Source organism: Blennius ocellaris (assembly GCF_963422515.1).
Source record: "Blennius ocellaris genome assembly, chromosome: 15".
NCBI lineage: Eukaryota > Metazoa > Chordata > Actinopteri > Blenniiformes > Blenniidae > Blennius > Blennius ocellaris.
In genome coordinates, this window is record NC_137664.1 from 4545180 (window position 1) to 4670623 (window position 125444).

At 41.2% G+C, this 125444-nt stretch overlaps 3 protein-coding genes across 5 annotated transcripts; 1 reads left to right on the top strand and 2 right to left on the bottom strand.

The window, feature by feature from the left end:
- Positions 1-6139: 6139 nt before the first annotated feature.
- fnbp1b (formin binding protein 1b) lies at positions 6140-70376 on the bottom strand. Of its 3 annotated transcripts, XM_080510508.1 has the most exons (18): positions 70120-70376; positions 49206-49321; positions 45432-45488; positions 44437-44584; positions 37235-37297; positions 35122-35226; positions 29886-30014; positions 28957-29103; positions 25459-25650; positions 23636-23824; positions 16719-16754; positions 14060-14169; positions 13841-13973; positions 12828-12950; positions 12532-12703; positions 11343-11501; positions 10396-10447; positions 6140-9245 (listed from the first exon to the last, which is right to left on the bottom strand). In XM_080510508.1, exons 1-17 carry the CDS (start codon positions 70141-70143, stop codon positions 10437-10439), a joined length of 1914 nt encoding a protein of 637 aa, XP_080366634.1. In that variant the 5' UTR covers positions 70144-70376; the 3' UTR covers positions 6140-9245; positions 10396-10436. The 3 variants fall into 3 exon arrangements, with proteins under 3 accessions (XP_080366634.1, XP_080366636.1, XP_080366635.1); XM_080510510.1 differs by lacking the exons at positions 6140-9245; positions 10396-10447 and having other exon boundaries at positions 10747-11501; positions 12532-12692; positions 12829-12950; positions 23636-23731; XM_080510509.1 differs by lacking the exons at positions 6140-9245; positions 10396-10447 and having other exon boundaries at positions 10747-11501; positions 12532-12692; positions 12829-12950.
- A 6960-nt stretch (positions 70377-77336) lies between these two features.
- On the top strand, positions 77337-90514 carry agpat2 (1-acylglycerol-3-phosphate O-acyltransferase 2 (lysophosphatidic acid acyltransferase, beta)). Its single transcript, XM_080510579.1, has 6 exons — positions 77337-77603; positions 84269-84402; positions 87942-88117; positions 88224-88319; positions 89725-89797; positions 90066-90514. Exons 1-6 carry the CDS (start codon positions 77392-77394, stop codon positions 90221-90223), a joined length of 849 nt encoding a protein of 282 aa, XP_080366705.1. The 5' UTR covers positions 77337-77391; the 3' UTR covers positions 90224-90514.
- Positions 90515-96001: 5487 nt separating this feature from the next.
- Positions 96002-108310, bottom strand: egfl7 (EGF-like-domain, multiple 7). The gene is made up of 9 exons (XM_080510473.1): positions 108078-108310; positions 104017-104283; positions 102725-102847; positions 101654-101766; positions 100826-100921; positions 100496-100723; positions 98832-98908; positions 98327-98489; positions 96002-96515 (listed from the first exon to the last, which is right to left on the bottom strand). Exons 2-9 carry the CDS (start codon positions 104094-104096, stop codon positions 96496-96498), a joined length of 900 nt encoding a protein of 299 aa, XP_080366599.1. The 5' UTR covers positions 104097-104283; positions 108078-108310; the 3' UTR covers positions 96002-96495.
- Positions 108311-125444: the final 17134 nt, after the last annotated feature.

Below are 125444 nucleotides of genomic sequence, written 5' to 3' on the forward strand. Positions count from 1 at the left end.
AAAAAAAAAGGTCTTGGCGGAAGCACAAGATAGTAAATTGTAGATTAAACACAGCTGCATCGCAAAAAAGTTGGTTGGACACTGTGATATACACAGAGAGCATGAGGTGACGGTCCTAATGTGTTTCACAGACAGCTGTCGGCCCCCTAATGACGGGGCTGATCTCCAGAGGTGTGCTTTCCCCATCAGGCGGTTCGGCTCTCCCTCCAGGCCAGACGGGAACATACTAGTCACGGAACAGGCTGTAACCAGCAGGTGAAACACACCACCACACTGACCGGCCAAAACTTCACTACAACCCAAAAAACAGGGCGCCGAGTTCATCCTCCAAGTTTACTGCTTCACTGGAAAAGGAGAGGATTTGGTGTGTGATGTTTATCCAAGGCTCGTCTGTCTTTAACAATTAGAGTGCAAACTGTGTAGAATTCGCCTATCCATATGTGAACTGGAGATTTTGGGTACAAAGGTGGGATACACCCTTGACATATCACACGTCCATCACAAGGCAAACATTAAGAAATTGAGCTTGTCGGCCACCAGTTCACTACAAAAAAAAAAAAAAATGCTTTTGGCTTGTGGGAGGAGCCATCGGATGACAAAATTTATACAGAACATGCAAACTTTACACAGTAAGGTTTAGAAAGGGGTGCAACCGGAGGTTTTATTTCTGTAATTTCAATATGTAACATCAAGGAAAGTATCCTAATCACTAAAATATAATCATGGTTAAACAGTTGCATGAAAAAGCTGAAGCCCTGTTTATACTTTTTGAACAATGTCCCTTTCCAAGGAAACAGCAGAAACTGAATGAAAGTGTTATACAAAAGAAGAAACACTTTTATTTTTTTCTTTGTGTAAAGAAAAAATCCTTGTGTCGGATGGCGGGTGAGCAACATGATGATCATGACCAAGCAGTTTGGATTGATCACATGCTGTCCTGAAATAATGACTGACATACAAAGCAACTCATTGGAGATTTTTCATTTAAAAGTGTTTGCAACAACTTCATCAATCGAGCTGTCTTGAAACTCAGTCTAATCATGGGACTGTGTGATATCGCCTGTAAATGGTAAAGAAGTGTGGAGAAGGTTTAATTTGATCTGCTGGTTTCCATGGTAACTGTTGACCAGCTCATGGCAGTGTCCATGGTTGTTGCTCTTTACAAGTATTATAAAGTGGTTAATAGTTGACGTTAGGTTTTGTGAAGTTCTACAACGACTCAACACGCTTTGATCATCTCAAAACTTTTAATTTGACATAAATCTCTCAACATTTGACATTTTTTGTCCTTTGTACTTTTTCATGCTTTTACTTTGTTGCAACTCAACCAATTGTTATTGGGGTAATATACCAAAAGTTAACTTCCTTGTGAGAGGAGATAAAACAGTAGTTCTTTGTACGTTGAACTTTTTTTTTTAACAGTACCAAATCAACTAGTCACATTTGGTCCAAGTCAATTCGCCGCGGCGTCTCCTGACCTTTCTCCAGGGAACCTCATGCTTTGCACATGGTTTATATGTCTCGTTGGATGCAGGCGTTCGCCTGCACACTGCCGCTCTGCAGAGGCCCGATGAGAAGTCACTCATTCGAATCAGGAGTACTGGAGCAGAGAAACATTTGAAACATGTGGGGCAGTAGGTTCCCCAGGTCCAGGGGCGGGGAAAACACTGCTGTATTGTGCAGGTTACTTCATGCAGCTAATCCATCGGAGGAAACCTGAATCCCTCCATTTCTCCATCGATAGCGTGTTTTATTCATTCGAGTGAGTGACGGCTGCCCACGCGGCAGAACTCCCACTGGATTGTTGTACTCCTTCCTTCAGCTATCTGCAGACTGTCCACACGTGACCGTACAAAAGACCTTTTAACCTTCATATGATCTGAAGTGTGTGGCAGCTGCAGTACTGCCCTCCCTTGACCTGTGAAGCATAACTGGGCTGACAGCAGAGCAGCGACTGATGTGAAGAAATGCCTCCAATGCATTAATATATCAGGAATTGGATGCTATTGTGTTTATGTTCAGGTCTCCAGATTGGATTTGGAACAATATGAGCATAAGCCTTCTTTAATAGTCAATGTGCATTACAGAAATACATTAAAAAACATTAAATTTTATTAAGAAAATCTGGTTTTCTTTCATGGAATCTTCCAAAACGAAACATTATTGCCTTCTTCCTTAATATTCAGAGCATCTGTAGCAATACCAAATAAAAATAACAATATCAATCACCATATATTCTTATGATCTCAAATACAGTTGGAATATTTTCACAACTTTTCTTTACTTGACATTGAAATTTACAATCAATCCAACTTCTTTTTAAAAGCATTTTTCCAACATGATTAGTTATTAGCTGCTGTTCTTGATACTTTGTCTCTTCAGCACAAAGAAAATGATGTCCTTCTCATGTATATTAATGTTCCATTTTGCTCTGTTCACCTGAGTGTCTGTTTTCTCTACTTGTCTTTAATGTCTCCAGCGACTAACATTCCACTTGTGTTGTTTCCTGTTATTTCACTACCTCGGTGGTTTCTTTCTAAACTTTTTTGATTCTTCCACTCGTTGGAGTGTGTATTCAGTCCCTGGTCTCTCTCTCTCATGTCAATTATCCCCGCCGTTTGATTGGACCCGCTGTGTCTTGTTTTCCTTTTTCACTCTACATGTGTGTCGCGTCGTCCTTCATCAGTGTCAGTTTGTGATGCTTGTCTGTCCCGAACCTGAAGGAAGAGGATAAGTATGTCTGAGCCTCTTTGGTGGGTGAACCTATGAGGAAAAGAAGGTTGAAGAAGGAATCAATGGAAATAAATATTTAAAAAGAAAGAAGTCTCTCTCTGCTGGGTTTGTCTCAATAATGTTTGCTTCATTATATAACTGTGGTGTTTCTTGTTAACTGAGCTGGATCAAACCAATGACTGATTGACTGTTCAAGCTCAGTTTTTGGAAATATATGGATTTATACATAACTGACAGCTAAGCTAACGATATCAATTTAAGCAATTATCAATGCAATGACAGTTGAATTATTTTCCTAAAGTTGTACATGTTTTGTATTGTTTTCAGGAGCACTGTTATTTCAAGATCAGTGACGTGTCCCTCTACTAATATTGTGAGTTGCTCTTTACTTGAGACAATGACATCAAATCATGCTAAAAAAAAAAAAAAACCCCAACCCAAAACAAATCCAACACAGTGAAAGACAGAAACTCTGCAGCTCCTTGATCATTTTCATAAATGTCAATGAGTTAACATGAAACTTTAGGCGCTGCAGTTCTAGTTTTATTAACACATTTCAGTTTTTAGTGTATTATAAAACTTGTGGTGTAGTTATGTGGACGACTGGGGCCGAGTTGGCTTGTGGGTTGACTTTCATTGCTGAGGTTGGTGGTGCGATTCCCGACCTCACCCCTGTGTTAAAGTTTAGTTGACGCCAATGCAGGTCAGGAACGTGACTCGGTGTGAAGTGCCTGGAGACCGGAAGCAGAGAATATTATTAAACTTAACATCCCGCCCAGGTTTCTGTTATACCTGCAAATATTTCCTCAAATCTTATTGTGTCAAAGACTAATGCTCCTATTAAGTATTCTCTAGACCAAAAAGCATTCAAAAGGCCTCCTCCGATAAGATCCATCACTGACTGACTAGCGCTAGATAGATATCGTTCTCTGACTCATTTGGGCCCAAGACAGACGGAAGATTCGCCTGAGGCGGTTTTAATAAATCCACAAAGTAAAGTTGAAAGCCGCGGCCTCTTTAGGAGAAGGAGCTATGGGACGTAGTGAAGATGAAATGACGATCGAACCGCTGAAGAAACAGAGGTGCTGCGCGGTGCTTATTTTGAGCTTGAATAGCATTGATTGAGTCATTATTTGATTAAATATTTGGATGGCGGTCAGAGTACTGTCCTGTTTTGATTCCAGCTTGCATTTTTTTTTAATATTGCAACCTATATATTTACTTTAATCTTGTTGGCGAAGGACTCCATATGAAAATAAGCCATTCTTGGCCAGCTCCTCCCAATCATCTAAACTGATGAGCAGGCTTTCTCCGCCAAATAAACCAATTAGAAAAAAGCGGAGTGAAAGTCACTCTGAATCTTGTTGGAAATGGAAACCCCCCCCCCAACAGGATTCACAAAGGCAATTAATTTTCTATAGCTATTTCAAACCACAGTGTCCGGATCCTGGGGAGCAAAAGGCCAACGAGGCTTTTCTGGAGGATTGCTGGAAGAGGTGAGAGCCGCATCTGCTACACAGCATGCGCCTGCATATTTCTGTGGGGCAACTGGGACTGATCACAGCTGCAGCTTAGCCAGGACAGAAATCAATCGGCAATGTGTACGTGGGCCCAGATCAATATGTGTGACTGCCACCAGTGTGTGATGGTCAAACACAGTCCAGCCATGAAGGTTATGTTCAGTGAGAAGGTACAATAACGACTATAAGTGAGACTTAATTAAAGGATGCAATGGCTTTAAGTTAGGGGGGAGAAAGCCTTTTGGAGGTGCAGATTACACAAGTCTGCACTTAACCCTTTACTGGGAAAGGATATTGAAATGTGTTCACCTCTGTATCTTACATAGTAAAATATAGGTAAAAGGTTGCGCTAAATACATTGTCTTTAATACATGAAAAAAATACTTCTTGAACCGCCACAGAAAACTACAGCATCTGTTTTTAAACATACAACAGCATTGAGTCCAATTAATTCACTTTATGAATTGTAAATAACACATTATTGACCCTATGTCAAATATATTTAATTAAAAAATTAAAGTGGTTTTGTTTTTGTGCTACACAGTTCCACCGCGAAATTAAAACAAAAAAAACCCACAGAAAACATAAAACATAGATGGATTAAAAAACAAAACATTTTGGAAACTTGGAAACAAGTGACGGGACCAAAGCTCGTCTCCTCAGATAGAGCATGACTTCCCCCTGCTGGCCTTGAGTAGGAACTACTTCCACTATTTATTCTGTGCCTCCATTTTTAATTCTGCAGAGCTGGCACTATTTTCCCTGGAGGAGAAGTTTAAATACTTGCGGAAAATTGGTGAAAGTAGAAATATATTTAATTTTAATTAAAGTTAAAAATCAATGTAAAATACTAAAAAGGCGCAAGAAAGTGAAATGATTAAATATATTATGTGCAAACTCACATTAGCACAAGTATTGGGTTTAAATTGAACATCCATTGAGTTAAAGAGACACGTATTTGTTGTGAAAATGCTTAATTACGTGCAATTACTGGAAAGTGGTGAGAAATCCCTCAAAGGACACTGTAACCCACACAATTACATATTTCAGCACTGAACACTATTCAGGACAATATAATTAATGTAACCTATACAGCGATAAAACCTGCTAGTACTCTTTGTGTTGCTCTTGTCAATAGACGATAAACTACATCACTACAACCACCAACTACACCTCACTACGTTCAGTAGGTTAAATGATTCATCTTGGAGGTTTGCTCCCCCTTCAGCTTGTCCATTCATTGAAGAACAGTACAACGTGTTGTTGACAATTGTACGTAATAACAATACTTTAACTTACACAGTCCTCCAAATAATTGTATTTTTACCTTATGTAAAATCGAGTCATTGCCCACTTGGTGGCAGTATTGAGTCATAATAGTTAGCTGACTCTTCTTTTTCGTTATTTTAGTTGCAGTGATCCGAATTGGGTCAGTTGAATAAATGCTCATCACATAAACTACACTTATGTGTATAGTATCTATTACGGCCTTCATTCTTTAAGCGACTCAATGCACCGCCTTGTGGTACAAATGAATATTGCAATACTAAACAGGCCGTAATGAGTTGGATCACATGTTGACACAAAGAATATGTCGCAAAAATGTCTTTGAGAAGAATTAGAACTTTGATCTCTTTGGGCTTATTTTAGAATATATTTTGATATTCACATGAAACAAAATGACAAAATGTATATTTAAGATGCAAGTTTAGTTCAATTCATCAACTGATTCAAAATGGAATTATATAAAACAAATGGACAGATTAATCCACAAGCATAACAAAGTTTGTGTCGTAATTATGGGTGAAGTTACAGTTCGAGGCCTCTGGCCACATCTGAACTCCTCAGAAAAAGAACAACAAAAACCACCAATCATTTATTTTCCAGGCATATTTAATTGGCACAGTAAACACAATACAAAGTATTCAGTGCTCCGAAACACAAGCATGGGCTACCAAATGGAACACAAACGAAAAAGTGCAAAACACACCATTTGGTAGACCTGACAAAGAAAAAAAAAAAAGAAAGAAAGAAAAAAAAAAAAAAGAACAAGTCTTACTTTGCAAAGCAGATAAAGTAATGGTAAGACTCTCAATAGTTAAAATAGATGTTTTTTTTCCTTTTTAAACTTTCTTTATATATTCTTATATATTCTCTCTAATCCCGACTCGCCGTTTCCACTGTACAGGCAGGTTATTCTGGAACATCGACTCGAAAGTTCTGTGGTGGAGTCATTTTAGAGCGTGGGCAGCCTAAAGCTACTGCTGCTGCTGCGCATTGTGCCACATTAGATTTGTCATTTACCACTCAGAAAAAAAACTTTTTTTTTTAACTTTTTTTTTAAAGAAACTAAAGCGGCTTTTTTTTTGTCTTTTTGTGTCTTTTTTTTTTTTTTAATCTTCACATGTGAAGCGATGGGAAGCGGGAAAGCATACATGACACTTTTAACCTCGATTCAGCGGGCACCATGATCATCTCTTCTTTCCATCAAAAGAGTCGACACATTCGTGTTAATGTCCGTCGTTCCTCCGTGTTTTTGGGAAGTGTTCATGAAGGTCGGCTTTAGATGGATAATCAATGGCTTCATCCAAAACACAAAATGATGGAATTGTTTACTCATGTTTGCAGTTATCGGGAGAAAGCAAACCAATTTCCTGCTTTGAAAAAAAAAAAAAATACCACCTATGATCTTCAAATAGAAAATGATGTTATGTTAATCACGTTATGTGCCTTCGAGCAGTGTGTGTGTGTGTGGGGGGGGGGGGGGGGGGGGGAATCAGTGGTCACAATTCCTCTAAGCCTGACACTTTCATGATTTAAAAAAAAAAAAGAGAGAGAGAAAATCACATTAATCCTTTCACATCAGCATTATTCTTCCTCTCAGTGAGATCAGGAAACCCAGTTAAAGCCCAGAACGGGTGATGTCACATTTCAGTCACAGAAACAAATGTTGATCACAGTATATTTTCATATACAGTAGACAGTAGGTGGTTGGTTTAAATACATCAGGGTTTGTTGTTTTTTGTTTTGTTTGTTTTTTCTGGTGGAGGGTAACTGTTGCTGGGACCAAGTGGAGGCATTTCCACACAGTGATTAACTGTAAACTAACAACAACTTGCATTGGACACTCATCAAAAACATACTGAACTATCTTTTTTTTTTTATTATTATTTTTACATACATACTGTACTGTACTCTCATTAAAAACAAATGCACACAACATCCATGGCCTATCTATGCATAGGTTCAGTCAAAAAACACAATTCCAGGTCCCTATCGTCCTCCGTAGGGGTGTAACGGATCCCAAAACGCAGTCTGGATTAAACATGTCTAAAAAAATAATATAAACTAGTTAAAACCAGCTCTATTTTCAAAATGAGGGATTTGATTAAGAAACATGAAATTGCAGTATTTGGCCTTTTTGATTTCTTGCTCAGTCATAGATTTCGACACAATTCTCACTTTAACCCTGCTCTGTCATTACATTCACTGCAACTCTGAATCATGATTCAGGAAGTCAGAATTAAATAATAATTACTTTTTTTTTCAAAGTAGCCGCAGCATCAAAACTCTTATTTAACACTGTTATGGTTGATTAGTCTGCGAGTCTCATGCATGTCAGCTGCAATCCGTTACACCGCCACCTATTGGTGATTGAACTGGGAAGAAGACTGGGAGGAGTTTACTCAATGCTGTTAAAAAATCCCCAAAAAAACAATCATGCTTTCTGAACCATCAACAGAAAAGACAGATTTAAAAAAAAAAAAGAAGTAAAAAAATGATAATAAAAAAAACAAAACCACAGGCACTGAACCCAAACAGCAGCATTCGGGTTATTTGGATCAGTATGACCAGGCGATGAGGGTTAAACTGAACAAGAAAGGCTTGGTGGCAGGGGGCGGGGTGAAGGGTGGGGTTGGGGGTGTTGGGGGTGGGGGGGGGGTGTAAGCTTGACTTACCACCCACACCGCCGCCTCTGAGCCGCCATCAGAGGGGCGAGGAGGAAGACAGGGCAAGCATGCAGCACACCACAACGTTGAGAGACAGAGAGAGCGAGGACCCCAAATCTACCTGAAGAGAGGAGGGGCCGCGGAGGGAGGGAAGGAGGGAGGGAGGGAGGGGGCGTGGTCAGAGAGAGGAGCAGACACCGGTGACACGAAGACAAGATGATGAAAGTGATGGTGACCCATCATTCATCTTTTGTTTTTGTTTTTTTTTCTCTTTTTCCTGTCCGGCTGTTTCCTAGATATGTGGGATGGATGATGGTGACGAAGACAAAGACTCAACAATCACTCACATCAAACCAACGAGCTCAAACCACAGAGAAACGATGATTAGCACCTTTGCTTTTTTTCCAGTCGGGTGAAACCTGCAAATATGGATTTGTTTCAGTGGAGTGGGGGTTGGGGCGGGCGGGTCGCTCTTCAGGCTGCTGCTGCTGGCGTCCATCCTGTCTCTGACCACACCCTCTGCCATGTAAGAGTGTGTGTGTGATGGGGTATAAAAAAGAAGTGGTGGAGCCAGGAGGGGGGGCGAGGAAGCCAAAAGCTCCATAGATGACCACGCGCAGTGCAAGCGAGTTAGTTATATTAAAGAGGCGAAGCTTTGCTGTAGCAAAACAACATGAAGCAACTCGGGTGACTGTGGCCGTGACGGCTGAACGGGTGTTAAGCATGGAAAGAAGAAGAAGAAGAAGAAGAAAAAAAGAAAAAGGTAATGAGCGCTAAAATTTTGATGGATTACTCGCACCGTCGCTTAGGCTCGCAGAGGGAGCGCAAACATCGCTGATACGTTTTTCGAAAGAGAAATTCAGATGCAATCTAATTGGCCGTGTCTAGTTTTTTTTTTTGTTTTGTTTTTTTTAGATTGAGGTCATCTCTCGAGTTCTTTCTCTGACTCGGCGAGCGCGTGAGGGACGTGGTGGTTTTCTCGGTGGCGGCTGCTTGCCTGCTTGCCCTGCCATTCCTCAGCCAGTCTCACACTTTTAGGAATCTGCAAAGAAGAAGAAAAAAAAAAAAAGAAAACAAAATACAAACAAACAAAAAAAATGACAAAAGGAAAAAGTTAGCTTTCAACGGAAGACAGCGACCCAAACATTCAGATATGGAAAGGAGGTGAATCTTTTAAAATGACAATAAGAATGTAATCTGCACATACAGTGGAGACCTTTATCATCCCCTAACCAAGAACGTTCAGTCACAGCAAGCTTAAAGAGGACCTATTTTGAATCAATCATAAGGGTAAATAAGGTTAAAAAGTAGGATAATGTTCATAAAAATGTAGGTCGGATGTAAAAGAATAGCATAAATGCACGAAAAAAGCCAAAAAAAACAAACAACTGAGCCTCAACGGTGCTACAAATGCTCAGTTTTTGTATGGTAGGATGTCGTTTCGGACAAAGATGTCCTTATATGGTCATCTGCTGCAGACACAGCAGGAAGTGGGAAGGATGCCGGTGTCAAATCACATGCACAAGCAGCGTACCACTTTAAGAACACAACAACATAAAATGGCTAATGCTGTTTCGGAAATAAGGATTTTTTTTTTTACTGTAGCTCATAAAAATATGTCAAATTATAAGCAAAAGAAAAAAGTTGGGTTTATTTTAAAGAGCTAAAGTGGCTAAATGCTATAAACACAAAATGCACTGGAGTCCATATAAGCTCAATGATGATTTTTCACTGAGATTCATTACATAAAAAAGGAACTTAAATTATCTGGAAATGTTGAAAAGCATCAGAGTAGGTCCTCTTTAAATCCAGCCATTCAAAAAAAAAAGAAAGAATAAAAAACACTCCCACAGATGCTGTAACATGCAACACATATAAAATCATTTTCAAATAAAGTACATCGAAAGTCTTGCCAGCGTTGACGTATAATGTCCTGCATGTAATAACTCCATGCTGTGACAGCAACAAGCCATCAAGGCCCGGTAAAAAAAAAAAAACCCAAAACAAAACACTGAAGAGACGTCGACGTAATGACGAATGAACGACGGGATTTCTGGTCTGGAGAACGGCGCATGTAATGTGTCGGTGTAGCAGTAAAGTGAAATGACACACCATGCTTTGACAGTAAACAGACCCATGCAGAAAACCACAAAGCTTTAAAGTCACGCCCAGCTCCAAATCTTCCGTCTCACCATAGAGCTTAGTACAGCTAATTCTCAGTCCTTTTATTCCTTTACCACTGGCCTGGAAGAAAAGGGCCAGAACAGCCCAACACTATCATTATCAAAAGGATTATTTAGAGGGGAAAAAAAGAAGAAAAATGACAAATCCAGGGACTGTTTTGAGAAATAACTTGATTAATTTAGTGAAAAATCATTGCAGAGGCGGATAAATACGATCACAACATCTTTTTTTCTCTCTGTTGTATTGACACTATAATCTACAGCATGCAACAGTTGAAGGGGAGGGTTTTTTTTTAATTGTCTTTTATTCCAGTTAACCTACAAAAATATGTCTTTGTATGTATTCACATTTTACAGCAGATTTAAATTACATTTGCATGATTGCACATCGAGCATGCTTTTCCTTTTTTAAGGTACAACAAGTGGCCGAAACATGACGATCTCACTTGATTCTGATTTTAAATATTCAACCAAGATCATAGAGCATGTCAATTTGAACGGAATAAGATAAGATGAACATTTTCAATCTCCCATAAAAAACAAACTAATAATAATAATAATAATAAAAAAAAAAAACACTTTGAAATGTACAGACGATCACTTTTAGCTTTAAGTTTGCTTGGTTTACTTCTACTGAACACTAGGGGGCAGCGCAGTGAATAAAAGATAAAGAACAGTGAGCTTCTCCTCACACACTTTGTGTCTGTAAGCATTCGATTGGCTCGCTTTACATTCATTAGATTTTTTTCCGAAATGTTTCATTCGAAGCTCGATAGCGGTACAAAGTGTCTCTCACATGTCACGAGGCACAAACGGACAGATCTGATTGGTCAGTGTAGAGACAGTGTATCTGAGCTACCAGTGACAATCTTTAATCTCTTGCCCAACGAATGAGATTTTAAAAAAAAGAGCTTTTCAGAGCGCCAGCTTGCTGAGTTAAATGTATGTCATAGCACCTTTGGCATTTGTTTCCAAAATGACCTCGACGTAGGACGTGGGGACATATCCCTCCTCGTCCTCGTTCCTCCGCACGCGCGTCCAGCCGTCGCCTTTGTCCTCCTCTATGACAAACAACAGCTCGCCCTCCGCCACCGAGATAGTGCCCTCGTTTTTACCTGCAGGGGGCAAAGGAAAGCAAATAGCTGAGAGGAGAAATGACACGACGAAAGCACAATGCTACAGTGAAAAGGAGGAACTACCCTTAACCCGGGAAATCAGATTACCACGAGAGAGGAAGAACCAGTAGAGAAAAAGTTTGGTCGTAAAACAATTAAAAACATTTTTTTTACTTCTGAAGAAACTCAAGAAGTCATTTCAGTTATAACCTGAACTATATCTGTTCAAATTTACCTTCATTCTATCGTTTTCTCTGTTTTACTCCACAGTGTCTAGAAATGACTGTATCGTGACTGTGTTTGGTGCTATATAAATAAAGTTGAATTGAATGAACTCTTTTTACTTAATTGGTTAAAAGTACATGTTCATGATCATGTTTGGAAATGTTGCAATTTTCTTTAAATTAGCAGATCAATTCACCTTTCTAAGGCTAAATACGCATTTAAGGAAAATGGCTTCATTAGGTTACGCAAAGACGATGATAGTACTATAAATCAGTAAATTAGTGGCTACTTGCATTGTTTAATCTTTTTAAATTTCAGCTCAGTTCCGAGAACCGAGAATCAATACATTTGAATGTAAGTACATTCGGATATTATTTCATGATCGACTGAACCAACTTGCTGAACTGAGTTTCTTTTCTGCCAGTGAATCATTTTATTTTCCAAGCTTCAGCAGGAGGCCAGACAAAACTATTTCAAAATAGGCTTTTTATTATCAACAACTGATCCCAGGACAATAAATTGCATTAAGTGACGGGTGCTAACTAGAGATGTTTACAATGAAAGTGAAAGTTGTAGCAAATCCGTGCAACAGGTGTATCCGTCAAAACTCCCCACACCTGGTTTTTATCACAAGCCTCGACCTGCAGAAACCTGCAAACACCGGAGGCCATGAATCAAACCCACACGGAGCCGTGACTCTCTAACGACGGTGCCTTTTCACTTGACGTAGCAGTGATTCTCTATTACAGAGAACTGTCGACAACAACAAAAAACACGCTGGAGCGGGAGCCGCGGTTGTTTTTACCGTCGAAGGGGTACAAGGCCTTGCAGCTGCCGATGGTGGGCAGCGTCTCCTCGTCGTCGAACTCGTCGTCGAACTCCGGCGTGGACGAGGTGGGGTTGGGGTTGAGGTTGGCTTTGACCTGAGTCTCTGAATTCTGCTCCTCTGTGTAGCTGCCATCCGGGCTGCTCAGAGGCCAACACACACACACAGTAAATATACTGTGAAAACATAAATAGTTTTCCCAAAAAAAAAACAAGCTGGTACTCTCTCCCTCTCCCTCTCTTTTAAACGACTGGTGTTTGTCAGAGTCTACCATACCTCTCTCTGTCCTGTGCACAGTTGTTGCTCACTGCTGTGCTGTTCTGGGTCTCGTAGACGCCGCTTCTCCGGTGAGAATCACTTTTCGATGGCATCCTCTCCTCCACCTCCGCTAACCAGCCCTGAAACACACACACATTGTGTTACAGATACATATAGAGCTTTCTTGTCTAAAATGGCCTGGATCAAGTCACTGTGGACCTCTTGGATAAGCTGCTGGAAACCCATTCATTGTCTCTTCTTCTATGGTCTGTGCTGTTTCTAATATCTATTTAATTTCTGTGGCTAATGGTGCAGGTCCAGCCGCTATCAGTTAACACTGTGCCGTCTATATTTTTCTTTTCCTTTACTAAGTTTAGTCTAGCTGTATTTTTCTTATAATCCCACAGTTTAAAATGAAACCTCACACTCACACAGCGAGATTAGAATAGTTTGGTGGACTTTACCCTGTTTCCAGGTCAACCAGAGTTAGAAGTGTTTTCTAACTCACGTTAAGCTATCTGTTTCTACTCTTTGTTGTTCTTTTCTGTCTTATTCTCGTGTTGCCGGTGGTTCCTTGCCGATGTTTGCCAATGAGGAATAAAGTTTGTGTTTTTCCATATTTTATTTAAACACTAAGACGAAATTGTAATTGCACCTATATAAACAAATTCCTTCCTCCTAAATACTTCAAGCCTGGATGAACTGTCTATTGAATGAGTCAGATGAAATTTTTCCCAAAAAGTCTTGATAGCAGAAATACCTCAGCCTCCAACTCTCTCCCCATTTATTTACAGGGTTTACTCACACTCTTAGTCTTAGTTCTGGGAATTCTCTTTCTATCTTTCCCCCCTCACACTTGCAGCAAGCCCTCCTCCGCCGAATTACTTCTTCTCCTAATATGGCCGAGCAGCAGGCCTCCTTTTGGATCTGACCTCAGTCTGAGCTCTTCATTATTTACCGCTTCACATAAACCAAACAAGATCGCTGCGCCAACACTAACAATCTCGACGGCGACCGGTACTCGACCAACCTCGAATTTCTGCACTTCAAACTGGAGCTTCTCGATGTTCTGGCCTATTTCTGACAGCCGGGGGTCCACGCTTGCCGGGTCTCCCATCTGGGGGTTCTTCACATAAACGTCTTTCATCTTCGTCAGTGCGTCCCTGCCAGAGCAAATCACCGGAAGTCAGCCGGAGTCTCCCGACGCTCGTGATAAATGGAAAGGGAACATTCAGCGTTCAAAAGATACCTCTGGTCCATCTCTTTCTGAATGTCTTTATTGAGTTCATCGATCTTGCCCTGCAGCTTCTTCCTCCTCTGCTCTGGCGGGAGGTGACTGAAGTCCTCTGGCCCAGAACCCTGCGAGTACAAACACGGAGAAAGAAAGGCAAGGAGTGGGGAAAAAACACAAAAAAACAAAACAGTGAGGAAACAAGAAACTTCTTTGCTTTATTATTTTTGTGCTGCTGTTTTAAGGGGAATATTTCTAGTTGAGGTGAAGTATCTCCGTTTACTCGTGAATTAATGGAGCTCAAATAGATGAAGCTCTTGTTATGTTCGGGCCACGTAGTTCATCTGGAGGAGATACTGCAGCTGCTCTTGAGAAGCACACCCACTAAGAATTAGGACGATGTTTTTTTTTTTTTTTTTCTGTCAAGACTTGAGGCCTTTTCACCTCTTCAGTCGCCCAGCGCCGTCTTGTGAATGCATCGGAAATGTAATAAACCATTAGCTGCATCCGTTCATTGCTCATATAGAGTTTCATGGCGAGCTAATGGGTCCGAAGCTCTCCTGACCGGACTGCGTGTTCTTACTACGGAGGGAGGTTGGCTGGCCCTCAGGTCGTATTTCCTGATGAGACTTTCCAGTCTCGGAATTACTCAGCGCTCCCTTTCTGTAAATGTCGGTGTTATGAGGATGATCACACTTCCACTGTGCTCGCTGATCTCTATGGAGCTCAACCGTAGCAAGGTTTTAATACTTTAATCTTGTCAGCTTTTCTTCTACAGATGTTCTGTTATTCAACATAACTGGTATCTGCGGTCAACAAAGTCGAGCTGAAGAACAAATGAACTATGAACTCAAGACAAATGTAAACGCTTATTTTGTGCAGGCATTTATTCATACACTATAGCAGAAGTGTCTTTTCAGCTGCTCCCTTTTACAAGGATTTCCACTTGCTTGTTACAATCAGGATTCAAACCCAGTTCCCTCACAGTCTATTTTTTATAAACTCGAATTTAACTAGAGTAGCTTTTCAACATTCAGAGTTCCAAAGAAAAATCTAAATGATCTTATAAAAACCCTTTAATTGAGCTCTGCTGCCATATACCCTCGAGTTTTTTGGGGGTAATTTGACATCAGCCTCTATCTTTGACACTATGATATTCATCTCACATAAGGTGTGATATTAAACCTTGCAAGTAATTTACTTCCTGATAGGGAAGCCAAGCGTTTTTTTTATTCGAGCTGTATGGATCGGAATAACTTCAACTGTGTGGACTGAAAAGGTCAAGGCCTCGAGTGGCGAGCTCTCGCTGGGATGGGTCACGGCTACGACACCGCGGGACGGGAGCGGCTGGGGCTACAGACCGGAGGTTTGGGACGCACGGGTCAAACACAGCCACCGAGACACCCTTACCCTTCCTCCCCGTGTCGGCATGCAACACTTATCGGGCGTGCAACACAAGAAGATCAGTAGTCATGCAGAGACATGCTCCTCCATGTTAGTGTTCACTCGCTACGGTACCACCGAAACACATACCATCTATTGTGCAAAATCATTTCTACAGGGTACAATTTACAACTAAACTAAAGCATATATTCAGTCATTTGTTGGTTTTTTTTGTGACCATTATGGATTGAGAGGGTAAAAATGTATCATTCCATATGGATTCATGCATTACTAAAAAAAAAAAGAACATATGAAGGAGAAACATTACATTAAAGGCACAGTGCAAAATTCTGGGAAATGTACTTGATAAATCTCAAAATATTTAGTAGATTCCTCTATCCATGAGTTTATGGTATTTTTTATGTTACACTATTTAAATTTCCAAGTTGGATTACACAGATTAATCAAATGGCACAGTCGCTTGTGTTTATATTGATTGAATCAAGAATGAATTATATGTGTATTTATCACTTTTTGTTAGGGTTACTAACTCTGTGGGTTCTCATCATGTTGCGAAAACAGGATGCCAGAACGTAATGTTGCACTTTAATTCTAATATTCCATCCAATTCAGTTCCACTTCACTAGCACACGTTAATTCAAAGTTTTGTACTAAATTAAATGAGTCTTATCTTGCAATTATATTATTATGTTTAGAGATTGTACTGGTCTCAGATTGTTTTAAACTGATTTCAGACTGGTTTGACTTGTTTTATGGCTGTTGTTAACTGGTTTCAGACTGATTTAAACAATTTTCAGATAGATTTAAACTGGTTTCAGACTGGTTGGAACTGTTTCAGATTGACTTAAACTGGTTTCAGATAGATTTAAACTGGTTTGCACTGGGGTATTTCTGCGTGATACAGAAAACAGCCTTCAAATCTTCACAAACCATGTACGGAAGCCTAAGTTTTTCTATTATTATTACTTTAAATGTCATTATTATTAATATAATACTGTATTTCCCAAAATGTTGAAATGTTCCTTTATTGCTCAAAGTGTGTCTTCTGAGAGAAAAATGGTTTCTTTTCTTTTTTTAGGTTTCATACTCGTGTTAGTAAAAAAATTAAAAAATTAAAAAAAATTCCTAGAATTTGCATGCGTCAGTGTCGGGACGTAAGATAACCACTTTCACCAGATCCGATTAGTATCTGTTACTGGACGTACGATTTGTCGAGACAACGGGGACTACGAAACGGACTAGAAGACAGACACCATAGAGTAAATCTGATCACCTCAATGAGATTCCGGACGTGGGAATTGAGTGTGATCTGCACCACAGAGACCACAGACACAGATTGGGAGAGACAAGACAACCACAACATGAAAAAAAAAAACAAAAAAAAAAAACACAAACAAATGAGACACCGACATAAGTCTGAGGTCCTTCACAGCAAAAAAAAAATTAATCAACTTAGATCCATAAAACAACACCAAATTAAAATAAAAAAAAAAAAGCACCACAGAAACAAAACGGCGTACAGAAACGTTGTTAACAATGTGTTACTTGGGAAGACGTGACATGCGTGCATGGTCATGCCGCTGCGGTCGTGCGGTTATACGGTCATGCTTACCAGCTTGAGAGAAAGCTTCATGGAGAGGAGAGGGGGAAGAGGAGAGGAAAAAAAATGGCAAAGGACGGGAGACAGAGAGAGAGAGGGAGAGAAACAACAGATAAAAGTCAGGCCATTTGTTTCATTTTCCTCAAAACAGCTAGTTTACCTGTATTTCTTACTGTAATAATGTCTTACTTTGTCAGACTTCACCATGTAAAGAAAAGAGGGTGAACCAAACCTTTTTGGCTTAAAGGCTGAAGGATTTGGATTTAAATGTCGCACAAAAGGTCGAGTTCAGCTTCAAAGCCCTCACTCTTTTCCATTGTGGTGAAGTTTAACACTTGTAATATGATGTATTAATGATCAAAATGGATAATACGTTGGGTAAAGGGCCAAACCTACACAAGCATGAGAGGTTGAGGGGGAAGGTGAGAAATCTTAATAGTCATAGGGAAGACAGATGAACATCAATGTAGGGGAGAAGTAGAGGGAGAACAAGGATGGAGGTACCCTTTACTTCTTGATAACCCTCGCTGCTGCCAACACAATGGCGCGTGAGAGGCAGCAGGGGGCGCCAAAAGCATGTTATCACAGCAGCAGAGTCCTCGCGTTGACATGGAGGCAGATACTGTACAGACAGGCTGAAGACACGCTTTAAAAACAACCACTGAAGGAAAAATCTACCGAAAGAAGAATCTACACCTGCTGATTATAGACATGAGATAAATCCAAAAATTGTTGATTGAAAAGACAATCAGACTGGAAAGGAAAAAAAAAAAAAAAAAAGTGTTGTAACAGCTTGTTTTTACAGATTTGCTGAGTTGAGTTTTCGAGATTATGAGGCTGTGTTTTGAAGAGTAAAAAGCAGGTGAACAACCAATAAGCTGGTTTAGAGCCGGAGCAGATGATTTGTAATCCTGTTAACCGGCTCACAGGCTGGTGCACTGAGGGAGCTCCACTAATCAAGTCATCCACCTGAAATGGCCTCGCCGCGGCGCCTCGGGTTCACTCTTACATCACCTCCAAACGTCTTAATTACTCTCGCATCTTCAAAGTGATTTCCTGATTCTACTAACAACAGCCTTGTTTCTCTTACATAATTGTAGACGATACTCCATTAATGTGAGATTTGGTACTGGAACTATCAAGCATCACCCTTTCTCTGTGAAGCTGCTTTAAAGCTTATTGACAGAATTGAACACTTTATTAAATTCCTATATTTGCATGTCTCACGTGTGAAAACAGCAGAAATCGATCTGACATTAGTTTTGGCAGCAATATGTTTTTTTCTATGCAGCAACAATATCAGTGCATTTCTGTATTTACAGCTGTAGTATGCGAGGATTTCTCCAATTTGCTTGCTGAGTACCTGCTTTTACTCCCATTATAGCAAAACTACTTTGATTGCAGCTTCGTGGTCACTGAGTTCAAATCTTAAATAACAAGAAAGACAAAATAGCATTGCTGTCCTAAAGTAATGGGCACTGTTTTTTCCTTCATTTTTATTTAAAAGAAATAAACCACATACAGATTATTATGAGGGTAAAGCAACATATGTTCACGTAAGGATAGAAGCTGTTTTAAAACCAATGGCCAGTATAATTATTTTTAAAATATCTTGATCATTAATTTATGAACTTTTGCCTCTGATCACTACAGAGTTGTTTCACACACCCAGACAGACATAGATATACATCTATAAATAGATATAATGGAGCTCACAAACAGGCAACACTGCTGCATTATGGCATATTAGCACAAAGAAAACCAAAAAAAAAGGCCTGGAGGGGTGAATTCCAGGTATTGTAGGCCAAGCCCAGATCCAAAGTGTGACCAACACCTCCCGGCTGATACTAAAGACCGCATGTGACGTTTTGACTGCGTTCAGACGTGGAAGCTTTTTGGAGCTTTGAATGCTGCCATGTAAACACTGGCGTTCAATCAATGAACACTGGAGCAGTTCAGTTGCAGCATAAAGACAATACAACAGAGGAGTTTTCTTGGAATTGTCTCATGCAAGTATCCAATATCCCATCGGATTAATCCGATGTTTGATCAAACGCCAGTCTAAACGGGCTGGAATGGGATACTTTAGTTTTAGGGCCTGAGGACTGAACACAGCATTGGTTCTCAACAGGAAGTCATTCCTGAGTGCGATGTTGAGATAAGTATCTTCATAGTTCCCCCCCCCCCTCCCGCTCCCACTTCCCGCAGGTGCTTGTGACACTTTGTGAATTGACCCCTTGTAGATGCTCGGCGGGGGAAGCCCTGAGGCAGCTGCAGGCCGCGGGCCAAACCTCAAGCTGATACATGTGATGCGGGATGAAGTCATCGCCTCCTCCGATCATTCGCCTCGATTATACACGTCAGCACCATGTGATCAATACCGAGCCAGCCACAGACACTAGCCTCCTTTGTGAGGATGTTTTTTGCCTCATTAAATGGGGACAAAAATAATTTAAAAAATGATCTTGAGTCAGACAGTTTCTGACGAGGCTACTGCCTGTGGGGCGTGTGGCTTTTACTAATCACACACACACACACACACACACACATTCATACACACACACCTCCAGTGTGGTACTCACTGATTCCCATGTCTCTCACACACACTTACAACATATTGCCTTGCTTCGAAAGCATATGTGGGTCGGCCCAGAGTCCTCTTCATAAGCTCTTTGTGATAAATGAGCGAGCGCGGCGATTGCTGCTGTGGTGGTCGTCGAGAGAGAATAAAGCTTTCGTCAGAGTACTCAGCAAAACAACAGCGACGTCTTAAAGCTCTTATACTCTACACACCGCTTAACGTGACTCCTAAAAGACACAGACGCCACTTTTTTTTTTTTTTCTTTCCCCTTTCCAGACAGCGCACATAAACACATATATACACAGAGAGTGACTGTGGATGGAAGTAGACGGCTAAGATGCAGCACACAAAAGGCTCTCCTGCAGGGATACACGTTCCTCCACAGTACAGAGACGCATTTCCCTCCCGCCTCCACTGGCACAGCTACTCCAATCCCAAATGTGATGCTCTCTCGCCGCTGCAAGAGGTGGCACGAGAATACAATTGTGCTTTATTGACTCGCCTGCAGTCGTTACGGTATAAAGTCTCTGGATGTAGTCCACAGCTTTACTTTGCTTCTCTCAATCTTTACACAGGCTCTCCGCTGGGGTCCTATAGGTTGAGTTTCAGCTTTTTTTTCAGTCCCAAAAAAGAAGAAAAAGGATCGACTAATATGACTATTGGACAGCACCCTTTATATACGGGTTCCAACTTCCATCTTACGCTTACTTAAGTTTTTACTTCCCATTCTCAGATTTGGACCCCGCAAAATTGAGGCTAGACCAAACTCTATGACTAATGCAACTTAATTTCCAGTTTTCAACACAATCGACAGTGGCAACACTCACTTTCAACCCACTGAGACCATCCTGTGTCCCTAATACCAGTTAATCCAAATGTTCCTTTTCCCCACAACAACCACAATTGTTAAAAAAAAAACAATAGTAGTATCATCTGACACATGTGTGAGTCATATCCACCACAGTAGTGAGGAAGTAAGAACATGGCACTCCTTGTTCTATGAGTGGTTTTTTTTTTCCTCGCAGTCTTCTAAATGTCCCAACAGCTTTAAATCACATACAAAAGCAAAAATCCAAAGCAACTTTACAATATTTGACTCTCTTTAATGAGTCGTCCTTCAAAATATCTAAAGTTGCAGCTCATTCAGGCCAGAAGCAGGCCTGGTCTGTTTGTAAAGGTAATATAAATCTCCCCTACACTGACATGAAGCAGCTGTTCAGAGGAATTAGCCCAAACCAGTGTCGGAGTCGGTGTCCCCGAAGGCCTTGTTTAGAGGATTACCCCGTGCCTCCTGTTGTCTTTTATTTACCTTCAACATCAAGCAGATTTACTCACAAAAAAACAACTTTAAAAGCATCTAAATGAGACAACAATCAAATAAATGACCAACAAACAAGAGAGATGATGTGATATGGAGAATTTTTTTAAATACAGATTTGGTTTTCTGAAGGGGATTTTCACACTGACTTTTCCAACCTCTGTAGCTTGATTTAACCTCACTTGTGTTCTGAAATGTTCCAGTAAGGTCAAAGTAGAGGCGTGTTTTTTTTTGTTTTTTTTTTAATTAACCTGTACATGGTGGAAAACAATGTATCTGATTCAACTCTGTGTGTGTCTTTTATCTCTCTTCTCAGGAGCTGTTGCAGCACTTCCGCTTTCAGAAACGTGGACTTCCTGTTAGATCTGTCCCACACTGCAAAAAAATACTCACTTCCTTCTATATTTTTTTTTTTTTTTTGGGGGGGGGGGGGGGGGGGCTCCTTTGAATCGCTTCCTCTACGATATGTGTGCCGCCGCACACACATTGTTCTCTCGCTTTTTCAGACGTCATGTTAGCACCGATTCAAAACCGATGTTTTCACTTTGAGTAAGAGTTGCCCTTTCATTATGAAGGTAAACAAAAACTGTATTTATGGGGTCCGGAAGGAACTCTATGTGTGTGTGTGTGTGTGTGTGTTGACGCCCAATCCTGAGGTCAGGGAGAACCGGGGAGGGCGAGGTGCACCGACGGGAAGGCATGATGTGACCTTCCCTCGTGACAGCGACTCAATTTCAATGCACAGTGGACTTTACAGTGGATCATGACACCCCCAGGATACTGGACCAACACTGATAACGCAAACCCTCCATGAAACGTCAACTCTCACGGTGCGAAACACTGAAATCTGATTCTTCATCATCTTCATTGTCTTATTTTATGGAAAGTTTTCGTGAAAAAAAAACCCAAAAAACTATGTGATACTACAGTGGCACAAATGTAAAAAAACTAAACTAAACAAGACCAGATGCTGATTTCCACTGGTGTTAAATCAAAAAATCTCTTTTTCTTTCATTCAAAAGATATACTTTTGATTTCAAACAAGGGTGTCAAGTGCATTTTAGTTCAAGAGGGCAAATACAGCCCAGTTTCACCTAATAGCCTTTAAATTTACGCCTGGAAATTCAGTCAAAAGCTCCATTCTGGTGCAAAATACAGTGAAATGTCCAAAACAAAAAAAAAATTACTTCTCCTATGACCATTGCATAATGCATGTTTATATAAATTCATCCTGACAGTTTGGCTTTGAGGCTAATGCCAGTTTGCTATTTTTCATGTCAGCACCTCCGATATCTCAGCTCAGGTCTCAATGTTGTGTTGTGTTTGCTACTTTTAAGAAATGCGTTCAAAAACCTATGTTTTCTTCCACATTTGTACAAATTGCTTGGTGGTTTGGCCAGATTGGAGCTTCTTGCGGGTCGGTTTTAGCCCATGGACTTTATGTTTGACACCCCTGATTAAAATCATCAGCGCATATTTATCTGTTTGTACGTCTTTTAGCAAGATTATTTCAAAACTACTGCTCGGGTTACGCCAGTGGTTCTCAATTATTTTCTGTCACGCCCCCCCTAGAGGACAGAATTTTTTTCAGACAGGCAGCCTGTTGATTAGTTTGAGCACTGCTGCCACCTAGTGGCTGGAGGCCCTTTTTTTATTGTTCAAGCATGAATAAAGACACTAATAGTGAAAGTCGCGCCCGCCTCGCGCCACCCCTGACACCCCACCACGCCCCCCCAGGGGGGCGCGCCCCACCATTTGAGAAGCACTGGGTTACGCCAACATTTTCACCGCAGAGAAATATTAGGCCACGAAAGATTCCATTTAAAAAAATGTGTGGTGATCTGGATTAATTTTATAGGCTTTACGTCAAAACTACATTAAAGATTTTTACCAAATTTCTGAGTCCAGGTCAACCTGGTGACAAAAATCTCTGATTGCTCTTGTTTATAATACAACTACTACTACTACTACTAATAATAATAATAATAATAATGATTGTACCCTGCCCTTGCCCACAGAAAGCTGGGATCGGCTCCAGCACCCCCGAGACCCTGAACTGGAAAAGCGGGAAAGAAGATGGATGGATAATAATCTGTTGTATAAAAACTACCCTCTTCAAGGATTGGAACACATGTTATCAAAACGGCATCAACTCCTTGACACTTCCAACACCCCTGCATCACTTGCGAAAACAATAAAAAAAAAAAAAAGAAGAAGAAATAGTCTGCCTCCAGCAGAGACTGCAGAAAAAAAAGAGCACAGGGAGCACTTGCAGTCTCCATGCCACTGCCAAGAGATGGCTCTGGGGGTTGGGGGGGGTGGGAGGATTCTAGTTTTCGTCTAAGGGGAGGAGGGAGAAGGCAGGTGAAAAGGATCTGTCCCTGTGAGCAAAGTTAATATGGAGAATGAGGGGACAAGATGAGTGAGTCAGACGGGTACAATGGAGTGATAGTAGTGCGCTACAGGAGCATGCTGGAGAAGCACAGAGGCTGGAGCGCTGTCCGAGTGAAGGCGTGACGCCTGTTTCAGGTGGACTTCCGTCATTCTAAGACGGGAGAGCCGAGCCGAATGGAATCACGACGGGCGATTCGATTTTGCACGACTTCACTCGGACAGTGCTGCAGGTACAGACGTCGGTACACAAAACGCACACGTGCAACAAAGCTTTGGCGCACTCGCACACACACTTACCCCTCGCCTCAGGCTCCGGAGGCAGTGCATTTTGGGTTTGGAGGTCATGAAGTCGTTGAGGCGGTGGGAGAGGGGCTCCTTGTGCTGCTTGGGAGACTGGGGGTCGTTGGGAACAGCAGAGGGTGAGGGCGGGGATGAGGCTGGGGGGGCAGGTGGGGGCTGGTGGGGGGACGTTAACAGGGACATAAGCTACCAGTAAAGAGAGGGAGCCATGACGGAGAAGAGGAGGAGGAGGAGGAGGAGGAGGAGGAGGAGGAAGGAGGAGAAGAAGAAGGAGGGAACGAGAATTCAACGGAAAAAAGACAAAGGAGGAAAAAGGAGGAGGGAACACAAACGAAATAAATAAGCCTCCTACAAATATTTAAAAAAAAATAAACACACAACAGAAAAACCCAAACAGAACGTAAGAGACAACCTAGTGTATGAGTCGTTATGTTGGAAGATTAAAAACTTTAAACACATTGACCGTAAAAAAAACTAAGGAAAATAAAAGTTGAAAAAAAACAAAAAAACAGAACAAGAGTGAGTAGGAAGCGTAAAAATGTGTTAAAGCAAAGCAGCGGCGGCAGCAGCAACAAAGCAAACAGCGGAGTGTTTTAATCCAAAGCGCATGCCGGTTTCCATTTTAGAAATCCCCCCTTTTTCCATGTTTCATTTCCTGTTTTCCTCTTCCCTTTCCCCGACCCTCATCAGCCACAACGAGAAATCTGCCGCATCCCAGAGGACGTCAGCCGCCGCGTTTAAGGCCCGCTCACAGTGTGAGTGCTTCTCGCTGTCCCGAAAACATTGGGGACTGCATAATTCATCCAGCAGTAGTTCAGGAGTGAGCGAGTGAAGCGACGATGAGTCCTTTGAATACCACACGATGCGCATGCATGGGCAAGTGTTTCAGAAACAGAATTACAAGAAACTTTTTTTGGGGTCCAGTCGCTATTAGTCTTTCATGCTTAGAAAGAGTAGAAATACCTCTTTAGTACGGCTCCCAAAGCAATCGCGACACAAAAGTGTGCTTAATTTTTGGGAGATTTACACTACTAGCGAGTATTAAAGATTAGTTTTGTCCATTCGGGCACCTTTTTGAGGTTCCACACCTGCAACCAGTCATTCTCTCCCACACACTCACTCGATTACTCACACATGCTCTGGTCTAGTTAAAGTACCCACAATGCCACCAGCCCATAAGACAGCCAGAGATCAGTTTTGTTTGGTTTTTTTTGTGCTGTTCAGAAGCAAGGAGACAAAGAAAGCCACTGAATGCCGATCACCGGCCAATTGGGGGGAAAAAAAACAGCAAAAGGCCAACTGTTACTTCAGATCAGTTAATATCTGCCAGTTGAGTCCGTCCGTGAGAGTGAAGATTGAAATACATTAGTGTGTGTTACAGAGGGGAGGCTCCCAAAAAAAACAATCAGTGAGGGTGATCGCCGGGGCAAAGGGGTCGTAGAGTCAGAGGGGGACAGGTGGCAAATAATAACAACAACAACAACAACAAAAAAGCCGGTACTGATAAAGAACTAGCAACTAAATTTCTCCAACTTAACATAAGAAATAAATCATAAGAATGGAGTCAGTACTAGCAGTGTGACAGACACTACAAATGTAAACATTCAACACGTAACACGTCTACAGCCACTACGAGACGCCAGAACAAATAGGACGTATCAGGTTTCTTTACCCCCCCCCCCCCCCCCTTCCCCCAACATTTAGAATCCACACTCAGGTGCAAGGTGACCTCCCGGCGTGAGGACAACACGCCCCGGCCCGCGAGGCTTCGCTGCACGCCTGAGTGTGCAAGTGACGTCGGCTGTTCAGTCGCGTGTTACCTTGTTTTTGTTCTTAATGAAAGGCCACAGTTTGCCCTTGGTCTTGCCGGTGGGCTTCTCCTTGCCCTCTCTGGAGTCCGACAGGCTGGTTTCCGACACCGTCCTCTTCATGGCCTGGCCGTAGTCGTGGAACTCCACGTCTCCCGGGGGCTCGAACCCGGACTTGTAAGACTCCACCACCTGCTTCGAGTCCTGGGGGTGGGAGATGGTGGGAGCAGCAGTTAGCACATGGGGATCACTTATAGAGATCGTTTTACCAATTTAGCAGCATAGAACCTACTAAATATATTGACAAAAAGCCTAAAAATAAGGATTAACCTCTTCACGACGAGGCGAGAGAGCGAATCACAACGCCACCATTCAGCCTCCCCAACCACAACATTAACATTAAATGGTTGTACTGCAGTCACTTGATCTCACAATCTGCTCCAGAGGAGAAACATAAGGACACAATAATAGGTTCTGATTTGCTGCGGAAAATCTATTAACTTACAAATAGTAGAATATTGTGAAAAATGTGGCAAAAATCAGGCCCGAGCCAAACAAACAGCAGTAGTTATGGCGTTATGCTACAAAGCTTAGCAGTAGCAGTGAGTTATTTAAATGTGGGATGGGGTAAGTTACTTTAGTGTTGGGCGTTATGTGTGGCAAAATATGAAAACAAGACATCGTGCCGAGAAAAAAATACGCTTAAAGTTGTAATTGTAGTCCATAAATGATGCATGAATTCAACAGGATGAACCTATTTAAAGCATCTGGATTTTATAGAGTAATAAAACATATTGGTGCAACAAACAACATGTATTTTCTCCTATAATATTAATGGAAAAGTTTACATTCAAGTCTTATAATGTCAAGTCAAGTCAAGTCACTTTTATTTGTATGGCACTTTAAAACAGCTGTGGCTGAAGCCAAAGTGCTTCACATAAAAGACAAAAATAAAATGTGGTTAATTTTGTTGATTTCTTAAACAAGTGAAGTTTAAATTAATTAAAATGAAAAAAAATGTGTGTCAAATGTGTCAAATAAGCTGAAATAATTCTAAAACTCGTTGGCTAAAGCACGTTTGAACTATTTTTGGGTCAAGTGCCTTTTTTTTTCTATTTGAATGCAAAACAAAAGCAACAGGCTCTGTGTCTCGGTGAGACTGTCCAGCTAATCAGCCGACCTGCAGATAAAACGTGACACACCAGTGAGCCGCCACGTCTGTTTTTCTCCACGTGATAACAGTTAGCGAGTGTGTCACGAACGGAAAGAACGCTTTTTTCTTTTCTTTTTTGTCAGTTTGTGGGCCACAGAAGGAACAGGAAAAGACCTAAATCTGTCAGGCAGGAGTTATGAGATTGAGATTGGGGACTCGAGACGCACAGGAAGAAGAGCATTAGTCAAACTGCAGTGTCCGTCAGGCCTATCTGAGGAGATACGGGGGTCCGATATTAGCTGTTGTGCTCCTCATAGAGGAGGGGAAGAGGGGCAGACAGAGTGAAGGGAGAATGTGAGGTTATCCACTGTCTCTGTTTACTGGAGCCAGACGGTAACAGGCCAGAGCCGTCTCCCTGGAGCTGGGCCAAGTTTGGGGGAGAGGGTGGGGGGGGGGGGGGTCTTCACTTGTTGTCATACAGCAAACGGCCAACATGTGTATATTCTGTATATATGGTGTGTCTGCTGAGATGAATGCAATGCTGAATGTGAGAATGGCTGCCTGTGTTTATTGTATGTCTACTGTGTGTTTTTAGCTACACCGCAATTTCGTTGTGCAATTTTATTGTACAATGACAATAAAAGCTTCTAATTCTAATTCTAATTCTAATTCTAATTCTAATGTGACACCTCAATACGTCTTCTTTTCAATTCAGCAGAACACCAATTAATGACTATTAAGCAACCAGAAAGAAGAGAAGGCCACGGTTGACAGAATGACGATGGGAAGAAAAGTGGCTTTAAGGTGATTTCCAAAGAAATGACCTTATCAGATTGGTGGCATGACAGCATTGACAGTCTCTCAATTTCTGCAAATAACGCATGAATGAAGCAGATGGTTTGCTCAATGCAGCATAATGATATTTTTCCCCCCCGTGCTGCGAGAATCAATACAGAAATGTTGGCACATTTGGCACAAAGGGTGGCCTTTAAAGAAAAATTGATATTTACACGCTACATACTAATTTGATGGAAAAGTGACAGGCTTTTTTTTTTGTTTTTCACATCAAAGAAGGATGTTATTACAGTATTTAAAGGATCTGCTTTCCCAGCTGAACTTCTCAGTCTATCATCGTGATGCCAAGTACGGATTGATAAATATGCCGTGCAGCTGCACTCATATCAGTAAGATACTGAGGCACAAACTGATGAAGGAAGACTCTAAACGCAGCCATTTCAGGAGATTGTTGTGTCTGGAAACAAGGCACAGCACTATTTGCTCAATATTATCGTCACAACATAAATGTAACTATTCTGTTTATCATGCGCCAGCCAATGAAATGAGGTACAGTCTTTTGATGGTGACGCAAGCCAATTCCTGGTGTTATCTAATCGATACTAATAAATTGAGGAAACTGGTGAGAAGGCCTAGCATAACCAACTAAAAATAAGAAATATGAAAAAAACAATGCATTCAACCTATATAATGCAAAATGTATAGCATTTACAAATCAAGTTCAACAGAAAAAAGACGCGACTGCAAGAATGTATAAACTATTTTTTACAAGCGCCAAACAAATTCCAACGCGAACTAACTTAGATATCCACTGATTTAATATGTAGAGACGTCATAAAAGTGTAGATCATTTTACATTTTGAAAATCAAGATGAGTTTAGAAGGTTTAACTCAAAAGTTAGGAGTGAATTCAGAATTTGTATAAGTTGATCAAAAACCTCAGATCAAACTGCTTGATTTTCTTGACTTAACAATCACATAATGTTAAATATTTGAACTCAGCGGGGTTTTTCTTATGAAGCTTCTCATAAAAGATGAAAGAAGTTCTGACTGTAAAGTTTTTCCATCGTAGCTATGATGTCAGTCGTGTTTCTGTTTTACTCTCAAGAAGCTTGAATGTGTGGAGCATCAAAGTAACTGAACTCAAAAAATGAGTGCACTGCTCCTTTAAGAGGAACCAAGTGTGTTGTTTTGAAACAGAAAGTCCACTGAAAGAACTCACAGGGGAAACACATCGAGTTTCATCTCGTTGATTTTTCTTACTATAGAGGGGATGCCCCCCCCCCCCCCCCCCCCCCCCACTCAAATTAGATTCATTTTCTTCACCTTCTCTCTTTGAATACATACCCCACCCACACAAAATTCTGCTTTTCACAGGTGATTTGCTTATATTTCCAAAAATCCCCCTCAAGAGTCCCATTCCACAGGCACATTTGTTGCTTAAGTGAAAGCTGGATGGTTTTGTGTGTGGGTTGTGAGTGACAGATCGTGGGAGCGAGTAATACGTCCCATATGGCGCCGCTCGTGCGCGTACGTATAATCACCACGCATATAATACTTACAGCTTTGGGCTCGATGGACTCGGCCGCTTTCGTCATGCCGTCTAAACACTTCCCCACGATAGGCAGCACTTGGCGGTCCACATCTGCAAACGTCTTCATGCAGACTCCTATCCTCTCGATTCTTTTCTCCTCCATGTCTTGAAGTTTCTAGAACAATGTGCAGACATAATCGCGCATGAATATACAAGCAGGCGAAGGGCTGTATTGGATCGTTTATATTATGTAAGGCGTCGCTTTTCTGATACCGAGTTTGATACAAGAAAACCAACAAACACAGTAAAACGTCTAATTCAGGGATGTCAAACTCATTTTACTTCCGAAGCCACAATGTGTATTAGTGCTTCGGGCTTTCTTTCCCTTTGTATTGTGATATAAAACGATGTTTGAGATTAATTTGGCTTTAATTTCTGAAACCGCCACGGCTTAATGTTGGCAACAGCCTTCCGTGCATGTTTTCACAAATTCAGCCCCACAGTATGACGTTAATGCTAATTTGCTTTCTCTGCTGCATGACTGACCTCTGCGCTCTGGTTTTGATTTGCGGGCCGTATATTTGACACCTGTGCTCTAATAACGTGCTTATTATAGACAGTGGGGCCTTTTTCTGATAGTTATTTGAATATGCTGTATAAAATCCCTCACAGCATAACAATTGCCCTCAGTAAGAAAAGCCTCTAACTCTCACTGTTTCCTGCATGTTAAAAATTTATTTTTAGTCCTCAACCCCCAGAGGGGGAATGCGGGGGCGGTGGGCCGCAAACAGCTTTGAATTCACAAGCTAATGATTGCACTGCGTATTTGGCGAACCTAACGTGTGTGGGCTACATTAATAAAGAAGTCTGTATAATAACAATGCTGCTTAACCTGCTGCAAGAAGCAAAGAAGAAAAAAAGAAGTTGTTTTTCGAGGGGGCTTGCAGTTGTATTTACCTGGAATATGTTAGGGATGACTGTGTAATAATGTTCATTCTGCTCCTGGTTGAACTTTTGCAGGTAGGAGGAGTAATCGCCCTTACTGTCAGCAGCCATCTGGTGCCTCATCTGAGCTTGCTGTCGTGCCTAAAGGAGGAGAAGGAGAAGAAGAAGAAAAAAAAGCACACGGACAAACACGTCATCGACAAGCTTCGCTCTCTTCACTGAATCTCAGTGTCGTCTGATTTAAATAGACATATGAGTTACAGGCATACATACATATATAGCCAGAGTATATTAAAAAAAAAACAATAAACGAGGTGACATATTTGTGCACGCGATCACTCATGCATACACGTAAGCACAGAGCTCGTGGAAGCACAGTCACAGGTGCAAATCCGAGTCAAGAAGCGGCAGCAACAGCAGCCTATGGCGCTGGATTATAAGTAGGCCAGGACAAACATATAAAAGGGAGAGAGACAACAGTCTGCACTGCCCGCAGAATGGGCGGGCAGGGAGGGGATTTGGGTTCTGACCGCCCATCCAGTCTGCTCGATAATGTTGATTATTCTAAGCTGGTTCAGTCTCGGGGTAAGAAAAACGGGCAGTCAGAAACGCAGCAGGAGCAGCCTATTACAGATCCACGGCAAACAGATGGAGATGAGATTATCTCAGCTGGACAGCATGTGACGCGTGCACGTCCGTACTGCGCACGTTAGTGCTCGTGCAGCTAAGTACTCGTATCTGTTTCCTCTTTCCATGAGATCTGAGACCTGGTCCACATAGAAGTACTGATTTGACTAGCTGATCTGCGACAAAGAGTCACCTTATGAACCTGTGGTCGTAATCAGCCTTCCTGCTGCTGAGTGCAGATGCACGATCAGAAAAAAAACAAAACCCTGCAGCCTCACAACTGTGTGGGGGCGGAGAGGGAACATAACCCTGATCTGTCATATTCCAGAGGGAGACGTTTAAAGGACCCCGTCCAGGTTTCACCTACACACCAATCTGGGGCAACAACTGAGTCTCTCACACACACACACACACGCACACACACACACACATATGGGCAAGTAATTGAGGACAAGTCAGGAGAAAAAAGAAGGAGGACACCTGTCAGATACGAAAGGTACGTTATGTCCAGCGCATGAGGGACGACAGATAAAACCTAAGTGGAACGGTGATATTCACTAACCTCCCCAGTGAAAGGAATGTGGATTCCAGAGGAAAGCGTATGTGAAAGTGCAGCCAATTCATAAAATCTGTGTGTGCCGGCCTGTGAGCATGCATTTAAGCTTGTGCGCAGTGGTGGTGGTGGTGGTGCTGCTGTGGGTGCATGCAAAGTGTGCCGGTAAATGGTGGGGCTTTAAACATAGCAGTTGATGAAAGATGCTGTAAAAAGCCACTGAGCCTGCAGACGCATCACATCCTGTCATCATTTCCTGGAAGAATCTTGGTCTGGTGTTACTCAGGACTGCGCCTTTTCACGCTCGGCCTCAGCTACCTATGTTCATGCTTGATATTCATGTCTAGATGGGGTGTACAGAAAGCCTTGCTGCGATAAATTTGCAATATTCCGCCAGATATTCTGTCTAACACATGGAAACATCAGGGAAAGTGTTGAGCAGAATAAGACAGAGCAATTAGCCACCGATCACAGTCAGACGGGACAAGACGTGGTAAAAGGCAGGCCACATGTCAACCTCTCCACTAGACCGTGTGTATATGTGTGTATATATGTCTGCTTGTGTGTGTGTGTTTCTGTGTAACACAAGTCGAGACAGTGTGTGTTCCCCCCCCCAAAAAATATGAAAGGTTCTCAGCCCGCTGGACCTACCTTAAGAGAACTTCGCTTCAAGGCATAGCATAAAATAAACACACACATACACACACACAAAGGGATTGTTAGCTGCTTCCAGCTAAACAAGAAGTTGCCATAGATGCACTTCCTGGACGGCCAGAAAGGGAACTTTGTGGAACCATAAACAAACACAATCACTTCTGAAATACTGGAATAGGAACCCTGTCGTGCTCGCCCATTGTTTTTTGTTGTGTGTTTTATTTTTCTAATGCGTTACGACTGCTGATGTGTCTCTATGTGTGTGTGTCTGTGTGCACGTGTACCAAGACGCTCCAAAATTAAAAAAAAAAAATTTTTTAAACCACAACAACAACAAAAAACTGCTGTGGCCAGTGTGGATATCTGTGCTGTGAATCTTAACCCCAAATTGAAGGGATTTGGTTGCCAGAGGTGGAGAGGGAACAGTTTGTGGTTCGCTCCAACGGAGCAGGAAACCACAACACCTCGAGCTCAACAAACTGCACCTCCCGTGCATTAAAGGAAGACACAGCTCATTGCAGGCAAAACCAACTCCGGGAAGTTCAGTTGTCAAAAAGAAAAATAATACATCTCTGGAAACTCCTGACAGCTCTTTTACTGGTGGTGAAAAGAAGATGGGAGATCTTCATTTATAACTCAGTATACACAGCAAAATATCTCATTAATGAGCAGCACAATGAAATGTTTCTGTTGAGAATAAAACATATAAAACTCTGGATACAACATCAAATGATACAAATTTTGATTGCCAAGCATCTGATTACCTTAAAAACATTGTTTATGTTTTCTGAGAATATATATGCACGATCCTAGACAGAAAAAGATTCATTATAGACATAAAGGACACCTTATTTTCCTAAATTTTTTATATGCACATACAGAGACAATAACAAGTATCTGTTAGAAAATGATATGTAAGGAATTGTATTTCTTTTAAAGAGATGGAAGAGAATACAATCATCTCACACAGATATTTACATTTTGAAAGTTCAGCCTCTTTTGTTCAAAGTTCTTGATTTCTGAACAATGGACATGTGATTGGGTGAACGGGAACAGAAAAGGATAAGAAAAAAGCATAACTGAGAGAAATGTCACGTGGCTGTTTAGAAGAGCGTTAAAGGGCAGAACCGGCTGTTCTACAAGTTTTAGTTGAAGTAAATCACATTACAAGTGAACGTACGCTGCAGCTGATCATCTAAGAATGAATCATTTGAGGTTCCTGGAGGCAAAGTGGCCAAAACCCAATCCATTTTTTTCAAATACAGGACTCAGGATGAAATACAGGAGTCTCTTGCTTTATTTCTTTTTTAAATTTTATTTTCAAAATCAGACCCAGATCACAATCAGTGAAAACAGTGTGATTGGTCAGCTCACATTTTGCCCAGTTTCTATGTCTGCTTTTATGTCTGTCCACCTTTATACTATTTGCTTCCTTTTTTCTTCTAGATCTATCATTTGACCATATTTCCATCAGCTCTGATCACATAAGCTTCAAATACTGATCCGTATCATTCATTTCACACGTCCTTGACCACAGCATACTATGTATAACGCCACATCTTTTTACGCATGTGTAAAATCATTTAAGGACTGCAGATGGATCTCAGCAAAAATAACGGAATTGGGGCTGCAAACCTCCAGTGTGACCAAACCCATAGATACAGCGTTTTATTAAATTAATAATCGCAATGCATTTACTTCACATTTAAGTTGGAGCAGAAACGATGCACGCTTCTTTTGCTTTCAACTAACAACTCAGTAGTTGGAGCGGGAATACCGTAATGTACATAAGCTTTCAGTTTGATTTATTTTATCGGGTGTGCTATGAATTGAATCAAACTGTCAGTGAGGCTCTTCTGAACAAGTGGGAGTAACATCATAACCGTGATCAAGCAGGAAATGGCTCCTCAGTGGGCTTCTATCTACTTCCAGACAAACTCTGGCACTTTGTGCTTGAAGTCTGAATGCGTCACACATCAAAAGATGGAATACGAGACGCGACAGGTGCCAGACCTGCCGTCTCTGTGCAGGGGATCTCAGTTGTCGGTTGCAAATAAACATTTTGTGAGCTCACATTGAGCTCACAGCTCACAGCAGTAATTCCAGTGTGTTTAGAACAGCACGGTGCATTAACATAGCCTTTATGAATGTGCTGTCGTGCGACATTTGTCCAAAAGCATATATTAGGCTGTCTGATTTTTTTCTTTATTTTTGCTCTAATATAAGAAAAATCAGCTTTAATGCAAACTCAACATAACTAATAACATGATTTTCTTGATTTTCAAAAAGAGCTGAAAAGAAAAATCACACATATTGGTGAGTAGCGGGGGACTTTAAGTATATGCAGCCATATGAAACCGCTATTACAACCTCTCATGGGTGAGTATGTCACTTAATAACATCTGGCAAATAAAAGATCTGTTTAGATGATCATTTAACCCGAGCAGTGGTACTGTAAATAAAATTAAAACCTAAAAAAATAGGAAAAAACAGCACTGCTATATATTGATTTTTGAATAACATTCTTAGTTTAATCAATTATATAACTGTAATCAGAGACAAAAAACAACTTGTTTCCAATCTCGTTTCTTGCGCTGCTGTGCCGGGTGTTTCCAGTCGGGTTCGGTGTTAGCCTAAGCCTATTGTGGCACTTTGGCTGTACGTCCAGAGTGCAGAAAGGCTCTTTATTCCAGCCTATATTTGCATAATAATCAGGTCTGAACTGTGTCAACCCGGAGCCCGAGCTCTCCTCCGGCAGCCGATGAGGCAGCGGGAGCACGCGCTGCTGACCCATGATGCCTTGCGGGCGTGGGAGCCATGTGGGTTAAAGGATGAGATTTTGTGGGATCTTTTGATTGGTCGTGACGGCAGGAAATGACATCATTTGCAGGCCCAGAGGGCGGCGGAGGGCAGGGGAGGGGGGGAGAAAATTTCCTCATGTGCTGGTTTACTGACCCAAACACCAAGCTGGATATTTAGTTCTTTTCCACAAACCCATATGTGTAATCCACATAGAAAACATTAACTCAGCTCCTCCCTCTCAGCACAGAGGAGCGTCCGGTGGCTGCTTGATGACCATAATGAGAACTCGCTGCTGCTTTCTGCTTTGTTGAGAAGCAGATCGCTGTACAGCTGTAACAATGACAGCTTTCACATACACACACACACAAACACACACCTACAGTAATTCACACATGGTCACTCCATCTTTGCTCTCAACCGTGTAAAAACAAAAAAAAAACAAAAAGGAAAAATAGGGGATAAACTGAAATATAACTGGTACGATGCCAGGTGGGAGGGTGAGAGAGGCCAGGCAGTTGTGTAAAAGCAGGAGGCGGAGAGCCAGGGCCGGGGGGGGGGGTTTACAAGCTCACGTGATTGGCGGCTGCTGCACGCGAGTGAGATGACACATACCTTTTCCACATCGGCCTTTGTCACGTTAATGTCAGCGTCCATCTTCTCGAAGTACTGCTGTGCTCTGTCTGCCTCCTTGCAGTCCCTCTCGAATCTTCTTTTACACTGAAATGCGACGGGACAAAAGCTTCAATATGACGGGAGGCATTTCAAGAGTACGGTAAAAATTGACATTTTGGATGAGCGAGGCGACGGACGTCATAACGCGCATAAGACGTCACGCACATTTTCAAGGGTCAGTTTATGTCACTGACACAGTCATGGTCAGGGGAGGTGGGGTTTGTTAAGTCTGAAGCCTGCAGATTAAACAAATGTTCATAGTGGTCGTTTGTGCACGGAAAAACAAGCATTCATCCGACCCCTCCGAGCGAACAATCGGTGTTTGTCGGGCCAGCGTGCACTCTGAACCGCGTCTATCAGCCTCACACACAAAGCTGTCATTGAAAGCACATAGGAGTTTGAGAAAGACAAGGCATTTATGCATCTCCCCTGCTCTCTCCCTCTCTCTCTCTCTCTCTCTCCCTCTCCTCACTCGCAACTCTTTCTCTCCCTCGTCAAAGGGGCCAGGCGGAGATAAGAAGTGGAGCTCTGTGCAAGCTCTCCTTTTCGGCCCTTCATGAAAACAAATGAAACGGACAGTCAAGACCCGCCGTGAAAACGTCACACTGAAAGCCTGCACCGATTCGTCACCGATCCGTCTGTGGATGGGCTTCACGCAGTGTTGTCTGTTTAAAAGGCTGTTTTCTTGGCATCTTCTATAAATCATACTGTGGTATTACAATGCAGTCAGGAGTTGAATCGGGATAGATAAAGTGAGCGCACAGATATTAAGCCTGGTGCAAACGTTTGGTTTCAGCTGATTGGCCAGCGAGAGGTCAACCACAGATTATGAATCAAATGAAAATTAGCGTACATTATTCATGCAACATAACCACTGAGATTTCACTTTGAAAGTGCACCTGAATGGGAATCACAAGTACTCGGCAGAACACGCAAAGAAACGCTAAAGTTTGGTAGCTGCACATCAGCAAAAGTAGTTATGTGAACTGTTTAACTGCTTTTTTAATAAGACGTATTTATTAACTGAACTGAGTAATTGCTCCCTTTCACAATAGTCCGACTTTTTCATGAGCCCATCTGGTGAAAATTGAAATATAGCAATTGTTTAGAGCTTAACTAATAATCTAATAGCATCAATTAAAAAAAAAAAAAAAAAATAGATATAACGGGATTTTAGCATTCAGACAGGGGAACCGTGTCATTCAGTTGTCACCCATAACTTTATAATCATTCAGCATCTGTCTGCACAGTCATCACATCCTCATTAGAGGCTACGTGTTGACCAAAGACCAAACAAGAGCTTCCTCACGGCTCTGAACGTTCGGTTTTCAAGAAGCTGACTTCTTATCGGTGTTCAATTCTAAATGATGACGTACTTTCCGGTCACACAGCTCCTCTGATGCAACATGTGCTTTGGTATCATGTGGGATGAAGTCGTTTGTGCCTCAAGCGATGGAAGTCACTAGACCTTCAATTCAGAATATGTCTGCAATGGTACACTTTGTTATATCTAATGTTTTTTTTTACTTAAGAGCTGTAGCAAATCCCAGGATTGACTTCTTTTTGACAGATTTGTTTCTTTTTGCATATACGAACTACTACTAATAATACTGTTATCTACCTCTGGCAGCACATGAATTAAAATCTAATCATTGTTGTTTAACTGAATTATATTATTTTGGGCAGATTTTTAACTAAAGGTTATGAGCAAAGTAAAGCAAAGTGACACATCAATCTGCAAGCAGAACTGCACTGTTTTGTTTTAAACTTATAGAAATAAGCAACTTCACCAGAGAAATAATTCAGCTCATCTCAAGCATTTTGTGTAAATTTCAAGTTGTTTCCAAGGCTGCAACTTAAATGCGTGACGTTGCTATTATTCAAGCTCTAAACTGAATACACACACAATATGAATATGGATATTTCAGGAATCCAAATCAGATTGCATACTAATACGAGGAGGAATTGTGACGAAGCAAATATCGTGCATATTTTCTCAAATCGGTTTCGACCATAAATCCAGAAGGAAACTGCACACGAATGGTTCACTTACAGTTTCCAGCTGTTTCCACGAGCTCTCAATGTGCTGCTGGGCTTTACGTCCATCATGGAAGTGCTGTTAACGAGAGAAAAGAGAGGAAAAAAAGATAGATAGAATATATTATTCATGAGCTTAGGGGATTTAAAAGTAGATGAACCTGACCTTGAGTTATTAGGGATTATAAATTATAGGCAGTTCGGCGTGACACTCTCAAACACAGCATTAAATACCATTAATATTACACACTGCAACAGGAAAGCATTCATATCAACTGGGAAAGTAGGGCAAATTCACATAGATACTATATTTTAGCCACATTAGAAATTATGACCGCATAACCTACAAGCTTAGTGCTCAGAGATTTGTCCAAGCCCGAGCAGATGGCTGGGAGTCGATTTGATTAAAGAGCCACCAGATCGCATCCCGCCAGGTGCAACAAGACTCGACAAAGCAGCAGCAAAAAAAAAAAAACACCAGAAAATGCATTGGAGGGTCTTTTTGTTTTTAAATTAAAGAAGCAAAATGCACAGCAAATAAATCAACAGTGGAAAGCAAGTGCCCACAAGTCTATCGAAGAGGTATTTAACTTGTGACATAGGGGCTCCAACCTGGTTTGGGGGGGGGGGGTAATCATTCATACTGTGAAAATTACCAAAAGATGCTGCAGAGAAAGCTAACTGTACCTTTTTGTAACAAAATTGCATTAAAATAAGGAAAACATGCATGCTTAATTCAGAAATAAGACTGATAACAATCACTATGGAAAAGAGGATTTTTGTTGTTGTTGTTTCACATTGTACTTTGTCCTCCAGTGTACCTTTTCTTCATCTGATTGTGCTTTTACTACTGTATATAATAATGGTTTACATTTATAATGGAGTATAATGCATTGTGTTCAATGGAATGACAATAAAAAGCTGCTGTAGTCCCTTTTACACTACTTTTTATAAATACTTTTGTTTGTACTTCCCAGTCTTGGGGAGCACAATATCTTCAATATTTAATACTTAATATTCGATCTTCTCTGTGTTTATTCATCATATTTATATATGAAAATAAATAAATAAATATATAAACTCCTGGCAACACCATTCAGAAAACAGTTTGTGTTCCAAGCATTGCGGTCAGCTTGTCAGACTATTTCAAGCGTTTAACCTTCAAGTATCCACTCAAAATCATAATATTCTCACTCTTTGCTTGAAAGAACCAACAAATACAACTCACTGTGAGCTTAGTTTTGATGTAAGATTTCAAGACGCAACGTTACCAAGTGAAAATAATGAAAAAAGTTTGATTGACTCACAAACTTTACATCAACAGAGCATGAACTAAACCATAGAAAAAAAAAAAGCAGGAAGATACTGTAATTCAAGAGGAGAAAGAAAGGTGGATGTCGATCTCAGTGCTTGCCAAGTGTGGCATATTGGACTCGTCTCGGTGACAGCTGCTGGTGTAAACGCACACAGCATATGAAATATCTAAATTTTTGGGGGGGGTTTTTGTGCGAGGCCTCACTTGGCCTGTCGAGGTACGCTCCGCCCGCAGGCAGAGCACATCTCTCAACAGCTCCCCACATGGGATCACAGCCAAATCTCCAGGAAATGCAAACACTGAGGGGCAACTCTGGTGTTGAAACAAAACAAAAAAAATCACATTGTGATCACTCTTACAACATACAAATTCTTCCCTGCCTGTGTTAATCGGACCCCCCCCAAAAAAAATCTTTCAAAAAGAAGTCAGATTTGAATGAAAATGACACGTGGGCTTGAATATCAATGAGGTATCCCCTGGTTACTGCGGAAGCTCGGTTCAGTGGCTGAGTTGAATATCGATGGTGCCATTCAGTAACGGATCCAGACCTTTTAAAAAGAGCAGAAGGCGACTGCAGTCTGGGAGTTTTCGTGGTCAGGCGGCACAAGGAAGTCACTATTTTGCAAGAAATGCGAAATGAACGCTTGATGAGGATGGCGAGAGGGGGGGGAGGAGAAAAGGAAAAGGTTTCCTCACCTGAATTACACTAAGAACAGTTAGTGAGAATGCACCACAGCGTACCTCAGGGAGTCACACTTCTCATTTCCCAATGAGCCAATGAGGGAAGCTGAGCAAAATAGGGAAGTGCTTCAGTGTTTCGGAGGAAGTACTTGAGTTGAAAAACGGGAGACTGTGGGGATGCTGAAGTCCGGAACATGAGTGTTTTGTTGTTGGCTCAAATGTCGATCACCATTAAGTGTAAAGCCATGTTAGTCTCTTTGCTACAGTATCCTCACACTAAATGCCCCAATAAAAAATGTATCATTCCCCTGACCACCTGTGGATCGTAAGAAATGAAAACAACCATCGGGCATTTACTCCGAACCTTCACACGTGAGGCTATAAAAAATATGCTCTTCTAAATGATAAGATCACATGATGACACCGCAAGGCTTTTTCTCAAGGCGCCACACCACAGACTGGCTGACATCTTTGTTCCACTGGAGCATTCACGCAGCCAAATATTTATCTCCATAACAACATTTCTGTTAAAAAAAAACAACCCAACGTCTCATCTGGATAAGCAAAACATACATCACAGTGAAAGTAAACAAACTACAACGACACGGATATATAAGATGCCCTAACCTAAACCACACAAAGACAAATGAACTAAAAAAAAAAAAAGGAGCATCAGCCATCTGGGCTGCAGGTAAACACCAAATGGAGCAGCCATCCAAGCAGATGCTCTGCCGTGTTGACTTCAACATGTTTTAATTCACAAGACTCTAAACATGCATTGATCTCTGCTAATCCGTCCAGTCCTCGGCGGTGGAGTCGACGTAGTGGGTCGCCTTTCTTCTGCTCTCTGCCATCACTAACAGGATGTGGCTGCTGGCACCGTCAGGGACATCTGCCCTACTTCAACACAACTGGTCAGTGACCTAAAGCTGCCGCTCTCACTTACACAAACGATCGGGAAAATGTGCGAGAGCCTGAGTACAAAAATACTGGACTTTTTTTTTTTTTTACTATTATATCTCTATATATAGTATTTTTAGACACCACTGCAATAAAAGCAGGACTGGAAAGTATGAGATCAGAGTCAGATTTAATATCTATTTAATAATGCAATGCAGGCCTGCTAACGCTGCCATGGCTGCCAATGCAACAAAGAAATCCCTCATGTGTACAACACAGGTCCTCAGGTTCCTCCAAGCATTATAAACCCGGGACATAATGAACTTCAAATGCTTTTGTTGCAGTGTTTGTAATTTAATTAGAGTGTTCAGGTATGTGTGGGTGTTCGGTCTTTCTGCCATATACTACCGCTATGATTTTATGTAAGTTATATTTTAAGTACAGATGTAACATGACCTTGACAATACAAATGACCCCTGTTTCATATTTGGATAAAGGCTTTGTATATCGACTCTTTTTTTTTTTTACTGGAGATATAAATGTTATTTTCTACATTAAAGGTAAAACTACAACTTTGTTAAACTACTGAAATGTTTACATCCAGCGTTATATGCAGTAATGAATCATCTCAGCCCATTCCTCATGCAGATCTCATGCAACTGTCATGCTCCGGTTCCACCTTCTGAAGCATTTCTGAGCTACAGCATTTTTTAAAAACTCTTTAATAAAACTATTAGTAACAGTGGTAAGCACCTGGAGGAAGCTGAACACCATGTCTCTGGTCATAACAGGAGCAAAATATTAGACACCGAATATAAGATTGACATTACCGCAACGTGACTTAGTGGTATAGAGTTGTTTGGGTACAATATTATCGACAGTTACTGAAAACTAGATTTCAGTAACTTCCAGTTTGGTCAAAACCTGTTTAATCACAGTACAAAATGAACGTAAATATCTTGTGCTAATAGTATCCGTGCTGTGGTTTTGGAATTTTGAGCAATAATAAACAACACAGTGATTATAAGCATGCGTGTAATCACATAGACATTTAGAATATGATTTCCAGATGATGGTGTAATAGTTGGGTTAAAAAATGAGAATTATTTAAAAGACCACTCTCTTATTTTACATTTCAGTGTACTCGTATTAATACTGCTCTCTTTTACTTTAATATGAATTTGACTTGTTTGATCCACTACTTCCAAAAACATAGCATCATATAATTTTTTTGAGGGGATCTCATCTAAATATCTAATCTTCAATCCAAATAGATGAAAGCTGTTTTCATTTCAAAAAGTGAAATGGTATTATTCTCGTGGTGGGCAAGGCTTTAGACAACCGTTATTTGTGGACTCTCTGTGGTTGTAAATGTCAAAAACGACTCGGTGTTTCTCTTATCTCTCTCGCTTTTTGTTTGTCCTCAACTGATATGAGCAAGACAAACACTCGCGAGCCGCACTCTCAACCTCTGGAGACACACACACACACACACACACGTGTTTAGAAACTGTCGTATCCTTTACAAGAAACACAAAGAAGAGCAGAGAGACCTCCTGAGCTCGCTGACAAACCAAGAAAGAAGAATCTTGATGCACATGTACACATGTGCACACTTGACCCTGAAATAATTTGTTCGTCATTCGCTGACATGACTTGCTGCATAGGAATGTACACCTGCTGTAATATACAGGTGTCGGCACACGTATAATCACAACACCGGAAAAGGGAAAAAAAAAAAAAAGAATAGAATTCGTGGAAGAGCTTGAGACTACAGGGACCATCGAAGCTCCACTGGTGTTTTAACAGTCGGGTGACAGTTTAAACAACCTTCTGGATTGACGCACACCTCTATATCTAATCATCGGTTATGCCTCCGTTTTTACCCTGTGGTCACACGTCTCACCTCTGCCTCCTAAAAATAAATGAAAGACAATAACCACTGCCACCTAAAGAGGTTTTACTCGGTGATATAATTCCTGCTGACTTTTCTCTAACTGCATTTTCAAGTTTTCTGATCTTGGCAACGTGAAAAAAGTATATTTTTTCTAGTTTTTCCAACCGAGTGAACACGTCGAACCACAATTTCTCTCAATAGTGAAAGTTCTCATTACAAGCTGAGCTGCAGCTATAAAAGAGGAACACAGAGTACCAAAGCCAATTGTACTTTTACGCGGACATGGAGGAAATATGCTCCAGCGGGTGACTCGAACAGATGAGGTCCTGCGGAGTGTTTAAGGGTCTTTATCGGTCCTCATTACAGAGGACACCTAAGCTGCGCGATCAGAGGCTTTGGCGAGGACGCCACTATGCTGACTGAACACCTTATTGTGACTCCTCAGCACAAACACCGTCCAGCGAGACTTAGGCTCTTCAATCCCATATTAACCCTGCCGCCACTTTAACAAAGCGTATTACTCCGTCAGGTGTTAAACAAGCAATGCGTAGCAAGTGAGACAGTACCTTTTAGAATCATGTTACAAAATCTGCCTCCACTTCTATCAAAACAAGCATATCTATGCTCTTAAAATCCCTTGAAATAACAAGTCTTGCCCAGAGCTTAGCTTAGCTAAGAGGTCCACCCAGGGGAAACAAGAAAGGCAAGGCGGGGTGAGTTATAAAACTACCCCACATGGAACTAATGAGGCATTATTTTGTTCCCTTCCTTCTGGGGTCGTGGTGTGAGTTTTACCTGCCCAGTGAGCTCCCTTATAAACCCAGAAGGGGCAGGACTTCTCCCTCCTCTAATCCCACTGTCTGGGTCTGGACGAACCGCTCAAAAAGAAACACAGGAAAAGTCTCCAAATGAGATTGAAAACCGAGCGACTGCTCACAAACTCCATTGAGAAAATCAGTCAAGTCGTTTTTCCAAAGCTTGAATAGGCCCTTTTATAAAATCCAGTATCTTTCTGTAACCAATGCCCATGAAGCGTTTATTTCAGTTTCTTTAAAACTCAATAGTCTTTTCGACATTTCAGCATGCCAAAGAGTGTCGTTCTCCACCATTCATGAAGTTGAATGAATGTGTCTTTTGAGAAAAGAAACTTTACAAAAGACAAACAAGATGAGATGTTAGTGGACAACATTTCCCCTACAAGGCCACTGTTCTGATTATGACTGAGAAACTATTTGCCCAATGCCTTTAAATGAAACGATCCTCTGTTCGGATAAGATAAATTATGGGACTCATGCTTACGAAGGGAAACCCCCAGCCGCGACAAACTGAAGGAACACTGTTGTCGGCTTTTTTAGTCAAGTCACATGACATATGATCAACAATATCCAGCGGGGGGGGAAACGTGGCGCTGCAGCGGAGGGGGGGAATGGGAGGAGAATCACGGAGAGCTAGAGAGATTATCATCGGGAGAGGAGAGGAAAACGGCAGATAAACGAGGAGGAAGAGTGGTGTCAAAGTGACATCCTGCAGCCTGAATGCAGCACGGGTCTGTTTGAGCTTCCTCTTTGACAAGAGACAAATGTGTGAGAGAGCTTCGCTATGGTGAGCCAAAGCAGGCTAAAAAGGGCAAAACGGGCCGGGAAGAGGTACAATTTCACTGGAAACCCCCCCCCCCCCCCCCCCCTTTGTCCTTCACTCAGCTTCAAATAAAGTCACATTACTAATAACGTGGTTCAGGACATCAAGGTAAGTGCTGCAGCGGTGATGATACTTGCTACTGAAAAATGAAAGAACACTCCAAAAGAGAGAGGGGAAAAAAAAAAAACTGTAGCTGTGCCTTTGAGCAGCACTTGGGTTTTTGGTTTTCCACTTCATTTCCCTCAGCTGGACTTCCAAGACTCCAAGAGCTCATGACAGATTTTTCAGAAAAGCACTTGTTCCAGTCGGGTGGCTCTCTTTTCTTCTTCTCCACCTCTTCAGGCGACTCCATGGGTTTTAATGGGCACCGCATTGTTGCCTATATGTATCAGACGCTGCAGGCCAGAATCGCTCTCCCAAATCCCCCTTTTCCCTTGGTTTTTTTTTTTTTTTTTGAGAAAAGTGACATCAATATGTAAGAGAAGCATGCGGTCCTCCAACCTTTTGTGAAGTGGTTTAAAAGTCTGTGATGAAAGAGAGATTATGACTGTGCTCCATGAAAAGGACTCAGTCAGTCACGTTCTCAACTTCTGGTGAGCCTTTGGGTGCATCTATATTTACTCAGCGATGACCTCACTTCACTGAGAGCAGCATGTGCAGAAGGAAAAGGGCTGCTTTGGTTTCTCATAACCCACTCTGTCTGTTGTTAAATGCTTGATTTGGGGAAATAAGAACCAAATCGAAGTACAAATCAAACAGATGAGAAAGAATTAAAAAAAAGCCTCACCGATTTCCTCTCAGCCTTGAGTTCCTGCAGGTGGCGCGAAAGGTCGGCGATGATTTGGGACGTCAAGTTCTCCGCTATGACCTCATGCTGGCCAGCGTAGTCGTTTAACTCATTAAGTGTCGACAGGAACGCTCGACAGAAGGTGTACCTGGTGGAGCGACGTCAGGAGAAAGAGGTTAGCGCTTGAAAATAAAGGGAATGTTACTGAAAATAAAAAAAGCAACACATTGGTGCAAATTTAAATGCAAAGTGTATTTATTTTCAGTAATTCAATTCAAAAGTGGAAATTGTATATATACAATTAGATAGCACTATACAGAATGTCAAGCATCTAAAATATTTTTTGCTTTATGCTTTAAAATCTTAGCTCGGCAATTTCTTTTTTTAAATGCTTAAATCCTTTCAGTCTATGAAATTTTTTTTTTTTAATTCAACCTTTCAATGATATCCTTTTTTAAGGTGCTCTTGTATTTCAGGACGGAATTGGCGCTTTTGCATTGAGTGAATAAAAAAGATCGGTCCTTTAAATAAAAAGCTTGCCCAAAGCAAGGCCAATCAGCTGGTTGATCTTTTGAGCAGACGCAAATGCCAGTGGTTTCCACTTCCTCCTCTTACTTTGAAAGGATGTGAACAGGCAACAGACCACATGGCACTGCCTCCACCTGCCGCAGCTTCTTTTATTTTGTATTCACAGATATGAATCATGTTAACTTTGATAAGACTTCTGCTTCATGTGCATTCATGAAGAAGTAGCAAAATATAAAAACCGAGACCCCAAACATAAAGGTATCGACAATAACAACAAGCGAGCCCCTAATAATCTGCCTGTATGAGCATCCTTGAGATCCTGACCATACAGATGCGCTTTGCTTTGTTCAGGTTTTGTTTTTGTGGCTTACCAGTAAATAATTCTGAAGTGTATTTCATAAAAAAAAAAAAAAGCATGTCAAACTGTTCTTTTATAGCACTTGACAGGGAGGACACTTCAAACTTACTTGCTCTCTTCCTCTTCTCGTGAGTTCTTCTTAGGTTGATATTTCTTTGATAAGTTCCTGGTGGGGGAGGGGGGGGCAAAAAAAAAAAAGACAAGACATCTCTTACTGTATCTTTACAAAGTGCCCAGTCTGCAGATAGCAGTGCAACATTTCCCATTATATTTCCCTGATGCCACCCTCATGGAGCTGCTAAAGCATCTTCCAGAGCACCATTCAATCCAGCAGAGTGCTGTCTGCTCCTTCATCTCTTCCCCTCTCCTCAGGTTGTAAATCATTGCCCTGGGGGGGGGGGGATTATGCGAGCATGCATGAGCAGCCAGTCACCAGAAACAAGAGTGCCTGCTCCCAATGCGACTGTTGCCCTTGTTTTGACTCTGGCTGTATGTTACATTGCATGACAGACATGAGCGGAGTGAGAGGAAGAAAAAAAAAGATGTATAATAGACGTTGTGTGACGATAAAATGAAACATGTCAGAGTGACGTTAGGAACAAGCATTAAATAGTAGTCCTGAATCGTTATATCTGAGTATTTATAAGTCAGTTTTCTCAATCTTGCAACATGAGGCAGACGACCACCACATCGCTTGTCGTTCTGTAGAGATACTGTGACATGCTCCTCGCCGGACTGGCACTCTTGTCAGCAACACATAATAACGTATACTGTTGCTCTGATGGCTGTGGCTGCACATGGCGAGCAGATGCCTACAGGAGTCTTTGTCTCGATTGAGAGCACTGCTGCAGAGCAAACACAGGCCCAAAAAAATGAGCTCCGAAGTGAAAACAGAGACCGTCAGAAAACACAAAGACAAAATAATCTTCCACTGCCTTTTGTTTTGGCATCTAAATGCTTTATCTTGCATATCTTGTAAAAGGGCAACCTTAATTTTTGCCTCGCTGAATAATTCATGTGTTTAAAAAAAAAAGAAAAAGCTGTACATGTAAGGTCTGCAGCTCGCTCTCTCTGCCCACACAACCCCTACACACACACACACACACACACACGCAATTTCCCTGGTGGTGTTTGCACTGTTGCTAGGCAGATCTATCTGTCTATTTCGCTATCTGCCCTACTCACCGCACGTCTAATTATAGCAGCGATTCCCACTCATTCATTCAGTCAAGGCCAGATGCCATGTGACAGACTGTATTTGCCCCACTCACCCCCATGGCAAACTCATCAAAATTAGGGTAAAGCCCAGCTCCTATTAAGAAGGATTAAATAGGTCCGGTTTGGCATGTATTTGTGTACAGAGTGTCTGGGTATGTGCACATAAATAATGACACGCTTCTATATTTAAAGTCGCTGGAAGAGGATATCTGCGCTGGTTCGTCAAGGCATTTTTCACCCTCACTCGGTCTCTTTTGATAGCAAGACTACTTTGTTCTGGATTATGCCAGACTGGAATTTGGGGGTTGAAGAGGAGGAGGAGGAGGAGGAGGAGGAGGAGGAGGGGGCATTAATGCATTGCCCTGCAATGACTAGACCCGAAGCATTGTGCATGTTTACTACAGCAATGCAAGAGAAGAGGATTACTCCTGGATTAGCGCAGAGTGTGGTTGGTATGGTGACAGAAATGGCACAAAGTAGAGTAATAGCTAGAGATGCCGTTCATTTGTTAAGGAATGTACGTTGTTTCGTGTAGGAACTTCCTCTGCAGTTGTGTTACAGCTACTAATCTCCGCTCTACAGCTGGTGATCAATAATTACTGCCCCCTCAACTGACCTAGTTCTACTGTACTGGTGTAAAAAAAAAAATGTTTTCACAGTTAATCTCCTGGTCTATAAAGTAAAATTTGTCTGAAAATCACTGGTTTTGTTGATTTAAGCTAGATCTTTTATTATGCCTATTTCCTTTTTAGGATCACATGTGCAGAGATTTGTTGCTTCCAAAACAGAAAAAAAATCTTCCTAACACAGAAATGCTCAACCAACGGGCCAGTTTCATTAGTTTATCGCTTTTAATTGCTTTGCGTTGCTTTGGGGTGGTGTGTGCCCGTCGGATTTAAGCCCGATTCCACGAGCTAAGTTGATTACAAAGGATAATTAGCTCTGACGTGTGTCAAAGTACCAAAACAAAAGAGGTAGTGTGTTGAAAACACTGTAAAAAGTGTAATACTCATGCTTCCCTGTACACACTTCCAGTTATGAGTACATATTGTGCGTTTTTGGTTCATTAATAAAACTGAATCCAAAATCAGGAAGTAAGTTTGCATATATCTTTTTTTACATCAGGTCTGTGTTCAACACTGGTTTTCACATTTAACTCGACAACATAAATATATTACTAATATCTCACTCTGTCTTTAAATCTCTTTCGTTTATTAAAACCAGCAGGGGAGTTAAGTGATTACTGCAGACATGCCTTCAGAGCTGTATTACCTTTATACTCACACTCCTGCAATCTATTTGTCTAAAATTGCATATTTTGAAGTCATTTTAACATTTTCAGATGGATAAAGATGAGTTAATGAACATGCTCTATTAGCTTTATTAGTAATAAGCTCATTTATGAAGATGAAGTCATGCAGCTGCAGTGAAGCGTGTTTTGAGCTCATCATTGTTGCAATTTAGCTTCAAAAAGCAAGAAACTAGTGTTGACTAACTGAATTAAATGAATCACTTGTACATTTTTGTTCATTTCAGATCATATTTCATGTCTCATTAAAATACAATAAAAGACTATGTAGCTCTAACAACACTTATCAAGAAGTATCAAGTTGTTTGTATTGCGAGTAAACTTTGACAAAAGCTGAAAAATAACGAGAAACTGATCTCATCTACAAAAACAATAACAATAACAAGGGAAAAGCATGCAGTTCTGTTAATATTTTCACACATTTTAAGCATGAGGAGTTAATGTGTGCAGAGATATGAGGATAATGGTTGCATGTAAGCACAGACAGCTAGTCCTATTATCTCAAGCTGACTTAAATCTCGAAAAGATGAGTGTCGTGCTCTGTGGAGGATCCGTCCGAAGAGGGTTTCCGCGTAAACACCGCAGGGGTATTGGCTCGTCACTATGAAATAGGGGGCTGGGGTCAATACTTAGAGCATTAGCCATATTGCCTGGCCTCTTTTAAAGATTTGTGGATTTGGTGAAGGGGGTGGGAGTATTCCCGACTGAGCTGACTTGGGAAGCGGGAGGCCGGAGGAGATGAAACCCTTTCAGTGCACGGGATGACTGTGGGCCCATCAAGGGCTTTTGAAAATCAGCGGCTGCACCAAAACATGGGCAGAAATGGAGGGGGTGGAGCCAACACTTGTGGTTGGAGGAAGGGGGGAAAAAAAAAGAAAAATCTGGGTCAGACCTGGGGTTGATAAAGCTGATACCTTGCAGTCTCTATGGAAACACAAGCTCCACCCCTCCACCACCACCACCCCCATACAACCTGACTTCCTCTTGCCTGAAGCCAGCAATAACCGCATGCACGCCGGAGAGAGAGAGAGAGAGAGAGAGAGAGAGCGGCAGACACACAGACAAAACACAGAGGATGGAGGGGGGAAAGACATCCTTTTCCGCTTGCATTACAAATAAAAAAGATATGCTGCTTCCCTGCAATGAACTTATAAGGAGGTAATACACCAAAGCATTAAATCCCATGTGGCATGTTTCATTTCAGTCTGCAGAGGAAAGTCACAGATCAAGGTGAACACCATGAGCAAGTCAGCCTCTTAATTCGAGGACACGATAGTAGGTCGAATTGATCATCAAGTCATTGAGCTGTAAAGCATGTGCTACAATCCGTCATATGAATCACTCTCGGGTACTCACCTAATTTGTTTTGCATAGCTGATTTCAATCTCTGATCTCTCCTTGACGAATTTGGTGTACTTCTCCACAAATTCAATCCCCCACTGCGTATGCTTCTCCAAGTTGTCAAACTGATCCTGCAGGTTAAAAAAAAAAGAAAAGAGAAGAGGTAATGATTACATCATTCGGAGACGAGGGGAGACACATTTGATTAACATACAGACAAAAGAGAAGTTGACGAGCGTGACAAATGATTGAATCAATTTGACTGAGACACTGTGGAAGGATGAAAATTCGTCAACAACCATTTGAAGCATTGTTTTCAGAATCTGATTTCAGCATTTTAGTCTCGCCATCGACCTTATCTGTGCTTAATATCACTCAAAGTCTGACACGGAGGCGAAGAGTAGCTCATAGTAAAAACAGGCGCCGGCAGTCTGATAACCAAACACAGCTGTTCTGCCTGGACTCGCTTTCCTTCATCTGTTCATGACATGTGAGGAAAAAAATGAGCTTTCTGTTGGCTTTGGTCACGTCGAGAAATTTCAAGAAAGCGAGCGTTTCATCTGGGGATAGCGATAAACACACTCAAACACATGCCCCAGTGAAGGTTTTCCGGACGATGACGCTATTGTTAATCCGAAATCAGAATTAGAAATCATGAAAAAAAAACAAAAGACCTTAGTGTAGCTCCAACAGTCCCCCATCCTCTCTTCCAACATGTCTGAAATCCAACGAATAGCTCCTCTTCCACAACTCACTGAGCAGGTAAAGTGTCTGCATGAAACTCTGCGTCTGATTCTAAAGAAAAGCGGTATACGTTTAAGCAGGGTGCATTAAAAGCTCTCTCATAATGAGAGACACAGGAAGCGGTTGTGGTGATGAAAAGCTGAAGATGTACACTACAAGCACTACAGCCTCCCACAACAAAGTTGAGCAGCACTTCACAGGTACATTTTCTTTTAATGGGGTTTAACTGGCTTTTCTTTATTCAGACTGCAGCTTGAGAATAATCCAAGACAAAGTAGTTTTTATGGCTTTTCTGAAGCCACATCATGCCGTAGCAACGTGTGAGGAAATCTTTTGACCACTCTTGGAATGGAAGAGGAAAAAAAAAAGCACTCTAAAATTAACGGTTCACAATTGGAGCACTCGTGGAAAACAAAAGACGGCACTTTCAAGGAGAAAGAGTGGAGGGGGGGGGGGGGTGTTCCAGTCAGCTTTGTTAGTCAGTTTCAATGAGCAATCGCTCATCAACAGGCCACAATACAGAAGAGGAGCGGCAAGATGAAAGGTAACAAATGTGATTATTTTTACTGGAATGGCTTTTAAACCTCACTGTTATCCTTCCTCGGTTCCACTGGGTTCAGACATCAATACCCTGCTTCTTCTTGCACCTACATGAACCCCCCCTCTCTGATCCATTAATGCCTCAAGAGCTTATTCAGTCTCAGACCTAATGTGCCAATTACAGGAATCAAACAACATTTGCTTCATTGTGCCCAGACAGCAACCATCCAGAGGGCACCGAACAGAAAGCACAAGCAAGGCACATCACTGCAGCCACATAATGCACACCGAAGCCTCCTCGCCTCCTCCACACGCATAACTCAGTATTACCCTTTTTTGCAGGGGCACCATCTTATCCACTGTGCCTCAGCGGTGGAATGTGTATCCTATTGAAATATCCAAATCCAGGAAACGTCCATCCAACTGCTTTAAAACTCCAAATTAAGACGAAAAGGCTGACGTCGGGTCGGAGAGGGCTCCAGTGAAAACCATGTCCCAGGTATCCAAACTGGAGCAAGCGCAGATTACAGAGAGAGTGCGCCGGGGTTGGGAAACAATGTCTGCTGACCTCCCCTCCTGACGTCCGCCCGGCCGCCGCCTCCCCCTCCCACCACCCCTTCACTCCCACACGATGACAAAAGAAGCTGCACAGTTGTAGCAAGAAAATCCAGATCTCCTGGGAGGAGGCGAGAATCCAGCGGAGCAGGAGAGAAGCCGAACGCAGCGCTGTGGCTCACTCAAGGACGCACTGTGAGAGCTGAGGCCGCGGCTAGCCCACAGCATTCAGGCTCAATGCTCCGTCAGGCGTAAGGTGGAATAAGTGGGATGGGAGAGGAGGATGGCAAGAGAGCGGAAAAACAGAGAGAGGAGGAGGAGGTGGAGGGGGGGGGGGCTTGAAAGGACAGAAGAGGCGGGATTACATGGGAGTGGATTAGATTCAGGGGGGGAAACCAAGCCCTGCAGCTGGAGTCGTCTAAACTTTACCACCACCCCACCACCCCCCCCATGCGCCTTCACTTTGCTGCTTTATAAAAAAAACCAAATACAAATAAAAGAATACCAACAATAAGATGAGCTGCTATCATGAGTCATTCTGAGATCATTCTCTGCAAACATCACATCAGACAGGAGGGGGAAATGGAAAAAAGCAGTCAACAAAGCATTTTCCCAGGTACAAGAGGGGAAGGAGAATAATAAATTATGAATTGGAGGGAAAGATCCATGCAAGAAAACAACACATTAAAGTAAAATGAGTCTAAGCGACTTTTTTTTTTCACTGTAGTCCCACGAGCTCATTAAATCAAACCCCCCCCGGCCCCCCCATCATCGCAGGTTGTAAAGTATTCAAGACAATGAAAAATACATTCCCGTCTCGACATAAAAACCAGACGCAGTGACACAATTGTAAAAAGGGGGAGAGGAAGATAACGAACTTTAGCAGCGGAAATCAGAACAAGTCAATGAAACAAAAACTCATCAAAGCGATCGTAAAGTCCATATGTGTGATCAAACAGAACTATTAAAAGTATGTTGGCTTTCTCTGGGAAATGACCTATTTTGTGAAGTATTCAACTGATAGTTTAGAAACCAAATTAGACCCCGTTTACGCCACGGCGTGGCAAGAGAAGACACATTGTTTTTGTTTCAGAAAAGTAATGTCGTCCCCCCCCGTTTCCAGAGAGTCAAAACGTTCACAAAAATGTACATTTTCAGTGGCTCCGAGCACAGTTCTCGTGTAAATGAAAGTTTACGAAAAGTTGGTTTCCAATGTAGTGATTCAAAATGAATGTCTAATTTTGGGGACCGCATGGTTGTGTCTCACCTCGCAGCAAAAATACGAGTTCAGAGGTTCTTCCTCTTTATTTTTACAGACACTCCGGATTTCTTCCACAATTCAAAGCCTTGTGTTCGATGATATTTGGTGACTCTAAAATTGAGTGAATGTGAATGCGTGTAATTGTCTCATGGCATGTATCGGTGGGTAAATAAGAATGGAATCGTTTTTGAATTGTGGATAAACAATTGACCAAGTCTGGAGATTTCAGGGTTTTTTTTTAATCAAAGCAAAGCAATGGTGGGTGGATATGGGAGAAACTGCAGATGTACATAAATCTTAACAAGTGGTTTTAATCATAGCAAAAACCAACATTTAAAGCTTATTTTGTAGATATTCTCTCACAAGAGTTGATTTTATGACCTGGCTGCATACTCAGGTGAATGTGTGCAAAATTAACAGTGTCTATAAGTCAAAAGTTATCTAATTTACAGTCATGTTTATGTAGACCATTGTAAAAAAGCTCCACTAACACCTAATAACTTCCTCTCCTGCGTTGGACTTTCTTCCACTCTTCCATTTGAGGCCTCTGACACCTGACCTTGGTCCTGTGGGAGGGAACGAGTGGGGGGGGGGACAAGCAAGCCCATTCTGCTTATTATTTTAGGATGTAGTCCCACTCGCTGCATGCACCATTGTGGCCGTACACGAAAGATAATAAATAGAACCGTGTAGCTAAATGTGTTTTATTATCCGGGAAATGGGAAACAGGTTCCAGCAGAGAACAAAGGGGGACGCCTAGGTGGTTACTAAATATAAGTCGGCTGTAGGAAAACATATATTTGCTTGTTTAAGGACCAACTGACTTGACCTCCAACTGTTCCTTTTGTAGTAAAGTATCCGACGGTCGGTTAATCTGAAATAACACACGTTAGTTTTAAGCTTCTATTTTGCTTAAAGTACTCCAACTTCACCTATACTGAGGCCTTACTGACCTTAATGCCTTCAATATGGTGGTTTTCTGTTTGTATCACCAGCCTAAGGTTTTATTTTTGTGTGGAATTTGCAGGTTCTTCGTGTGTTTGTGTTTTCTAAAGATATTCCTCTGCATTCTATAGTCTTTATTCTGTCTTTTATGTAATTGTTTGATGTTTTCCTCAAGTAATTCCAGTATGTTTTTGTTTTTTTTGCAAACCATGCAGATACACTGATCTAATCTAATCTAATTGGACAACATAGCATGACCACACAATGAAGACTGTTAATATGATAAATATTGTGATAAATGAGCTCACAAACATGACAAAGTAGCAAATTTTAATAACTTACATTTTGGAGAGAAGCTCTCCTGTTTTTCCTCAATTCTATCAGAGTGGCAGCAGAGAGTAAAAACATTGCTGTGACACAACATCATCAGAAGTTAAGAGTCAGATGTTAACCTGGAAATATGCCATTTTGCAAGCAAAGATATTTTGGCGATCAAATCTTGAGCAGCAAAAATGATCTAAATTGGAGAGTAATGTGTTGTTGTGGGATCAAAATGAAGCGTAGACGTCTGAAAAACAAGGTATTTCACTTGTATGACTACAAAACAAAAACGAACTGATCTTCTTCCACGACGGAGTCAAGATAATAGGTTCACAGATCAAGAACCCGATCCCAACGTCAGATCAGCAAAAGTGGAGCAGGGAGACTTTACGACGTAGTTAAATCATCGGAACAAACACTCCTGGGGACACGCGTAACTTTATTGGAGCCTTACCGCCCCTGCAGAGGACTGTCTGCTGCTCTGATGATCACAGCAAAATCAATATAGCATTACAGGAGCAGAAATAAAAGAAGGAGCAGTCTCATTGTCCAACCAAGGGGAAAGAACAACTCACAGGAATGGGGTTGTGGTCGTGTAATGAATTAAAAAACAAGATGTAAATTTAGATGCAAATGATGAAAGTTTAGTGCTGGACAGGTATTTCATGCCACAATCACAGGATTTACATAAACTGACCTCCAAACGGCGAAATAAATATGAATTCATCCGATATAACTGTATGGCGCAAAACACCAAAGTTTATTTGACCTCACTTTGATGCAGCTGTATGAATGAATTCAACCTCCATCTGGCTTTCATGCATTCACAATTCAGTTTCACACTTTCCAAACTTAGCTTCGAGCTTTCACATTGTGTCAGTATTGGCTGCGTGAAGCCTCCCCACTGAGAGGAAACCTGTCAGAGAAAAGACAGACAAAGAAAAGAGAGACCCCCACACAAAAGCGGAGGGCGAGCGCTCCACAAAGGCTGAGGGGACAGATGTTGAGCAGGGGTGGCAGGAGTGAGGACAATGAGACAAGAAGCCTTTAAATGCTTTTGTCTTCGATTTCATGGTTCGATTTGTTAGCAGGCGGACAGCTCAGCGCTTCTTTAGTCCTCTGCATGCCCATCTGGAGTCCTCGGCAATTGTTTCACACCTGAAGACGGGTTTCCATGTGGCCTCGTCACATTATTTCGAGTTATATCAGGACTCTCGTTAGCTGGCAAACTCCAAACTGCAGATGAAAACTGGGAAACTGTGTTCATCCAGACGTATTCATTATGAGTTGGCACTGTTGGTTGTTTTTGTAATGAAACTACACACATATTAGAGAGCAATAGGCTATAAACATTATCAACGGCAAGCACACTCAGACTTTCGTATGGACTCTGAGCTATGGAACCACCAAGTCCTAGGAGAATTTGGATTGAGAATTAATACACTCTGGAGGCCGCCATTGTTATTGTCCATGTGCAAAAGGACTATTTACTATAATAGTGGCAATAGTAGCATAGTGGCAATAGTAGCATCTCAGAAAAGTTGCGTTTTCCCTCCTGAGCACTGTTATCGTGTAAACGGACACTCAACGTTTTCTGTTTTCACCTGAAAAGTTTGTATAAAAGGGGTCCTAAGTTGGCAGTAGAGGAGTAAGAAAATGTAACTAGTTACTTTGGAACCTTAAATTAGCTTTATCTTTTTGTCACCATGGGTTCAGCATGTCGAAAATTGCTCTGTATGGGTCCGTTTATGATTGATTCAATCATTGGAGGAACATGCTGTACCGTGTGGACGTTGCCAGTTCTGATTTCTGAACTAATTCGTTACAGGTATGCTGGAAACAGGCTAATGGTTTATGCTAGATACAGCAGAGTTAGTTCGAGGTTTATGCAGTGAAATAGCGAAACTGCATCAGCTATTGCTGAAGCTACCAGAGAAAGGCAGCAGCTCTCAAACTGTTTCAATTTCATAAGGACAAGTTCACGGAAACCCCAGTGATTCTGAGTCATTTCATGAAAGATCAGTTACTTGCACGTTACTTTAGAATACAAATTTCCCAGCTGCATACAGCTTGACCACAGCAGGACCGGACACACCGCAGACGGAGAAACGCAGCATTTGGCCGTGTCTCAGCACCGTGGGCGTCCAGCAGCAAGAACAAATATTTGGTGGGGATGCCAAACCCTCTCAGAAACACACACTGGTCTTTGTCCAAGAAAGCAAGGCGGAACAATGCCTCCATAGCCTGGTGTAACCCCAGTGTCGGAGAAGAGTCACAGGAAAGAGGGGCGGCTGCCTCGCGCGCGTATACCAACGTGCACGTGCACACACATAAACAAAGATGGCAGTTCACTGAATAAGCTGCCCTCAGCTATTTAACTCCGGGTTATTAAAGGTTGAAGGGTCGGCAACCTCTGACCCCGTCGATGAGAATTTCGACACATAAATACATAAAAATCCGTTCTTTACACCTTTTATGCTTCAAAGCAACCGACACATATTCTACTCTTTGATTGCCAAAGAGTGGCAACTGAACTGACATTGACAAAGACACATTAATAATTGCTCCTCGGGATGGGTCATCAACCGCCTGCCAGAGAATATACGTATAAATACAGCATGAAGAAAAGCACTCAGAGGCAAACATACGCAAAACTTTCTGCAAAATATGAGCAGCTGTTTGGGGCAGCGGGTGACCTTATGTGTAAGAGCGCTTGTTTGCATGCCATGTAGATATTAATAGCAACAACGCCTCTGCCGGTCTGAAATTTAAGAAAGTGTGTCGGCGTGCGCACACGTGTTCATACATTTCCTCTCCGTGCCCGCTTGGACATGGTCATCTCAACACCGCTATTATGGGATCTCAGGGATTCCGACAATGTTCTTGATGGTATGATTAAATAGGAAAAACAGTTTTTGTTTGAACATTTACATAAACATTTTAACATTTTTCACTTGAACATTTAAAAAGATTCCAACTGAATGCTTACCAAATAAAATAATACTATTTTTAGATGCAGATCCAACCTGTTTTGCTTGTATTAGATATTTAACCCACCACTGGAAGCTCCTTTTTATCCTTTAGATTTAGTTTTCTCAGTTTGAAGATCAAAACGACATGAACTACACAAAGGGCTCCAAGTAGGATGGCGAAAACAACAGTTTAATAAGAGAAAACACGTTAATTACAGAAACAACACTTGAAAGCCAAATGTTAGAAAAGCCCTGGAAACCATCTTGTGTAACAAAGAAGTCGTTGCCACTGCTGGGCTAAATGTGCTGCTCAGACTGCACTAAATAAATCACAAACTATGATTCAGGTGTCGTGTGAAGAAACCGTAGAAGAAAAACCTTGTGCAATACTTCACAGTGCCACTTTGAGGCAAACTTCCTGGGTGTTGAGCAGATTGCATACATCACGCACTTACACAACTCAATGGAAAATATGACTTTCATTTGCTATCATATTTATATTTACACCCACGGTATCATGTTCCCAAAACATGGCTTTGACCATTATGTAACCTGCTACCTTTCTCTATTAATGCTGGTAAAAAGAATTACGTTTGAGCTGTTGGTTTCCTCAATAAGAGAACCTTTTTGTGGCCGTTAAGTAACAGGAAATTGCTGCCTCTCAGCTGTGAGTCATAATAGCCGAGACTCACGGACATCAAAAAGAAACCTGCAGCATTTATTCATCATCCAGAGAGGTATTCTCTTTTCTTGTGTCGCCGCAAACATCCAGTGCACCACATGCAACCTCACCCAGTCCGGTGAACTCAAAGACAATTAGGTAAATACAATCACTTCTTTGCTCACTTACAGCACTGGTCATCTTCATCTGCAGCAGCACCTGCAGATACTCTTCATACGCACTCAGCTGGCGCTCCTCTTTCGGCTCCTCTTTTTCTGGTTTCACAGAAAACGTGTTGTCCAGGAAGACAAAAAACTCGCTCCTTCGACGCAACATGCTCATGGTATTAATGCAGTAACATATGGAGAAGAACAAACTGAGTTAATCCATCCAAGAGGAGGAGGAGGGGGGTGAAACAAAAGAACAAGTCTGAGAGCAAATTAAATTCCAACAAAGTTTAGATAGAATCCAGAGTACAGAAGTGCAGAATCCAAAGGTATTATATATCCAAGCACATCTTCATCTCATGAGGATCAATCGACACCATGCGACCAGTCAGAACGAACGGTATCATGAGAACTAATGTGGTTACCAGCACAGAACTTGATTAAATGGCGCTGTTATTAATCTGATTACTCCATGGCCCTCCTGACTACCTTTAGCACCCAATAGGCTGCTCTGTGGATTAATCCTGCTTGGCCAGTAAACACACATTAGCCATTGTTCCCGCTGAGCTGTTTTTGTTCTTTTGGGGGGGGTGAGGGTGGGTGAGGGTAAAGCTCTTTAATGCTTACGTAACTCAATGGAATAAGGCAAACTTTGCACTCTGGAATATTCCCAATATGAAGGTGTCGCGGTGACGCTTTATGTACTAATCTGCTTTTACACGGCAGATTATCAACAAACAGGTAAATATCATCTCCCGTTTCGTCAGGAAACAAGAAGTTCTCCAGACTGGCCTTTTGACAAAATATCTCCCATCCCTGTTGAATGGCTACAGACAGATATAGCAAGTTGGAACTGATTGAGTTATTATACATCAGCTCAATGGCCTGGTGAGGACTGAATATGTAAGTGTCCCCCATTTTAGTCACACATTGCATTGTTTGATTTAATTTTCAAACATACTGAAAAAAAAAGCTAATAAGCAGCTAATTTAGCGAAGGGTTCAGTTCCCATCCCGGGCTGCCTTTTCCAGCTAACATTATGAAAAGGGCAGAGTACATCCTGAGCAGGCCACTAATTCATTACCGACAATTACTCATACACACACATTCACACGCATGGACAATTCAGATGCAGTACAGACCTGGCATCAACATGTGTTTTGGGTGATCCCATCACATGTGGCGAGCCCTGATGCAGATTGTTTACATTTGTCTATATCGTGTGTTTTGGGCTCAGCACTTGAAATCGGATTGTATTATATTGTATGTCCGTCATTTTCACTCAATTGCCCGGCACGCAGTTTTAATTCATCCGCGATTAGGCACCGTGTCTCTGCAGACCCCCAGGAAAGGATGTTCATGTTCTTTTTTTTTTAATAGTTCCTTTGGAAAGTTGGAAAGGCTGTATAACTCAGACCAGCACATTCTCTTAAACAAAAACACGGCGTGTACTGATTGTTGTTTGTGTATGACAGATTTTCCTGCCATGCCACCATCCCCGGGCTGCATTCACGACATATGCTGTTCACACTACAAAACCTATTTGGTCAGATGCGTCCATGTTCACCTCGGGAAGTGGTTTTCGAGTGAAAACGTTTTGTTACCTGTTCAGACGTGTCTTTATTGCTCGCCACTTTCACACCGAAATACATGTTAACTAATCAAGCGTGGTTTTGAAGCCAAAGTGAAATCTACTCTTGCATGAAGAGACCATGCAAACCCCGACATGATCCAATTTTTTGTTTTGAGCCAAGAGTGATAATCATTATGCCATCATACCACCCCAAGCCAAACTCGTTTTAAATTATTTAATCCGAAAAGATACGAATCATACAGAGGAGCATGTTCAAACTTGACAGTGTTCATTGGTTAGAATGCGCAATATAACAGAACACATGGAAATCATGTGTGATTCAACTGTGAATGCAGCACGAATTAAAGGCGTCTGAATGACACAAACAAATATTTCCTTGATGGTGTTGGCAGGTACAAAATCTTCATCCATACCAGAAACTCTCAGCCTGTTAGAAATATGACCACAGTAATCCCACGACAGCACTCAAGTTTCTAAAACTTATAAAATCAGTCAATATAATATGTTATGCAAAGCTGTTTTCTCTATTTCTGCTTCTGTCCCGACTCCATGTTTAAAAACAGCCTTAAAATCTAACAAAAAGGAGAAAAGTATCATGCCTGTTTGTTTGTTTGTTTGTTTGACCTACTGTATGTCATGGTCTTTTTGGTTCGTAGGTAAACACTGTCATGAAACATGCAAAAAGGTCAAAGCTGGGACTTAATACTGTCCTCGGCATGTAAATGACACATGTGACCCCCTGCTGTTCACTAATGGTCCAAACGCTTACATCAGTTTGCAGGTGAAAATCCTGTCAGAGGCAGACATGCTGCAGTATGTCAGCGTGTCTTGTTTTGCTACTGCACCTCGCAGTAACAACATGCTTTGTTTGCATTTGCTTCAAATTATAACCTTCAAGATTATTATACTTCTTTGCCAATAGGTGTCAGTCTTCAAGTTTAATCATGGATTCCACAGAGCTTACCCCCCTCTCCCCCCCCAAACAAAAACATACAAACAAACAGGACTGGCTTATAATTATGCCCGCTGGCAAATATTATGGGAGTAAATGAGAGACTAGATTAAACATGTTTTATGCGCTTTACACTTTGACCCAACCGGGTGTCTCAATTACTGTCTTCAGTTCATAAATAGATTTGTCAGTGTCACGTAAGACATCAGATGTTTGAACAGCTCTTTGCTCACTGTGGTTTATATTCAGAAAATAAATTTAAAAAAAGCCGTTCTTCAGTAGGGCTCCATTTACCTAAGCGCAAACCAGTTATGCAATCTTTCACACCTTTGTCTTCCGATTAAACAAAGTGGTAGACGTTTTGTTGTTGATGCACGTGAGAACTCATTGCGCTGCAAACAAATGCTGCAAACACAAATTTGATGCAAAAACTGTCTTGTGAGCATGTTAAATGCAGATAAATGAGCAATGATTTATGAGCTTAACATATCGTATTTTTGGAGGTTTGAGGTCAACTAGTCACTTGAAATTGCTCGTAGGTGTGAATGTGACTGGGCATTTGTTTGTTTGTTTCTCTGTTTGTCCTGGGATGAACTGGTAAATGTGCATCTTTACTTTTCATAGATGGATGATACAAGATGGACGGATGGACTCAGACTCCCTCAAACATCCAAAAGATGGGCTTGTTATGTGAAACGGTGTCTGGCAGCCTGCCCTGGGTTCACCCTCCCTTTTGAATAATGTCTGCTGCGATCGGCTCCAGTTTCCCAGACCCTACCTACAGATAAGGGAGTAGGATATTGGGATGTATTATCTGCTCAAGCTGACAGAAAAAAAACACATCATGCTTGCTGGATATAACACTCAACTGTCTGGAGATAGTTTGAATTCAGTAGTACGTCAATTATTAGTTTATATACATTATAAAGACTAATACATGGGAACTCCAGAGATGAAAGATATGCTGGATCGCCTCCTCATCTAACGCCCACTTTTCCATTCCCCAGCTGCTACAAACTCCACTGAATGGGGGGGAAAAAGACACTGCCATAGGCTACAGGGATTTAAACTGATATTCTCTTTACTTTCTCTCTTTCCCACTGATGCATGAGCCTCGGAGGATTTTCTAAGTACTTTCCATGTATTTTTTAACATGAACTGAAATCTCTGGTTGAGGCAGTTTCCCAGCCAAGACCTCTGAATTATGTGGCAGCTCTCTCACTCCACCCAACACGCCTGGTCTCGGGGTATGAGTCGAGGATGGTACTTTCGATGACGCTTCCTGACACGACAGGCAGATGAGTCATCTTGGCGGGACTCTGATCTGCTGGCGCGTTTCATTTTGGCAAAAACAGTGGCAGGTACTTTTTTTTTTCTCTTTGTACTCAATATGTAATATGTGGGGAGACGCCTAACTACCTGTTCGGGAGGAAATGTGAGATTATGATCAATGTGAGGAAGTCTATTTCGGTTATTGAGGACAGACCTTGCTGACAAGAATGGATGAAAATTAAGAAAGCTTGGAAAGACAAGGCAAATATTGCTTAATGATAAATTATAGTGAAATTATGTGACAATGAGCAAATCCTATGGACAGATTTTCACTAAATAGTGTTGTCTTACATCATGCCACTGTTTCTAAAATAAAATGTGTTTCTGGGCTGTTATAAAAGAAACCAAAATGGGAGAGTGTATCCACTACACCACTGGATATAACCAATGATAAAGAAAGACTTAAGTATATGATGTTGATATATACTTAACAGTACCCTTTCTCCACTTGGGCCAGTTTTAAAAAGAAGTTTCTCATAATTTTCCCCTGATTTATGAGCTTTTGGCTTATGGCCTGCAGCCACCAGCTGTGAATAAATGAAATAGGAACCGTTGTCAACTAAATCAAGGCCTAATATATTGCTGAATGCATAGTTCATATGCAGATTCCAATCATTGAAATCCAGTGGTGATAATATATGCAATATATTAGGCAGACAAAAAATGACAAACAACTGACATTTACTGCCGTAACCATTCAAAATACAATCGATTATCTCTGCCTTTTCTGTCCAGTGTCATGCAGACCAATAAATCCCCACCCACCCTACAAACTGGCCCCAACAATGAAATGGAAGTCCATACAGCCTTTGGCAGATCTGGGAAGCCTCATCTCTAAAAGGGAAAAAATGTTTGTGTTTATTAAATCAGTGAGTCATCATGACTGCGAAAGAAGAAAAGAGCAAGTGAGACATTTTAAAGAAACGCACAAGTGGGCTGAAGTGGAATCTGGAAATATCCACAGCAGTTAAGGAGACTTTAAAGCAGCAGGAGAAAAATGACTGCCAACTGCATCCAGTTTCATTACAGCTTTGAATCATTTCACATTGGGCAGCCATAAACTAACAGATAACAAGGTTTGCATGGTTACCAACCGTGTCTCATGACCACATCTGGCAGTGTTTAAAAAAAAAAAAAAAAAAAAAGAGGGGATTTCAATCAAGCAAAATAACAGGTCACTGTTGACTCACAAGCAAACATCAAAAACCTTCCCTGACTTCATGGCCACAAAAGAGATAAAGAACTGAGATGACAATTTACGCTTTCCGGAGTTTAGCACATACACTAGATGGTAACGGCGAACATATGCAGTGCCAAATCCATTTACATCTGAATAATACCCAGAGACAAAACAAATCTGCATATCCAGTCCAAGCACTTTGTTTATCGATGTTAAAAGCTTCACCAGGAACTAACATAACATTTGAGCAGAAAATCATTAAAAAAAAGTATCTATCGCACATATTTTTCAAGCAAGTTGAATTCACAGCTTCATAGCCGCTCACAGTAAGCAGCAAGATACTGTGAACAAATGACAAACCGATGAGAATATTAAATGAAATACTGAACTAAAATGACAAAATTGGAAGTGATCAATGTGTATACACTTGGTGTATTTTATTTAGTTCAGGGACCACATACGTTACAATTTAATCTTGAATGGGCTGGACCTGTAAAATAGTGCCATAATATCCTTGACTTTAACGGGTTTTTTTTGTTGTGGAAAAAAGTAGACGTGATGATAACATCGATATCTTGTGGGCCAGTTTTGACCCCGGGGCCTTGTGTTTTATGCCCCTGGTCTATATGTAACATAGGAACATTTGTTTGTATAAAGTACACATCAAGTGTGTAAATGCAACACGACAAACACATCAGTTTGACATTAGAAACATTGAATGTCCATTTAGATTACATCATTTGCTATTTGCTATTAATCTATTAGCAATTAACAGTAGAATTTCTTTCACCACATACATTTTATCACTATTATAGATTAATATATAACATTTTATTATTTTGATACTTTGGCAAAGTCATTATTTTCCAATTACTAATGCTCTACTGAGAATAAATAGATTCATATGCTCCATTAGTGTTGCTACTTAAACCGCTTTTTGGTTGAGTGTTGCTCCATTAATGTCGACTACTGTCATCAAGTTTTAGAGAAAACATCGTGCTTTAGAGAAAGTTGGCAGCCATTTTATCTTTGAACAATGGATCAAATCTGCAATTTCTTCAATATTCAAAAGTATTTTTCAGTGAGGCATGAACTTACATGAACTGTATTTTTTTGAAATTTATATGTGTGGTTGATTTAGCTTAGTGCTTCATAAGTTACAGGAGATAAAGCAGGATTTGAAAACACACAGAGTTTCACAAGTTTACATAAAAGGTTCTGTGGCCCTGCATTCTCAATCCGTCACCTTGACAACACATAAAACACCCAACACTGAAACTCACTGCCTGAAGAACAAACTGTACTTCCAGTATGTCAAATAATGCAGCAGCAATTAGGTGAACGTGGACAGTAACACGACTTAGGCGACAATATATAGGCGCTCAAGTGAGTGAGGCCCAGTGGCTGCAGGATTTCCACAGTCCCAGCAGTGATTACAGAGTGGCTTTACAAATAACAGAAGAGGCGGTGGCTGCCGATTAGAGGCTGCAACAACGCGTGGTGGGAAGGATTGAGTCATATTTTTCAGGGACGAGATGACACAACAGATTCAGACCTCTCCCACTGAGCGTTCTGGAGGAGAGGAGAGTGTACGTGCACTCAGAAAACCCCTTTTTTTTTATAGACGATAAAATACAGGGGGAAAAACTATGAAAACCTACATTTCCAATTGAATATTTTCACCTGAACAATTAAATCACACTGCGCTACGATGACCCCCAATGTGAGTCTGCTTCCCTTCACTCTGCCCCGCCCTCCCCGGAGTGAAGATCGCAGCCTTTGGATCAAATGTGAATCCATTCATCACCGGCTTCACCGTCGCCAGGGTTCAAAGAAAGCGGAGTGGAGAAAATGGACTGGAGGTGGTGTCGCTGAGTCAGCAGGTGGGCGGCGATGAGCAGAAGATTTAGCAGGCCAGGTTTGTTGTAGTCTGCCGGAGGGTTCAGACACTGACCCCCCGCTGACTCCCGACACACTGGCCAAAAGGAAACAAAAAAAGTGGCTCGGGTTTCGGTCCTGGAAGTGCCTTGAATGTCAAGTGAGCGGTCGGGGATGGAGCCGGACCTCCAGGGGAGTGAGGGGGGGAATGGTGGTGGTGAGACACACGTAGCACCAGGTAACCCTCAGCTCCCGATAATGTCTGTCCTCAAACGATGCCATGAGGTTTATGTCTTTTTTTTAAAAAGCCTCCCCATAATGTACTGTGATCGAAAGGAGCACCCAAATTGAACACAAATACGGATATCAACAAGGAAAAGAGACCAAAACGTCTGTCGCTGAGCAGAAGACCACCCATGAACACCAAGATGTGGACTCCCACGTACAGTTTAACTCACCTTAAGCTGCTGCTCTTTCGCGAAAGTCTCCGTTTTGTCCATGGTGCCTCACAAAATAAATTCTGTGTCTGTGCGCTTGTACATCCAGCGTCATCGGACTCCTGCGTGCAAATGTATGAAAAGCAGCCTACATCTGGTTCCCAACGCCACAGGAGAAGTGAAAAGGCTCACGAAAGTCACAGTGGAAAGGTGCAGCATTCACATTGTTAAACAGAAACTCAAACCATGAGCTTTGAGCTTCTTTTTTTTTTTTTTTACTTTGAGCTACGTGACTTTTTATGTCCTGTGAGTAATTCTTCTGAGAATCACCTCCATGTGGTAAGACCACTTTCTGAAAAAATAGCCTATATAGTCTATTAGTTGTATGGGCACTATTGAGAGAGCCAACTTGAGATCTGAGGCAACCCATAGGAAGTAATGTGGTATTCCGCTGTTCAGACTCCTCTCAACAGCGAGTGAAACTAATCTGACTTCATGTAGATTGATCATTCAATATAATGCCTCCATAGCGAGCGACAGAGTAATCAGCATATATAACATATGTATAATTTAAGTTCTTTTCATTTCAAACTGTACTTCCACATGTGAAAGAGTCACATGTCTAACCACAATCCACTTCCTTGTTTCTCGGTTGCACTTGCACCAAAACGCCTGCAGACGCGCGGGTCTGAGGGTTGGTTCCTCGCCGTGCAGCGCGAGTGAATCAGATCCACTGAAACAACTGTCACTTCCTAAGAATCTGGCAGAGGCGCTGGTGCCAACTCGCCGAGAATTTCAATGTGCAGAGACAAGTGTGAAGTCGTGCTGCTGTCTGGATTCAATGCTGCAAGACACAATGTTGTTTTTTTTTCCCCCAACACTTGTTCAACTGGTATCGTGTTGATGTTACAAGGTCGGCGTGATGGCAGCAAACGTTCCCACAGTCTGTCTTTAAGATGTTTGTGAATACTATAATCAGTACTATGATGTTGCACCAAAGGTATTCCACATTTTGGAGTGAACCGAATGTTGTGTTACTCACTGTCCTGTGACTCAACGAGCCAATACAATACAGCCCCACCACCATCATTCTTGTTTATGTATTCAGCTTCAGCAATGAAAACTCTTTTCTCGTGGCAAAGAAAAGACACAATCGCGGATCAGGTAAACCGCTTGACGAGCAACAATGTGGTGCGGCTCCTTTAAAGCTGGAAAAATTCTTCGCTTCCGTTGTGCTGAATTTGTGAATGTCGCAAAACATCAGACGCCTTCGAGACCACACCGCAGTCGTGTTTGTGAGGGATTGAGAAACCCTGAACAATTCTGACTTCACTTCCTGAAACATCGTTGACTTTCCTGTTTGCAGCGAGGAGCAACAGGGTGATAAAACGTTGTCATGCACACGATGTCCCATCTTTTACACAACATGCTGCATCCGCTCATCATTCAGAAATCCCAGCATGGACACAGTAACTACAAGTATTGTGATCTTAAATCCAAAATACTCACTTGACTCTATCAGATGAACCATTTATACCGAGTATAAGTGAGGACAAATCATTGTATTAATTTGAATGCGATACAAGGTTAACAATGTCGGTTAAGAATTACAGAAAATGCATTTTATGGGTTACCAGATGAAATTAGCTCTTTAAGTGTGCCAATATGCTCTTTATCTGTGTTTAAAACATCAGGAAATCAGCTTAAAAAAGAAAATACTAGTTGGAACCTACTTAAAACAACTTAGCACTCAGCAGCTTAACCCACAAACATCCTGACTTCTATATAAATGTGTGGCGGTTGACACGTTGGTTTTCACCAACGCCACGGCCAGTTGTGAGGAATCTCCAGTGGCAACAGCCAGCAGAAGGACATTACCTAACTCTGTACGCTTTCCAATTCCAGGGACTGGGATTAAAGGAACAAGTGTCTGGATTTCATTCAGACCACTCAAGTGAAAAAAAGTAGGTAAGCATCTGGGAATAATACATTATTCCCCACAAAAAGGTTCAGGCAGAAATCATTTTCCAGACCTCGATGTGCACATGAAAGTGTCTTTGGGCTGCGCTGGCTATATGCATGACTACCTGTCCAATTGTGTTCCTCCATCAAACACTGGGGCTGAAAAGTAAAAATACACCGACAACCCTGAGAAATGCAAAGAATGTGTACTACAAGTATGTTTTTTTTTCCCTCTGTGAACTTTGTACCAGGTAAATTACTGGAGAATTTGGCACAGTGGGCCCCCTGCCTTTTTTTTTTTCTTAGAAAGGAAAACACACCCATGATTTAACTATCTCCAGACCCCTTTGCTTTGGTAGAGACAAAAAAAATATATAGACTACATTATTAACTTTGAACTGAAGTTTATATTAGTGCAAACAAAAAAAAACAAAATAAAAACCAATGGCAGAATCTGTATTCATCAGACAAAAAAGTCAACAAATTCAAAACCCAGTGTAAAAGAAAACCTGCTGCAGCGACACATATTTACTCTAAAAAGAGGTGCAATGTGAGTTTATGTCAATATAACGTTGACCCTTCTGGCAGGTTCAAATAGCCGAGTCCATGTAGAGACTCGCAGGCATACAGTTGTTGCATGTTTGAACTGACACACAAATACACAGACGCCGGAAAAACAGCGCCATCCGAAGATCCTGCAACAACAAGCCAGGACGTCTGTCAGCACAGAGAGACTGCAGGACGACTGGTGTGTGCCGGCGGATCATTTCCACGACAAAATCCCAGCGTGAGCCCTTGGAACAAAACCCTGACGCCAGGAATTCAAGCCTACCGTAACCGCTAATTATCAAGATAGTTCCACACGCGCCTGTAATCTTCATTACAGCTTTGTCGTGGCCCAAAATGCACTGTTATACACACGTGTGTGAATGTGGGGAAATACCAGGAACGCCGTGACTGGCTTGATAAGAGCGACCAGGTTGAACTGAGTTCAACAATCCTTGAAAGCCAATTTTCAATGGGATGAAAAGTGACATCATGGGAGAGGAATTTATAATAGTAAGGTCACTGTGCTTCAACTCCTGACTTCTACTACTGCTCACAAAGGGTTTTGTACAGTAATGAACCAAAATTTTACATTTAGGATTCAAAGCACTGGCCGGATTCAGTGCACCCGAAGCCATGTATTTAAACAATCGTGTTTTTGGGGACAATGATTGCAAAAGCTGTGAGTGAAATCTTTTTTTTCTTTTTTTAAAGTCATACATTTCTGCCTGATGTTTGTCCAGTTAAAAGTGACCTTCTGTTCAACCAGTGAGGTTAAAAGGTCTTTTTCAACTGAACACATAGCTACATTGACAGTAAGCTAGACTGAATAGTTAATCATTTTAAAGATCTAGTGGATTTTAACAACATTTTCGGATTCCATGCATAAAATGAGAAGAGATCAATATGAGAAATGTCAATAAATAGGTGTAACTATGACCTTACAAAATGAAATAACTCCTCAACATAATGTCGTGTTCATACGTTTCTATGACCAAGCTTCAGAGGTTGGATTCGCAGCATCATGTCTCTTCACACTTCAATCAAATGCCAAGTTTCTTACATGTCCAAATGCAAGTCAACATTCTCTGTGCTCTCCCTCCTTCCTGCAGGATCTCTGATTCAATGGAACTGGAAGTTCGTGCTTTTTGTTTCATACACCCATCAAGTGGTGTGTTGATTAGCTGTCCCTCTGATATCAGCTTGTTTGGTTGTTGTTTTCTGTTTCCTCTCTATCTCAATCTCAACTGGTACTTCACGAAGACACCACGGTGCCGCGTGACATTTATGATATAAGCGGTGCTATATAAATAGAACACAAGTGAACTGAATTGTAGAAACTAATGGGCTGGATTCCACTGAGTGTGCAGACAGAAGCACTGTTATATTTATGATATACAAATCAATACTAGGCATATTACCATTGTACTTGTATGCATTGGACATTTCAGACACACTCTTGCAAGTAGCAGCTTCTTCATATAGGTTTGATGGAATTAGGAAAAGGTGCCAGTTCAGAAAAATTCAAGTCTTCAGTTTAGATCACGGATGTCAAACTCCTGTGATGTAAAAAGAGTAGCCTGAATTTATTGTCCAAAATATGATGCAATGTGGTAATTTACAATTAATATTATTTCCTTCTGCCTTCAAAAAGGTATTCTATTAAAAAAATAATAAGTCACATATAAAATATATGTACTCTCAATCAAAAACTAATGTGTACGTATTTTATTAAATGTGATGCAAATACAAGATTAGATTAACACAATTTTAGGATATTTGGTTGTTTTTTCTCTATGTTTATTTTTTGCTCTAGTTGTTGCCGCCACAATGAGATAAACTGCCAGAAACGTTTCCTTGCTATTGAGTTTGAGACTTAGACACATAAATACCCATAAACTGAATGAGCATAACTCTATACTGTTGCCTTTGAAGACGTTTTTGTGTCTGAATATTTGTGGTATGTGCATAGATCCTTGGATCTTAGTATGTTTCATACATCATGTACGTAACTGTGTATAATATCTGAAACCTTCTGGTAAAGTTGATTTGATGCTGTCATCTTTGCTGTAAATAATCACTTTTCTTCTTGGTTTTTGATCTAATAGTTGTTGTTAGACTTATACCATACATGTTTATCTTTCCTTTCACGTTATTGTTTCTACTTTGTGTATTGCTGCCTCAGATCATGATGTAACAATATTTCAGTATTGTCTATTGACTATTCTCTTCCACATTGACCATAAAGAACTGAATATTATGCTGTCAAATGCAACATATCCAGCTTAGGAAATCCAATGTTCGTCACTATTCTTAACACATGCGCCATGTAAATAATCTGTAGTTGCGGGACTGGTGTTGCTAAGTGTGTAATAACTAGTGAGTAAACCAGAACAGGGATGTTCACCACTGTCTTGTTAAACCTTTTTGTATTGCAGACACCAATGAGGGCATTACCTCATCCATTTCCTCTCCCAGCAGTGATCATGCACAGTATTCTTTTTAACCTGCTTGTTGCACCTTCATGACACAAACACCACTGCAACCCGAAGTGTGTGCAGCAGCAACTTGGCATCGGAGGGAAGAGGGGGTGTGCAGAAAAGCGTGCTTTCAACTCACCAAACGTAAACTTAAAAAAAAAAAAAAATTTAATGACAGAAATTGAGAGTGGGATAACGTTAAGAGGAGGACTTTCCCCTCCCCACCGCAGTAATAAAGCTTCAGTGATTAGCGTTACAAATTAGCCGCTCGCAGAGGCTGGACGACCACAAAGAGGCGCACTTTAAAAAAAAAAAAAAAAAAAAAAAAATGGTGCATTGCCACATTGTATCAGACGAACCGTTACATCCTCAAACATGATAAGACCGTGCACCGAGACTCACCCATAGCTCGGACCCCCAGCTCATGGTTTCAGTCCTGGGAATAATCCACACCACTCGCTTACGAGGTGTTTTCTCTCGGCGCGCGCGGCGGCGGCGGCGGAGGACGTGATTCTTTCCCTTATATTCGCCTTTTCGTTGGGTTGATCGCGTGTCATCCGCCGCATTTGAAGGAAATTAAAAAAAAAAAAAACGTCTTCCCGTAGTCGTCGCTTTCACCCCCCACTTTATTTTTTCAGAGTCTCATCTTTCCTGTATGATACAAGATGGCCAGGAGCTGCTGCTGCCGCCGCCGCTGCTGCATAAACTAACTCGCTATATGCAGGCAGTGTGCGCGCACCCGATGACAGCTGCTCCTGCGCGCGCACTGTGAGGGGGGGGGGGGGGGGGGAAGAAGGGGGGGAAAAACTACCTTATGTATGTGTGCGTGTGTGTGGAGGGGGGGGTTTCACTGCAGGGTTACCCAATAAAGCTCCTCTACCAATACTAATACCTTTCAGTCGCGATTGATCTGAAAGGCGCGCGTTTTGAATGCTGGAGGAACATCAGGGGGCAGTGGGAGGTTCGGAAACGGTCCCCACCCATGGCAGATGTCTCACTGAACCAACTCCTGGGGTAACTTTTTTTCCCCTTTTCTCGCCGTGCCTGTTCTTGCCGATAAGATCCGCATTGATCTTGTTTTACTCTTAAACAGGGATGAGTATATTTGGGGACAACAAGAACAGCATCAACTACCAAACAAGCACCATCCTCACTCATGGAGAATTATATCCTCTTCTTTAAAGTGGATCTTTTAGTATTTGAGGCTCAATGGATGAGAATCGTTGCTGCATTGCATTACATATGCATCATGTCACAATAAACATATTGAAGCCACACTTACAGTGAGTCTGGGGCCACCTTGGGGAGAATAGACGAAAATACACTGAAGGCCTGAGGGTTTGCCTCCTCTAATGGTTGAAATCAGATGTGCGTATGTCAAAGAAAACCACAAAAAGACACATTCTGTCTTCTCTCCTTATGTGGCATGACCTGGGTGAGTGAGTGAGTTTGTTAATCAGGCTTTGCTGTAATGTTTTGGCAAATCAGAGATCTGTGAGAGGGAGTCTGCAGCCTTTCTTTGAAGCAAAAAAAAAAAAAAAAAAGAAGCAATCATGAAGGGCTCCTTGGCTTGAATTTACTTATTTATGACTATATAACTACATATTGAGTTGGGTGTATCCATATTGCACTGAATTGTGGTGCAGACAGACCACATACTGTCTAGACAAAATTACGAAACAACCAAAATATCAAGTAGATGTAAATTAGTTGCAAACTAATCATTGAAATTATACTGAATCACCCTTGTTCCCATCTCAGTGAACGCTTATTCATATTCTCCACAAGTTTGGTATTTTTTAAAAGGCAAACTTTGCACACACATACCATATGAGGTTTAAGAACGAGTGCGTTTTCTCTTTATAGTTCATATCACATTAATTCATAAGCTAGTGAAAGCTACAGTATTTTGGGAAATGTTAAATTTTTTATCTCATATCAATATTTTCTTATTTAAAAAAAGGTTTAAAAGGCTTTGTCTTTCATGTGATAGTTTGGTGCCCTCTACTGGCACACTCTAAATGTAATTTGTGATATTTTATGTTCAGTTTATGTTATACACATATTACTTGTGTCCTTGGGGGAGCGAGGTTAACTCATGTTTAAGGGTGTTTTTTTTATGTTGCTTTCTCTAAGGTCTTGTTTAAGATACTTAGAGATCAGATTCCTTTTATGTGTATTGGACACTTTCCTGAAATAAATTAAGAAGATTCTATGTTTGGGAAAACTCTAAGCACAAAGATACATTTGATAAAAGCCAATAATCTCTTCTGTATTTTATAACAACTGTGACAATGAACTCTTTGACCTGAGATTAAAGCCAAATGGATTTAAACAAACATGCAAATTCTCAGTGTGTCATCATATCTCGTTGCTCCATAATTTCAATTTCTGCATAGAATTAATTAATTTGATTATATCACCCACAGAAATGAAAATCAGAAATCAGAAAGCATTGCATTACTGGATTCTAAGCAACTGGCATGGTGTCATAAGCAAGATTTGTGCTGTTTGAGCCTCATGCCTCCTATCAGACACTACAGTGTGTGTTTTTGTCTTCGCAAGAATATTTCATCTGTCGCAGTGGAAAATTATATTTGTTTGGTGAACACTGACTCACTGTCAGACAGTCACAGCTCGCTGACACGCTCCAGCATGCTAAGATCCTTTTCCATCTGTCTATTTTAAAAGTAGCGTTTAAGTAATGTTCATCAACACATCATCAGATCATAAAACATCAACTACATCAGATCAGTAAAGATAACCTTGGATGTCCAGTAAATTATTATATTAGCTTGTATTCTTATGAGGTGTGAGGCTAAATTATTGATACGTCAGCACTACCATCTAGTGGTAGAATTTGTTGTTAAAGAGAACATTTTAAAAAAACAAGTCCTAAGAATGTGAGTTTTGTGGACTGAAATTTTTATTTGAAAAATAAAACTTACATAAATCAATTAACTTATGGGGTGTTTGTGACTCATTCTCTATAATTATTCGACATTTAATGCAAATGAGCAAATGTGTGATTTCCTATATTTCACCTGTGGTTTCCTGCATGGAGGAGCCATCCATCGTCTATAGCTCCACTTTATCTTTGGGTGATGGGGACGTCCCCAGCAGGCATTTTGGTTGAAGGCAGGTCAATATTTTTTGTAGTCTGTTCCTCCATCATGGAATAAAGAGACAGAGAGAAAGAGTCACAAACACACCCCATAAGAACGCAGACCCATTTCTTCTTAAAGGAAAATTATGTGCAATATACCACATACCAAGTGGACTCCATAGAACACTTTTGATTTTTCTTTTTTTCTTTAAAAAAAGAAAAATAATACCAGTATATGTCAAAGATCTGTGATGTGACAAATATGCCACATTGGGCCTTTCAGGTACATTATTTTGCATTTCAAAATAAGTGAACAAGACTTTTATTACTGTTGAATAACACAGATTTAGAATTTAAATAGGCGGAAATGGTCACTTTAAAAACAGAAAATAAACTAATACACGGTGTTTGGACTGTGGGATAAGACCACAATATTCATGCACAAGGTGTACATGTAAACGCCACACAGAAAAAGTCCCATAGACCAGAGGTTTCAAATGCATTTTAGTTCAGAGGCTATATAAAGACCTGTTTCATCTCAAGTGACCAAAACAGATAAAATAGTGCCATAATATTGTTTAAATTTAAACTTTAAAATGTTTCTTTGTTGTGGCGCAGATGACAAAAAAATATATATATTTGTGTAAGGGATATGGGCATGTGTGAAATACATGTCATATATTTGAATAATATAAAGCTGTAATAATTAATAATTACGTGTACTGTTGTATGTCTGCCTGTGCCTTTTATTAAATGGTTTGGGCCAGAAAAGGTTGTCCTTCATTCTTGGAGACTAAAAAGTATATTAGCGAGGTTTTTTTTCCCCCACTTAGTTTTTGTTTTGTTTTATGTTAATATGATATTTGTCAACTGATAATATTAAACAGCAATGCAAGAAATAACTGTTGTAATTTTTTTTGGGAGTAACTTGCTTAACATTCTATATTGCTGGAATATAATGTCAATCTGTAACTATCTCTGTAGAAATATCTGTAATGATTCATTGTATACATTGAGTCCTTTTGAGCATCAACATGCGATAGAAAGGTCAAGGCTTTAGAGATTAATTTTTAATAGCAGATGAGTGGATAACAGCACAACACTAGATAAGTAACTTTCATTGTGACTTCTGTAAGATAAATCACTTTTGGTCATTTTAATCATCACACCTGTTTTATTGAACAAAGATAAATTGACCTAACGTCAAAATAGTTAAACGTTGTGTTAATTGTAATTGTGTTTTTTACATCAAGGCAAACAGTATGATGCAATGGGTTGATGAACTTCGCTCTTGTCGGATCACTGATACGGGTAGCACAAGACTCCCCAGCTAGAGTTCACAAACTCGTGATATTTTCAACAAAATTATTGATAAACAAGTGTTTTATTACATGAGATTATCTGCCTCCAGTTTTAATTCAGTTCATAATAATGTGTCCAAGTGTGCAGGTGTGATACACTGTAAAATCAAACCATCGCATCGAGTACAAACAGTAATTTAACTGAACATAATGTTACCAATAGATGTTAACAGTCCCTTCAAAGAGATTCTCTTTTTAACTTTAAAATAAAATGTAGGCGTAGCTCATTTGTTTCAAGTACTGCTGATATTGTGAAGGTCAGTTTTGGTGTTACAAATTTGTCACAGCAATTCATTTACCTTAGGTTGTTTTATGTTATTACAATATTGAGGACAAAGGGTTGATATTTAGCAACCTATCACTCAGAATTTAGTTTTTGTTCTATTTCCATTTATAAATTATCCACATTTTTACATTAAAAAAAACATCACGGCCATGTAAAAATTGCACAATTGTAGGCCTACTTGTTTGCAGTGATCAACTTTTTGAGTGTACAATTTAAAGAAATCCATCTGTCTTCTCTGCTATTTTATGCATTTCAAAGTTATAGTGGAATGACTGAGACTTTGTCTGAAGACTGAACAAAAAGGATATATGTTTGTAGACTGTGAAAGGAGAAAACCAGAGAAAACACATTCATACTCCACAAAGAAACGCCACCATGTTCAGACTGGAACTTGGGACTGCTGTGAAGCAAGGCTGCGACTGACTCGACCACTGTGCCGCTCTAATAAATCTAATACAATAGGTATTTTACGTCTCACATCCTGAACAGCCACATCTCTGCGCTGAGCAGGACTTGACCAGTTTGGACCCTCTGCCATGCAGAAACACTGAGAGACAGGAGGAGCTTAGTTCAGTCAAATAAAGTTTGCAGACTCAGGCTTCTCAAAACAACATTTCCAGAATAAAATCTCATGATATCATAACAAATGTTCTACAAGATTGATCAGTCACATTGGCCTCATATAGAGGCTGTCGATGAAGTATTAACTATAAAGAATGTACAATAGATGATTATGTGGCACAGAGATGAGAAAATGTTCACATTACAACAATTATGAGGTTTTGTTGAGTGTCACCATTGTATTCTCAAAGGTGAAAACATTGAAGTAGTCTAACCAAGAGTATGGGATTTTTCCACCTTTTTGTACTCCAAACATAGTTAAACTAATTAAAATAATATTTAGAATCTCAGGTGGCTCACACATACGGACATATTTCTGGATCTGTGCATTGTACAATGTGAAAAATGGTACACCGATGATCCCATCTACTTATTGAATTATTAGGATCACTGCACATTTCACATTGGGATTAATGACTGATTGAGCCTAATCTTGCAAATCATGTCAAGCAGAGCTCCTTGCCCTGGCTGAGACTTTATAGTCAAGGCTACTGGACAGTGTCAGATTATTGCCAAGGATTGGATTATCACTGCTAATCCAATTATTTGGGTAGCGTTGTAATCGGTTGTCAAACCGGTCTGACTAAAGCCAACCCTCTCAGTGGAGAGCGGGAATCCAAACAGCATGTTCATAGTGGATAAGGTTTAAATATTCACTTGTACTGTTAACAGAAGAAAAACATGATGATGGATGATGGATGGATAGATGCAGATGCAATATAACAGCCTCTGTGTTTGCTGATACATTCAGTAATGAATACTACAAAACACTGTGACTGTGCAAAATTGATTATTTTTCTCTGGGTAGATGAACATAGATTAATGTGTATTTTCCTCAAACCCTCAAACCACAATGAGCGTTTGACTACTGGAATAAAATGACTACATTTGTTTGAGTGTTTGTTGAAAGATTGTCTCTGAATTGATACAACTGGCCCATGGCTCTCTTTGGAAAGTCCATTTGGTTTGGTAGTCTGCTTCTAAAACCCACAAGTGTCAAACATAAAGCCAGTGGACAAACACTGGCCCAAAAGATGCCCCAATCTGAGCCACCAAGCAAACTGTAAAAATCTCAAAGAAAACATAAATTTCTGCTTTGGATTGAGTATTTTTGAACATTTCACAGTATTTTGCATCAGAAGTTATCATTAAAATTGGCTTCATATTGAGATAGTAGTCATTTCCTGTAGTAATTGTTTTTTGGTTTTTTTGTGATAATATATACATTCTCATCACAAACACTCTGCATCACAACAAAGACAAATCTTAAAATTAAACCTTTAAGGTTAATATGGCACAGATTTGTCAGACCAGTCCCACTCAAGGTGAAATTGTGCTGTATGTGGGCCCCTGAACTAAAATGTATTTACTATTTCAGTTAATATTCTAATCAATTTGTCATATTTTTTCCCCCAAAATGGTTTTTGGCTTTGTATTGGAAGCCGCTATGCAGTTGCAAATTTGCTTCATTGTGTGAACAAGTTTTATACTTGTTTTAATGATGTACTACTCAAAATGCTGTCAGTCCCTGTCAAGTGTCAAAAAGATAATATTTATATTAAAAAAAGTGCCACATATATTATAGAATAGAATAGAATAGAATAGAATAGAATAGAATGTGATGATAACGTGCCAACCCATCAGAAAATCAACAAACGTACAATTAAAATGTAAAAACTAGAGTGATGGAAACAAAAAGATGCTCGTCAGTCAGTACATTCCATTGCACTGGTTCCTTATACAATGTATACAATATATTGCACATTAGTTGTGTTTTGATTTGTTCAGTGAAACAGTGAATTCCAGGTGTGTAAAGTTTGGACCCTGAGGCTATAATTCCTCCTCTGTTGGAACATTGTACCGACACTGGGGAAGCAACATGTGAAGAATGAACATAGCAGCGTTGTGGTTGTTTAATTGCGTGACATCGAGTGTCCAAGTACCCGGAACTAGAAGAAAAAAAAAAAAAAAAAAAAAAGCACAACCCGATGACGCCTTGACTCCACCTCATGATGCCATTTAGCAACAGATGAGCCGCGCTTCATGTTCATTCCTCACGGCCAGACCAAAAGCGTTGCCGTCACCTTATTTTCTTTTTTTTTTTCTTCTTTTAATTTGACAAAAAAAAAAAAAGGGAATAACCGTGTGATGTGTATCGGGGTCGCGGCGCGTGCCGTCTCTCCCGCACCGTAGCCTCGGCTGTCGAGCGTGCCCGTCAAACGGCGTCTCCCCCAGCCCCTCTCAACACCGACCCCGCGTGCGCTCTCGCCGGCTGCGCGTTCCTCGGGCGCTCCGCTGCCATGGACATGCTGTGGGTGATGCCGCCGCAGCCGCCGCCGCTGCTGCTGCCGCTGCTATTGCTGCTGCTGCTCCCGCTCCTGATGTGGACCAGCAGCACGTTTGTTTTCTATTTCAAAAAGTGTTTTTACGTCGCCTGGATGATGGTGCTGGCCCTGCTGGCCATCCCTCTGTGCGTGCTGAAGAGCGGCGGGAGAGACGTTGAAAACATGAGGTGAGTTTTATTTTGTTTGTTGTTTTTTTTCCCCATAATAAATGTCGCCGTCTGACAGCTAGCCCAGCGTTAGCTCGTTAGCCTCGTGCTAACAGCGGCAGTTCATCTTAAACATTAACAAGCTGCCACTCCAGCGCCTTTATTAGTATTATTACAACACTCGTCACAGCCGTGCAACAGTGAGCACGTTTAGCCTCCACAAAGTGTCACAATTTGTATATAATTCACAAAATGCATACATATTATGTGCATTTTTAATCATACATTATGCTACCATAGCTGTTAGCTGTGAGATGCTAATACTAATGTCTAACGTTACACTCGTGATTAAAGGAGGTATTTACAACAGCAGCAGTGGCTCTTTTAGCACATTTCTCTTTCCGCAACAATCGGGGCTTTTTTTAAGCTTGTTGGTGGACTTGGTTGGAGTAAACATGTGTTGGAATGTCACAAAACGGTCATTGTTTTGCTTTTCGTGGTGTCTGAAACTATGCATTCCTCTGCACAAACATCTGGATTCAGTCCACTCTCACCTCCAGCTCGCCCACTTTCACTGACACAGAACTTCTTTCTTTAATAAATCGTATATGTTGAATGTAGATAGTTTTGTATTATATGTAATACTGATGTTAAGGTATATTCTGTTCAGTGTTAACCCACAGAAATCACAGGAAGCCCAGAATGAACACATAAACAAACACGTGTAGGAGAATGATTTCCTCTAATTTCACGCGATGACACACAAATTAGTGATATTCCAAGAATCAATAAATAAAAAGGGATGTATACACTTTTCCAAGGTTCAGATTCAGGTTTTTATTAATTTTTATTTATATATGTGTGTGTGTATGTATATATATATATATATATATATATATATATAGTCCCAGCAACAGATGTAGGCATATAAGTACATTGCTGCATGTCACTGAAGTCTAGCTTCATCTTCAGCTCAGCGAAATCACTTTAATGTATTTACTTGAATTTGAGATGGTTTGTGTCAGATCAATATCTTGTCACAGTCTAACTCACAGGAAGTACATAATGAACCCATAAGCACCAGTAGAAGCTTGATTTTCCTCATATTTGACACACTGTGTAACTTTCTAGATGTGTGTCAAAGTTTCAGTAGAGATACATCAACATGTCCAGGGTTCAGATTAAGGTTTGAATAATGGTACATAGGTCCTGCAAGAGATGTAGACATGTAAATACATTATCACCAAAGAAATCGCAGTTCTGAGTGTATCTTCCCTTTCAGCTCACCTACTTTCGATAACCCCAGAAGTTCAGTGATAATCAGTAAGATGTATTTACTGGGATTGAGATACTTTATGTCAAGTCAATATACTGTCACTGTTTAACTGAGAGAGCTCCCAGAAAGCACAGTGTGTGATGTTATACCTTCCTGGCTTTGATACAATGGCACACATGTAGATATGTTATCAGTATTAATGGTACCATATTGTTGTCACCAAAGGACATTCTTTGCAGTAAAGCTACTTATTATCAAGCATCAGCAGTTGACTCTTTTGTAAATATGAACTTACACCTGCATTATTTCCTAAATACCTACCTGAATATCCAGAAAACAAGCATCAACTGTCACCAGGTTTCTTCCTTTAAACATGTTCCTTTAAACAAGTAGATGCCACATGACACCGATTGTTTACTATGCAGCAAGAACTACCTGTTCAAAGAGCAACTACTTCCACATCCTCTGCATCAATTTCCACATTGATGTGTATTTTGTACCCTAGATATGCAGTTGAGTTTTCCATACACATGTGGACTGAATCCTTCCTTTGTGAGTCGATAAATGTTTCGTTTTTAACAAAAATTGTAAATAAATGACCCAGTTTGTTAGGACTTTTTAGGGTTGACTGTAGTATTTTTCAAATTCTGAATGTCACAGACTAAATCACAAGTAGGCGTATGGTTCCCCCCCCCCCCCCCCCCCCCTAAATCTGGCACAAGTGCATAAATGCATTGGAAGGCGTGAATTCTCCAAATACAGACTTGTCTATCCACCACAAACACACTGGAGGATCTCCAGCATTAACTGTAACAGCTCAGCCTGCCAAGTTTCCCTGGGATAACCGTACGGCGCATCCTGACAGTACTCGGCGTAAACCGTGTCAGAGACATCATCTGTGCAAAGAGGGGGTGGGGGGAGGGGGGGTGTTCACTGTGCAGTCACAAGCTTTTTTTGCAATAACAACAAAACTGTGTCCTCATTCATTTAATGAGAGAAAAAAAATCAGTTTAAAGTGTCCTTTAGATTGGAGTAAGCTACATCTGATGACTGCCTTCATTTTTAAATGTGTTTCTTCCTATTTTGAGACAAATGCACATTATATATGATGTGGTACCCTTTGTATAATTTATGACAATGTGTGCTCAATCTGTTATGGAGCTTTTTAGCAGGACATTCACATGTTCATTGTTTTTTCCATCCTCTGGGATGTTTATTTATCTGGGTAAATACACATCTTTGTTTTCAGAAATGTTAGAAATGACTCAAGCTAAGGCATACTGAATTTGCAAAGTTACCGCAGAATTAACTAATCGATAAATTTTCAGTGTGTAATTGAACACTATATATCTTCAATAGATTAAATTAACGAGGCCCTTTTAGGTAAAAGGAACCTCTTTCATCCAGGTCATAGAATCCCTATTGCTTGACTTAAAAGGCAACCTTTTCAAGAAGTGGCGCAGCTTCTTAAGTTAAGTTTGAAAGAGCTTAGTTGAAAGATCAACTACAATGCAAGTGGTCAATAATATCCAGCCATCCTCTATACTGCTTTATCCATTTCATTGGAGAAGGTAGGGTACAACCTGGACAGAGTGCCAGTGCATCACAGAGTAACGTACAGCAGTAGTGTATATAGATTCTGTCGAAATGACCCCTTGACCACACCATGGAAGGAAATATGTTATTTTATACTCGACACACAGAAACAAGCGCACGCCGACCAGGTCAACTGATACTTGTTAGGGTGGAACACTACACCGTCAGTGTCAGCATCCACTTTGTCACCGGGGGATTTTTGTTGTTGTGCTTAAATCAAGCCGGCGAGGATGGATCGCTGCACACAACTGCCTGCATTCCAGTAATTACCTTGAAGGGACAGGTGCCAGATGGCAGGTTCCCCGTGATTGGAGTTGGGCTGCTGAATAGTTATGAGGGCTCCATCCTCGACGCAACCTCACTTGGCCCTGATCTGCTGACGGCAGCTCAGTCAGTCCCAACGGCGGGCCTTCCTCACTGCCTCAGTGCTCTAGGAATAACTGTTTCACAGTCATGTTAGCCGCGGCGGCAGTGTCACGTTGCACCAGTGTACCGTTCTGTCAGCTCAAAGGTTATCTGGACCTGTTGACCGTGACAAAGTGACTGAATCCGGGTCAGACCTTGGAAAAGAGACTTTTGGGATGTACTTTTTTTTTTTTTCTATACACTAGCTTTCGGCAAGAGGAGGGCTGTGATTCATCAGGACAGCAGTCTGTCGCAGATATTTGCTACCGAGTTGCTGATGGGGAGGACGTAGATGTAGCAAAGTAAAGTGGAACATCTAGTTTGTCAAAGTTATTTGAAAATAAGTTACTGTTTATACTCTTTTTGAGCTTCAAGCTATGCTGACACAAATGTACCCTCTTTCCTCTGAATGGCTACTTCAGCTAACACGATCGACTTTAATTATCAGGCAGGATCTTGTGACAACAGATAAAGGACAGAGGCTTAGTTTTCTTCCTCACAATCGCTTGAGCTCAGGTTCCTTACTGTGTAATGGTAGAGAACGTCCGCAGGGGACCAGTGCGGCTGCCTGTTCGACAAAGCGAGTTATGCTGTCAGGCAGACCATGGCATGACTGACCTTTAAAGCCTACATATTTAAAATTGCCCACTTCCTTGTCCCTGCCTTTCTCAATGAGCTAATCCTCTGCTCTGTCATTCAGGGACTGTGACCATGTCCCCTCAACCTCCTGACCCAACACTTGTGAATGAGCTTTGTTTGCCAGGTCAATATTTTTTTACGGTGACAGGGCAGCTCCACTTATTTATGGTTTTTTTTTTAAATTTTATTAGAGGTATATTGTGTGGGATTTATACTCTTGTCTCTATGTCATTGTGCTCTACGAGTTCAGAAGGAACTTCCGAAAGTGAAGTAACGGTGCGTTGGTTGTCAAAAGAATCCAACCGAGGTCATTTCATTCCCCTTGAACAACCCTCCAATCGCTCCAACACTGACTGAGTTATTGCGTAACCAGTGGCTTTTGCACTGCAGTGACTCGGTTATCACTGTACTGATGTGTTGGGAGATCACAAAGACTGTATTCCAGTGTAGAGATTAAAATATTTTATCAGTTTGTAAACTTAGGTGCAAGCTTCCCTTCTAGCAAGGCAGCGTTTTATGGTGATAAGGGGGTTGAGTCACATGCCAATGGCCACACGTGATGAGTTAAAGGGTTTCACAAGTCTTTGGTGATGCAACAAAGTCCTTTGGATCAAATCTGCAATATTTGAGTCCCAAACACATTGGCCAACCTAAATCCTTAGATTCATCCATTCTTTTTCTTTGCTCCTTTTCCTCATTAGAATGGCAATAAGCAAGTAAACAATCATATTTGTATTCATTTTAACCTAATTCTATTAAGCTAATGTTTGAAAAAGAAAACTGCATCTTGAGTCAATACTGATGCCAAACTAGTAATGTTGCTCATTCTCCCCAATATAAACTCGAGTAATATCTAATAAATGTGTACAAGTCATTCAAGGTTTGCACCAGCATCCAATCTGCTCAAAAAAACGAGAGCTTAGTAACAGCAAGGTAACAATGAAATATTAATGCAAAAGCAGGGCATTTATGTGGTGCATTTCTACTTTAAAGAACACCTCACTATTTCATTGTTAAGCATTTCAGCTGAACATCTGTAAACACTGACCTTAATATCAAGGATTGATGTGCTCTATTACACGCCGACATCTCCATTTTCATATTGCACGATTGCCTATTAGACAAAAGAAAAGAACCTGTATTTAAAGGCCACCACAGTTCAGATGAATTTTCAAATGAGTCTGTTTCCATCCAATGATTATTTTGGTCTTTTTTTGTTTTCTTTGAAAATGTAAAAACTAAATTTGCTCAAGCTTCAGTGTGACACAAAGTCTATTAAAATGTACAGTTTAGCTTTTCTTTTCAAATGATTACAATCATTATTTGAAAATCAAATAGCAGCCCCACCCAGAGCCTTAATCATAGACGTTTTGTTTATTCACTGAAGAGGAAGTCAGGATGTGGAGAGAAGTTAGATGTGCTGTGTTTTAGGAGAAGGAACAAGTTAGCAGTGTGACGGGAGCCAGCCATGTTTTGCACAGGAAAAGCCAGGAGTCTGAAAAAAAAAAAACCTTGAGCCTTCAATATGTCGCATAGATCTTAAACATGATTGGTCTTACCCATTGCCCCTTATTGTATAGAGGGTTATAAATGTTAGAAAGGTTTAGAAATACTTATCCTCGAGAATGTTCTTCCTATGTTTGAGGCTTGATGGGAATTTAACCAATACAACTCATACCGGTCCTTTAAAGGGATAAAGAGAAAATATTGAGGAAATTGTAGCTGGTGGGAAGGCATTAAATCTTGATCCTTGTTCATGTGTAATGTGGCAGATCTGTGCAGCGTGTTGCAACATGGATTTCATACTAAAGCTTGTTAAAAAGATTTTCCAAGCAAAGGTCGAGCTTTATTAGTCCCACAGGAAAATCTGCGATGGGAGAGGATGCAAAGAGGAAACATCTGCGTTTATGTTTATTAGGTTGCGTTTTTAAACTAGAATGCAACAGGTTACTCCGGGAAATTCCCAATGAGATGGCAAAAAAAATGCCAATGTGAGTCTTATCAACTATTTTCAGTTGATTTGAATGTAATATTTGTCATTTCCTCCATCTGCTGCAGGTTAAGAGTCGAACATCTGGCACCTGACACCCCAGATATAACTTCCAGGTTTTTGATAGAACAAATCAACGCAAATATTTTACTATATTTGCCCACTGGCATGAATTTTGACTCCAAAAATGCAAAATTGCTCTCTATGAGGCATGAAAGTTGACAAAAAGTTCCCACTTGTGTTGAATAATTACCCTAAAGCAGCCAGAAATCAGTAAAGGCAGCCAAAATTGCATTTGTTTATTTTAAGTAGATTCTTAGTTTGGTGATCAAAATTCAAAATCATTCCTTTTGTTATTTTCCAACTTTCGTGACACTTTTAGGGTTTCAATTCAAGAAATTGAAACCCTAACCCTAACCAATGTGTGGTTTTCCAGATGATGAGCGCCAGATGGTGGGATATTCTTTCTTAAAGCTTATTGGAGCATTACACCAACCACAGGCAAACAATTAACTAAGAAACGTCTAAAGCTAATGGGGATGGTGAGCACAATTCATTTACCAGATGTCTTGGAGGATGGTCATGATTGTCTCATTGGCGTCAGGTCTTAAACATCGCAATGTGCAGTGTAACGTCGGCGATGAACAAGCTTTATACATTCCAGCGCTCACTGTGACCTTTCGAGGTTAGCTTCTGGTAATAAGTAGCCTACGGCTCCTCGTTTGTGAACGCTAACCTATAGTTATGCCGCACTCTAATTAACCGCCGCTTTCCCCACAGGATCGTCCGCTCCCTCGTCCGTCACGTCAAGTACTTCCTGGGTCTTCGGTTTGAAGTGAGTGGATGGGAGCATCTGCAGACCGAGGGTCCCTATGTCATCATCTCCAACCACCAGAGCTCCCTGGATGTTTTGGGTGGGTATTGGAGTGGTTTCCTGCAAATCTAATTGCATTTCAGTGTCATTCCTGATTAAAAGTGAGTCGGAAATGATGTGGAGAGGTTAAGAAATGGATACGGTCTCATGTTTTTTTTTCAGCACAGACCGAATCCTTCTTCCTCTGATGAAAGATAATGCAAGACTGCTGTGCACATAGGAGATGGGATTTATTTCTCATTTTCACCTGCAACATTGTGATCAGATTTACCCTGGAAAAAGTTCTGAACATTCAGTCCAGTTCACCTTCTGCAATTTGACACCAGATTTGATACACTCAGTTCTAGATGTTTTATTTGGAGGCGTCGCAGTCCTCCGCAGTAGATACAAGAGCCTCAGAGAGGAGTGGGGCTTTCTGGGTATGCGCTCAAACAGTACGTGTGGAGAGTCACAAGGATCATGCAGTCTTTGCTGTTGGATAGAAATCAATTCAGGTGACTCCTTCCACAACAGCTTCAAGGAAAAAATAAGGGCCAATAGTTGTAAGATTAATGTAATTTAAAGATTGTGTGCGCAAAGTCTATGGGGGATTAAAAAAAAAAAAAAACCTGCTCGCCAGTTAATTGGCATGGACAAACCTGGAAAAGGAGAGAACTTCAGCTGGCTAAATCTAAGTTTAAATGACATATACTGACCAGAAAAATAAACACACTGGATCAGTGTGACACAAATAACTGCAGTAAGTCGAGCAACGAGCCTCACTTCTGTCCAGTTCTGAGTTTACTAGCTGTTGACCTGAATGAGCTCCTTGGACATGAGAAACCATTGCCTCACTAATAAACAACTGGCAGTTGATGAGACCGCCACTGTTCCACCACCTCATGTCTAATCAGGAAAGACACTTTGTATGTGGCACTGATATTTGTTGACTTCAGTGTTTCCTCAATCAAAGGTAGGTCTGAATGGCTGGTGATGTAACTCAAGCTCTGCACATGTGCACTGCAGTTGCAATAAATAGTTTTTCTGTGCACGTGTAGATGAACAACGTTGGGAGTACTGCTTGTGCAGCTGACGGTGTACATTTACTACACCATCATCTGGATCAGCTAAAACACAGCAGGCACTTGTGTAAACAGAGTCTCGATCATTTGCTGTTCAGTGTCCATTGAAACGGTTTATTATTCTCGAGAAGTCAACACCTATGGATTGCAGGATATTGTTTGGAATAGGTTTTGAATGTCTGTTGGGCTAAACATTCTAAAAATAGCCAATGCTCTCGTCCGTGAGGTCCAGATTTGATCATGCTAAGTACCAGAGCTGCTGATTTGATTATTTCAAACAATAAAAAAGGTCTCTTAATATTTGATGACTGCTATTTAATTATTTATGCAAAGCCTCACGAGCCAACGATAGGTGTGCAAACTTGTTCTTGTGATCCGTCCACTTATTACATGAGGTACATGAAAATTCTACAGTTATGCTGAGTTAAAATTCAGAATTACACTTTGCTATTTATGCATTTGTCCACAGAAGCATCTTCTATAGTGCTTTAGCCAACGTCGGCTAACATTTATACATGAGTATTAATCTGACTGCTAAAAATATACAGCATTTTGGTACATGGGGTGCAGCAGACCGTATAATATCTGACCTTGGACCATCAATAGGCTTTGGAGACTAACCTTGGTACAGCTCTTGTCTAACTGACAGAAACTCTCACAACACAAACATGAAAAGCCACATTCACAACAGTTACTGGAGACTCACAATATTGTCTCTCGTGCCTCAAAATAATTCATTCTGATGTCCAGGGAGATGCGCAATAGTCTGTTAATGAGGGTCAAATTTTCACTCCAGTTTAGATATTTACGCAGGAGCCAGTCTGTGATGGAATTTGATGTGTTGGTCAAACCAAGAACAAGGAAACCCTCTTAGAACCAAACGTGAAAGTTCATTGCAGCCAGACTTCATCCTCCTGTTTATCCGAGTAACAGCCACTTTTTCCTCTTTTTGTTTTTTTGAGACAGCTTGTGCTGGAAAGTTGGGCAACAGTCATTGCTAAAACTGGGCCAAATGTAAGATTACTGCATTCCAGCTTTGTGCTGACACACACACAGTGCTTTGACACATCAGGGAAGCATTTGCAGCAATGTGGCACTCCAGAAATAATGTGGCTATGGCTGAGTAGTTTTGATTTAACACAGGAGATTATGCAAGAACACACAAATCCCTAATTATACTAATTAAACAATCACACGGGACAATGTCTCAGATAAAAGCTAATTATGTAGTCCCGGGAAAAAGAATTCACAGAGCATGATCTGGAAAGGTTTGGAATCTGATTTCAATGCTGTTTTGTGTTATTTTACTTGTCTGTTGGATTTCAGCGTGGAGGACTGTAATTTAGCAGAGGGGTGTTTTCTGTCCATCATTTGCCACGGAGGGGAGACTCTTTCAGTGCTGCTGAGTGCCGAGGGCAGGCTCTGGGCCAGAGTAGTGACAGCAGCGGGACAGCGAGACCTCTAATTAGCTCAGAGAAAACTCGGCATGAGGCCCATTTGGCGTCCAGGTTGTCATGCCAACAAGCTACACCCGGCCGTGAGCTGCTCCCGCTAGCGCTGATGTGATAAGACTGTCGGGATATCCTCACCTCACCTCCACAGACTGCTTTACCGTCTTGTTCTGCCCCCAATCATTTATTTAAACGATTCAGACTTTCTTTCTTTGGTTCTGGATTTGACCCCACATGTTCTGCGCCAGCAGTTGCATAGAGGTTAATAAAACATGTGCTATTCGTGGAGATGTGATCCATCACTGAAGTGAAGTATTACTTTTGACACGGCACTCATGACGCCTGCAGACTTTATACCACATGAAATCCAGGTTTTTTTATACGACCACAGACTGATAAGAGGCCAGAGCTCACCTCTGCCTCAGACTCTTGAATCTCTTAGTGCAGGCATTTCATCTCTCCAGAGTACACTATCATACACCATTTAACAGATTGCACTTAATTAATGATTCCTACTGATCACAGCCCATGTGAGCCATATTAACCAATCTCAGTGTTCTATTGTTACTTCTTCAAAGTAAATGAATAAATTAAAGAAAACACTTGATGGTTGTGGTAGTGATCAGTTTTACCTGTGGTCAGCTAATGGGAACAAATGTTTTTTATTCTTAAAATCCATTTAGCATTCCAGAAAGATCTGTTGATTCAAAATTAGATCTCTAATGTGCTCTGTTTGATAATATGAAGACAGAAAACATACTGTATGTATACTGTTATTGTATGCAACTGCAATATTTACCAAACAAATGAAGAGGTTTTGTTTTGTTTTTTGCAATCAAATTGACTGTTGACATCGCCAACGTGTTGCATTAAGATTGCACCTTTTTCTTTTTCCTATGGTTGTATTTGTCTGTGATGTCGGTCGCAGCTGTAACATATTGCATGTTTGCTTCTGCACCTGGACAGAAGTTGGCCTGCAAATGAATGGCAATCATGTTTGTTGTTCTTTCTTAATAAAACACCGTACAGCTGCTGCAGCTCTGACCGGCTCACGTTTCCTACTTCAGGGCTGATGGAGATCCTCCCAGACCGCTGCACCATGATTGCCAAGAAGGAGTTGATTTACGCCGGCACGGTGGGCCTCATCTGCTGGCTGGGCGGCATCGTCTTCATCAACCGCAAGAAGACGAGCGACGCCAAGAGCGTCATGGCCGACGCAGCCCAAACCATGCTGGACGAGCAGGTAGTCTGCCCCTCGCGTAAAACACGGGATGCATCTTTTTTTTTTCTTTCTTTTTTTGTGCTTTCCGGAGTTGATTGCGTCGCTCCTCTCCCTCTGATCTCCACAGATTCGTCTGTGGGTGTTCCCCGAGGGCACGCGTAACCAGAGAGGCGACCTGCTGCCTTTCAAAAAAGGTGCTTTCCACCTCGCAGTGCAGGCACAAGTAAGATCCTCTTTTTAATATGCCATTCAATTCAACCTCGTTTCGAGGTTCTTCCTCGCTGTACGAAGTGGGGTTTTCTGCTTTTAGCCCGTTTGTGACGTGAATGACTTTGAGGTTTTATCTTGTTCTTTCACTGACCCCGAGGAAAGGGAATGTGATGACACTGGCTGCATTCCAGAAATCTTCCGGTGGCTTTTGGCACCAAGGGAAGTGAGCGTCTCGCAGTGTGCCGCTTCCAGACACGTGGGGGAGCCATCAGCCTGAACTGCCGCAAGACTCAAATATAATCCAACCACAAATACCTCCCTGTCATTAGCATTCATTTTCCTCAGCCATTATTTTCGAACATTGCTTTGAAATGGCCTGAATAGTTTTGTTTGCTTGCGAGTAGTTTTATTAAAATATTTCTCTTCCTGTGATGTTCTCCCGATTTGATCCACACATGAGATTATTGAAGGGCGCTCAGACTCTTGGCGACTGCGGAGTCGTGTGTGTGTGTGTGTGTGTGTGTGGCTCAGCTGCGTGCGTTTATGGGCTTTATCTCTGCATGCATGCAGGTGGGAGGTCTCTGCTTCGGAGTCGACGTCTCGTAGCGCACGCTCGGGGTCAGGCAGGTGGAATGAATTAAAAAAACATTGTCGGGGGAACCAGGCCAGGAACCACAATGCGGTTCACCCCGAGGCAAAAATGCTGCATGTGTGAGTTTGTATATGTGACTCCCATTTATTTTTTGGAGTTGCCGTTAAAAGATGAATATCAGTTTGCAGCAGACATGTACCCAGGTTGAAGGGCTCCGAAAATGCAACCCCGCTGCCTCTTATTGGCAAACACTTCATTTTCTATCCGGCTCTACAGTTCAGAGATTTACTACATGTCACGCAAACGCCGGCTGGATGTTAATGACAGTCATGCCTTGGTGAATGCGGTGTCTGTGTTTGAATTGGCAGGATAACTTCATTACAAGTCAGTGCAGTCTGCGTTTTCCCCGTCGGCTCCGCTTTCACACATGAGCAGAAACTATTCCTGTCGTCTCTGTGTTTGGGTCTGCCGAGTTGTGGTTCGAGCCTCTTCATTTGTACCCAGCCGGCCAGATTGAGTAGAAGCAGGACAGCCCCCAGGGGGAGACACGTTTGGCTCAGTCGGTCCTGTTGAAAGGGGGGGGGGGGTCTCCAGAGAGCAGCTCAGCCTCTACTAGCAGCAGTGGAGGAGATGGAAATTGCTCATGTCATGCTGAGTGTGTAAGAGAGAGAAAGTTACAGTATGTTGGTTTAATCACGTATTTCTGGTGAGGTTTCGTCTTCTGACTCCCATCAGAAAAACTGCACAGTCGAGCTTAGAAGACGAATTTTAAAAGGAACTGGTCTTGCTTCCTGTCGTTTCTTCACTACTTTTGTTTTGTTTCTAGGTTCCCATCATACCCGTGGTTTTCTCATCCTATAGCAACTTCTACCTACGAAAAGAAAAGCAGTTCAATTCAGGTAACTAGGCTTGGTTGTTCACATTACTTGTCATTGTCGAGCTCAAAGTTGCGCATTTATTTTCATTGTATGGACTTGAATCAAGCCAGCATCTGCTCAGTGGAGATGTTGTGGAAATGTCCTGCTGCTCATTGCAGGCTGTTGCTTCTCTTCCTCATTTTTTAGTTGGGTAAAAAACCCTGTTAATCGACCTCCTTCAGTTTTTGTATTTAAACTTGAGGCCAAGAAAACCGCAATCATACACAAAGAGTTCCTATGTTCTCTGCAGGAACCATCAGATTGAAGATCCTTCCAAAAATCGAGACAAAGGGAATGACGACGGACGACGTGTCGTCCGTGTGCGACAAGTCCTTCGACGTGATGCGCTCCGCCTTCCTGAGCATCTCCAACTCCGTAACCCAGAGCAACGGGCCCGTGAGGCACTGAACATTCTCCCAAATGCTCCCGCGTCTCTTTTCTGCCACCACCTGAGACCCCCCACCCCTCCCACCACCACCCCCCCGCCGCTCTCCCACAGGTTGTCCCATCGCTTGGCCAGGAAAAAGGACGTGACACGAAGCCTGTGGTCATGAAATCACTTCTCTGTCTCGTTGACGGCCGGTCTGGGCCGCGTCTGGCCCCGACCACACAGCACCGTCGGTCCTGACCCTCACCGTGTCTGCAGCTCGCAGCTCTGCACGCCGTGACGGGAGTGACGGACGGCGAGCCGAACAGTGTGGAAACATGTGTGTCGTTCGTGCATGCCTTTTTGGATGGCTCTGTCCACCTTTCATTCGATCTTTTTTTTTTTTTTTATATATATATATATATATATAGGAAAGCCTGGCCTATTTAATCACCACTTTGGTACTTTCTTTTACCTCCTTTTTCTGTCTCCTTCTGATGAGCAGCTCAAGTTTTGATGATTTTTCTTTCTTTTTTTCTTCAGTTCATAAATGTCTGCCGATATTTATGTTTCCCTCTCACGTTGCCTTGGTTATCGTTTTCTTTGGATGCTTACGTACACACACGCACACATTCAAAATACGCCTTTCTTTTGCTTTTCACGCCCCCTCTCCGTCTGCATTCCAGTCTCTTTGTCTAAAACAGAGCAGAGTCTCCATGACTTTTGGCGATGGAGGATCACCACAGTAAACGTCTTTTTTTTATTTATTTTTTTTATATTTTGTCGCTCTGAATTCAACTCTATAATCACGTTGGCTCTTAAACGCAATGACCAATAAACTCTGCGACATCCTCCGTGATGTCAGAAAGGAATGCAAGGTTACAAGATAGCATCTAAAACAATAGCGCCCATCTGTACTCAATCAATGGACTCGAATGAACTGACCAGTTTATACTGTCGTGTATTATTGTGCATTCTTTTCAATTCAGTACAGACCCCCCCCCCCCCGCGTGCAGCACCGAACAGCAAGTGTCTTTTTAGCTTGTTATTCCTGCTCTATTTTTTTTTTTTTTATTGTTCCCTTTTTTTTTTTTCCTTCTTCAAAGTGATATCGGAAGAATCTCACAGGTGAACTTATTTAAAAATGTGTCAAAAGCAAGGCGACTTCTTCAAGTGCAATGTCCCAACCGTTCTCGCGTTACTGTTCCAAAGTGCAAGCTACCTGCCGTGCCACGTCCAAGGTTTATCAGCGCGTTGAGTTTCTGCCCAGTCAGTCATCCGCCGATTGATTACCTTTTACCAATGATAGAAGTTGGATCCAGTTACAAGAAAGAAGGCAAAACTGGAGGAGGAATGTGAAATGATTATCATTTTACTCCATTTTACTTTTTGGGGGGGTTTTTTTCCATGTAAATTTATGTCAGAGACAAAAAAACAAAACGGTTTGCTTGGATGAGGCCAAAATAACATCTGATTTTCTTCATATTGGTTTCATGTAAAAAAAAAAAAGAAAATAACACTCAAAACATAAATAGTTTTATGAGTATATTTACAATACTGTTGCAAAAATTCCAGGCTGGTGTATGTGTGTGTGTGTGGGGGATCGGTTTAAGATAATTAGCAGCATTTAGCCTTCGAAACAGCATCACTTCTTCTCTTTTGGATGTATTCTGCTTCAGATTCTTGTTCCTTCAGATAAACCCACCTAATTATCTTCACATTAGGCCTCTTTGGAGGTTTTTGTTTATTTTAGACACTTTCCTGTTTGTTTTTACATGATCAATTAGAATAAAAGTATTATGGCACACCATCCAGAGTGTCCTGCACAGTGCTGTAGGTGTGATGGTAATTATGTTTTCCACATAACAATTATGTTATCCAATTATGTTTTACACATCTTGTTTGAATGCGAATTATGAAATCTTCTAAGTTATTAAAAATGTCTTTTCATTTAGTGCTTCCCTGTCAAATGGCAACAGATTTGCTCTCCGAAGCCATCTAAAGTTTGACAGTTTTCACTTTTCACACACACCGTTCAAACACCAGAATCCCAGGGAGACGAAGCATCGTGGCGACAAATCAATGGGCGGTTTAGAGCGAGAGAGAACATGCAAAGTCAAACCCGGCATGCTCTCACGTTAATGCGAATGCACTTAACCACCGCACCACAGTGTGGCCTTCCAGTGAAACGCAACCAAATTACATGAAAGCAACATGACGCTTTAAAAATAAACAAAAAAAACGTTCTCATCTTCACAAACCTTTTATGTCACGGACTCTTGCAGCTTCTAACTAACTGGAGAGATTCACTAATTAATAAGAAACCTAATTATTCTAAATAAGACATTAAAAACTGAAATATACTATATATTTTTTTCTTTTTTTTTCTTTTGATTGGTTATGTAAAGAGTTTTATTACAAGGAAAGTTTTTATTTTGTCGTAACGTCCCGATTTGTTTAACCTCGTAGCTGAATCCTAGATAATTTAAAACGTTTTTGCCTTAAGTTTGATTTGTTGTTCTTGCACTGTTGGGTTGTTCAACATTTGCATATATTCATTTTCTGTTTTGTAACATGTACTGACAGTAACCACCGGTAAAACTGACTGAACTGTAATTTTTTTTTTTGTTTTTATTGTTAAAAATCCAGGTCTTAATTTTCACATTTCTCACTGCCTTTACACACTGCAATATTCTTTTATTTTTTAAATTTTTTTTTGTCTCACGAAACACCGTCTGAGAATGTATCGCAGCATTCAGGATATTTCTGGTTAATAGTTGCAATTTTTCTTTTATTAAGTCGGAAGAGCGAAGTATTGACATCGAATCTCCAAGATGTATTTATTTGAGCATTAGATGTTTAAATTTAGACTGACTGCCGTATACATGTACCTCCATGTGAACGGATTCATCTATACTTTGGTACTAAGTCTGTACACTGCTGTTCATCATGAGTGCGACAGTAGTTTTAGTGATACCTGCTGTAAGTACATGTGAAAGTCTGGAAATCCTTTTTTTAAGGCCAGTGTGGAATATACTCCCCCTTATCTACTAATATCTAATCTTGACTGATCCAGCGCTTACGTTATTCTTTAGTTTGAATATATTTATTCACTTCTTTTCTCGTCTGACTAGATTTTTTTTTTTTTTTAATCGTTTGCAAGTTTTTGGAATGTTTAAAAGCTCTACCAAATTGGTTTCTTCCAAAATATGAATTATACCATATGAATTAATGAAATGGGAGCGTTTTCCTCATTTACAGTTGATTTTCTCAGTTATTTTTGTAATACAAATGTACGATTTGTCAGCTTTTTTTTTTGTGTCACCAGCTTGTTAACAGGCTCTGCAACAAACTGCGCCGGTTGAATCATTCAATCATGTTTCCTTTTTTTTTTTTGTTTGTTTTCCTTAATATTTCCTCTACTTTTATTTGTCTGTTTCGGGCAGTTGTTTACGGATTAATATGTACGATACTGGAAAACGATTCAAAGTATTCTCAACCTTATTAAAGCACTTTTTTGGGCTGAGTTTGGGTGGAGGGGAAACAAAAAAAAAAAAAAAAATGTGGATTTTCACCAAAGCTATTAAAGTGTAATTTAGATGGATAAGAGAAACAGCTGGCATCCTGCAGAGCCTTGTGTGTACGTGTGTGTGTGTGTGTGTGTGTGTGTGTGTGTGTGTGTGTGTGTGTGTGTGTGTGTGTGTGTGTGTGTGTGTGTGTGTGTGTGTGTGTGTGTGTGTGTGTGTGTGTGCGTGCGCGCGTGCGCGAGAGTGTGAAAGTCTGTGCGCGTGTGTGTGTGTGTGTGTATAAATATGCACACGTTATAGATGCCCATTATAGTCTCTGGTTATTATTGACGATGTAGTGTTCTTGATTTCACCTATACTGGGTAAATGTGAATGCCTTGCAAAAGAATAAATAAAAGTTGATTCTTTTTTTTTTCTAAAACGTTTGGTTTGCGTACAGAATTTTGTTGCACCTCTGGATTGGTTCACATCTTTCACTTCTCAGCCACCTCCTGCGGTGTTCCGTCCTGCGTCCCATCCGATTCATTATACAGTATCGCTCCTTCCATATTCTACTTAAATACAATATACAGCATCATTACTATGCTGATAACCTTTCAAACTTGTTTTCACCATTTTCAAAATCCACAATGACCTTTTAGTGTCCTGAAAGGCTTTTATAAATAAAATGGCTTATTGTTCATTCGCCAGCAGCACAGCTTTTCATAGTGTTCCTCTTTAACAGAGGACTTCCCGTCTGGGGGGGGCACACCCACTCTCTCAAAAAACTACAAAAGCAGAAACATTTGAAACCAAAGCAAAGTTTCAATTTTCCAGGTCTGCCATTCTAGAGTGTCTCGTTCTTTTAAGATAGTTTTCATATTTAGCTCCATGTTTGTTCTCCACCCCCTCATCTGATCCTTTGACTGTAAAATACTTCAACTTATTTCTAACCATAGAGAAATTTATTACAACTGCCGTTTGTTTTGTAAAGAGCAATTTTCAGAAATCCTGGCTCATTGTTCACTATTATTTATCTCATTTCCAGCCTCCTAACATTAATATTTCATACTTTTCTCTATCTCCACTGATGTGATGAAATGAGACAACCTAGAGGTAATTTATTAAGTTTCGCTTTGTTAAGGTTGCAATAAATACCATGCCTGTTACTGAGGGCTGTTATTAGGAAGTTATATCCCTGTATCACTATTCATATTCTCAGCTTTCATGGGATTCTGCTCTGGACAAGCATATTTTAATATCATGCAAACAGGTCCAGGAAGACTCCATGTTGGTGTAAGACTTAAATTATAATGATAAAATTAGCAATGAAAACATTGCGCATGTACATACCTGACGTCATTGCATATTTGCCAGATTTTTTCCACGTTCTGCTGTTTTTTTTAGTGTCCTGCAGGATTTCACGAGTTCTTATTCATACATTTAACATTTTCCTTTGTGGAAATAAAGCTAAAAGCCTCCTCGTATTCAGTATTTTTTGTGCAATTGACTCCTAAGTCAAGGAGTCGAATAGCAAAGAGATTTAAAAAATAAAACTTAGTAGTAGTATATAGACTGTAGTTTATAGACTGATGATATTACCATTCACTTTTTTGATCCATATTCTGAAAAATAGTATGTTACTGTTGTTACATTGAAGGTTTTTGAAGGACATTTAGTTTTACAGTTGTAAAAATTAAAAATGTCATTAAGTTTTTCAGTTTTATTTATTCTTTTTTTTTTTTTTTTTATCGCTGAAAATATTGTGGGTAAAAATCCTTCTCTTGATGCATCAACACCCTGAAACTCTGAATGCCTTTCCACAGTCCTATTACTTAAAAACAAGTGAGGAACCCCCCCCCCCCCCAAAAAAAAAGAAACTTGAAGAGTTTGCATTTTCTTGCTATTTCCTCTCAGGAAGAGTAATGAAACACCATCTCACAATCTATTATTGCATATAAATGCTTACATGTGTTATATATTGATAGTCAGCTTTGAACTGTTGTTTATAGTTAAACAATAAAAAAGAAAAACAAAGGTGTTTATGTCCAGGCTATAAAAAAAACATTATTTCTGCATAAAGTGTGTACTCCTGATGCTTTACTTGCATACTTTCAGTGTTGTTTCACTGTGTTCTATCCATACATGTACACGTTAGCTTTGATCACAGTACTTGCTTGAGGTCAGCAGGTTTATTGTTGTGGTTTAATTCAGAGTTTGTTCAGTCTTACAGCAGCCGTGTGCACCGTGTGCACAAAATGATGCATTCCTCAATAACCCAGTCGTATTAATGAGCACACATGGTGGTTCTGATTAAGACTTTTTTTTTTTATTACAAAATGTTACAAAACTACGTAAAAAAAACCAAACAAAAAAAAAAAAAAACGAAGTCTATTAGAGAAATGAGAAATAACTACAAGTAATCATAATTTAAATAGATAAATACCGGTGTCTGACAGACAACTCAGCTGCACTGATGCAAAACAACCCCGGAAAACTAAGCGGGGGGGGGGGGGGGGGGGGGGGGGGGGGGGTTGACCTCTACTCCACCGCGGGGCTGACGTAACGGTGGGACCGAGAACCCGCTGTAGTGTGGCGTTACAAAATCTGGAATTTGAGACTGATTCGAGGAGGAAACGTAAACAAAGCTGTCCAGAGTAGTGAAAATCACAAATGATTTGTGCGGCGATTGCGTCACGCGGCGTAACTGGCACACGTGTAAGTCAATCAGATTCGAATCATTATCATAAATTCGTGGTGGTGGTTGAGTGGGGGGGGGGGTCTTGGAGTTGGGACATGTCGGATGGTTAATTCTCCTGGCAGGAACCTGCAAGGGTGAGAAAATGGAAAGAGTTACGATAATGTATTACTCAAAACATGTTGTTCCAACTCAAAGTGCTTTATAATATGATTGACTGATATCCCCAGAGTGTTTGTTTTTTTTTGGGGGGGGGGGTTAAATACTTTTCATTGCCCGAGCTTTTGAAATAAGGTGAGAGATGTGGTTTTGATCTGTGAAGGTTCACAAAGAAATATCTGATCCAAAACTAATGAAACCCAAATGTGATGAAGGTCTTTATACAATAAAAGCGTCTGGTAATGTAATAAAGAGGCTTTCAGAGGAGGCGGTTCTGAGCCTGAGGGTCGGGACGTATGATATGGAAACTCTGAAGAAAATATAATTGAAGTCATACAGCAACGTGTGAAGAAACAAGCCATATCCAAAGAATACGAAGTCTTTGGAAAAAAAAGAATATAGATTATATGGCTTATTTGAGCTGACATGAAGACATAAACACGCAAAGTTAAAATAAGTCGATTTGTGGCCTCGAATATATCAAATCAAAGTTTGGTTATTTTTTTCATAACCTATGAAATCGTGAAATTAGTATGCAAGCTTGACTTGAAAAATTAATTTCCATTACAAATGTGTAGGAAAAATACTGATTTCAATTCTTATATTTCATTTCAATGACAGATTTTTACATTATCAATAAAAACAAAATACTTTGGGACTACATTATGATACTTTTTATGCTGGAGGTTTTTTCTTTGATCCTTAAAACACTGTAACTTACGTTAGCACTGAGTTTTAAAAGAAGCTGAAAATTAAAAAGCTTTTAATAAATGTCATTTATGAAAAAAAGTAACACGAGGAATGTAACAGTGATGAATTATAAAGTAGTGGTTGAAACCACTAAAATCGGGTACAAAACCAGATGAAATGGAAAGAACTGCTTGTCATCCTAAATTGTAATTAGAACTTCATAAATGTTCATATAACAATATATACAGAACTTTAGAACCTGTGTTTGCCTCATTTTAAAGGTTAAAAGTCTTTTGAGGCTGCAGTTAACTTTGGTTTGGTGAAAAGTGACCAAAACGGCTCTTTTGGCCATGACGTTTGCAGAACCCAGAACTAAGGCTTCAAGACGCCCTCTCATTTTCCAAATGCAAGTGCATTTTTATTTTCTATAGGTACTCCTTTTTCAGTGACACATCTAATTATTATCGGTCTGTATTTGTAGCCAGGATCGGCTCCAAACAAGGCAGAATCATCAATCTCTGCTTGTCCTAGTAATAAAGATCAGTTATTTCTACTGATTAAACACGCGCAACTTCTGCTGCTCGGACTTCTGTCATGAAAGACGTTGAATCGAATGAAGTTTCTCACGCACGACCGCATTGCAGAAGTTCAACAAAGAAGTGGCACAAGTGACTTATGATTCAGACGAAATTACTAAAGCGGCTATTAGAAATAATGCCAGGCGATTTTCTATAATGGTTCCATTTTCCCCTGAGGATAAATCGCTTTGGATTTAGTGACCTTCGACCCTTCTCAGTTTGTTCTCTATCTCAGTCCAAATTGGTATGGAGTGCTGATATCGTACTTTTAAGGGCGATAGACTTTAAATTGTTAAATTGAATAATGTTGTCACTGATAAAACATTACTACAGTTACATTCACATCCCATTATCATGGCTTCGATTTTTATTTATTCATCTAATATTATTACTGACTCTCTCTCTCTGGCCTTGTTAGATAAATCACATTTGATTGTAGTTCCCATGCTTTACAGCCCAATGGTGGACTTTCCCTCCTCATAACTGTGACGTATTCCTTCTGCGGCCGCTCACATGTGCCGAGGCGCTCCTCCAGGAAGCCAATCTGCTCGCTGAGGGAGTCGATGCGGTCGAGCTGCTGGAAGGAGTGCGAGAGCAAGGTGGTTTTCTCGGACAGGCCGTCGTCCAACGACAGCGGGAAGAAGCTGTTGAAGGGCGCCAACACCAACTGCAGCTTCTGCAACAGATGGGGGGGGGGAAAGACGAGAGGAAGGAGAAGCGTTACTCGCCTCGTAAAAGCAGAATTATATGACCAATTATATCTTTATGCTTGTTTGAGTGAATCTAAGCTTGGTGTTTTAATAATAAAAAAAAAAACCCGTAAATATTTTTAAAATGCCAGTGCAAGGTCTGGCATTTCAAAGCAGGCAACAAAGCATCTGAAGATGTTTTTTTTTTTTTGATATCGTACGTGAGACCAGAGGTGTTCCTGCCGAGTCAGCCCTTTGGGAGGTATCGGAGTAGGTGGCAATTTACGTGCGAGCGAAACACGTTGGTTTTATTAGTTTCCACGAGGTACCTTCTCCAGGAGCTCCACTCTGTTCCTCAGGATCTGAACCTCCTCCGTCACGTTCTCCGCCAGGCCGAATCGCTCACCTGCGAGGAAAACCACACAAGTGCAGCAGACGCACACAGTGAGGGGAAGGAGGCTCGAAGATTTATTTTACAAAACATTCCTGGGAGCATCCTGCCTTCATCAGCCCCCTCTCTCTCTCTCTCTCTCTCTCCCTCATATGATTCATGGCCAAAACTACGAAACCACAAACCAGTAAGAGGACTGCAGAGCTGCTGTGGGACCAGGGGAATTTAGGACACACGGAGGGGGGGGGGGGGGTCACCAGAAATAGACAGGCAAACATTCATCCCTCCTGTGTGAACGTGCATCGGTTACAAGGAAGTGTCTGGCAGCTACCAACCCAGGGGGAAATGTCCCGGACTCGGATCCGAAACGCAAAATTAGGAACCCCCCCACCCCCACCCCCCACCCCCACCCCACCGCTCCTCTGGCGGCACTCCTGCAGACAGACCGAGAGGTTCAATCTCTCCCAGATGTGGTCCATTACCGAGTCGAGAATGAGTTGGGAAACAGGGCTGAGGAGGAGGAGGAGGAAAAAGGAGAAGGAGGAGGAGGGGGGGGGGGGGGGGGGGGGGGGGGGTTTGGTGATGACCCCCAGCAGACAGGGTTGATGGTTGATGGAGCTGGAATGAAAAGTGTTGGCCAAGAGTGAGACGAAAAAAAAGCTCTTGGCAAAGTGGGAGCATTAGGCTATTTTTTTTTTACTTTTTTTTTTTTTTAACATTTCTATGATCTCCATCAACTGCTGTTGAACTGATTTTTTTAAAAAGAGAGAGCTGGATGGTGGAAACGCTCACATAAAATAACCCTCTGTCACTTCCATAAAACACATCAATCTGTCATAGTTTGTTTTCAGCCTCTCTTCATGTGTTGTTTCTTTTGCTGACCCAGCAACACTGCAAGACTTTCATCAATCCAAATCGCGTTGTCACGGAGGTGAGCGGCCTCCTAAATTCAGTCTTGCAGAAAGTCTGATAAACAGAGTTTGGAGGAATGCCTGAGAAATTTGGCAATCTCACATTGAGATGGAAAATTTTTTCAAGGAGGCGGTTATTATTGTAGTTTGATTTTTTTTTTTTTACACAGTTTTGTTGTGTGTGAAGATCCAAAATGGGGTGGAAACAGTAAGGAGATGTGAAGATCAGGTGAGTTTTAAGTTGAGTCATTTCCCGAAAGAGCAATAATCTTGACAGAGAAAAGTTATTGGGAAAAAAAGGAACATCCTGGGGTCAGATTCCATTTATAGACATGGAGGGGGGCTTTGTTATTGTGTTGCTAGGATCCAAATATCACACACACACACATGCAAAGACACAAAATTGTGACATTTTTTTAGAAACAGTAAATTATATATATATATGTGGGGGGGGGGGGGGTCGATTGAAGGCAGATGTTTGACTATTAAAGTCCCAGTAGTCCGGGTTTTTTTGTATCTGGAGTCGGCACCAGTCGCAGTGCATTATTACTCACGGTACGAGTTGAGAGTGGCATAGCGCGTACCAAAAGTAATAATGGACCGCGAAGCTGGCCATGTTCGTCTTGTCGCCGGCTGCAAAGGAAATCACGTGAACACAATCGCCGTAGCTGAATTTTCTTTTTTTTTTTACCCGCATTGGAGTGCCCACCCGCTGTGTGTGGGGGAGGCGAGGGCACAGGAGGAGGAGGAGGAGGAGGAGGAGGAGGAGGAGGAGGAGGAGGAGGAGGAGGAGGATGACGAAGGCTTTGACAGGAGTGGCCATCCCCAGCGAACCCGTCGCGACATGCACACCGATAGCTGCCAGCGGTGTTCACGCACTGCTGGGCGCAGGGCTGCCGTCCACTGCACTCGTCCACGTCTGACAGGACGGACACAAAATACACCTCGTGTGAATAAGAACAGAACAAAAAAAAAGAGGAATAAATGTGTCACCATGGAGGAAGAGGTTGGTGTAGCTTACCTGTTTGGCAGCGATGTCCCGTCCAGCCCGGAGGACACGCACACTGGTTGGGTCTGATGCAAGTACCGCCGTTAACACAAGGCTCCACACACAAAGCTGCGAAGGACATGGATGAAGAAAATTAGGCCAAAAACAGAGGGTGAAGATTATCCAGATGCAAAACCTCGCAAAGTTTCATTTCTTTTACAATGAATTCAAAAAACGATTGAAAATCTCTTATAGCTTCCGGATGAGGTAGGCAGATGTTTGCATCCGAGAGAGGTCAACGAAGCACAACACTAACTAACCTTGCAAAGTTTAGACTTTTACATTCAACCAAATTTGCCTGATATAGACAGTTACGTTGGAAAATGTAAGTTGTGGTTGAAGTTCAATTAAACGCCCCCTGATCAAAAACTGAACTAAACACAAACACTGGAAAAAGTGTTTTTTAAAGGTTTTTTAGTCACTGATTGGGACATTTTAAGAATTGTGTTGGTCAATCCTAATTTTTGTTTTTTCTTTCTTTTTTTTTATACATTGTCTCCTTCTTTAATTCATTTATAACCTAAAGAGTTAATCTACTGGCAGTCAACTATACTTTTTGATCAACTTTATGCCAATATAAGATATAGCTGCACAATATTCATCTAATCAAGTGAACGTGTTCATTTTATTTACTCTTTTCATTATATTCCTTACGTTTGTTTGAGGTTTCGTTCACAACAGGTTTGTATTGTTTGAGCCATCAAATGTATTTGGCGTGGGATTTGGTTTAATCCCGTTCTTTCCGTAGAATTACAGTAAAAACTAAAAAAAGCGTATTTACCCATATCAACCCCTTGTTACCTTGGTTGCAGTTGTGAGAGTGAAACCTCCGCCAGCCCGGGCAGCACTCTGGGTAGAAATGTGCCGCAGACGTCGTTCTGCTCACCTGCCGGTACGCCACCGTGTACGTCGTCCTGCGAAGACAAACAAACAAACAAACAAACAAACATAGTTAGAGATTTGTGATTATCCATGCTGTCACTGCCCTCCTGTGTGTGTGTGTGGTGTGTGGTTGAGCTGATGGAGATTTTTCAGTGTTCTGTCAGAGAGAGCAGGAATCCTGATGAGAGAATGGGAATGCGGTGGAATCCAGAAAACTACGATCCGCTGACTTCCAACAGAGTGTGCCGGAGATGAGCGAGGCGATGGAGGGAGGGAGGGAGGGAGGGCGGCAAAAGGGGGCCGGAGACAAGATGCAAAGTCAGATCTTGAAGTGTGCGAATCTGCTGCAGCCTGCTGAGAGTGTGGTCTGCTTCGTATTCAAGGGGGAGATACAGTGTGGTAAACTCAGCAAAAAAAAAAAAAATATCCAAAGATGTTTTTGGGAGAGAAAAAAAAATCAAATATTCTCTCATGTATCTGATTAAAAACTGCATGGATGATTTTGGCCATTTGAAGAGGTTGAAAAAAAAAAGGATTAAAATAGAAGGGAATGTAAAGGGGGGGGGGGGGTGGTGGCTAGAAACCTGGAGAGCTATTGAGAGTGTATAAGTATGGAGGGAGACGGGCTCCAAGATAAACATGACCGTGGTCTCTGCAGGCAGGCAGTTCATTTCCCGTAGTTGCACAAAGTATTCGATATTTAGATTGCTCCCAAATATGTGCCACCGTGACCCAGATCTGAGCCAGACGAGCATTTATGGGTGCGTGGGAGAGAGGTGGGGGGGAGAAAAATCTACATCTATTTATGACTGCGCTTCTAACCCTTACCCTCCTTAAACATTTCGGCTATTGTTTACCCCTCAATTAAACAAACATCTCGAGAACGGCTTCGTCTGAGCACTGCTTTGATACTGCCATGACCCGAGTCGCCGACGGGACAAGATTGTGTTTTTATTGTTGTTTCCGTGCGCCAGAAGACGGCGGTCTCACTTGTATGTGCTGCAGAGGCGATGCCCCTGACAGAGGGTGATGTAGGGCTTGTGCACCGGCTGGACATACGACTCTGTTGCCATGACGACGCTGTGACGGAGGTCTTGGCCGCATACCCTCCTCCTGCAGAAAGAAGGAAAAAAAAAAAAAGCATGAGATCAATTTTTTTTTCTTTAATTATTGTTAAAAACGTATTCGAAAATGCTTTAACAAGTGATTTCCACATCGCTCAAACAGATTGAGGGTTTTTCAACTCTAAGTGGCTCCTACTTCACTTGAAAAGCTCCAGATTAGCTCTGCTGAAGGGCTGTTTTGCAGCCCAAATTGCTCCTGACAGGCCCATGTAATCACTTCTGAATGTGCCAGAGTGAAGAGTTGATCTTTGAACACCCCCTTCTTTCCTTACATCTCCATTTGACCTTTCGGTTTATTTTAGCTTGCGTGCAAACCAGCTGAAAATGACAAAAAGAACCAGCTTTGCTTGTGCTTGCGTAGTTTTTCTCACAGCTTAGTTAATAAAAGTGGATTAATTATCCACAATATTTGCTCGGGCTGCAATACTTTTTAAAGTTTCATGAATTTTTGCACATTAAATGTACTAATAGGAGCATTTTTATACATTCAATATCATGTAATACACGAGTGGAGGGAAAATCTTTTTGCAAGCTTTTTACATCGCATCGATCGGAGGGACAGTGAAGGTTGAGATGATTAAGGGTGAGATGGTTTTAGATGTATTGGTTGTTGGAGATGGAGCTGCCAGGCAGGAGAAGAAGGATGTGATGAACATGGAGATGTTTGGTGTCACAGTAGAGGAGTCAGAAAGCAAATGAACCACAGTGGTGACCCCTGAAGGGAGCAGCCAAAACATAAAGAAGACGTTCTACAAACTAAAAAAAAAAAAAAAGTACTACGTTAAAAGAAACTACTTTCGTACAAGCAAAAGTAAATTTTCTTGTTTGAAATGAGTGACAAGTCTCAAGTCCCCCACATAAATCGCTCTCGCCAATTTACTGTGTCTTTCATTTGATGCGACAAGTTATTTTGACAAGAAACTAGACAAATACACTTAAGTCCTATTTAGGCAGCGTGGCGCTGTGGTCCTGGGAGAGTGACCTCTTAACTGCCGAGCTGTCATTTCACCCACTTGCGAGGAGGTCACTAAAACAAACACATCTAAAGTGACGGCTGAAAGCTGAGGTCTGCGGCTGAAGTCGCTACGCTGCCGGGCGGCTAAAACGACAGGCCATAATAAACACTGGGGGGGAAAAGAGAACGAAGGGAGCCGTTACCCGTGGTGAGTGAAGACGTGGGGAGTGCCCATCACGTGAAGGATGAAGAGGGACGAGGAGAGCAGCAGCGTTTGGTACATCGTCTTCCCCTTTCCCACGTTCCCCTTTCGCCGAGTCTCTCACACACACACTTCTCTTCTCTGTGCCAGTCGGAGGGAAGAGGAGAGGAGGACGAAGAGGGGGAGGAGGAGGAGGAGGAGGAATGGACCGTATCGCCAACGTCTCCTCAAGATGTGTGTTTCCCTGCAGGAGGACCACTCCAGCTACCTGTAAAGACAGGACATTTTGAGATAATTGCAACATTTAAAACTCAAAAAAAAAAATTCAACATTGGTGTTCATCTTGCAAGGCAAGTTTGGGGGCACAGTTCATTCCTCTGCATTCACCGGTTAAAACCTTCATTGGTTTGAAAGTCATGAAAATCACTGCAGGAATGCAGCGAGCAGACAGTCAACAAGAAACCAGAGCAGAAGCATTTAAATGCAGTGAACATGGCAAGAAAACATTAACCAGCTCTGTCATTTACAATCTGGTGAGGTGGGTGAGAACCAAGCAGACTTCTGAACCCTAATAGATTACAAAAAAAGAGATGAAAAAAACTGTCTGAAACTTCAAAGCAGCCTGAAATAAGTCCATCAGAAGAGTAAGAGTCTGTAAATAAGAGGGATATCGTGCATCCATTATGGTTTTTATTTTTAATTAAAATGTCATCTAACGGCTGAATTTATGCATCTTGTAACACTGCTTGGGTTTATTGCTATTTTCAAAAGCTCACCATAGTCGATATGTCTTCATTTGAACGTTTTTTTTTTACTATTTATTTTTCCTTGTGGATTGAGTGCATTTCCCCCCACGGGCGAGTCATTTCAAAAGTCATAAAGCAGAGTGCAGAGCGGCGGTGAGGTCTGAAGCGTTGTTTCTTTTTACGACCCGCAGTAAAGCTCAGACGTATGTATTGTTTGCACATGGGGTTAGTTTGCTCATGGTGTAAATTGTGAAAGGACTCAGCTTAACGTGTGGGGTTAATGTTCCCTACACTCACCGAAGGCCTTCGTGGAGCGGCAGCAGATGACTAGTTGCGAGGCGTACCGGCACTTTAATACAAGATCTACAGTCCTGTTTGTCTTGTGGGAGAAACCAGCTTCTGAAGTGTTGATCTATCTCTTCGCACCATATTAGATTCTTACATACTGTACAGGATTAACAGACAGACTTGAACCACCCAAGCATGAGAGTCGTACCGGCCTCCAGGCGGCAGATTCTCAACCCCTGGGAAATCTCTAACGGCGGGGCGTGATCACAGGTTGTGCAACTGTGGCCTGCCTGAAGAGCGCCGACTTATCCCGGAGGTGATGCTAAGCCGCGGGTGACAGCTTGTACTTCTCTGATCCAAACCCCCCCCCCCCCCTCTTTCTCTCCTGCTGGCTCTGCGCCCAGAGACATGACACACACATCTAAGGAGCCTGTGTTCATTCACAAATCACAGCAGCAACTGAACTCTCAGGGCAGCGGGAAGCCTCGCTTTGAAGGCAGTGCATGTGTGATCAAGCGTCATCACTTTAACAGTGAGAAAGTTGCCAGTTGCCAGTTTGATTGGCAGGTTTTGTCTTACAATGATGAAGCAACAAAGTCTACAAAAACATTAAAAAAAAAAAAAACGTTTTTTTTGTATCGTGGGACTTATGTTGTATGTTGAAAATAAACAATTCTGATCCAATATGTCAGATTTTAGATGCTTTCCATCTCTGAAATCAAAGTAATGTTCGTTTGTTCATTTGACGTAGTACAACAAAAATATTTAGGATTTTTTTCTGTAACGAATCCCACTTGTTGATTATCTTGTTATGAAGCTTATAGTGAGCGTGCCAAAACATTTTAAACAGAAACTAGACGACAACAAAGAAAGCCTGAAGTTTTTATAGTATTAATGCAGAGGTAGTGCAATTTCTGTATTGCTATGACTGATTTATTCAATTCTCAGCGAAAAAGTGCAGATTACTATGAGAAAAGTAGCTCTGAGACTGAAATCCAATAGACACCGGTGCTGTTGTGCATAAATTGCACTGCTGCAGATGCTAAAGATGGTGCAATCATGTAAATCTAATTATTTTTTAAAGTAAACAAAGTGGAAAAGTGAAGAAAAAAAAAAGTGCGTCCAGGTTTGAAGCTAAAGCATGTGGAACTTCAGCTTTCCACCTGTCTGATCTGGTAACACGTGGATAATCTATGGGGGGGGGGGGGGGTGCAACTCTTATCTTTGCCATGAGAGGACGCTGTTTCACAGCTCTATGCGTGCTGAAGATCGACGTCCCTCACCTTCTCCGCAACACACATACACGTTAAACGCATGCCAACACAGCAGCAGACGAATCACACATTAAAAAAAAAAACATCAACTCTAAAGAACAAGCAGAGATAAACAACCTTAAAAAAAAACACACTTCTACAAACTCCTCCAAGTGCGCATGCAAGGAGAAAAGAAATAATCACAAACCGTGCAGAGCAAATGTGCGCTCCTGAGATTAAAAAGCTCCAGCCCCCCAAAAAACTGACCCAAAACATTAAAAAAACCCAACAACAACAAAAAACAACTTAAAATCCCGTTTTATTCCGTCAGTGAGATACAAGAAACTCTCCCACTCGCCAGGTTTGTCCTGCAGAGGCTCGGACTGTCAGAGAGGAGCATGGGGGGTGATGCAAGGACCTCCTCCCTCTCCTCCGGCTGGGTGTCCCGCACACCAGACTGGGGGGGGACCCCCTCTCTGACGTCAGGGTGCACGAGCTCTGCACACCACAACACTTTTGTTTGATTTGGGCTTTTTTTTTTTTTTTCCTTTTTTCATTCATAACCTCCTGATACACTTAACAAGCTGCAGGAGAGAGAGAGGGCGAGAGAGAGAGAGAGAGAGAGAGAGAGAGAGAGAGACCCCACAGAGGCAGCTGGTGTCAATAAATAATAGGTCTCCTCTCTTAAACTCAGTCACCCATGGGTGCACTAATCATTCTTCACACGGGGCATTAAAAGATCACTCTTTTTTTTTTTTTTTTAAGAAAAAACGTTAGGCTTGTCTTTGTGGTATGAAATCCTTTCGTTGTTGCTCCAGACATGACATTCGAACACAAATCTAAGGAGTTTGAGACTTCCTGTTGACGTCTAAGTCAGACTGCACAGGTGAGGATTTTCAAATCTACTAAATCACATAAAACATGGCAAAAATGACCAAATAAACGATCACAGAGAAGAGAATCAATATCAGTATTTGTACGTATTTGTACTTTTCCGAGGTATCTATCGATTTCATTCAAAATTCTTACACAAGATTAGAGACATTTTAACCATAAAACTGCTCTTAAACTAAAACATTTTAAAATGATTGCCTGAAATGTAGATATGGAATTTTTTTTAACTTTAAATAGAAAGAAAAACGTCATAAAATGTTATTTGAATTCAGATTTTTTTCCACCAAAAATGTTTGAGTTCAGGTATTAATTTATATTAAAAGATTGGATTAATTGATATATTAGGTTTTCATGTCCTGTATGGTAAATGTTCTCATGGAGACACTGTATTTTGCATTTTATTGTCACTTTCCAGATGTTTAAAGGTAACATGTCCACTATAAACCAGAATTAGTTAATACAGGCATGACATTAAACAATACAACCTAATAAAATCTGCAGTGTGGACATTGGGGAAGCTGTTTCCTACTCGTTCAATAATGTAAATTAAATGACATTGAAGCATTTCTTAGCATGTAATTTAATTTTGTGTGATGTTTTTATCGACAAATGTGAAATAAGGTTGGAAATGGCCTGCATTCTGAGCAAATGAGGCATGTTTGATGTATTTTACAGCTTATTTAGGGTGGTTTTATTGACTGAGTATTTTATGTTTACCTTTCTGTAAATATGTTTGTAAATAATCCCCCTAAAGACTATGAGCTTATTTTAAAAAAACTAAATCTGATAATAATAAATAGCACGTTGTTGTTGGTTTTTTTCCTTTCTTCTTAACTCATGTTACCCCTCAAATTATAGACGTTTCTCCGCAGGTTTCTTACCCTCGCAGCAGGGGGTCACCACCAGGTGCGTGTGCGCGCGCAGGCGGAGCGGTGGCCATGGGCGCGTGCCGTCGGCCCGGTGGATCAGCGCTCTTTCCCATGATGCCAGCTCTCTTTTTGAAGAGCCCCTCGGACAGTCTGTGGCTTCTCAAATTTAAAAAAAGAGAAGAAAAAAAAGCCCCCTATATTTTTTTGTTGGGTTCGGGAAGGTTGGAGGTTCTGCTCCCTGCGCGTCGAACGGCCGCAAATGAAATGTCTATTTGGGCGTTTTTCACTTGCTTTTTATGCAGAGCTTCCTGTGGAACGCAGGAATTGGACGGACAATCCCAAACCGGAATTCCTGTGACTGTTTGGCGCTGATAAAAACCCCTGTCCTGCACAAACACTCTCCATCCTGCTCAAACCGCTTCGCGAATCTGATTTTGAAGCATTTCTTTTTTCTTTTTCTTTTTTTGCTGGCCCCCATTGTGCTGCTGGAGGAGGAAGGGGGGGGGGGGGGGGGGGGACTGTGGTGGTCTTCAGGCCTTCCAACCTCATGGCCTGCCTCCCTCTCATAACTTTGAATTTAATGAACTTTACACCAGTTTACTATCTCTTGTTTTATTATCTCTTGTTTTTCTGGTGGCTCAAAGGGATGGCAGTGGCACAATATACACTCACATCAGTCACTCAGTAGCATTTTTGAGAAAATCACACTTTAATTTATGGAATTATACTAATTTCTTACATTTCATGTGTTAACAAATAATTTGCATTGTCTGCCTTTGATGTGATTGTAAATTTCATCATCTGACTTAGTGTCTGAGATGCTTTTTGTTTGGAGAATAATACAGGAAATTCACATATTAAAAAAAACAAAACCTGCAAGAATCTATGAACATTGCTTTACTTTTCTGAATGTTTTACAATGTATTTAACTACTATCCATCCATGCATCCATCCATATGCAACTTAGAGATGCAGGAGTGGACTATCAACTAATGCATCAAATAACCTCAAATGCTTATTTTTGGACTGTTTGGTTAAACCTGTGTACATGGAGAACATGCAAACTCTGCTCTTATACAGTGCAATATTACATCAAATCTCTCCAACTGACCTTGATAAAGAGGTTTTGTTTTTTTCCACAGTAATTGAAAGAAATGGATGGAAAATACTGACACCACTGCAATTTTTTCCAAGTGTGCTGTTTTGGTCCTAATGTCTGTTGTGAATAAATGTATGCTTTATACAGAAAATCCCTACCTCGTGCCTACATTTACTTACTATACTATGGTGTGATTTTATACTTCATTGGTTGATGTGCTTTTAGTGTGCCTTTACTTGAAATGACATAACTGAGTGCAGTAATTCTGTATATAGGCTCATGTTTACAGCTGCTCAGGTCACTGAGATCAAATCTGCTAAATTGCAGCTACTTGAAGCCAAACATTTGCACGATAAGGAGCCAGTGTCTTCTCCCTCCTTCTGCTCACTGCGCAATAAGCTTGGAAGAAACAGTCACAGTCGATATTATAACTACACTAATAAAATCAGCTATTATATATATTTGATAGCTTGTGCACCATTGCGTCCTCTCGTGTATATAGACGTGTCCGTTTTTAGACGGGTTAATCCATTTTATGACAGCGGTGTGGTGGTTAGTACTCTTGTTATAAGCTTCTCTGTGTGTGGAGTTTGCATGTTCTTCCTGTGCGCACAGCTTCTCTCTAGATACTGAATGAATGCTTAGTCAAATTATTGTGAAGAGCAATCAAAAGGAGACTTAAAAAAAAAAAAAGTAGCAAATTTTTATGGCATTTTAGTGTTTATTTGGTAACTTCTGCTTCCTCTCGTTTCTTGCAACGTTAAATAAGTGAGAGATTGTGACATTACACCCGCTACTGCTTTTCATTTCTTATATTAACATGAACCCATGTGATTTTGGCAGTTTTGCTTTGGAAAACAACTTTTTTTTAAGACATGTATTCAAGAGGTGCATCTGTTGGTGCGTTTTGTTTAAACAAGTGAAAAAAAATATATATAATTTTGACACCATATTTGATTGAATTCACTGTCCACACAAAACTGGAGCAAGAGATGGTGTGTCCTTTTTCAAACATGAGCATCAGTAATATTTAATAGTTACGCCTGCAATTGTTTCTCAATCGTGACCTGGATGGGAGTAAAAAAAATCTATCCAGCTTGACCTGAAAATTAAATATTTGTGATTTTGTGCATTTAAACATCTTCCAAAGTACTTGAGTCCATATAAATCTCATGTATATTTTTTTCTGAGCGTATAATCTTATCAATGCGAAAAAAGACTTGAAATAATCCTACAACAGCACCTTAAAAACTTCATCAATGCCCTACAGAGGGTTAAAGGTGATCTTCACACTCCTTGAAGTGCAAATAAGAAGACAGACGGATGCAACAAGGTCACTTCAGACCTTCATGAGCTCTTTATTTATCTAAATAGATCACATAACCAGACTTCATCGGCTGGCCGCAGGGAATGCAGGTCAGCAAACTGTTTTCTGCAAATAGAAATTTAAGTGTGTGTATGTGTGTGTGTCCACTCAGAGCATCAGATACTAAATGTAGATGACTTCAGACTGGCTTCAACATCCCAGAGTGATGGATTCCCTCATAAAACAGCCTCTTTCAAATCAAGTAAAAACCTCATATTGTGCTGATGTGCTTTTACATTGTGTCCTTTCAAGTCATTCTTGCATGTTCTCCTTGTGTGTGCATGAGTTCTCTCCAGGTATTCTGGTTTCCTATAATACATATTTAGACTCTAAAGGGCCTGTAGCTGAGTGTGAGAGAGGATCTCAGTGTGATTGTCCAGGTGCACCCAGCCTTCTTCCATTGTCATCAGCTCCATGTGACCATAAATTCAGTCAAATGGTCTAGAAGATTAATTGAAATATTTTAATCGTGAAAGAACTCTGCATTAGATTGGATTGGTTACGACTCAACAAAAAAAAGCCTTAAAGGCTTTCAGTGGTTCAGTCTGGCATCGTGCATCAAAAGACAAGAACAAAAATCTGAAATTGTGAAGGAAATGACTGAAATGCAGAATTAAGCGTTTCGCTCGCTGAGCCACATGATCAGCGTGAGTCAAACGTGTTTATTCTTTGCCAGTGAGGGTCGGTGAACTTTTGCCTGAATTGTTAACACTCCTGAGGACTTTGGGACCATATTGCAGTGGGGTGGGTGGGAAGGGGGGGGGGGGGGGGGGGGGGGGTCATGCCTGGGTTTCAGACGTGGAATTTACAACGGGTCTAAAAAGCTTTCAGTGGTTGTAACTTGACATCACAAATTCATTGACAGACAAATCTAAATATCAGATTTTGAATAATTTCCTTTTGCCAAAAATCTTCTCATTTACTGGTTTATTGTTTTTGTCTTTTTGAGGTTTGACGTTCCCCATGTGCAGCATTTCTTTGGCTTATTTTCTCAAACTGTGTGTTTCATGCTTCCCAGTCTTCTCTAGTCTTTTTTGGAGTTTGTCAGTTGGGGGGGTCACGCCGGGGTCCGGACGGACTTTCAACCGTCGTGGCTGACATCATGCATTAGAAGACAAGCGGGCTGCTCCTCCTCCTCCTGTCTTCAAACTGAGCTTGACAAGAGATTATTCTGACAACAAGGACTCATTTGTCATCCTCAGCATGTGCAGATCTGCTCAATGTTCTTACACAGCGAGGCCAAAACTCAAACACTCCAATAACCGTTGGGTTGTGAAGCCGGTTCGAGGCAGAAGTTTGACTGTTCATCTGCTTAAAGTGTGACTTAAAAAAATAAAAGTTCTACTGTTGTGCAACGTCGGGACTGAGAAGTACTGTATTTAGCTTGATCTTTTTCTTTTCTTTTTTTTGGTAGTGTAAATGTGCAATCTGACCCTCCCTGTATACAAAGAAGTATTTTCTCAGAGATAACAAAGAGCCTACGTGCTGAGGCACCATGGGAACACTTCACTTCAGGGTCGCAGGTGACCACACACACACCTTCAAGGCCGATCACCCACATTGGAATATAGGATGCAAAAAAGAGTGCCGGCTTGTTTGTGAATGCACTTGTCTTTGTGTGTGTGTGTGTGTGTGTGTGTTTGTGTGTGAATTTCTATGTGAAAGCTTGTGTAACAGCTTGCAAAGTGGGAGGGTGTCTGTTTTTAAGGAACCCTTTTCATTCTTTGAAATCAACTTGGCCGCCACAGGGAAAGTTTTACCGCTGGTGTTCCAGATTTGTCCCGGAGAAGAAGATGTAGAGAGGAGGAGGAGGAGGAGGAGGAGGAAGAGGCTGAGGCAGAGCAGTGCTTCCTCTTCACGAGGAAACAGGAAAAGGCTGGGGGAGCGAGATTCTGGAGCCTGCTCCCGTGGAACAATAAAAATCTCACTTTGACAGGAAACGGATCTGCGTCAAAGAGAGCCTGACAGATTTTACTAAAGGGCAGCAGCAGTGACCCTGGATGGGGGCACGAACAAGAGGGCAGCTGTGCCCAACAATACATTTTTTTTTTTTTAAGTTTCTTTTTTTTTTTCAGTATAGTTTTAAACATCAAATTCAGAGTCTGTAAGGTTTGGGAAGGAACATACAGAGAGGGATTCGAGTTTAAATGTTTGAAGACGACAAGAACAATGCCTGTAGATGGGAAAAGTAAGAGAACAATGAGTTTTACGTGGAAAATGATACATTAACCCACCACTTCATGTTGCTCTTCATTTGCGCTTCACACACGGTTGTTCTCTGTCCAAGAAGAACAAAATATTTAATTGTTTTTTTTGTGGGCCAATCTCGGCAGTCTTACCCAGCTGTTGTAGTTCGATCATTTTCAACCAATTTTGGAAACCACATGCGAGGAAATCTGTTTTCAGTCTCCTCGATGTCTATATTTATTCTTCATTATTGACTCCACAGATTAATCGTGCTAATTTATGGAGTGCATATACCTGTGTCTGCTGGTAGTGTCCACTGGAGGATTGTAATTGGATTCATAACTTACAAGCTGAGTTTCACAAAGGGACTGTAGAAGACTGCTTTAGGGGTTGGGAACGACTTGCCTGGACCTTTTTCTGTAAACGTTAGTTACAATCAGCCTTTTTGTGTGCTTCTCCAAGCTTTGTTTGCACCATCGTGGTGTCTGCTGTAGCGTTCGTGGAATAGTTGCAATGATTTCCTGTCTCTTTAATGTGTTATTTTAAGAACTTTTTAGAGGGTAAACTCTCACTTCCTTGGACAATGAAGTGCAAGTTGGAGACAAAAAAGACATGACCACTCTATCCACATCGCTGATGACTATTAACAGTGTTCCTGAATGACGAATGAAGTTCAACACCAACTTTTAACGTCACAAGCAAGCTGCCATTGTTTCACGTCTCCCCTGATCACTCTGCTGAGCAGGACCAGAGGTGTCTCTGTGTCTCTGCGCCGTAGGATTTCCATGCTGAGCAGCCAAACAGGACATCCTGCCGTCCAAGGCCTGCTACCACCGCCATCGCTCCCCAGTCGCCCCTCAGCACAAGGCATGCGGCCCGGCTGGAAATGAAGACTCCGTTGTCTGTCATCTCAGCGTTTCCTGTTCTTCAGCAGACAGATAAATGCCTCTTTTTCAAAAGTGAGGAGGCAACTGTTTTTCGGAGCGCCGATCCACCAAAAAATAAATACAAAATTAAACAATGTAATGTCATGCGCTTTTGTCTTCCTAAGACATTTGATTTCATTTACAAGGATATGCTGTATTGAAGCTTCAGAAAAAAAGTGAACCAACAAGGTTCACTTATAATATTTATACAAGGTTGGATTGAAATGTTTCAAACTGAGTGTAAAACATGACACAGACATGCTCAGACTAAAAAAGGTCAAGCATCATTTGTCGGACGCTCTATTCATCCAAACAGCACTAAAAAAAAAAAGAAAAAAGAAATTCCTTCTGCCACTATCCACAATTGGGTAGATTGTCAGAGAGCTAATGGATGAGGACTGAGAGCAGTTGGCACGCAGGGAAAACCCAGAAAGACCAGCAGCAGAATGAGCTGCATGACAGTGAGTGAAACTGACAAAAATGGGAGGGAAGCAAACACGGCGGTTGACAAGAAGAGAGACGACATCGTGTGAAATAGGATCAGAAAGTGAGAACTCTGTATGAAATCAAAGTAGAAGATGGCAAAGATTTGATATGAGATAGATATCATCCTTGATAAATTACAAATTCTATATTTGTTCTGTATATTCAACACGTGCGGTTTGTCCAAATTTAACCTACATGATTTTAAGAGCAGAATATCTGTGCATTAATCTTTGCAGAGCAATTTGTAGGATTCTCTAAGAAATGCTACTGTAAAGGGGCATAAGGAAGTTTTATGCAAAGAAAAAAAAAAAGCAAGTTCAAGTCCTGCAGCGTTACAATAATAAATAGCATGCCAGCTTTGAAGTGATTGATTACTTTGTCCAGATCAAAATCAAAGTTGGGAGTTATTTGGAGCAAAGGTCCTGGAGCAATGATCAAAATCATAAGAGTGCCTCTGTTGAGGCCATGCAGAAATTGAATATATCTGCACAGCCGCTAATGTGAAAATTAAACCTTTGCAGGCTGTTAAACAGAGTCAACTTTCAGAAAACTCCCACGAGGTTATCAAGCATTTTATAAAGAGGAATGTTGCTTGTGCAATATTCTTTATCATGTCATTGATTAATGAGGTAATATTAAGTCTATGATACAGTTTTGCCTTCATTTTAAAAGAAAAGAAAAAACACTTTTAGGGCATTTGCGTCATGTTCTTAACTCAGAGATCCATTTATATTGAGCAAGCATGAATAAAACTTTGCAACTTTACAGTAGCCCAGTATTTTTGCATGCGGGTCAAATTAAGGTATAAATTAACATTACTAAGCAATAAACAGGCAAAACTGAAAATGCGTTGAAGCACATTTGTCTCATTTAGAGTCGATATATGTCATGATAACAGATTTAAGACAAGGACATAAGAGGTTAGTTGTAATTGAGCAAAATTGCGTCTTTTTGACACTTTAGTATGTCATAAAAGCAAATCCATTTTTATTTATATTCAATTGAGTCGCCAACACAAACATGGAGGCTAAAGAACAGCGTCGTTTCAAACTTTCCTTTTCTGCCGTGATGTTTTAACCCTTAAAACTCTTCTCCAGCTCTGTAATGTCAAGTTGTGATCTGCAGCAGTAATGCTTAGTAATAATTGTCGACTCATATGATAAAATGAATAATGTATTACTCTTTAAAGCCTCCTTCTCTTTTAAACGGGAATCTCTCCTGATTGTTTTTTTTTTTTTGGTTTGTTTTTTTTTACACTGTGACCCCAGCTGACTGTTACCAAAAGCATCCGTGACAGGTCAAACACTCAAGAGACAGTCATACGTTCACGTTAGCGCCTTCAGGCAGTTTTCACCAGTTAAACTCAAAAACACATGTTTTAGGACTGTGTGAGGAAGTACCGGAGTACCTGGAGAAAAATATAAGCACATGCATGGAGAACTCGGACCTGTACTGGGGAAATGCTGGGTGTGAGGTGAGAGTGATAACCGCCACATCACCGTGCAGCAGTCCTGACGGAAATACGACTGCAAGCCGCCTCCCTCGACCGTATTTCTTCTGTCCCGCGGCCAAGCTCTCCGTGTCGGTGTGTCATCAACAGCACGGAAAGAGATTAGGTCGTTTTGCACTCATCCCACCAAACTCTGGACCAAAGTAACACATGTGGGTTTGATTGGCTTATTTATCACAGTAATCAGATTTTCTTGCTCCGAGGATGACGCTTGGAACCGTCGCCAAGTCGATTATTCTTCGAAACTTTGCCAAGATTTGTTCTCTTGCGAGTGTGGACGTTCTCACCGCGGTGGCCCCGATCATCCTGAAGCATTTTGTCCGGCCAGTTTCGGAGTGATTTAACGTTCAGGTCCCACACAAACATTTATTGCTGAGACGCCGTGGTGTCACAGCGAGGAGCGCTGTTACATGGAGAGAAATGCAATATCCCTTTGCTATGACTTTCACCACAGCTTCAATGATGACTTGTCATTAATCGAGGTGTTTTATTCTGCTGCTTCTTGAGTTACGTTCCTTGAGGGGTTTCGGTCAGGCTCAAGGAGACATTACTTGAAATAATAATATTTGTTGGCACCTCATCAAATAAACAAATAAAATGTTGCATAAACTGCTGGCAGGATCGAAAGATGAACTTGCCAAAGTCTTTAAGTTGCCTTTGTCTTGGACTCCTGAATGTTAAAGTCTCACTTTCTTCTAATTCGAGCAGCAGATGTGGAGATTGCTGCATGCTTGGAATATATTAGTTTACACCAAAATAGCTCAGGATCTGACCACAAGATTGGGATCTTGCTGTTTTTGTACACTGCCTTGAACATTTTAGGGACTTCAGCACGTTTTCTTAAATGTCTTTTCTCATTTGAATATATTCCTAAGTTGTGTCCCGGTGAAAAAATTGATCATTGTCAATGTTTCTTTTAATCAGAAGTGCAAATATGTGTGAAAATATGATACAGACAAGCAGGAGGACAGAATCTGCCTATCGACTAAGGACAGGTGGTCTTTCACACAGAAACAGTTTATTTTGTTGTCCTCAACACTAAACTCCAGCTGTCACTTTCACCTCTCTGCTGCTTGTCGCTGTGTAAACACACATGCATCCTAACAGGGAATGACAAATAGAAATCCGTGACTTCAGGATCAAAACGCAACCTTTATTTTGTGAAGACATAGATTTCATGCCTGATTCTGCAGGCACTTCTTTGTAGACAGAAGTGTCAGAAATATTTGCAAAGCTTTAGTCTTTTGAAATCAGGTTAAAACATTGATTTAGATTGTCCCGACTTTATTCTTAGAAAGTGTTTCTCTTCATGCAGTGATTTTAGAAACCCAACATGTCAAAAAAAAAAAAAGAGAAACCCAACATGTCAATCTTACACTTTCTTGGTGCACGATTCTACTGACGGCTTCGTGCACGTCGCCCTCGCCGCTGAATGGAGGGAATCGTACATCAAAAGGATCTGAGTGACATCAGGGTGAAGCAAGGGGCGGAAAGGTTTCTGTTCAGTGGGACAGCCATCTGTTCCCAGACTGTCCTCTGAGAGATAAAGAGTGCTGCTTCATTGAGATCGAGACCACCAACACATCACAGTTTTCTACTGGGAACTCAGAGAAACTTGCAATAAAAACTGTGTTTACGATTAATCTTTTTCACATCATGCAGGTTTCAGATACTTTATAGGTTAGAGTCAAAGATCAGAGAATAGAAGACCAATTCACCATCTGCTGAAGAATGTATTACATAAGCGAGGCACTTCTTCTTGTACAGTGCAGCAAATCTAGATTTTTCTCTGCTCCTTGTTCGGGATGAAGTTTCAGTTTCTTTTCAATATTCAGAAAAATATTTGATAAACGCAACATGTCTTTAAAACAAAAACTGACTCTCATCCTTCTCTCTGTCTACAAATGAACAGAAAGTGCTTAAACAACCATTGAAAGGACACTTAAAAGCTCATCCGGTTATTTTTTTAAATGTACTTTTGATTAATGGTTGTATATTTCAGCAAAACATCAAAGATTTGCATCAACCGCAGCTAATTTGTAGTGTTTACAACCCATTAGCAGAAACACAAGCTAAAACCTAAACCAGTTAATCAGAAATCTATCCTACGTTTTGATTGGATAGATATTTAATCTGTTGATTATTTCCATACGTATTCTGTGATTTGCCCTTAACTACTTTTTGACAGTCTGCTCAACTGTTTGGTAGAGCAAAGCGTGAGTCGTTACTGCTGAAATATGGCTGACTAATCAGTAGAAAGTTTACCCTTGATAGAAAAAAATATGTTGAGTTCCACAATAAGGATATTAAACAGTTTACATGTTTCCCCTGTGCATTCCCCTACTTCTTCAGTTTCCTCCTGCATTTCAAAAACATGCATGCAAGGTTAACTGATAGCTCTAACACTGCCCATAGATGACAATGTCTGCCTTCTCTGTGATGGACTATTGACCTGTCTAGGGTGTATTTTGCCTCAGTCAGCTTGGATTTTAAGTTTAAATACTACAGAGGACTGTATGTTTGCAGTATAGTTTCTAAAGAAGGCATTCATCATGACTCTTCTTAGATGTTGATGCAGTTTGAAAGTGAACATTTTCACATAGTTTCAGCTTGGACTGCTGTCAGAGGAGCTTCAGGCCTCCTGTTGTGCTGATGAGAGTTTTATGAGAATCCTGCGCTGCTCTTTCTGTTGGCCTACGACTCGAATCTCACTGATGTGAATGGAACTTTTTCACATCGGCACAGCTTGCAAAGGGATCACTAGAACTGCCGAATGAAGTGCGGCACAGTTTGAATTGGTATATTTATGGGAGCCATCAACACTCCCCCCTCCTTCACTCCTCCTGTATCACTGCCTTCTCCTAAAGTCTTAATGATGGGTGCATTAAAAATGTATCTTGCTCCCTAACTAAGCACAGATGGCTGATAAGTAGTTAAGGTCTGTCAAACAAGAAACTCTTGAGGAGATTTATGTCAAAGCACAGCTGAACCCTGGGAACCCTCCACAAGAGTCTCAACATTACAGCTATTTGATCTGCTGTCTGTCTCCGGTTTTACTAGAGATCCAAAGCTCCACTGTCCCTGACATTTGTTTAGTATAAATGCGATTATCCACTGTAGCTGTGGAGAGCAAATCAAGGCAAATCTAAACTGACAGTTTGCTCCATATTTGTGTAAAAGTGCCTGTTGCACCAAGGGGTACTGGATACTGTACCTCCACTGACTCCAAACACTAAAAGAAAATATACCTTGCAGCTCTCCTAACAGTGTCAATCACTGTAATGAAAGAGCATGAATATAGAATGACCTGTCGACCTCGGATGAGCCTGGCGTGCAGCGGAACGTTTCGGTAAACAAGACATATGGCCGTCGTTCTGTTGGAGGTTTACAGCTACTGCATATACAAACTTTAAGAGGGAAAGCCGCTCTCGTAACTATGCCAAAGACATTAGCAGCGGGGCCCTAATGTGCCAACAAAGTGCACGTTGCATTGCCCCATTCACAGATTCAACAATGCTGATGGCACTGGGGAGTTGGCGCCGTGGCATTAAGACATAAATGGAGACGAGAGAGAGAGCGATAAAACCGAGAGAGGAGAGGCTGAGCCAGAACACAAGATTAACCGGCCGTGAAACAAATGTTTCAGTGAAAGTGTCCAAAGTGTGCTCCCCTGTCATGAAAGCATTTTAGAGACAAAAGCAGCCGCATATAGATGCTCACGACCTACCTGTGTTGATTCTTCACTGCACTCTTCAGTGGGGTGGTGTTCTTGCTCAGAATGCATGCGAGGATTCAGATGTAGTAATCGATGCTTAATCCCAACAAAACAGTTTACTAATCTCCTCGTCTGACTCAATGATATCAAGACTGTCAAATTATTACAATAAAGATTCGTCTACACAAATAGACGTAAGTTGGTCCCAACACTCAAATATAATATAAATCTAACATGTGCCCAAAGATGTATATTTGTAGTAATGCTGTGATATATTAGTATTGAATGTACGTCCATTTACGGAAGATGCTCTATATAATCTGGATGTTGGCTCTTCCTGAAACAAAAAAACACTTATGAACAATGATAGTGACATTAAACATCAACATGAGCAGAGAAAAGCTGTCAGCATGCGGACAGAAGCTGGGATATCATACTGATGAGCTAACGTGCCTGCTAATGTGTTAATAAATAAAGGTTAATATTAACAGTTATTAACAGCGTGCATCTTTATTCTGGCTGTTAGTTAGACTCAATTGGTTTTGCATTGTTGAGGTAATCCTCTGGGAGAATAATAATATTTATATCAACAGTTGGCACAATTAATAGGATAGAGAGACACAGCAGCTCTACAACTGGCTGTTATTTCCAACAATCCCCCCCCGTTATACATTGGTATGTCTTCGGTCCTAAATGGGTGTGAGTTCATGCGCACGTCGCTGAAAGCCTGACAGACAGGATTTGGGGAAAAAAATGTTGCCACATTTGATTTCAAATCCCTCGGCTGCTGACTGCAGTTTCCTAGAGAGTCATTAGAGGGTCTGAGGTCTTTTTTGGGAGAAAAGCGGTAAATTTCCGCCTGTCTGTCTGCGTGCAGAGACGCCCCCGTGGGACATCCACCAGCTTACGAGTAAAATCCAGTCGACGCGCTGTTGGTGAGCGGAGCATGACTGACATCCTGTCTTTACCAGCTACAATGGAAATGCCAGGTGTTGGAAGATGTGGAGACACACCCATGAAATGTGGCAAGGATTGGCTCAATGGGAACAAAGCGTGCAGTTGGTACAGATTGCAAACAAAAGTTGACGGTTTTCAATCAGTCTTCACGCTCGGAAGCGAAGCTGCACAAATGGCAATCCACCCAAGACTTCCATCAAAGGGTCAGTGTTTATGTCACCATGGTGGGACTGTGGCTCTCTGGCTCTCTGGACGCTGGCCTGAGGCGCACACAAGGACAGACCTGCCACAGGATGTGAAACGGGTGTGGTGCTCAAGTTTTTCTCCAGTCTCCCACAGACCCTGGGACAGACACACGCACAGGACACACAACACACCCGGCTGTGGGGGAAATCACGGGCGACATGGGTTTCGATGCTTCACCGCAATGAGAGAAAACCGTGCATGAGATCCTGCAGCACATAAACACATTCATTCACAAACAAAACATGAAGACACGTATACAAAGTGTTTCCCCATCTTTGTGCCCCCCCACCCCCCCCCCCCCCCCCTCCATGCAGAGGTTAATGAACTTGTTTTGAATTCCTTCACCTCTTGACAGGAACTACATTCCAAGCCTTGAAAATAGCGGCTAAAAACAAAGAAGGGAAGTGATGTGAGAGCGCTTCCTATCGACTCCCTTCTGAATTTATCTCAATCCTGCAGGCTTTGCTGGTCCATGTCTCCTGCTCGGACCCCACCCCAAAGAGCACTTGGAAAAAAGAAGAAAAAAAACCCCAGGGTCAATTCGCCTGCCCCAACCTTCAATCCAACACATATCAGTTCGGTTAACCCCGCCATTTAGCATCAAGCAAAGCCATGTCTTACAACTGTTTTCCTCTTATCCTCGTGGTCCGAGTTCCTCTCTCGGCCTGGTTGGAATTATTCGCCCAGTTCGGCCCAGACTTCAACTTCTCCCCGAACTCTCGATGCAAATGTAGATGCATTGGCGTCAGCGAGTGCAGGATACATCTGTAACATGTGTCAGGGTGTCTTTTGCGCTTGATTCAATTCAAACCTGCTGTGACCTGTGACCTCTGATTCATACGGCGCTCTGCTGCAAGGGGCTACGGCGAAGAAGGGCGTCCCACCAAGTCTATGCTTTCCGCACGACTGTTTGTTTTGTCACGGTTCATTTGAATGTGACAAATGGTTATTATGCAAGTAAAATATTTTAGGGGGGACATATGCAACCATTGGGCTTTCATAGTGGAAAAAGACAGTATTTCCACCCCACTGATGCCTGTATTTTGCCTCTTAACAAGTGCAACTAAGTGCCTGAAATATATTTTTTATTTAAGATTGAATGATAGATCTTGCTTTTCACTGTTGGTCATTTTCACTCATCAGAAAATATTATTGCACCACAAGAAAGATAGCTAGATTTGACATATTTGAACCAGTGTTAGAAAACATTTGTCCACAATTAAAATACACATTGCACACATTTGACTTGCATGGGAGATGTGCCAGGGGAAACCCTTTACAACCCAAATAAATCTGATCAAACTATAAAATGCTCTGTTTCTGCATGTCGAGTTTATGCAAACTATCTCAGATTGTTTGAGGTACAAAGTGTATTTCCACACAGTTCTTGGACTTTTCAAATCAAAGTCTCAACTTTTGTGCAGAATTTGTACAGATTGTTGAACTATGACTATTTAAAATCAACACCAGGAGCAGTTATTTTGGGGAAAAAAAGTTGGGAAATCACTTCAAATTGTTTTTTGACCTTTTTAAATCCTGCGCTAGACCCGAATATATTCATGACCTCATCTCTTGGAAAGATCTTCAGATCTCGACACGATGACGCCACGAACTTCAAAAGCAAAGCAAAGAACAATGCCTACATGCATGTGATTTGAACAGGTCAGAGTTTGCATGTCAACACTGAGGCCTTAATATTTTTTACCGACTCTAAAAACAGTTGGGCTATACTGTTTCTAATTTTTTTTTTTAAATGCTTGTTGGTATATTGTAAAGATAAAACTGCAAGAATGCATCTCTAATCTACAGCTCAAATTTTCAGAAAACATCAAACAGAGCCACACAGTAGCTCAAGGCTCCTAATGTCGATATAATGGTTCTGCGGGCAACATTAGAAGGGGGAATAAGGGGCTGGGAGACAGGAAGCGTCACTTAGTCGCAGGCTCAATCTGTAGGAGCAGATCTTCCGGCCAGCGGGTGCTTCCCTGTGTTAACGCTACAATAATGTGAGTCACAGTGCAGGCTGATAGATGAGGAGATGAACAGGAGGGAAGGGTGGGCTGAGACAGGGATAAAAGTCTAACAGAACCACGCTGTGCGGAATTAGAAGCCTATTATGTGCGAGAGGAGGGTGGTCTGGCTGCGAGGTAACATTGCCTGGTCATCCTTTGGTTAAGCCAACAGTGAAAATGCACAAAATAGATACCGTCTGTTGTGATTTCTGCAGAAGGAAACTGGCACGTTGGATTTCATTTTCACAAAGAGCAAAAGTCAAACAGCAGGTACAGTGCTCTGTCAGTATTTCTCAGTAGGAGGAACATGAGCACTCTGGTAAACCCTGTTGCTGGTTTATTTTTGAACAAAACTCAAGAAAAATAACCTCAGTTCCTCCTTGACCACACTGGATCAGGATTGGATTTCGTTTTGGGGGGCACAGAACAAGCCTGATGATTGGTTTTCCTGTCCCCGCTGATGCAGAGATTCATGTTTCTGTGCCTCCACCACTTAATCTTAACTCCCTGACACTGGCACCATCTGTAGCATTTCCCAGCATGTAACGTATACAGTGGAAAACGCATCTCGCGAGCAGCTCAACCAACCATCGATGAAAAATGTGATGAAGTGCTGACGTCCCATAGAGGGACCCCCCACATACACACACACAAACACTAACATAAGTTCATGTTTCCCTGTTTATATCGATGCATGTGGCGCTTTGTGAGTGGTGGTAAGATTTAAATGTTAATGTGGAGGATGACCCCTCCTCCTCCTCCTCCTCCTCCTCCTCCTCCTCCTCCTCCTCCTCCTCCTCCTCTTCTCCTGCTCCTGGCTGAGGGAGCACTCTGAGGTTCCCACTTTTAACAAGTCTCCTCAGGCTCATCCATCTTCCCACAGAGGCTGTCAGTCAGTGCTTAGGGATTTATCAGGTTGAAAAATGAACCAGCTCTCACATGAAAAGGCACCCTCCGAGAGGCTACTGCATGGGCACAAAAGGGCCCCAACATGATTTTCGATGTCGCCATCGTAGTGTTTCTTTATGACGGGGGTGCTTGATTACTGGCTGAATCTGTTTTCAGTGATGTAAACTTGTTCATATTACTGCATAATCTGTTTCTGTTCCGCTCAATCCAAACCAATGATTGACCATCTCGGTGCAGCAGCTGTGAAATTACCCTCAGGCTCATTGAACATATTAGCATGTTAAAAGCTCAGACCACAATTATTTTAAATTTAGAGCCTGACAAACTTGTTCCAGAGACACCTTTGTTTTGGCATTTTCTCATTTGTTCCACCAGTAATATTTTAGGAAGAAATGACATTCATAACACAGTGATGCCCCCACCTGTATCAGCTTTACATAGATTATATTTATATTTGTAAATCCTCTGTTGCATCTATGCTCTCTTATATATAACCCCAATCTCAGTGGATGCATATGTGGTACTCAATCTGCAGTGTAGGCTCAGAATCCGAAGGCAAATGAATGTCTATTGTAGACATTTTAAAAGATACAGCAAATACAGTGACAAAGATGTGAAGTTGAAAATTAAAAGCTGTCCCTTAATTCAACTCTTTGACGTTTCACCCAATGTGTCCCATGCTAGTGACCTCAGGGTGAAAGTGTGACGAAGGTTTGTAGTTTTCTGCATTTACTTTTTTGCTGTTTTATGTATTATGTCACTTTCATTAACAACGAAGAAAGCAAGTTTGGGAGGTACAATGAACTGTTACTCTAATACAGATGTTTATCTTACATGATGAAGCAAAGCAATAAAATAAGTATGTTGCTTTGGAGGCTGCATGAAAGACAAAATATGGTGCCCAAAGCAGTGAATGCAACTCTTTTAAGTTCGGCTGTGCGATGGATGTAGTTTTCCAGTTTTACACTGTCGACATACTCCAACTCTCAACAGAATTTTTCTGTCAGTTGAAATGAAATCTTGTTTGGAAAAAAAACATTTCAAGAAAGAGTTAAGTATTGCATCAAACGATAAAGTAATAGGTGCAATGAAGAAATAGAAAAAGAAAACAAGGCTTCAATATCCAAAACAAGCAGAACAAGCACATTTATCAAACCTACCTTGTAGTACAATCTAAAGACAAAGTTCTTATGTGATTTTTTTTTTTTTTTATATACTTTTATCAGCGGCGGTATAGACGTGGTGCAGATGGGAAGTTAATCATAGCAGTGAAAGGGGAGTCGAACTGCAGCAAAGACACACACACACACACACTCTTGTACAAAAGCTGTTAGGCCATTGATCGCCCGCCTCACTCCAAAGCTTTATCAGCTCCTCGGTCCATCAGCTGTCTGCACCGTCTCACTTTCACAGTTCAATCGGCTCTCCGTGTTTATCTGGGTTTGTGTGGGCGTGCTCCGAGGTCAAAGGGCAGCGGTGGGAAGAGTAGATGAGTAGCGGGGTACAAAGGTTGCGAGTGGCTCCGGCGAAAACGCTCTCCATCTTAGTCAGGAGACTTGAAGCAGTGCTGACTTATCTCGACGGCTTCGGTTCTGCCTGACGTTCTCTCGGTGTCTCGTCACGGGGTCTTGGTGGGAGAGGGAAGCCCTGAGGTGTGTGCATCTGTCACTTCACATTTCCTTTGATCCCTGAGATTTGGGCATTTCATTGTTTTAAAGGGAAATCTGCTTTTTTTTTTTTTTTTTTTTTAAGGTAAAAATATGTGAACATAAATCAGTTAAGTGGGTTATTTACAATCTTGTGAGCTGATAAAAGTTGTTGAAAGTGATATGTTATCATTGTACACTGCTTAATTAGCTAACTGTTAGCTAATGTTTACTGCTCCATTGAATATGGAGGCTGATGTACACCTGAAAAACAATTTTATAATAAAATACGCTTGTGTGTATTTTCAGATGGTTTATAG

Excerpts from the sequence above, each read along its gene's own strand:
- fnbp1b (XM_080510508.1), bottom strand. The coding sequence starts at position 70,143 with ATGAGCTGGGGGTCCGAGCTATGG. Across the intron at positions 44,585-45,431 it reads CGAGAAGAGGAAGAGAGCAA|GTACACCTTCTGTCGAGCGT; the intron begins GTAAGTTTGAAG and ends TCGCTCCACCAG. Across the intron at positions 13,974-14,059 it reads CAGAAAGAGATGGACCAGAG|GGACGCACTGACGAAGATGA; the intron begins GTATCTTTTGAA and ends TTGCTCTGGCAG.
- egfl7 (XM_080510473.1), bottom strand. The coding sequence starts at position 104,096 with ATGTACCAAACGCTGCTGCTCTCCTCGTCCCTCTTCATCCTTCACGTG. Across the intron at positions 100,922-101,653 it reads CTCTCACAACTGCAACCAAG|CTTTGTGTGTGGAGCCTTGT; the intron begins GTAACAAGGGGT and ends TGTCCTTCGCAG. Across the intron at positions 98,490-98,831 it reads GAGTGGAGCTCCTGGAGAAG|AAGCTGCAGTTGGTGTTGGC; the intron begins GTACCTCGTGGA and ends CATCTGTTGCAG.
- agpat2 (XM_080510579.1), top strand. The coding sequence starts at position 77,392 with ATGGACATGCTGTGGGTGATGCCGCCGCAGCCGCCGCCGCTGCTGCTG. Across the intron at positions 84,403-87,941 it reads GAGCTCCCTGGATGTTTTGG|GGCTGATGGAGATCCTCCCA; the intron begins GTGGGTATTGGA and ends TTCCTACTTCAG. Across the intron at positions 88,320-89,724 it reads ACCTCGCAGTGCAGGCACAA|GTTCCCATCATACCCGTGGT; the intron begins GTAAGATCCTCT and ends TTTTGTTTCTAG.